This window comes from Phyllopteryx taeniolatus, chromosome 8 (genome assembly GCF_024500385.1).
Source record: "Phyllopteryx taeniolatus isolate TA_2022b chromosome 8, UOR_Ptae_1.2, whole genome shotgun sequence".
Classification (NCBI taxonomy): domain Eukaryota; kingdom Metazoa; phylum Chordata; class Actinopteri; order Syngnathiformes; family Syngnathidae; genus Phyllopteryx; species Phyllopteryx taeniolatus.
This window is the reverse complement of record NC_084509.1, coordinates 10,029,399-10,173,577: the sequence shown is the minus strand read 5'-3', so window position 1 is coordinate 10,173,577 and position 144,179 is coordinate 10,029,399. Positions and strand designations below refer to the sequence as shown.

The 144,179-nt window shown below is 41.7% G+C and overlaps 3 protein-coding genes and 2 non-coding genes across 9 annotated transcripts in view; 1 reads left to right on the top strand and 4 right to left on the bottom strand.

Annotated features, from left to right (window-relative positions):
* Window positions 1-7,761, bottom strand: part of thap12b (THAP domain containing 12b) — an 8,338-nt gene extending 577 nt beyond the window's left edge. Inside the window, exons 1-5 of one of the 2 annotated variants that reach the window (XM_061782458.1) lie at window positions 7,415-7,761; window positions 6,315-6,435; window positions 5,371-5,478; window positions 5,252-5,288; window positions 1-1,637 (exon numbers count right to left, since the gene is read on the bottom strand). The exon at window positions 1-1,637 is cut by the window's left edge and continues 577 nt beyond it. In XM_061782458.1, the coding sequence (XP_061638442.1) occupies window positions 1-1,637; window positions 5,252-5,288; window positions 5,371-5,478; window positions 6,315-6,435; window positions 7,415-7,503 (1,992 nt within the window). In that variant the 5' untranslated portion in view covers window positions 7,504-7,761. The remainder of the gene's footprint in view (window positions 1,638-5,251; window positions 5,289-5,370; window positions 5,479-6,314; window positions 6,436-7,414) is intronic. The other variant, XM_061782460.1, reaches the window with a different exon arrangement.
* A 309-nt stretch (window positions 7,762-8,070) lies between these two features.
* Window positions 8,071-8,142, top strand: trnap-agg (transfer RNA proline (anticodon AGG)). Its single transcript has one exon. It is a non-coding gene; the product is annotated as a tRNA-Pro (tRNA).
* A 209-nt stretch (window positions 8,143-8,351) lies between these two features.
* Window positions 8,352-8,423, bottom strand: trnap-cgg (transfer RNA proline (anticodon CGG)). The gene has a single exon. It is a non-coding gene; the product is annotated as a tRNA-Pro (tRNA).
* Window positions 8,424-8,633: 210 nt separating this feature from the next.
* On the bottom strand, window positions 8,634-19,915 carry dyrk1ab (dual-specificity tyrosine-(Y)-phosphorylation regulated kinase 1A, b). Of its 3 annotated transcripts, XM_061782324.1 has the most exons (12): window positions 19,084-19,915; window positions 17,730-17,791; window positions 16,218-16,414; window positions 15,996-16,088; window positions 15,710-15,898; window positions 15,414-15,561; window positions 15,034-15,320; window positions 14,794-14,940; window positions 14,044-14,184; window positions 13,660-13,963; window positions 13,436-13,560; window positions 8,634-12,290 (listed from the first exon to the last, which is right to left on the bottom strand). In XM_061782324.1, the coding sequence occupies exons 2-12, from the start codon at window positions 17,755-17,757 to the stop codon at window positions 11,703-11,705; spliced, it is 2,247 nt and encodes a 748-aa protein (XP_061638308.1). In that variant the 5' UTR covers window positions 17,758-17,791; window positions 19,084-19,915; the 3' UTR covers window positions 8,634-11,702. The 3 variants fall into 3 exon arrangements, with proteins under 3 accessions (XP_061638308.1, XP_061638309.1, XP_061638310.1); XM_061782325.1 differs by lacking the exon at window positions 17,730-17,791; XM_061782326.1 differs by lacking the exons at window positions 17,730-17,791; window positions 19,084-19,915 and adding an exon at window positions 18,384-19,027.
* A 12,145-nt stretch (window positions 19,916-32,060) lies between these two features.
* LOC133482527 (CD166 antigen homolog) lies at window positions 32,061-117,810 on the bottom strand. 2 transcript variants are annotated; one of them, XM_061782746.1, is made up of 16 exons: window positions 117,483-117,809; window positions 50,400-50,506; window positions 49,984-50,200; window positions 49,213-49,277; window positions 48,784-48,871; window positions 48,335-48,508; window positions 47,197-47,321; window positions 46,973-47,105; window positions 46,588-46,700; window positions 46,366-46,492; window positions 43,729-43,850; window positions 39,107-39,239; window positions 37,090-37,119; window positions 36,633-36,744; window positions 33,062-33,206; window positions 32,061-32,991 (listed from the first exon to the last, which is right to left on the bottom strand). In XM_061782746.1, the coding sequence occupies exons 1-15, from the start codon at window positions 117,529-117,531 to the stop codon at window positions 33,104-33,106; spliced, it is 1,698 nt and encodes a 565-aa protein (XP_061638730.1). In that variant the 5' UTR covers window positions 117,532-117,809; the 3' UTR covers window positions 32,061-32,991; window positions 33,062-33,103. The 2 variants fall into 2 exon arrangements, with proteins under 2 accessions (XP_061638730.1, XP_061638731.1); XM_061782747.1 differs by lacking the exon at window positions 37,090-37,119 and having other exon boundaries at window positions 117,483-117,810.
* Between the last annotated feature and the right edge of the window lie 26,369 nt (window positions 117,811-144,179).

Genomic DNA, 144,179 nt, shown 5'->3' with positions numbered 1-144,179 from the left:
GAGGAAGGCATTGACGTTGGGGAAAAATTTGATGTCGGGCAGCTGCAGTGTCTCGTGAACAGTGGTGGGCAGGCGCACCTCCTTGCCGCGGTGCTTCCATTTGATCCGCCAACAGTGCAGCTCGGCCGGCAGCGTGTCGGGGCTGGGGAGGTCGGCGCGGTACACGTCGGCCGAGTTCTCCTCGCTGGTGTTGAATTTCATCTGGCCCATGATAGCGGGCACCAGCGACAGGCACTTGAGGACTTTGAGGTTGACCTCGGAGAACATCTCCTCCACCTCCTGCATGACGCTGTGGATGATTGGCAGTGTGACGTACTCCCGGTAGTAGGCCTCCGCTTGGATCTCGCCCATGTCAGTGGCGCGCTGCCTCTGAACAAAGAGTCGGGGGACGGCCACGGGGATCTCCATGGAGGCGGCCACGTTTGCCGCCTCCTCGTACCAGAACTCGTGGTACACGTCAATGTTGTCGTTGACCTCGTTGAGCGAGTGCATGACAGCGGTGAGGCTGTTGGCGGCGCAGAAGGCGTCCAGCGTCTCGCCTTGGAGGTTCCGGCCGAACGCTCGGGTGAAGGTGAGAACGCTCCTCAGGACCACGGCGGTCATCACCATCTCAAAGTCGGCGAGGATTTCCACGAGGGAGTAGGCGCTGGCCACCGCGGCGACCTCGAATGTGCCGTCCGCATTGTCTCGAATGGTGTCCAAGCAGGAGACAAGGGGCGGCAGGATGTCGAGGAGAACGTCGAAGACGTTATGTTGCTCGGTCCAGCCATCGCCGCAGGCCTGACGGAGCGCTGCCGCTTTTTCGTCGCTCTTTGGATAGTGAGAGGAGATAAACGTCTCCAGCCAGGCCTGCGCCGGCACGCTTTTGAAGGCGGCTGCCAACCTCCTGAGCGTTTCCATGAGCACCTGCACGTTGGGGAAGGGCAGACTGTTGGCCAGGTGAATGTTGAGCGCCATGCGCGAGCAGGGCATGTGCAAGGCCAGCGGGTACTTCTCCATCAGGAGCACGGCCACCGCCTTCATCTTGGTGGCCGACGCCCCGGTCACCTTGTGCGCCTGCCCGCGGCAGTCTTCCATGCTGAGCCCCCAGCGCTCCGTCAGCTGGGCCTCCAGACGCTCCACCAGCACCAGTTCGTCACCGTCGAAAGATACAAAGTCCAAAAACTCCTCGCGGAGGACGTTGTGCTGGTTGACGAAGCGCAAGAAGAGCGGCAGATGCTTGTCTCCGCCGAAGTCCACCAGGTCGTCGGTGACCAGCGAGAAGAAGCGGCCTTCCCTGGCCTCCATCAGCATCTCTTCCCTCACCGTGTTCTCACACACATCCAGGAGCTGGGACAGTTGCACCGAGGAGAGGAACTGGGCGTTCACCGGCATCGCCTCGAAGCGCTTCCTCAGGGCCTCGTCTCCGGCGTGCATGCGGTACTCCAGCAGCGCCTGGAAATTGTTGGACACGTTGCCACCGTCGAGGGCTTTGAAGGTCTCCAACGGGATGCACTGCTTGGCCAGCGTCAGGACCACCTCGAACAGAGAGCGCAGGTAATCGCGCAGCTGCTTCTCCTCCGCGGACATCTGCGGCTCGTCTGCACTATGATCTTCGGTGGCCGCTTCTTTTTTGGACTTCTCAGCAGAGGATGCCACTGAGGAGGGAAGAGGGAATGCAAAATTGATTGGTTAATTAACTGGTTAAGTCATGATATTTCTTGTTTTCTTGGGATATTTCTTTGTTTGTTTTTAAGTCATATCATTCTTGTTCTCTTGGGAAGTTTTTTTTTCCAGGGGGAGTGAGTAGTGACTATCACAAAATGGCCACCAATGTATGTTTGAAATTAGTTTTTTTTATTTATTTAAAAAAATAAAAAAATAAATTCCTTTAGCAGGGTGAAAATTTTGTCCTCAGGAGCCACATTTGATTTTTTAAAATTTAAAGATGGAGGTAAATTAGGTAAAACAAAAACGTGTAAAATATTTCATTAAAACAAAAAGATTCATGGTGATTGTTAAATTGTATTTAAAACTAGTAAAATTAACCAATTATATGATCAAATAAAATTACAATTGTTTAATGTACTGTATAGGACCACATTAGTGTGTATTTTACTACTATATAGATTTTTTTTTTAAATAATTACCTGTAGAGACAAATGAATACTAAACAGACGGATACATAGAAATGTCAAATAGTTTATTGTCATTATTACAGTGAATTATCTATACTTTAATCATAAGTACCGTATTTTCACGACCATAAGACGAACTTAAAAGTCTTAGATTTTCTCCACGCCTTATAATGTGGGGCGCCTTATGTGTGCACAGAGTTCCAACATCTATAAATGTTGTTGTGTGATGGGCGCTCCGCTCGACTTCTCTCTTTTTTTTTTTTAAGCATTTCCTGCCGACACGCCACTTACACAGAGGAAAAGCGGACGTGGCTGAGGACAGGGGAAGGGTGTGTGAAGTAGGATGCTAAAGCCACGCCCCCAGTAGGTATATAGCAGCGGGGTGTTTTATTATTTTTTTTTTTTTACCGCTTGACTGACTGGGAGCATTTCCCGGGTGTGCATTGTGCAAAACAACATCGGTTTGGCTAAGGACCCCCGGAAATGTCACCTACGAAGAGACACGCTTACGAAGCACAGTTTAAACTGCAAGCTCTCAGTTAGGCGGAGGAACATGGGAATCGAGCAGCCGTGAGAGAATTCAAGATCAACAAATCCATGGTTTGCAAGTGGAGGAAGCAGGAAAACGAGCGAAAAAAAAGAAAAACAAAACGCGGAAACAAGGCGAAGTGGCCAGAGTTGGAAGACCAATTTGAGCAATGGGTTAATGAGCAAAAAACAGCCGGGAGAACCGTCACCATTCGACTGAGTGCAATAACTCGGGGCTTGCCATCATTCCTGGAGGCTTGACAAACCGCTGGACATCCGTGTAAACAGGGCGTTCAAAGTGAAGTGAGCGGCGTGGGAGCCATGGATGTCAGATGGCGAACACAGTTTTACTAAGACTAGGAGGCAGCGCCGGGCAAGTTACGCCACAATTTGTGAATGGCTTGTGGATGCTCGGGCTAACGTGTCTGCTTGCACTGTTGTTCGAGCTTTCGTAAAAGCCGGCATCATTTCTGAAGAGCCTCACGGCAACGAGACTGACTCGAACCTGGCGTGTTTGATTGAGAACTTGCCCAGCTGTTCATTTCAGATACAGAACATGAGGACTTCGATGGATTTGTGGATGAGGATTGATCAAAAAATAACGTGAGTACATTGTTAAATACTTCAATAAAGTACAACCGATCTCAGTTTTGCTCCCGCTGCCTTTTTAAAAACATTGTTTTACCGTGCATGCATGCTAGCGTATGTTTTACCATGCCTGCACCCAATAATACGGTGCGCCTTATGTATGTGTTAAATACATAAATAGACCCCGTAACTGAGACTGCGCCTTTTAATACGGTGCGCCCTGCGCCCTATGGTCGTGAAAATGCAGTAAGCACCTATTTAATCAAATATATTTAAAAATGTTAAATATGAAAAGTTGTTTCGTTTGCTAATTTTATTTATTTTTTTATTTACAATGACCACATTTGATGCATTACATGAATAAAAAGTAGTGATGCACCGAAATAAAAAAATCTGCCGAAACACTGAAAGAAATTGCCAATTATTAGGAAAATTTCATTCCTGGATATGACTGCAGAGCTGCTAACCTACAGAAATTCACTTCCAGAACAATTCGTCTGACTTTCTATATTTTAAAAATTATGTCAAGAAAAGTACTGTGGGACAGTTATTGCAATATATTATATAGTAGAATAAAAATAATTCCGCAGTGTTCAATTGCACAACATAATCATTACTCTATAATCGTAACCGTTAATAAATTATAGCATTAATATTTATTTTAATGTATTTATTGCATCAACCTTGTAATGGCGGACGCATTTGTAGCCAATGTCTTCTCCTGCATGCTATTTTTCTTGTATCCACTACTGCTGCTGAAACGATGCAAATTTTCCCATTGTGGGACTAATAAAGGTTATCTTATAAAACACATTTAAACTTATGGGCCCTTTTTCTAAAATGACGTAGCGGACTAGTGGTGACGTACTAATTCATTTCCCGTTTCTGGTTTCGTTCCTGTGTGGCTGTCTAGCGTTAGTCTGTATTACAGTATTTTCTCTCTCGACACTTATTAATTTGCCTGCTATTTTGCTCTTCCAAGTTGGTTACTGTCTGCTATAACCCAGTTCCAGCCAGAACTATGTGACAAGTGTATTGTACTGATAATTACTCCTCATCATCCCTTTGTGATGACGATACTTGTCAGGAAAGTAGCTTATTCGCTGCCATGGAGGCAGTGATTAGTGACTTAGGCTGCGTTGACAACGGACGCAAAGTGCACGTTCACCTCTGCGGATTGACATCGTATTTAGCCGCGTTAGCTGGACCTCGTTGGTAGCTGAGACGGCGCAACACAGCTTGCAACACGCATTCCCCTTTAGTGACTTATGCTGCGGGCAATTTAGACTTTCCAATGAATCTACCGTGCATGTTTTTGGAATGTGTGAGGAAACCGGAGTGCTCGGAGAAAACCCACGCAGGCACGGGGAGAACATTCAAACTTCACACAGGCAAGGCCGGATTTGAACCCGGGTCCTCAGAACTGTGAGGCAGATGTGCTAACCAGTCACCCACTGTGCCAACCAGTCACCCACTGTGCCAACCAGTCACCCACTGTGCCAACCAGTCACCCACTGTGCCACTATAGCTCAATTAATTCAATAAATTACAAGACTCTTGATATCTACATGCTCTGTTGGCCAGGTTAAAGAACAGGGCAGGCCTTACCTTGTCGACTCGTTTTACAGCACGGCATCGAAGACACTTAATGGGCTCTTTACACGTAATCTCTCACATTTGCAAAACACAACTGTCTTTTCCAGTTTTGAAAAAACATGTTATTCTACATGCTGTGTTTACAGCACTTGCCCAAACTAACCATCACCGACATACATCGTCTTTCCCCCGCTTCTCTGGGATAGCTGGCTCACCTGTGGCCCTAATGAGGACCAAAGCTACCGAAAATGGATGGATTTTTCACATCAGATTCCAATCACACGTTTATGCCCCTTGCTTTGTGCACTGGTAAGAGAAAATTGTTCATACATAGTTGGATGCATACCATTGTTCAAAAATCAACAACATAATTACGATCGAGGGTGACCTAATTAAGGCGGTTTAAGTCCAAATTTACTTACATCTCCTTTCCTTGATTCGTCTTAGGTCCTCCTCAGTCTGAAATCAAAAGGAAGATTCCAGAATAATAAGTTTTACAAACAAAAGTTCAATTTAAAGATGACATTGTTTTCCCCCTCACTAGCTCCTTTATCTGCTTGCGGTGTTTAACGTGAGGATTTGCCAAATGGCTGGTCAGATCGAAGATGGTGGGAATGGCCGTATCCTTCAGCACCGTCCTGTAGGGGCTCTGACGAAGACACACAAGTTACAGGCCTTTTCAACATGACATCACATATATGTCCAAGTGGCAGAAGCTTTAGGATTCTCCAATCGCACCACTGGTAAACAAACCCTTCTGTGTCATTTGAAACAGGGCACAGAAATTGCAAAGAGGGTAAATGGCGATTTGAGCCTTTTTCTCTACTGCCCTAGTTTGAATGTATCAATCGAAAAGAAGATGTTATGTGAGATACTGTATTTTCACGACCATAAGGCGCACTTAAAAGTCTTCAATTTTCTCCAAAATGGACAGGGCGCCTTATGTGTGCACAGAGTTCCAACATCTATAAATGTTGTGTGATGAGCGGGTTCAATCCCCGGCCCCGCCTGTCTGGAGTTTGCATGTTCTCCCCGTGCCTGCGTGGGTTTTCTCCGGGCACTCCGGTATCCTCCCACATCCCAAAAACATGCATGGTAGGTTGATTGAAGACTCTAAATTGCCCGTAGGTGTGAACGTGAGTGCGAATGGTTGTTTGTTTCTATGTGCCCTGCGATTGGCTGTCGACCGGTTCAGGGTGTACCCCGCCTCCCGCCCAAAGATAGATGGGATAGGCTCCAGCATGCCTGCGACCCTAGTGAGGCTAAGCAGTAAAGAACATGGATGGATGGAATTTGAAAAATTTGGGGTATATTTGGCAGTGCAAGCCCAAACACACGTTTTAGTCATTGTTCTCTGGTCAGGTCAGTGGTCGGCAATCACTTTCTGCCACCCGGAAGAACCCTGGCGTCTATTGTTTTCAAACATTATGAAACAGCCTACAGATGGACAATGAATAAAAGCATGTAAGTATGTGAGGTACTCACTGTTCTGTACACCAGGGCCGGATCAAAATGTTTGGCACACAATCTGTAGTGCTTGTTCAACTGATCGGCGGTTTTGGCCTCCAGGTCCGCTCTGCGGCAGTTCTCTACCCATATACGACATCTGCAAGCACACAACCCACACTTTGTTGATGTCACGTCAGACACACAATACATTCTTGGATTACGACAGTCCCGACAAAGGTCGTATCGAGGTTACGACAGGGTCGGACGACATTAGAGACTGTCATGTATTGTAGGGTTTTCTTTTACAGTACAGTGTTGTTACACTCGCATATAATTGATATTGTAGCTGTTCAATGAGTGGTACAAGCTGCTGCCTTTGATGCAGACGGCGAGGGTTTGATTTCCGGCTCGTGCCCAAATATCCAGCCACTGCTGGTCCCAAGCAGTGCATCCGGTGTAACAACTGTACCAAACAAATCATGAGCGTACCTCAATGTGACCTCTGATAGGACAAGCTAAAAGTCGCAAAGACATAGCTGGCCAATGATCAACTGAGCAATAAAACACTTTGTTTTTAACATGTGCAAGTACAAAACAAACACAGGGATTTTATTTCCATGTTGGGTTACCAAAATATCATCAAGTATCGCAAATGATTTTCATCTAATATAAGCTTAAGTACCGCAAAATCGCTGTTATGGTGATATTGTCAAAATATCGTGATTATATCATAATCATGCTACCCCAATAGATATATCTATTATTTAAACACACCTATCCAGCATAATCTGGTGAGAGATAATACAATTACATTAAAAAAATGTCATTAATAATCACTTTTGATTGACTGTCAGAGGAACTAATTTAACAATTATTAATTATCGGGGTTGTTGTGATGTTGAGCTACACTGCATAATACTCAGGGATGTAAAAAAAAATTTTATTAACCTATTTCATATGCAGAAAACTACATTTTATTAAATAAATGGGGACAATTTTATGTTTTTTTTTTGTTTTTTTTTACAACCTTGTGTGACTTAAGGTGGTGGCAAAATTGACCGCGCGCGATGTGTTTGCACGCAAACTCCGGTTAGTTCCCCTAAACAAACATTACGATATAAAATATGATACCTTACCTTTCGGGGTCCCTCGGAAAGCGAAAAAAAGCCAAATCCGACTGTGTGCTCTTCCGCGTGCAGTTCGGCGCCGCGCAAAAATTCGGCATGTCTCAAGCTAGCTCGTTAGCGAGCTCGGCTACTGCTACGTTCGACTAACTTTGTTAGCGTTTTAAAAGTCGCTTCGTAAGATGCACCGCTCGAACTGTCGAACCAGACAGAGAGCGCCTGGCGGCGTCTCACTGAACGGCGTTATAACAAATGAAAGAATTGCTCTAGAGGAAATCATTTGACGGTTGTTGAATTTCGAGGAGCGCCGAACAGTGACCAAATCCTTTCGCTCGACGCAGTTCAGAAGCCGGCTATTGATTGGACAGAAACAAACTAAGAGCCACAATCATTGGTCGGTGCCGCGAGATGTTGACCAATCAGAGAACAGTTAAATCCTTCTAGCCTTTACATAAATGTGCGTACTTGAACCATAGGGTTTTTCAGTGCTGCCACCTATCGGCATTACATAACAGTGACATAAGTATAACGTACAGGTTTGACTTTTTGTTTCATCCTTTTATAGACACGTCCTCCGTTCTGGACTCACTCCATCGGACCGGTGACTCGACTAAACAAAATGTCCGTGGTACATAGCTGTGATTTAAAATAGTAAAGATTTTTACTGTGGCTCGTTGGTCTAGGGGTATGATTCTCGCTTAGGGTGCGAGAGGTCCCGGGTTCAAATCCCGGACGAGCCCAGACTTTTGCCCACTCTCCATTGAGTTCTGCTAATCACGTGACGGAACGACTTGTCTACAGCGCGTTTGGGAACATCCGGGTATTTTAACTCCATCATATATAAACAATTTTGAAATCCACAACGACGCCAGGAAGTGAAAGAAACTCGTCAAGAACAAAAGTTATCGTCATTCAGAACCAAATGTGAAGTAAAGCTACAAAATTTTGTGGGCTCGTCCGGGATTTGAACCCGGGACCTCTCGCACCCGAAGCGAGAATCATACCCCTAGACCAACGAGCCAATTGGCCAAATAAGGATTACTTTGCGTTTATAAAATTGAACCAGTTTACTACCAAACTGACATGGACTGAACGTAAATGACATTTATCATTAGTAATTCGGACAAGACACTAACCCCAAAAACAACTGTTTAACAGTACGTGAAATAACTTCAATGGCAAACGTGTATCATTATTTTTTGAAAGACACTCAAAGAAGACACACAGAGCATTTCAATTAACTTCTTTTTATATATCATACATAAGACTGTCTTAATATAATACAAAGGGCATTGTCATAAACACAGCAAAGTCTTGACTAGATCTTACAATCTGTGGATACATGGACTTATCCTTTTCCCCCATGCTGTTCAATTCTATAGTGCATGTTGCATGTACAAAAAAATGTGAAAAAAATGTGGTATAAAATGAAAAAAAAAAAGGGATCAATCTAAATTAAATAAGAGGATCTCCACTTCTGCTGGGTGTTCAGATATGTCAAGAAAGTGTTTGTGTCCAACACACAAACAGAACAGGCGTATGAAAGATGGAACCTTATATATTTTTTTTATTCACCAACCATGTGCTTCTCATAGAACCAAAAAAGTAAGGTTTGTGATGTACATGCACTTACAATATACCCTGTGAAAATTATTAAGGTTTGAAGATCTAGCGTTCCCTGTTTGATTCAAACCCTACCTCATAGTGTTGTCCTGATGCAGTCAAGTTTTTGCCACTAAGAAAAAAACAGGAGTTCCTGCCCCAATGAATGGTCACCCAATTTGACAAACATAATCAACATACCAGCAGGAGCAAGGTAGTGAGTTCTATACTTCCTTTATTAAAAAAATATAAATATATACATAAATTCTATTTCAACTATTAAAAAGGGGCTGCATTTCATGACAACTGCTCTAAATAAGAGGTCAATCAGCATGATCAGAAATATAGGCGCACACTTACGAGTCACTGCAGTCAATTTTTTTGTCTTTTTCACTCTTTATTTTTGGAATGTTTAGTACCAGTACGAGCGCCAGCGATCAAAACGGCCGGCCGATGTGTCTAAAGATCTCAAATTCAGCGAGGGTGTGAACAAAAATGATTGCAAATTTGCAATTAACCTTGACATCCAGATAAAAACCCCCATTCTCAATATAGGTAGCTTTACATTGGTGTTTAATGGGAGCGTGATTCGGCGAATGGATTATTCCTTCTAAAATGACAACAGTATGACGTACGCGTTTGTGTGTGCGTGTTTGTATATGTGCGGCCTGTCGTCCATTTTGACAGGTGGCCGCGGGCAGGTTGTCTCCTCTCTAATTTCAAAGCTGGTCAAAATGAGCAAACAGAAGAAGGAAAGAAAGCACTTCAAAATCCCTGATGTAAAAAAAAAAAAAAATTTAAAAAAAAAAAAAAAAAAAAAAAAAAAAAAAAAAAAAAAAAAGTCATTTTCAGGACATGCGTGTCTGCCCAGGCAGAAAATGTGATGGCAGGCTTCCCTTTGAACCAGACAACAATCAAGGGGGAGTGCCCTTCGCCAACTAAAACATCATACCATTCAACACAATTATCCAAGCCAAGTTGACCAAATGTACGAAAGGCAGCAAAAACCCTTTGAAATAGTATGTAGGATGGAGCGAAAAAAAAAAAAAACCCGCCAACACAGAAATCGAACACATTTGTCTCCTTTGTTTTGTTTTTTTTGATTTTTTCTTTTAAACCACCATCAACTTCTATCTTGCTACTCCGGAGCCTGCAGAGTAACTACCAGATTCTCTAAACATAGCGACTTTTTTTTTTAATTTTTTTAATTTTAAATCTTCTTTATCTTTAAAAGACTCCCAAAAGAATCTACCAATTAATATGGAAACAGGTTTGGTAAAAGGTGATAAACAAATGTGGCCAGAGTGTACACAATAATAGCCTGAACAACGCTCTCCAGTTTTGCTAGTATATATATATATATATATATATATATATATATATATATCAGCTGTTTGTTGATGCTTCGGTAAGATCTCGTCAACGTGTGGTGAACTGCTACATTATTGGTTACAGACACCTAATATGCTATAAAATAACCACTTTGGTATAAAAAACATATCCAAAGGGAAAATAAATTCTTGTAAAATTCACAGCATAATTTGAGGACAAAAAAGGCAGTCATTTAACTCTTGTTTTTTTTTCTTCAGTTTCCATGTGTTTTGGGATGGAGAGACTTGTGCAGGTGGTTCTGATGAGGAACTACATGCAAAGACATAAGAAAACAATTTTAAAAAACAAAAACAAAAAAAAACAAAAGGGTCAACTCTGGGATAAGTTCTTTCCACTGCAAAAAGCCTTAACCGGTGACTAAGATTTTTTTTCAAGGAAGTCATGTTTAGGAGGTTGTTGTGTACAATAAGACCCTGTTATGTGGGGCCCTGCTGAAGAAATCTTTGTCTAGAAAGGCCTCAAATTACCATTCTTATTTAGCTTTTTTTTTCTTCTAAAATGTTTTCAAGAATTAAGGGCTGTCTAGAGAGAAAAATAGAGAAAAGCCATCTTAATTCAAAATGAAAATGTCCAGCTCCATCCCCAGTCCAAGTCCATGAGTCATAAGGCCAAAGGGTTATCTAGAACCAGCCACAGACTGTATTCCTTCCGCTGCTCTCGTGTCGTCACAGCTCGCGCCGCGATATTTTGGGGGGGGGTATCTTGGCGCAAGGGGCAGGAGCCTCCCTCTCCTCTGACCCGCTCGGCGTCTATATCCATTTGTATCCGCCAGGCCAGCACACGCTTATAGGGAACTCCACTGTCATGTCGAGTTACACAACACTCACTGAGCCACTGACAAGAAATATCACCGCAAAAAAACACTCGCCCTCCTCGTCAGGCTACAGGATTTACAAGCAGCTTCTTTGTGTGACATTTTGCTTGAGGGGGTGAGAGAGGGGGGCAAAATAATGACAAACCAGTGGAACAGTAATGTCAGGCAAGCATTTCGTGGCATAACTTTGCTGTGAAATGCTCCTTTTGCCACATAATACCATAAGGCGGTGAAATGGTAAGATGGATGTCTCAATCTCACTATGGTTATTCCGCAGTATTACTTTGTGCCTAATGGTTGCAAAAGAAAAAAAAAGGATGACAATTACATATATACTTCTTCTTAACAAAGGTTTTTTTTCCCTCTGTAGTAGCGGTTCAGTGATATCTCCCTTCTGACGTGAGCAGCTTTGATTCTCAACACACCTTGTAGTAAAAAAACACCACCTTAAAAATGACGCACAGGGGGAACACAGCCAAAATGTCAGCGCAGTCACGAGCTGGCCATGGAACTCTGCTGCACACACACTCCAGTCATTGGAGACTCCTCCCGGTCCATGCCCTGCCTCATGCTCAGGTGGCCCTCCGCTAGGTAGTGGCCGGGCCCTGTGTTCGTGCCCATGGAGAAAGCAGGGTGCGCAGCCATGCCGGTCTCCTGCCGTGGGTTCGAGAAGGCACCTAGCCCCATGCTCAGCCCACCGTTCTGACCAAAGTCGAGTGCTCCGGCGGGCAAATGGCGGAGCTGGTAGGCCTGGTTGCCGTGGTTCCCAGTGGAAGAGGAAGATGTCGAGGAAGAGGAGGCAGAGGAAGACAGGGAGGTCATAGACAGATGGCCGTGGACCACCTCCATGGAGTCCTGGGTCGACGAGCTGTGTGTTGGGGAGGTGTAGTGGCGCGGGCGCGGCCGTGTGGCCATCATGGGCCCATGGTGGTGATGAGCGTGTGAGTGGGGATGCAGGGCCTTCGGGTGCTGGGGAGGGACGTGGAAGGTGGTCTCCTGGACTGGGTGGGTCTCGCCGGTGACGGACTCCGGTACGACACCGCCACCCCACACCAGCGGAGGTGGGTAAGGCTGTCGAGCCTGCTGACAAAAACAACAGAAAAATGCTTCCTTGACTTACAAGTTTAATTTGTTCCATAACCGTGCTTGTATAGCAAATCAATTTTCATTCATTGAAATGAATTCGAAACCTCAATATGTTTCTGTCTCCACCAAAAACACCATCATTGTATATAAAGAAATCAACTGGTTTTATGAAGTTAAATTACTGTATGCACGCACTTCACTTTGAAATCAACCACTCCTCCCTCAAACGTCTCCAGTCTGTTCAAAATGCTGCCACTCACCTCTTAACTGTAACACGTAATAGGGAGCACACTACTCCCGTTATGGCCTCCCTACACTGGCAGCCTGTGCACTTTAGAGTTAATTTTAAGGTTCTGCCATTTGTTTTCAAATCTCAAAATGGTCTCGGCCCGCCTTATCTGTCTGAGCTGCTCCATCATTACGCTCCTGCCGGGTGACTCAGATCAGCTGACCAGCTGCTTCAGGACATATCGAAGTCCAAACGGTAGCTCATAGGGGATAGGGCTTTTTCTGTCGCCGGTCCCAAATCATGGAATGATTTCCCCGGTGCACATTAGACAAGCCCCCTCGTTGTCCATTTGTAAAAGCTGCCTCAAAACCCATTTTACTCTTTGGAGTTCAACACAGCATGAGATTCGAGCCCTTATTTATTTATTTAGTGTCTTTTTTTAAATTATTTTAAATTTGTTCCTGTCTTATTATCTTTAAATTGTTATATTCAATTGTCTTATGTTTCATGTTAAATTCTTGTTCATGTGAAGCACTTTTTAAAGTGCTCTCTAAACGAGTACCTATTGTAGTATTCGTGTATTGGATGTGTGCAGTTAAGGGGCGTGGCATAGTGAGTGACTTCAGGATCTGGATTCGTTTCTTGTGCCTGTTATGTTGTATTTGTGTGTTTGACTGTTTTCCCCGGTTCAATAATCGGCGACTGTGGCTCTCCTTGCCCACTTGTGAGGGCATTACAGTAGCTTAATTGCTTCATTTGTTTTTAACCTCACTCGCTTGTATCTCAAATTTTGTCTTCACAACACAAAGTAAAAAAAATAAATAATTGTTTTTAAAACTCGACCAAGCAGCTTTAAAAACTCATGAGTCAAGGTACCACTGTATATGATCTATGGAGTTTGGTGTATGACCTGTGGGCAGAGGCTGTCTCCATCAATGGCTGGCATGGCGGTGCCAAAATGTCCTCCACTGTGTAAGTGGTGATGGGTAGGGTCTGATCTCGCTCTGCCACTGGTACTTGTTCCGGATGAGCCTCCTACAGAAGTCATCATGAGTGTTAATGCGGTGCATACTTACCACATGCTCTTCAATTTCAAAACATTTATTCCCTAAATCACAATAATAAGTCACATACCTGAACTAGAGGAGGTGCTAGAGGTGGTTCCTGAAGACTGGGACTGCTCCAAGGCGGGACTGGTTGACACGCTGCTGCTCGTATTGGTCCCCTCGTCTGCAGTCTTCTTGAAGAAGCTGTGCTGCAGGGCATAGTAGGGCTGGATGCGGCTCTTGGGGTCATAGTCCAGCATTCGCAGAATCAGGTCCTTGAACTTCAAGTAGTCGGCGACAGCGTGGCCAGACTCGCCTGCCCGCCGGCCACCCGGACCCCCGGTCTCCACACCCAGGATAGAGTGGAGCTTCCGTGAAGCTGGAGGTTTATACTGTGAGGCAAAAGCAACAAATACAGTTACTTACATACTTTTAGTGTGCTTCAGAAGCTCAGTAACGAGAGTGGCCTCACCCTTTTGCCATCTTTGGTCTTTTTAACACTCCATGTACCATCTGAAAGCTTCTCGAAGAACTTCCTGGCTTTTGGGGCTAGGTCCATTATGTGATTAGGTGGGATGCCAAGAACCTCCACTATTTTGTTCATCTGGTCCACCTGAGAAAGAAAAATGTGGTTAAAACATTTCAAGACAGACTTTGACAACTTGCGCGTGTGTCTACTGTTTCAGTTGTTTGGGCATTTAAGGGTTGTCTTCTGTTTTAAGAATTTCATGGCAGACCTGCTCAAAAGCTCTCACCGCGGGCCAGAGGTTCCCCCACCCTTGTTTTATATAATGAATGTGAGTCAAAATAACTATAAGGTGCCTTTGAGACTTTACCAGTTCACCCCAGAAAGTTGAGATTTTCAATTGAACTTCATATTCATTGTATAAGTAGATGTTATTGTGTTAGAAATGCATAAGGCTCAAGTTTCCCCACTTTTTTCTTTTATTCATTGCAAGCAGCCAATGTACATGCAAACAGCAAAGCTTTGGCTAGCTGACAAGGTGTTGATTTTTGGTAGATAGATAGCTTAGATAGATAAATGAAAGAAACATTGTAATTCTACTGGTATGTACACAAATGCTTGGCCACTTATAATGAGACCTTAGTTCCATATAATTCTGATGGGGACATCAATGGTACTTTATAGTCATATCGACCTATGTAACAAAACAACGGTGTGGAGTTGTGCCCATATATTGGACAATTGGCATCCATATACCTCATTGGCTCCACTGAAGAGAGGCTCTCCAGTATGCATCTCCACCAAAATGCAACCCAAGGACCACATGTCAATGGCCAGGTCGTAGGGCATTCCCAGAAGCACCTCTGGGGAACGATAGAAGCGACTCTGGATATACTGGTATATCTGCACAAAGAAAGAAAGACGTTTTGGACTTTTTAATTATTTGGACACTTCACTCCAATTTAGCACATGACTATGATATAAAGCATTAGGTACCCTTTGTCCCAGCTGGCACGAGCTGCCAAAGTCCACTATTTTGATGGCACTCCTCTTGGGGTTGCAGAGGAGGATGTTCTCGGGCTTCAGATCACAGTGGATGATGCTGAGCTCGGGCGTGGCCAGGAAAAGCAGCGCTGTGCATAACTGCTGGGCGAACTTCCGCGTGAGGTTGAGTGAAACACCGCGGAAGTTGGTATTCCGGAGCAAGTCGTACAGGTTATATGAAAGCATCTCAAACACGAGGCAGAGGTGGTTCCGAAACATGAAGTGACGCTTCAGGTGAACTGTGTGAGGAACCGAATTGTGTCCATGTTAGTCATGTAAACAATACTTTTTTTATTGTGTGAATGAACAAAATAAAAGAGGGTGTTGATTACCAATGTAGTATTTCATCTCAGTGTCATGTTTGTTCATAAGCTCTAGGAGGCGCACTTCAATCTGGGCTTGATTGAGGAAAGCTTTCTTGTTCTTAATGATCTTAATCGCAACCCATTCCTGCTCTGCTCGGTCATATGCTTTCACAACCTGGGGGGGGGGGCACATTCAATGGTCGGCTAAAGTTAGACTTCCATGACAACAGTGAAAATATTAAAAATAGCTGATGATCTACGGTTGGGTAACAAATACACAACATTAAATAATGTACTATCATGTGTTCCACAACAGTACCCACCTGTCCGAACGATCCTTTTCCTATCAAGGAATCAATCTCATATCGGTCCATCCACTTCTCCCCATTCTTGACGATGTAGTCATAGTTATCATCGTCATAGCCATCATTGAAGACCTTCCTTTCTTTTTTGTGACTGGAGTCTTCGCCCTGACCCTGTTGGTGCCGCCGCTTCTTTTTTGCATAATACACCTGCAGCGACAAACGAAAACAAACTTTAGAAAAAAAAACAGGTGCCAACCAATGATGTTTGATATTCAGGTCATTGTTTTAGAATGTTCTCACTGACCTCATTGATGTGTTTGTATGTTTTGATAAGGTCAATGGAGAGCTTCCTCAGGGGAGCTGAAGTTGGGTCACGAAAGCACTGGGGCATGTGCCTCTGAAGTGTCAAAAACGTTACATAACAAATCATGAATGACACCTTTGTCCTCTTGTCAACAATTCAAACACTGGTGAACTCAAACGGCTTCTTAATGCAACTTGGTGAGCATTGGATGTCTCCGTCTACCTGATTGGCAGTGAGCTGTGTCGTCTGGTCGCTGTACGGTAAGACCGTAACAGATTGGTCAGTGCTTGGCTGGTGGCGCTCACTGTACTGCTGGTGCGTATGGGGCATTGGAGCAGCCATCTGAAGACCAGCAGTGTGTAAAGAAAAAGAGGGCGCAAGCCGGACAGACGAAGGTTTGCATGCTGAAGTCTCTCCTCCTGTAAGACATTCGCACCTTTGCTTGAGTCGCAGCGCCAGCAAGATATACGATCAAAACAAAGAAACTAATCATGACAATGTGTCATCATAATGCATAGGGGTAGTATTTTCTTTTCAAACATGATATACAGAACAATGTTTGCTGTATTAACAGAGCAACTATTTGCTTTTCTGAAAGGCAAGAGAACATCTTAACATGTTATACAATTAGTAAAATGTGCACAAATTAAATGTATACAAATTATAATTAACATGTATTTAAATCAGTTTAAACTGCCAACTAAACTGCTAAATGTGCTCACAAAATGGGAGGACAACCGTACAAAAATATAACATATGCCACATTATTAACACATTGTATTTAAAGCATAAAAATAAACGATGAGTAAATCAAACCCCATTGATTGTATGAGTAATATGTGAGGAGAAAAAGGTGCACATGAGCAGGCTTGAGTAAAAAGGGGTGAAAAGAACAGCCCGGCATACTGTACAGTGAATCATCCTTCATTTTATGGCAGAAGGAATGAAAAAAATATGAAATAGCATGTTGAGCTATCAGTATCTCTCAGCACACAACACAATTCACCAGCGCTACACAGTAACCACTATTCAGAATCCCAGCAACAGCACCTAATTAGCATAGCCTATCACCACAGAGATACAGCGTGATTTGGCAAGCCCATCAACGCACAGGCCAATCACAACGCAGTATGCAAATAGCCTACTTTTGTTGCCAGGGCAGAGCGGCTCCCATTTTCCAATGAGAAAACAAGAAATAAACAAGAAATCAAATTGAACTTTGGCACACTTAGACGACGCTTTCGACAGGAGAGGCTGACGGTAAAATAGCTGCACAGCCCAAAAAGCTGCACTCGGTCGGTGCGAGAGGGTAAGAAAGCTGACCCAGCTCTGGAGCGCCACAAAATACACGGCCGCCGCTGACAGCAAGCAAGAAAAGGCGACGGACGGCAAGACGAGAGAGCACAGGCAAAGGCTGTATTTAAAGGAACACACAAAGTGTAACACAAGATGCCTTCTGCTGCACTTATAAATACATATATGACGCTCTTCGTTCGGCTCAATTTAAATTGACATTTTTAAAAAAATGGGCATGTTTTTCCTTCATTTTGCAGCTTTAAAAACATGTCATTTAATCACCTGAAGCACTAAAAGTTAAACTGCAATGCATCTTTGTCTCACATAGCGTGAAGCAAATTTGGAGAAGAGCACAGCGACAGGGGGGAACTGAAGTTCACCGCTTCCCATTCTATAGAAGAGGATATAGAGATATATAAACACACAACAACCTCTAACCTGGATGCATCTTGTGAAAAAATGTCATATCATCCTGGCAGGAGAGTCCAGCAGGCAACCAACTATATGGAATAAAAGCACATTATTGTCACTGTCGTTTGAGGGTTTTAAGAATTTCATGGTGGACTGTGGGTTGTATGGAGGATGTCTCGCCATAGCTTGAAGTTGAATTAAAACTATAAACAGTCTGCTTTGGATATAGGCATGAGCTACTGAAGTCTGCAAAGTAGTTAACAAGATTTTGTTGTCTGTTTTGTCAACAGATCAGCTAACACCGATGCCTTGAAAAGTTATTCCACAATCAGACGGACTGTTTTGATTTTAACACCACCCTTCCTGTGAAAATCAACTACTATCAGGCCCACACAAAGTCACAAGCACATGACCCTATTTTTTGTGTTAAATATCGTAATTATATTGTTCAGGACTGGCTGCATCTGAACAGTTCCTTCTCTGGCTCAGCAACCAAGAGAGAGGCCTTGAATGTTCACAAAATAAAGGCGGCTAGCTTGCTATATTAGTGGCCGTATCACATTTTACTCTATATTAAACCCATCGGACTGCATTCCCAAACCTTAAATCAGCCCAAAAATATCCATCTATATATGTAATAAGGACCGCGGCAGTGGCTGCTGTGGGTAGCGGTGTACTTACAGACGATGGGGCAGATCTCATCATGGCTGGAAATGATTAGAGCGCATATTCTGTGCTATTCCGGTCCCCTGTGAACGCATTTCGCCCGAGAAACGTTCTTTCGAGAGGAACTTCCCCTTAGCTAAGACGAAAAAGAGCGAGCACAAATCTCTGGATCCGATCCGTCCATCCATCCAGCTGTGGTGGAGGGAACGCTTTAGCTAGTGACGCTGTGCTCAATTGAGCCAGCGGGTTGTTGGGGCCCACTCAGCTGGTTCGTCAACAAGTCAACGTTAACCATTAGCCAAGGGCTTCGTTGAATTAGCAACATTAGGCTAGGAGAGATCCCCCACACATATAGACAATTCAGTTAAGATTCGAATAGTGATGTGGCTTTTTTTTTACGGTTTTAATCATACAATGACACTGTAATACCGCAGGGTTAATGTTAGCGGTACCAGCATGACTCTCCACACACAATCCACCCCCCCCCCTTTTTTTTAAAGAACGCCATCGAAATGGAAAATAGTCCTCATTTGCCACCCTCCACTTCGACTTTCAGCCCCACATATAGGTTAGCTAAACCCGCCATATACAGTGGTAGGGCTACCGTCCGCCAACTCCATCATTGATCTGGATTTATATCCACAAACGCGATCCAAAAGAGGGAGAAAGCTGCACCCAGTTTAAAATAAAAATGATAAATGTAGTAGCCGCTTACCTCTGATGGCACGATCTTCATTTAAAGTCCAATAACCTGTATGATGAGGAAACTTATCCAGCTTGAGATTCTCCCCTCCCTTTGCACGGTTAGCGAGGAATGATCACGTTCAATCCGATCCGGCGTCTGTCTTCCGACCGGCAAACACGACAATTATTTGCCAGCCAACTCGAGTAAACTCTCCATTTTTCGACGGAGATCGACGTTACCATCAGCTGATGACTAGCAACATGCTAACGTTGACTAGCACGCCTAAGTTAGTAGCTAAGCTTGGCGAATGTGGCTAGTGCTAACTAGTGCTGCTAGTTGACAAAATGAACGTTAGCCACCTAGCTTCCCAGGCTAGCCTCGAGCTAACAATCGTTAGCCCCCGCCGCTAAAAAAAGGCTACGTCAAAGCGATTTTTACGCAGTCTTTTGTCAAATTCGCATCGACCTCCTGGAGCGGCGCGACGGCGAAGGTGGCTTCGGCGTGTTTTTGAACCTCAAACGGGCGCCGCGTCCTCCGCTAATTCGGCTTTGGAATTTTGTGTCAATTTTCACAAAATGGCGCGCGGTCCAAACCTGCGCAGTGAACCGGCCCGCTGGAGCACAGACGCCGCGGACAAGCCGACTTTCGTGGCGGCGCCGCCTAATTCTTTCGGGCACGTTAAAATGTCGGCCTCTCGAGCTTCTTCTCCCGGTCCATTAGACGCGTCTCATTATCCGAAAACATCAAATGTACATCCACTGACAGCATTATTCCGGCGGGAAGGGAGAAACATTTGAAAAAAGACTGAAGCTGGAAGGGGGAGGGAAAAAAAACCCTCCTGACAAAATGGCGATGCGCTCGCTTGTTGCCATGGCAACTGTCAATCAAAAAAACAAAGTGCCCGGATGCACCAATGACGACGGAAATGTAAGTGGCCAGAGAGGAGGGCACACACAAACTAAGATGTGCAATACACTACTGATTTTACCCTTTATATTAATGGTATTGATATCCTATAAAAAAAAAAAAAAGAACCAATAAACACATTGAAAAATATTTCTGTAATGCTAAGAAAACTTTATGGATATTTACTGGCATAAGACATGGCTTAATATCTTTATATTTTGTGTCACAAATAAAGTCAGAGAACTACATTAAAAATTTTACATAATATATACCAATCTAACACGTGTATCTAAAAATGTATTGACATTTGTAACAAAAGTACCTTCTGTAAAACAGAACCTGAAAGTGTAACTCCTAAATTATATATGGTTGCTCATATAGTAATACGTTACAAGAACTTGAAGACGACATACTATTTGAAGTTTGAATCGCAGGTGTACGGCATTGCAATGTCACAGATGTACCGCCCAATCAAAAATGCCATGTCGTATCACATGAGTTTTTGCAACAAAAATAAACATTTCCGGGCATGAGGCAAGATCCAGGCGGACGCCGCCAAGGCATACCAATACAGTATAACAGTATACTGTAGATATATTTTGTTTAACAATGAAACATAACTACGTATATTACTGTATATATAATGCCATATGTACCTGTGTAGGCCTGTCACAATTTTTTTTTTTTTTAGAATGAAATACAGGTTTTTCCCCAAAACTATCACGATAAACGATTGTATTGTTTTTTTTTTTTTTTTTTTTTATGCCTCTGAAATCATGAAAAATAAGGCCCGCCTGTGTGTTTGGTCGACTGAAGGCGCTGGAGACAAATCCTTATCCTTCAATCAATTACGTTTGCTGTAGTCAACTACTGGCTGTATAACGTGTGCCTCTGAGGGTCAATAAAAAAATAATATTGTAGTATATGTGGAGCCTCAAAATGTTGTTTGCAGATGACACACTTTTTCCATTGCAGTGAGTTGGTTATGTGAGCGAGGGTCAATCGCCTGGTGTGCAGGTGGGAATAGCTGACTGCATTTATTTCGCGATTGTGCAGTTCAGACGTCGCATTCAGCCGCACCACTCAGTGTGCGCCAGGCCTTACAGCACGAGCCGTGGTCCACAGAGTACTTTACAGCATGAGAGGGATCTCATTGTTCAAAAGTTTCAGTCAGGAGAAGAGTACCAAATCATTTCCAAGACATTACATATACCATGGAACACTGAAAATATGGCAAAACACTGGCAGTACCCAGGACTGGACATCTCTCGAAAATTGCTGTTGGCAAGAAAACTTGTCAGGGAGGCTGCCGAGAGGCCGAGGGCAAAATGAAAGGAGCTGCAGAAATTTCTGGAAAGTACTGGCTGTTTAGTACATGTGACAACAATCTCCCGTCTTCTTAATGATTCTTGGGTATGGGGTGGGATGGCAAAACGGAAGCCTTATCTTTCAAAGTAAAGGGGAAAAAAAACACTTGAAATCTCCCAAACGCATGTGGGAAATATGTGTTATGCTTATGGGCAGATGAAACCAAGGGCGAACGTTTTGGCCATAATTCCAAAAGGTATATGCACCCCCACCATCTCGCACCCCTCTGTTGACAATAGGCCAGGGCTGCGCAGTCGACAGGCGTCGCACAGGGCGCATACACTTGTTCCTGAGGCAAATCTCAGCATGCATAAATAAATAAATAAATCAATATATCCATCCATTTTCTGTACCGCTTATCCTCACTATCGTTGCAGGCGTGCTGGAGCCTATCCTCGCTATCTTCCGGTGAGAGGCGGGGTACACCCTGAACTGGTCGCCAGCCAATCGCAAAGGCACATATAAACCAACGACCATTCGCACTCACATTCACACCTACGGGCAATTTAGAGTTTTCAGTTAGCCTACTTTGCATGTTTTTGGGAGCTTAGTAGACTGACATAGTATCAATTATTCATGACAATACTACAATTGGGCGGCACGTTGGCCGACTGGTTAGCACATCTGGTTCAAATCCGGCCTCGCCTGTGTGGAGTTTGCATCTTCTCCCAGTGCCTTCGTGGGTTTTTCCAGGTACTCCGGTTTCCTCCCACATCCCAAAAACATGCATGGTAGGTTAATTGAGGACTCTAACTCGCCTGTAAATGTGCGTACAAATGGTTGTTTGCTTATAAGTGCCCTGCGATTGGCTGGCAACCAGTTCAGGGTGTACGCTGCCTCTCGCCCAAAGATACAGTGGGTACGGAAAGTATTCAAACCCCTTTATATTTTTCACTCTTTGTTATATTGAAACCATTTGCTAAAATCATTTAAGTTAATTTTTTTCCTCATTAATGTACACACAGAACCCCATGTTGACAGAAAAAAAAACTGAATTGTTGAAATTTTTGCAGATTTATTAAAAAAGAAAAACTGAAATATCACACAGCCATCAGTATTCAGACCCTTTGCTCAGTATTTGGTAGAAGCACCCTTTTGAGCTAATACAGCCGTGAGTCTTTTTTGGGAATGATGCAACAAGTTTTTCACACCTGGATTTGGGGATCCTTTGCCATTCCTCTTTGCAGATCCTCTCCAGTTCTGTTAGGTTGGATGGTGAAGGTTGGTGGACAGGCATTTTCAGGTCTCTCCAATTGGGTTTAAGTCGGGGCTCTGGCTGGGCCATTCAAAAACAGTCACGGAGTTGTTCTGAAGCCACTCCTTTGTTATTTTAGCTGTGTGCTTAGGGTCATTGATTTGTTGGAAGGTGAACCTTCAGCCCAGTCTGAGGTCCTGAGCACTCTGGAGAAGGTTTTCTCACATTCATCTTTCCATCTTTCCTTCGATTACAACCGGTCGTCCTGTTCCTGCAGCTGAAAAACACCCCCACAGCATGATGCTGCCAACACCATGCTTCACTGTTGGGACTGTATTGGACAGGTGATGAGCAGTGCCTGGTTTTCGCCGCTTAGAATTAAGGCCAAAAAGTTCTATCTTGGTCTCATCAGACCAGAGAATCTTATTTCCCACCATCTTGGAGTCCTCAGTTTGGCTGGACGGCCAGCTCTGGGAAGGGTTCTGATCGTCCCAAACGTCTTCCATTTAAGGATTATGAAGGCCACTGTGCTCTTAGGAACCTTAAGTGCAGCAAAAAATTTTTTTGCAACCTTGGCCAGATCTGTGCCTCGGCACAATTCTGCTCGTCAGGCAGTTCCTTTGACCTCATGAATCTCATTTGCTCTGACATGCACTGTGAGCTGTAGAGTCTTATATAAACAGGGGTGTGGCTTTCCTAATCAAGTCCAATCAGTGTAATCAAACAGCTGGACTTCAATGAAGGTGTAGAACCATCTCAAGGCTGATCAGAAGAAATGGACAGCACAGTTAAATATATGAGTGTCACAGCAGAGGGTCTGAATACTTATGGCTGTGTGATATTTCAGTTTTTCTTTTTTAATAAATAAGCAAAAATTTCAACAATTACATTTTTTTTCTGTCAATATGGGGTGCTGTGTGGAAATTCATGAGGAAAAAAATTAACTTAAATGATTTAAGCAAATGGCTGCAATGTAACAAAGAGTGAAAATTTTAAGGGGTCTGAATACTTTCCGTACCCACTGTAGCTGGGATAGGCTTCAGCACGCCCGTGACTAGTGAGGATAACCGGTATGGAAAATGGATGGATGAATATTACAAATGTTTAAAAAGTAATATCACGCATGTTCACCAGAGGGGATTGTAGGCAATTTTTCTACAATTACCTACAACTACAAATCAGAACTCCAAAATACACTTTTTTTCAGTGCTCTCGTAACTAAATATGTGCACGGCCGTCCGTCTTAGTGCGAGCAACATCATCAATCATATTGTCGTATGATATGTTATCAGCTACAGGGTGGTTAATACGTATCACTGCCAAACCAGAAAACCGTTCTTGTGTCATGGTTGACCTTAAGTATGTTTTAATAAGCTTCAACTTGGAATAGCTTCTCTCCGCCACTGAAACAGTAACAGATAACCTTCGCGCAACTCTTAGAGCTGTCCACAGATTGGGATACTCGTATTTCAGAGTGTTCAGTGTCATGAAGGAAAGACAGCAGTTCAAATTGAGTCATTGTTGGTCTGGGAAGGTCAGGCAAGTTTTTCAGCTCCTTCACAATTTCATCATTATTCCACTGTCCAGTGCAGTGAGGGCGCCAGTTTGAGTCCGGTCCAGCAGAGGGCGCCATTTATTTGCCATAATGTAAGGGTACAGTATGTGGTGCTGAAAGGGCTAGCAACTCCCTCCCCCTTCCCTCTGGCGGAATCCACACGCAAGTCAGCAGCTGGCTTTACGGTGGTCACCTTGGAGAAGCAACTTTTCCATTTTCGGGATGTCTTGTTCACCATTAAGTAAAAAAAAAAAAAACATTTAAAAAAAAATGTCATACTGTATATACGTGGCAAACTAACTGGTGGCATTATAGTTATTATCTGCATGAACTTTACTTTTCATGAATTATTAACGCCATTTAGCTTTGACATTATGGTATAGAGGGAATGCCTGATGAATTTATAACCTTTGTTGTTTAGAGTTCCCAAGAGGAGAACACAGTTATTGATGACCCCGGCCGTCTACAACCCCTGGCCGAGTACATTTCTGGGTAGCAGACGAGGAGGCACGCTATGCACTGTATAATAGTCACGTGATTTGTGCACACGCATTTACACACAAAAAAGTTTTTAGAAACTGTAAAACACAGGTGAAACAAATAGTGTCAAGTACAATAATTCTTGCCAAAAATATATGTAATTTGATGAATCTGGAATTTTCCCCATTGTGGCCGTGGACAGATCGTACATGGGGTCCTACATTTACAATGGTACTGACATACAACAGAAGTACGAATTATGAAGTTACAGATGGAATCAGAATGTTTTCATGAAGTACAAGAAGGCACATTCAACACTGTATTTACTGTTTTTCATTGTTTTATAAATGTTTTTCATACAAATACTTACTGTGATTTCATGAACTACACCTTTTCTCTCAAATGTATATGTAGTATATTTTCTCTATTTGATAACACTGATACTCTTCAGGTGGCATGGTGGGCGACTTGTTCACACATCTGAGCATGTGGGTTGAAATCCGGCCTCTCCTGTGTGGAGTTTATATGTTCTCCCCGTGCCTGCGTGGGTTTTCTCTGGTGACTCCGGTTTCTTCCCACATCCCAGAGTCAGCTGGGATAAGTGAGGATAAGCGGTATGAAAAATGGATGGATGGATGATACTATTCAATACAGGTATAAGCACAAAGCACAATTATATTGGACGGATAATTTCTGACACCTAGTGGTGACCGTTGCACACAACAAAATCTGTTATTTGAATTCAAAGTCACAAAAGATGGTGTGCGGAGTAATATCCATCCATCCATCCATCCATCCATCCATTTTCTGAGCCGCTTATCCTCACAAGGGTCGCGGGAGTGCTGCAGCCAATCCCAGCTATCATCAAGCAGGAGGCGGGGTACACCCTGAACTGGTTGCCAGCCAATCGCAGGGCACACATATAAACAAACAACCATTCGCACTCACATTCACACCTACGGGCAATTTAGAGTCTTCAATTAACCTACCATGCATGTTTTGGGGATGTGGGAGGAAACCGGAGTGCCCGGAGAAAACCCACGCAGGCACAGGGAGAACATGCAAACTCCACACAGGTGGGGTCGGGGATTGAACCCCAAACCTCAGAACTGTGAGGCAGACGATCTCACCAGTCACCCACCGTGCCGCCTGCAGAGTAATAATTGAGAAGAAAACGTAAGTCTGTAGATGATTAAAAACAAACCATTTTTGCTAAGATTGATTTTTTTCTTAATAATGTTGTCGTTGTTTTATCCGTGGACTTACAGTATATCATGCTTCTCTCTCTTCAAAGTATGTGGATTGCCACACAAGAGGCAACAGAACACTGGACCTAATGTATGCTATTGTCAGAGATGCATACACCTTACCTGATTCCTATTGAGCATGCATTTCACTTGTTGAAATCAAAACTGAAGGGACAATGCCCCAAGCAACAACAAGCCAGAAGTGAAGACAGTTGTAGTGAAGGCCTTGCAGAGCGTCACCAGGGATGAAATCCAGTGTCGTCTGATGTCGTTGATCCATTCCACACTTCAGGCTGTATGCGACTGCAACCAAGTATTCAAAAGTCAAAGTTTATGATTGTTAATTTGTCCCTCTACTTCTGATCCCTTCGAAAGCGGGAGGCACATATATACATACTGTTGTAATTCCTATACACCGTTCACCTGATTTGGATGTAATACTCTCAAAAATAGCTAAAATGTCTGCAGTTATAGCACACCTAAGTGTATGTGGTGTCTCATCAGTGGAAGACGTCCGAACGCACCTGCGTCGTGTCTCGGTCAGCAGCATCTGTGCTCTGTTGAATGCCCTTGCAGATGTCCATTGGGAGGTCAAGGCCCTGAAGGAGCGCCTGTATGGGTTGAAATATGTGCCCAAAAAACTGTTTCAACAAGCTTCTGTTCAAACAATGGAACCTTCTGGCGCAGCATTCTTTTCTTCTTCTTTTACTAAACACGACTTTTGTCATAAAATGTGATGTGATCTTCATCAATGTCAAGGGTATTGACACTTATAATGTGTCAAATAATAATTTTCATCTGTCATGTTTTGAGTAGGTGGCACAGTGGCAGACTGGTTAGAGCATCTGCCTCACAGTTCCCCAGCCCTGCCTTTGTGGAGTTTGCATATTCTCCCTGTGCCTGCGTGGGTTTTCTCCAGGTACTCCGGTTTCCTCCCACATCCCCAAAACATGCATGCTAGGTTAATTGAAGTCTCTAATTTGCCCCTAGGTGTGAATGTGAGTGCGTATGGTTGTTTGTTTATGTGTGCCCTGCGATTGGCTGGCAACCAATTCAGGGTGTACCCGGCCTCTTGCCCGACGATAGCTGGGATAGGCTCCAGCACTCCTGCGACCCTTGTGAGGAGAAGCGGCTCAGTAAATGGATGGATGGATGTTTTGAGTAAGAACAAGTCGGGAAAAGAATTCTTAGTGCTTGTGGAAAAAGTATGTGAACCTTTGAGTTCAGGACCCCACAAAGAGATAACTGGAGTGAGTTTTTAGCACACTTGTAGTCTCGATAAAGGAAATGTTTGGAGGTGTGCACTACAGCTGCTTGGATGGTAAAAACTGCTCCAACTTTTGGAATTTGCTGTGCGCAAGAAATGTTTTCAGGGGATCTCTGATAAAAAATTGTTGATTTCCATAAAGCTGGCAAGAATGAAAGTCATTTCAAAGACTTGGTGATTCAGCAATCTACAGTTACCCAAACAATTTACAAATGCAGGACATACTATATACTGTTGCTACTCTACCAAGATAACAGAAACCATAAAATACACAGTTATGAGAAAATAAACAATAGAAACGTTTGATTTCAATGAAAAAGCCCCCAAAGTTACTTATTGTTAGAGAAAATGTTCATAATGCAGCCCTAAGGGGGGCACAAGCCAGTGGATAAATGCAGAGGGTTGCGTCAGGAAAGGCATCCGGCTTAAAACTTTGCCAAAGAAATATGAGCCTTCATCCAAAGAATTCCATACCGGATCAGTCGTGGCCCGGGTTAACAACGTCCGCCACCGGCGCCGTCAACCTGCAGGGCGCCGGTGGAAATTCAGCTACTGTAGGTCGAAGTCGAAGAAGAAGAAGAGGTGGAAAGCGGGTTCTTTGGCAGAAAGAGAAGAGGAAAGCAGAGAGCCTAGAACTGAATGTGGGGACTTTGAATGTTGGGACTATGACAGGAAAATCTCGGGAGTTGGTTGACATGATGATTAGGAGAAAGGTTGATATACAGTATTGTGTGTCCAGGAGAGCAGGTGGAAAGGCAGTAAGGCTAGAAGTTTAGGGGCAGGGTTTAAATTATTTTACCATGGTGTAGATGGGAAGAGAAATGGAGAAATGGTTATTTTAAAAGAAGAGTTGGCTAAGAATGTCTTGGAGGTGAAAAGAGTATCAGATCGAGTGATGAGGCTGAAACTTGAAATTGAGGGTGTTATGTATAATGTGATCAGCGGCTATGCCCCACAGGTAGGATGTGACCTAGAGGTGAAAGAGAAATTCTGGAAGGAGCTAGTCGAAGTAGTTCTGAGCATCCCAGACAGAGAGAGAGTCGTGATTGGTGCAGATTGTAGTGGACATGTTGGTGAAGGAAATAGGGGTGATGGAGAAGTGATGGGTAAGTATGGCATCCAGGAAAGGAACTTGGAGGGACAGATGGTGGTAGATTTTGCAACAAGGATGCAATTGGCTGTAGTGAACACTTTTTTCCAGAAGAGGCAGCAACATAGGGTGACCTACAAGAGCGGAGGTAGAAGCACGCAGGTGGATTACATCTTGTGCAGACGATGTAATATGAAGGAGGTTACCGACTGTAAGGTAGTGGGGGAAAGTGTGGCTCGACAGCATAGGATGTTGGTGTGTAAGATGACTCTGGTGGTGGGGAGGAAGATACGGAAGACAAAGGCAGAGCAGAGAACCATGTGGTGGAAGCTGAGACAGGACGAGTGTTGTGCAACTTTTCGGGAAGAGGTGAGACAGGCTCTCGGTGGACAGGAGGAGCTTCTAGAAGACTGGACCACTACAGCCAAGGTGATCAGACAGGCAGGCAGGAGAGTACTTGGTGTATCTTCTGGCAGGAAAGGAGAGAAGGAGACTTGGTGGGACACTGAGAGGACCGAGGAGAGGCGAAAGGAATACATTCAGATGCGACATAGGGCAAAGGTAGAGGTGGCAAATGGCAAACAAGAGGCATATGATGACATCTATGCCAGGTTGAACACTAAAAAAGGAGAAAAGGATCTATACAGGCTGGCCAGACAGAGGGATAGAGATGGGAAGGATGTGCAGCAGGTTAGGGTGATTAAGGATAGAGATGGAAATATGTTGACTGGTGCCAGTAGTGTGCTAGATAGATGGAAAGAATACTTCGAGGAGTTGATGAATGAGGAAAATGAGAGAGAAGGGAGAGTAGAAGAGGCAAGTATGGTGGACCAGGAAGTGGCAATGATGAGTAAGGGGGAAGTTAGAAAGGCATTAAAGAGGATGAAAAATGGAAAGGCAGTTGGTCCTGATGACATTCCTGTGGAGTTTTTGACCAGCTTGTTCAATAGATTTCTAGTGCGTGAGAAGATGCCTGAGGAATGGAGGAAAAGTGTGCTGGTGCCCATTTTTAAGAACAAGGGTGATGTGCAGAGCTGTGGGAACTATAGAGGAATAAAGTTGATGAGCCACACAATGAAGTTATGGGAAAGAGTAGTGGAGGCTAGACTCAGGACAGAAGTGAGTATTTGCGGGCAACAGTATGGTTTCAAGCCTAGAAAGAGTACCACAGATGCTTTATTTGCCTTGAGGATGTTGATGGAAAAGTATAGAGAAGGTCAGAAGGAGCTACATTGTGTCTTTGTAGATCTAGAGAAAGCCTATGACAGAGTACCCAGAGAGGAACTGTGGTACTGCATGCGGAAGTCTGGATTGGCAGAGAAGTATGTTCAAATAATACAGGACATGTACGAGGGCAGCAGAACAGTGGTGAGGTGTGCTGTAGGTGTGACAAAGGAGTTTAAGGTTGAGGTGGGACTGCATCAGGGATCAGCCCAGAGCCCCTTCCTGTTTACAGTGGTGATGGATAGGTTGACAGATGATGTTAGACTGGAATCCCTGTGGACCATTAAGTCAGGAAGTGAAGAAACGGGTCCAAGCAGGTTTGAACGGGTGGAGGAAGGTGTCAGGTGTGTTATGTGACAGAAGAGTCTCTGTTTGGATGAAGGGCAAAGTTTATAAAACAGTGGTGAGGCCAGCCATGATGTACGGATTAGAGACAGTGGCACTGAAGAGACAACAGAAAGCAGAGCTGGAGGTGACGGAAATGAAGATGTTGAGCTTTGCTCTCGGAGTGACCAGGTTGGATAAAATTAGAAATGAGCTCATCAGAGGGACAGCCAAGGTTCGATGTTTTGGAGACAAAGTTAGAGAGAGCAGACTTCGATGGTTTGGACACGTCCAGAGGAGAGAGAGTGAGTATATCGGTAGAAGGATGATGAGGATGGAGCTGCCAGGCAAGAGAGCTCGAGGAAGACCAAAGAGAAGGTTGATGGATGTCGTGAGGGAAGACATGATGGCAGTTGGTGTTCGAGAGGAGGATGCAGGAGATAGGCTCGCATGGAAAAGGATGACGCGCTGTGGCGACCCCTAACGGGACAAGCCGAAAGGAAAAGAAGAAGTACCCGAGGATGAAAAAGCAAAGCTTGTGACCAGAACGTACGCGAACTTACGTACACACTGGGTACGTTCAAATGAATGGAGAAAGCGAGCCTCCTAAGTGCCAAAAGCAAACATGGTCGGTCATTATGGTTCCTGTTGTAATAACCCGATAGCTCGTGGTCGGCTAGTGACTTCCATTGGCTTTTTGACACCGTGACCATTTGGTGACGACACGGCGAAGGCTCCCATAATAAGAGCGCGTCTCAACGTTTCTAGCTCCTCGCTCCTCAAAACATCCAAAACGTTGTTGTCACGGCGCCATATTAATATGTTCGTCCCATGTCAGCCTACTCTCAAATAGAACTCCCAGGTATTCCAATGACCCAACAATTTCCAACTCTTTTCCATATATTTTGAGCTCCCACCCTTCTTCAGCTCTTTCCCTGGTGAAAATGTTCAGTCTGTGTCGAAAACCTACTCCCCCAATCATATCCCCACTCAGCACGTGTTATTATTCTTTTTTTTATTGACTTCATGCTCCACAAAGAAGTTGCTTAAGTTTACTATTTGACCACAAGATGGTAGCAGAGGTGTAAAGTGGGTGAAGAGCTGGACCACGCTAGCCACCTCATTAGGTACACCATCCGTCCGTTCTCAGTCCCGTTTATTGCCACTTGTGTCGCGGGTGTGCTGGAGCCAATCCACTGCCCTGTAACTAGCTGGCGACCGCTCCAGGGTATAACTCAGCTGGGATAGGAGATGATCATGCAAATTCTTATTTTTCAGTGACTACCTAACCCTGTATAATGATCATAACCTTTCTTCATCTGCAATTATACTAATTGCTGATCTGAATCCAACTACTCAGTTGGCTCATCAGCTGCAGTAACAAAGAACGTCTCAGTGGACAGACAGCCACCAATGCTTAAAAGTCATAGAGGTATAAGCATCAAGATATAATCAATAAAACTTAAAAGTTAAGATGGATTATACATGTTAGCGCATTGTATTCAGCTCAGATTTCTTTTTAATTTGAATTATTTCAAACCAATTTCCTCAAAAAGTGGACAACAGCATGTACGTGCACGGCTATCACATATTTCATCTATACCTCATCATTACCACTTGTTGTGGCGTCAATATGGTATTTGGTGGATTTGATTTTCCAATTTCACTTCAACGTTTTAGTACACCTGTCAAAAATCAATAAGATCATCCAGCATCAACAAGCGTTTTAATGCGGTCTCTTTCCATTTCAGTGAGTTTTACAGTTTTCAATTTCAAAATGAATTCTCCTTTTTATAGGCACTTTTAGAGCTTCTTTGAAAAGTCCGAAAAGGATCAAGCGTAAAGGTTAAAAATTATGACCAACAATAATCCATTTGAGCTTTAATTCATATCATTTGGGTTTACATTCTCATGTTTTATTCACTACAGAAACATGTTTTTTTTTTTGTAAAATAATAATTTAAAAATGTAATTTTACCTTTAATTGATATAATTTCACTTAAAGTTCGTTTGCATACAATTATGCAATTAATTTAATCTTTAATTCATATATGATTAAAGATTGACTACATGCAGGTGTATTAACCATTACAGAAAAATGTTCACTTTTTTTGTAAAACAGTACATTTGAAAATTCATTGATAACATTAATTTTAGCTTTAATTCATATAAATTCATTGGAAGATCTTCCCCATACTGTTGTATTAACCACTGTAACAGAAACAAAAATAAATACTGTTAATTTAGGGCAGTCGTGGCATAAACTGTTCAATTGGGATCCAGTCTAATGCCTTTTTTAAGCCCACCGCCAACATCTGAAATAAAAAAATGTAAAATATAAGACTGTGGGCTTATGTCTTCCAAATGTACACTTTATTTTAAACAAAAGTACAAAAAACACAACAGATATTTACAATACTTGCATGGCAATGTTCACTTTCTTTGGTCATTCTTCCAATTGGATGCTTTTAATTCAGAAATTATTCTACTTCTACTCATTTCAAGTCTGCAAGTGTGTTTTCATCAACAAATCAAAACGCGGTATGGTGGGGGAAAAAGCCGTGTGAGGACCGCGATGATCTTTCATCTTGTACAACATAAATAGCAACAGCAACAACAACAAAATAAAACTCATAGCTCACAATGGCATCTCCCCATTTTGAGCTCCAGCTGTGACATCAACTCAAATATGAATCACTCACTGAAGACACGAGCAGGTAGATTCACTGGAAGGGTGGCGAAATGAACATAACTCTCTGGGTAAATCTACACGCTCGTTGATGGCCGACAACGTACAGTACATTTGGAAAAAAAAAAAAAAAAAAAGAAAAATCATAAATGACGCGTTATCGCCAAGACCAACTTTAGCAAAATCCCTTTAGGCCTTTCTGCCATTCTCTACGCCACAAATGAACAGAAATGTATGTACATTAAAAAATAAAAAAAATGGATGACATGGCAAGACATGATGCACTTCCTACACATCTTAACAGCAGAGGCAAAACTGGTCTAGAAGTTATTTAAAATAAAAGTTACTTCCTAACAAACATGATCGCTAACAGAAGACAGAGCTACACTGTGTATATGTGTGTGACAAGTAGTGCATGTATATCACATACAGTATCCAATTGTTTTTTTTTTCTCTCCAAGAGTAGGATTGGATTTGTTGTCAAATTCTCCCTGAAATCAAATCCAAGCTGTCCTCATTGTAATGTACACTTTTTTCTTCTTTTCCCAAAAGATGATGTGAGGAGGAGAAACGTGCTACGTTCCATGTTCTCACTGCAAAGGAGAACAATGTTAGTGGTAATTCACATTGATATGATATTGTGTAAGTGTGTGTGGATGCTACCTTTCACATTCCCAAAGGATGGTTGGTGGCTTAGGCGTTCCTCTACACTTCAGCTTTTTGGCTGTTCTCCTCCACCTTCTCCTCCAGCTTTCTCTCCTCCTCGGAAGAACCGTTCTCCTTCTCGCCTGTCTTCCAGCTCCCTTGCCTGTTGACAGTTTTGACAATGACTACAATATTTCTAGGTATGCAATGGTTAATCGAATAATTCAATTGCGAAAAAAAAAAAAAAAGTCTAAGTAAAATCGCTGCCTCGAAGCTTCGCCGCTGTAATTTTTCCATACGGATTAATGTTCCTGCATGCAGATACATGCACCACACCGTGTCAACCAACTCTACACTCTCATTCGCTGACACCCACATCACACACCAGGCCAGGCCCCGCCTTTTAAAGCCATACATACTAGGGTTGCACAATATTTTGTTTGAGCATTGTTATCGCAATATACGTGTGCTCAATAGTCACATTGCAGGGTCTGCTGCCATGCGGGTGTTCTGCAACTTACAGTGAATCAACTGTAATATTAAAAGTGACCAGCAGAGGGACCCGTTCGGACATGCTAATGGCAAGAATGTACACCGGTTGCATTTCCTATTTCTTTCTTTCCCTTCAGAATGCAACTAGGCAGGCACTGCAGATGAGAGAGTGCGCGAGGTGCGTTCAGGGAGAACGCGTAAATGGGAGTTAGTGTTTTTTAATACAGTACATAATTGTAAAAATGTATTGTTATTATTATTTTAATATGAAATTTATTTTGTGTTGTAGTATAAGAGTAGCTAAATTATTTTGTTAATATAGTCACCCAGAGCTCTAAGGAATGCAAAATTATCAATGTCCTTTCACCATTGTTCCTATGATACTACTGTGTTGCGTATTTTCGTTTGCACATGAAGGACAGAAGTCCTGTTTTTGTTTGGATTCCTCATTTTAAAAAACACCATTCCTCATGTTTTTTAAACTGTAGGGTGAAAGCTGCAACTGGCTAATGTGTAGACTGAATGGGTGGCAACAATGAGGAAATGAAATGCCAGTATTTTGAGCGTAATAGCCTATAAGCAAAATATTGAAGAAAAAAACCCAATCACTATGCACTAGTTTGTTTTTGGACCAGTGAACTTAGTTCAAAATTTTGAATTATGACCTGAACTAGTTCATTTTTGGAACAATGAACTAAACTTTGAACTAGTTTGCGTAGAAAATGAACTTTCCCAACACTGATCCTGTATTATTCCACATCACAATATATATTGCAGGTTTAAAAAAAAAAAAAAAAAAAAAGCGATGTCATTATTTTCCAATATCATGCAGCCCCTAATACACACTCAAAGTCACCAAAGAGTACAATAGAACGTGAGGATGGCTACCCCAAGTGGACAAAAATAATATCTGCACCTCACATGCACAGTATTGTGTTTAATAATGCAAAATAGATTTTGATCAGATTACTTGATTAATCAATGGGATGATTGGCAGAATACTTGATTATAAAAATATTCAATAGCTGCAGCCCTAAATAATAATAATTATAGTAAACCCTATATATCTGCAGTCTGGCATTCACAACTTTATAGAACCTATTCTCCATTATCTGCTGAAGATCTCGTCTATTCACTGTTTTTGTTCTAAATCCAAAGCAAAAGTATTACTTTGGCGCCATCTGCTGGTATTTGGGTGTTGTTAGGTTTAATTCTGTGTTTGAGATTTTCTGTTTGGTTGGCGGTACTTGAATGCACTTCACAATCAAAAGTGAAACTGAAACTTAGTTTGTTTTTGATTCTCTCCCGATGCAGCTACTACTAGTAATAGCATGTGTAGTCTATTTTGCTGTTATAATTTTCCAGCATTCCGTAACATTTATTATTGTGTGAAAATACCAAAAGGGTAAGTTTAATGATTTAATACCATTTGTGTAAAGTGCTAGGTGCACACATTTGTTGGCCCATGAGTGATGTCACATCACTTTGTGTTAAGCTCGTTATTTAGAAAAATACACTACCTAATGCTATTGATGAGCATGGGAAGGTGTTCTGTTTGTGTTGAACAACTTAACGAATAAATACAGTCATTTATGTAACATGGGTTCATGAATCTGTACATACTAGATGCATGGTGTTGATGCTTTATGATCCTCTCTATTTCCAGTGCTTTGCCACCATCTTGTAGCATCCGTTCGCATTTACAAGCTCAGAGAATAGCAGGGGTTCACTGTAATTCATTCAATTTAGCGCCGCTCGTCAGTGAAGAATATCTGCTTCCAATTAGAGCTCATTTGGGTTAATTCCCGAGGAGGAGTTCAACAAAGTTCCCCTCCCTACCCTTGAGGACTTGCGCACTGCCAGAACTAAGACAAGAGCGTGCAAAATCCTCTTGGACCCTCCCCATCCTGGTCACCAGCTCTTCCAGCTCCTTCCCTCAGTTAGGCGCTACCGAACAATGCAAACTAAAACTAGCAGACATTCCAACAGCTTCTTCCCTCTTGCAATCAACTTCTTAAACACCTAACCTACAATTCCATTGCAACATTTTGTCTTGAGTTTGTTGTCACATTTCTGTCGGGCCAATTATATATTACTCGTGCACTCACTGTAGTAGTCTCACCACACTGCACTATTTGCATATCTGTTGTTGACCAATACTGGCCACTCATGCCAGAGTAGCATCTGCACCAATTGCACACTGACTGAGGAGTACCTGCAACATTTGCATAATCTACTAGTCACTTTAAACCGCATACACTCCTTGAAGTCTCGGCACCCTTTGCACAATGGCCATTGGACCAGACTATTGCTATATTAGTCATTCAAACTGCTCTAATTGCTAGAGGTCTCTGCATCTTTTTGCACAATTGTCAAAAAAAACAGACAAACAAAAAGAAATTGTACCGGCATTACCAGATTACTAGCAACGTTTTATTGCTCAGTGACTGTTTTTCTCAATGTCTTTATGTCTCAAAAGTATTCTCTGTCAATTGACTGTCTGTTGTCTTACAAGAGCGGCTCCAACTACCGGAGACAAATTCCTTTTGAGTTTTTTGACATACTTGGCAAAATAAAGATGATTTTGATTCTGATAAAATGCGACTAAAAACATTGCAGATACAGTAATACTGTAAATGTTTTACGTGGGTGACAGTTTGACCCGGCACACATTAATTTTAGTTGCATTATGCAACTTTATTTCTCAAAAAATACTACTTTTTTGTTGTTGTAAAATTTCAATTAAAAAATTCTCACAATATTCCAAGTTCCAAAAATATTCTCGTAATACTACACTACTACATTAAATTTTTTATTCATTTTTGTTACATACAGTATTACAAGTTTTCTAATTTGACCTTTTCCCCTCAAAAGAAAAGTTTATTCTCGTATTATTATGATTTTTTAAAAATTGATATAACTATTTCTCGATATAAGATAAATTTAATATTGTAATTATATCCAGTGGCAACTCAGTCGAGTGTTTCGTTTTTGCACTTTTTAAGGTGGTGAATTACTTTTTACATCACCACGCGTGACAAAATTTTTTTGAAGCGTCTTCATTAAAATGTGACCTGTTAATTGAATGGTAACTCACTTGGATTTCTTCTGGTAGATTCCGTACGCCAGCCCAATGACCATGGCGGCGATGAGAAGGCCGACCACCACTCCGACCACCAACTTGGTTTGATCGGCGTCCTCTGATTGGTCTGCACAACAAAAGACCAACACGAGCATCACGCACCTGACGGTCACGCGCTAGTGCGGACCTCCTGACCACAAACAGGAAGCTGAACACTAAATGCACTGGCTGAATGGACACATTGCCACTGTACATGATTATGAATCGCTGAGGTAAATGTTAATGACAGCAATCGTCTGTTTATGACATAATTTGTTCAGCCAGCAGAATAATGGGTCATGTTTGCCAGGATGCTGGTGGCGCCACTCCTTCTGTGTAGCAGTAGTCCACATTTATCTATTTCTTCCAGAGAATTTTTGCTTTATAGTCGCTTCTCCTAATTCTCACAAGCAAGAAGACATCTACGACTTACCTCGTTTATCCACTCTCACCTCCTCAAATACTGAAATCAGATATGAAATGAAAATTAACTTCCAACCAAGGCAAAAATGACGTCTAATGCTACGTCTAGTCTACTGTCTGCATGCATGAGGTTCAGATCAGAGAGAGGACAGGTCGAGTCCCAGCATCCCCCACACACACACACACACACACACACACACACACACACACAACTCGGCAAGAAAAGAGGATGAAATGGTGACACAGCAAACGTTTAGGATGAGACGGTGGCATGCAAGTATCAGGTTTGTGTGAATATGTGATGGACAAAAGTATTCAGACAAATGTCAATGAATCAATCAATTAATCAAACAGTCAAATTGAAATCTCAATTATTCACCCAAGTAAGCCATTTTGGACAGTTGTATGCTTCCAACCTAGTGGGAATAGTTTAGGCAAGGCCTTTTTCTGTTCATAAAGATGTGCTTGCACGGGTTGTGTAGAAGAGGGTCGACCTTGTTATTTTCTTCCTATTATTATATCTTGATTTTAAAACATTTTTAATTTGATCAAATTATTCCGATTCTTTTGATGATCCTATTGATTAATCGAGTAATTAGATAAAAAAAAAATCATTATTAAATACAATAATGTGCATGTGAGGTGCAGGTATTATTTTTGTCCACTTGGGGTCATCATCCTCACATTCGACAGTAGTATTTGTGACTTTGTCCCAGGGCATGGCCTGGTGAGTGACATGGGTGTCAGCGAATGAGAGTGTAGAGTTGGCTGGCTGAAAACTGGCTAACACGTTAGCCAGTTTGCGTGTTGAGTGACTACTCTGCTTTAGTTGTGGCCATCGGCAGCTCGTGTATGAATGTACTTATTACGTGTTTTTTTTTTTTTCCTACTGTTTTTTCAATAAAGCAATTGAAGAAGAATCAGAAGCTGTGTCTATCATTGACTACTTTCGGATGCATTACAATATGTTGTAACTGGCTATAACGGGTATGTTATATTAAATTAGAAAACATCAAAACATTACCTTCTGCTGGTGATCGCAGACGCGCTGTTATGGTCCACATTGCACTTTATTTTTCTAGTTAAGTGTGAAATGATACCAAACTCGGACATGCTGTCTTTTACTTTTTTCTTTAACACGCAAACAAAATACAAACAAACTTTTTTCTTTAACACACAAACAAAAAGTAAAGATAAGTCCAGTGATTACAGAGCACTGATGTGCAATGAGAGATCATCAGGTGCGCCAAGGGATATTATTCAATTTCACTCAATTAGTCGTAAGTTTTGTTTTGTTTTTACCCTTGTACACCTATCCCTGCCAACAATGTATGTTGACAGGGAGAACCGTTAAATGCTCTTCCACTAGATGGCAGAAGGTACATAATTAACCTGTGTATCTGCTTTTTGTGACATTTTTGTGTGGAAGCGAGATTTTTCTTTAATGTAAACTATGTGGCTTGGCTCAATAAAATTTGGAAAAAAACTGGATACATTTGCCATTGTCAATTTTTACATTTACCACATAAAGGGGGGAACATTTTTTACAAATTTAAAACATTTAAGAAGTACAGTGTATCAGATGTTATGTAAATTTATTTTATTTATTTTAATTACGGGATTTCCTACAAACACCTGTCTAACTTTTTTTTTTTTTTTTTTTTTTTTTTTTAAATGGTTCAACTATTTTTAGCATCCCTAGTAAACAATAACGAGAGAGTTAAATACCATGAGGATGAACAATAAATAATACATTCCACATTTTCTTCCATGGTCCTGTTCGGTGTTTCTAACGGCTAAATGTCCCAATACCTTTGTCCATAACATGCGATTGCTTAAATCTTTTTTTTTAATACCAATAAAGAAAAAAGCAGTGAGGTGCTGTTTCATGAAAGTGAACATGATTAGTGTCCTGATGTTGAGTCAGCATGCAAGTTAAGTTAGCTGCATGGGGAGTGAGGTGGGGGAAAGCACCGATGAGAGGAGTTCAGCGAATGACACCACCGGGGAGGGCGCAGCATACTTACGAGAAGACACATTAATGTCCCGCGTGTCCACGCCGAACTCGTTGGACACGGTGCACGAGACGGTCAGGTTGACGGTGGGTACCACTGTGATTTTGTGCGTGACCTTGCCGTTGATGAAGGGACTTTCATCAAGCTAGGGAACAAAATGGCAGCATGGTTCATTTGACCTTTCAGAGTACTTTTAAGACGAATCTTTTTTTTTCTTTTTTTTAACAGCTTTTTCAATAGAATACAATATATCACATATTTTGTCAAATCCTATCCAATAAACCATGTTTGGCTACTTAAATAAATGAAGCCACACCTCGAATAGACCATTTCTGTTTTTTTTTTAATTTATTTTTTTTATGCTGTCGGTATTCTGTATGAATGCCACAGAATGGGGTGACAAAGATGACCAAGGAATTTTTTTTACTTCTGAGATAGTAACACAGCCGTAACAGAGGCGGGCAGCAACTGTGCGTAAGGCAATTATACAATTCCACAATTATTTCTCGACCTCTTGTGTTGAAAAGCAACTGTCACTGTCTGACAAGTATTTTAACGACACACTAGATGTCATCTACTCACTATATTGAGGCAATATTCCATTTTGCTGTGTTCTTTGTAAAAGAAACAGGCGAAATAAAAGCCTGTCCTTCTGTTACTGGTCTGATCTAAATAATAATCCACTTTAGTATAATAATGCTTCGCTTGCTTTTAATAATTGATGTATCACTTTTAAAATACGGGGTGTAGAGGAGCCTGGTGTGTTGTGGTAAGCGCCCCTGCCTCACAGTCAATAGATTGGCGTGTGCGTGGGGTACTTCCTCCCACATTCTAAACACGTGCAAGTTAATTTCATTGAAGATTAAATTGTCCATTACTGTGAATGCGAGTGTGAATGTTTGTTAGTCTATATGTGTCCTGACACTTGAGAGCATGAAAAAAGTGGGAGAGAAGGCCCCCAACTAATTGCCAATGTCATTCTCACAGAACAGAGGGAATATATTATATGACTGTGAGTATTGTTGCCTGCTCTGTTTGTATGTGTTGATTCTCCATGTGTGTTAAAGCAGCAATTGTTTCAACAGCTATGCTAATTTATGTTAGCCCTTCTGTGGTGTTAGCATTAAGTAGATTGATTTTTGTTAGACAAAATGATATGGTTTGGTTGAACATTTTTGTTAAAATATACAATGTTCAATTATTTGTTATATATGTCAGTTTTACAGTAAACTTCAACTGGGAATGACAAGTAAACAACATGAAGCAAGCATGCTTTGGCTCTTGTTTGGAGTACTGTTCTAGCGAGAAAGTCTTGTTTTTGTTTACAAAGTGATGTTATATGATAGTATCCCAAGGAATAATTTAAACCAAGTTTAAGTGTATTTTAATGTGTTTAAATTTGTTTAAAGCGTCAAACCTATCGGGTTGGTCGGGACCGATTCTGTACTGTAACCCAAGTAAATTGACCTGTATGACCATTGCTTTTAAAAATCACTAGGAGGCAATGTTCTACCAATGTGAGCTTCTTGTTCAGGTGCATGCCTGTAAACAATGAAGCCTCACAGGAAGAAAAAACAAAACAGAAAAAAGGAATAACCAACACTCTATTCAGCACTACACACACAGACACACGTATATTCAGTGGGTACGGAAAGTATTCAGACCCCCTTAAAATTTTTGTGTGTTATATTGCAGCCATTTGCTAAAATCATTTACATTCATGTTTTTCCTCATTAATGTACACACAGCACCCCCTATTGACAGAAAAGAACGGAATTGTTTAATGTCTTTGCAGATTTATTAAAAAAGAAAAACTGAAATATTACACAGCCATAAGTATTCAGACCCTTTGCTCAGTATTTAGTAGAAGCAGATATATATATATATATATATATATATATATATATATATATATATATATATATACACACACACACACACACACATATATATATATACACACACACACACACACACATACACACATATATATATATATATATATATATATATATATATATATATATATATATATATATATTACACATGTATATATACACACATATACACACATATACACACACACACACACACAGTAGATACAAGTGGATGTGAGCTATTAGCAAGGCTTGTGTTCAAGTCTTCTTTGAAAAGGCGTCACATAAGGGTAAAACGAAAATAAACCTTTCAGAAAGATGCAGAAAATTGTGTTGCTTGATAAAGGTTCATTATCACACGCAGGTTGAGTTCAGCTTGGACTCAAAGGAATGAAAATTATCTTGCACAAATAGATTTTCAGCCCAAAGCCCCTTGGGTTATATAGGTAATTCAATCTGCTCCTGCTGACGCTTGTGCTGTCTGCCGGCATACAGGTACATGGCAGAAACAAAAAAATGGGATTTTGTCTTTGTGACACTGCAGTGCTTGAGCCTGGGAGAAATTAAGCTTGTTTACTCTATCCAACAGTGCACCAGAAAATTGGATGGATGGATTTGACAAGAACTCATGATATTGGAAAAAATATGACAATTTACAGAAAAGTCATACATTAATATTATTAGAAACAACACAATTTGATGAAAATGAAGTTATCCAGCAATGAAAATAAAGTTGTAATTTTAGGATAAAAAGATGTAATATTATGAGAATAAAGTCATAATTTTACTGGAATTGTTTTTGTTATATTACAGAAAGAATCTTGTGATAGTATGAGAACAAAGTCAGAATATCAGCGACACAATTTTGCAAGTGTCAAAAATAGATCATTCACAATAGATGAGTTAAGATGTCAAGTTACTTTAGTATAAGTTTGATAACTTTATTATAAGAATATAGTTTTTTTCCCCTTAATATTTAATTCTAGCAATAATAAAACATATTGTTTTTTTAATTTTCATATCGATAAAAAAATATAAATCTTGTATGATTTATTCTTGCAATATGACTTTTCCCTCTTAATATTAGGACTTTTTCCATGAGAAAAATAAGCCTTCATTGTCATATTACAACCTTTTCCACTTATTATGACATTCTGTTCTCGAAAAACATAACATTTTATTGTTGTAAGATTAAGATAGTTTCGTAGCGGGAATATTACTTTATTATTGTAAAATTGTGTATATCTCATAAAAAATAACTTTATTTTAATAATATTAATAAAAAATACTAGTTTATTTTTGTAATATGATTTTTTCCCTTCTTAATAGTATGATTTTTTTCGATACAAAATACAACTTTATTCTTGTAATACATCAATCTTTTACACCTATTAGTACAGTATAACTTTTTGTTCTCAAAAAACATTAAATTTGATCGTCCTGATATTAAGATTATTTTGTAGAGGAAATTATTACTTTCTTTTAATATTGTGTTTTTTCTAAACCTCCCAAATAACCCACACACACACACACACACACAAAAAAGAATTCTATTGTTGTAATATTATAGCTATAATGACTTTTTTCTCATTTTGCTCTGAAAAGATACAATGTAAAGGTGTGAATGTGAGTGTATATGTGCTCTGTGATTGGCTGGCGAGCAGTTAAGGGTGTACCCCGCCTCTCGCCCAAAGTCAGCTGGGATAGGCTCCAGCTCGCCCGCAACCCAAGTCAGGATAAGCGGTACGGAAAATGGATGGATGTATAGACTTTTTGAAAATAACTATAAATTAAATATATTAGACTTTTTTCTTGAGTCTTATTATATTTGTAAAGGCAGATTTTTGTTCCCTTACATTTCCTATTGCGCAAGTGCAGTGAATGTTGATCTAGCTACACATGTAAAAAATACTTTTTGATATGAACAGAAGGCGTCAAAGCAAATTAAGAATGATGCGCTTGCTTCACCCCTAAATTGAATCCCGGCACCCTTAAAATTTGAGATTATTTAGTTTTACTCTTTTTCCTTTTTAAACATGCTAGAAAAGTGTATAACCAAACAATACTTGGTTGAAACGTAATATTTTAACAACAAAAATACAGCATCCCCGCACGTCTCAAAAATAGTTTGTTCCACCCAATTCCTCGCACCGCTTCCCGACTCGGCTCAGCGCGTGCTACCTGCACGTAGAGCAATACGCTGCCTTTCAGTGATATACAGTTGTGGTTTAAGTACCTGGCTTAAACCAGGATATGTGGAAATCCAATCCATTCCTCTTTTGCTGGGGCTCAACATTTAAATAACCTTAATCAGATCACAGACTTTCCTAAAACATGTTATGCTTCTGTTTCATAAATGTGGGAATGAAATTTTGTTAAAATGTTTAAAATGTGAAATTGATCTTGCCTGGCCAGGAGCTCAGCCCCCGTAAACCTATGATCCTAGAATAGCCCCTGACTTAGAGTTCATCAAATAGGGGAAAACATATAGAGATCTTTTCATGTAACCTTGGAAACAATGATAAGTTTCCATAAACATCCCCTAATTGGTCGGTTTTGCAAGCGCAAAAAGGCGACACACCCTCTTTATTGTAGTGCTGCTAAGAAAAAAACAAAACAAAACAGAAAAACATTTATGATCAGAACACCCTTTTGCTATTGGTTGTATAGTTTCCTGAGGAAAGGAATGGATACAATTTCCCAAGTCACAACTTCTGCAGCTGTGTGTTTGTGTGTGTGTGTTGGTGGGTAACATACCGAGGTGCCATTGATGCTCCAGGAAACAGATGGCTTTGGAGAGCCCTCGGCCTCACAAATCAAGACTTTATGTTGACCGTCTTCACTACGCTGTTTGGACAGCTGTTTGATCACTGGAGCGCCTGCAATGAGGATGCTCTTGTTGTGATGTTCTTTTTTCATTTACGCACACGTGCACGCACACGTCCAACAAAAAAGTGGAGACCTCAAATCAATAGCCACAATTGTTCACTGTCCTTTTTGCCGAGATGAAGACAGAAGACAGTTCACCCCGTTTGATCCAAAGGAGTAAAACAACATTGATAATAAACTAAGAAAAGCCGACTAATTAGTCAAAAGGACTTCATTTGATTAATCCTGGTAAACAAACATTTTTTTTCTTTTTCCAAGTGTGGAGCTGTCAGAGACTTTGTGGACTCTCAGCTGGTTGCCTGGCAACAGCTCCTGGACAGCTGGGCCCAGAAATGCAGAGAAATTAAAGGGTCATTTTTCACACTTCATCTTTTTATATGCAAAAAAATGAGAGGGCATGCTAATCTGTGCTAATCGAGAAGGACGTTTCCTCTTCATTTTAATAAAATATGCATCTCTTGGGGATAAGCCAAATTTATAGCCATCGAGGGGCTGCTAGACATGCTGAGCTCAGTCCAACTTAATGTATATGACAATCCAAGTAGTTGAAATCATACTTAGTGAAATCTTATTGATAAATGCTTACTGCTTGTCAGTGGATTACATGTAAATGTCCAAAATGAGACTTCACCTACACAAACAACAACAAACACCCTCAATGAATGAACAAAAAACTCAAGCGAATGCTTAGACCAGGGGTGGGCAAACTTTTTGGCTCAGGGGCCAGATTGACTTTTAAAATTTGACAGGCGGGCCAAGCCAGGACTAGATGCTTACATATCAAAAATAAACAAACAAACAAAAAGATTTACTTTTTATGGGAACAGTGTTTTTTTGTTGATACATTTGTTTTGCCAGTGCATCAAAGTCTGGTGTTTTGTTGTGGCAATTCTCAGAACACATCTAAGGGGTTCATCACTCAGCTGGGATCTGTAGGATGTTTTGTTGGTGTTCATCACACTAAAAGTTTGTTCACACACATATGTAGAGCAAAACACCACCAGCATTCTCTGTGCCATCTTCCGGATTTTTGGAAATTTGTTTGCACTTAATGAAGCATAAAACTCATTCAGTTTGAGAGTTGAACTTCTCTTTTAAGACAGTATCACATTGGAGATCAATCAGTTCCATCTGCAGCTCCCGTGGCGCTGTTTCAGGGTCTTGTGTGACTGAATCTTGGATGGCAGTGTGTCAGATAAAGGTGTTTTGCTGAGCTTGCAAGCTTGATTTTAACTGCTGAGCCGAAGCCATCAGTTCCTGCGTTGATTGGCTGTTAGTATAATCAGCATGCTTGGTAGAAAAGTGACATCTGATGTTATTTATATTCCTCTAAAACCGCAATGGTTTCCTAACAAATTAGACATACAGCCTTTGACCGGACTTCAGTGGAAGAAGTATATAGTAGTTCATTCTGTATTAAACACTCTGCGCTCACAGTCGCCTTTTTTTTTCTTTGGCCTACTCATGGTTGAAGAAGGGTTCAGAGCAGTAGCAGAGTAAAAACAGAACAGCCAATGTCAAGTCAATGTATCACTGTACCTACTGCGCTACCTGCTGGAACCACTGGGCATTACAGGACAACCTGGTGGAACCACTGGGCATTACAGCACAACCTGGTGGAACCACTCAGCATTACAGGACAAGGTCTAATGAATGTAGTCATGATTTTTTTTTTTATATGATTTGGGCGATTCTGTACCAATCTTTGGCGGGCCGGATTGAAATGATCAATGGGCCGGATGTGGCCCAAAAGCTACCACTACAACTGATGCTCAGGCATTTCAAGCAGACTGGCTAACGGTTAGCCAGTTAACAGTCAGTCGCAAACCTGAACTCAGAACAGCCAACTCTACACCATCTTCTAAAGCCACACACACTCAAAGCCACAGATATTATAGTGTGTAACTTAAGGATGGTGACTCCAAGTGGACAACCATATCTGCACCTTACACACACACAAATTATTTTGATAATGCAAAACAAGTTTTCATCGGATTACTTGATTAATCGATGAGATAATCAGTGGAATAATTGATTCTAAAAATATTTGATAGCTGCACCATAGTTTATTTCTTATATTCTCTTTTATTATGTTTTCAAATTGATATTTTACAATACAGGGTTATTTTTCTTTATTAAAATCATGTAAGAAAAAAATGAGCTTTTTTTTAGGGGTTTGGAATAGATTAATGGCATTTCCATTCATTTCATCGGAGAGGGTTCATTTGGGATACGAGTATTTTGAGTTACAAGCGTGCTCATGGAACAAATCAAACTCGTAAGTCAAGGCACCACTGTACAGCACATTACTGGTGCAGAGACCATTACATATGACATAAATATAACACTTTAACTGAAGACCATCAAATATGATGTATACATTATGTCAGCAGTGCATAGACCAATAAGTACGATCCACATATGAGAGGTGCACAAACCATTATTGGAATTGGGCACTTAGACCTGCAGTGTAAGTAAGTATGAGTGTTGTGTTGAGGCCTTTACCTTCAACAACCAGATCAAAAAAAGCCTTCTTGCTAAGTGCTCCCATCTTCACTTCGCTCTCATAGCGGCCAGAGTCCGAGAACTTGAGCTTGTTAAACTTGGGCTCTTTTTGCATCTTGACATTGTCCTGATTAGATAAAAACAGTAGCTTTCATTTTACAAACAAACTCATTCTTCGTGACAGACACGCTCAGCATCAAGAGTTGTTAGTTGTTTTTTTACCTTGGTCCAGGAGACCTTTGAGTCCCCTGAAGAGTCGATCTGGAAAGATAGCTCCAAGGCCTCCCCGGCTGTCTTGACAACATTCCCAGAGGGGCTTAAATTGATATCTAGGTCTAAGAGAGAGAAAGCGGTGAGAGGATGGAGAAACGACAGCTCACAGGCTCTGACAAGCTCGGCTATATTTCTATTATTAACTACACTCCTCTCGCTGCACCGCGCCTTATTAGTAGAGGCTGACACAACAAAGTGAGGAAGACCCAGAGATCTGAACGTTACGGGACAAACAGATTTCATTCTCGATGACAACACCAGAGGCTCAGAAAAAGGAGAAAAACGACAGCTCTGATGGAACAATTTTTCAGAGAAACGCAGCATGATGTCTTACAATTGACTGTGACGTCCTTGGAAGCCATCATGGCAGGGTTGCCAATTAGGGAGCATTGGTATTCACCGGTAGTGTCGCGGGAGACATGAGTGAGGGTGTATGTATTCATGTTTTTCACAGGAACCACATCCCCCTGCAAACACACACAAACACAATAGTCACTGATTAGCTTGGGATGCTCCACTGATTAATGACACTGAGTGACTGCAGACTCATCAGCGTACCTTCAGGTGGAAGTTGAAGCTGGTTGGTGCCGGGTTGCCATCCGCCACGCACTTTAGAGTCACGTTGTCACCTTCCACCAGAGGTTCCGGAGCAATAACCTGCAGGACGATGTTCTCTGTGGAGTCTGGAAAGTGGACATGAGACACCAAGGAGTCAAATGGAGGATGTGGTCTGCAGTCTAAAAATGCACCACATCATACGGGGTAGCGTTTCTAATATTGTCGTGACTTTACATAAAGTCTCTGTAAAGTAAAAATAAATATGGATTTTAAGTTTGACACGCCACAGAGAAGAGTGTTGTTAACGATCCTGTGAAATTGGAATGATAAAAAAAGAAAATAAAAAAAATAGCCAAGTATGTAAAACGAGGCTTCAAAAATCATGGAAAATCAAGCATCTCTCTCCACTCTCAAACAATGTGGGCGCTTCTGCTGCATGCGCTGAAACCACACCCAGCTCCCTGTCAACTTTTCATAAAATACCACTGCTCTAACCTGACAGTTCGTCGACCATCTTTCTTATGCCTACACATAACTACACGTTTCAACTGTAAAAATATATTCTCTTAAATCACAGGTGTCAAACTCATACGGCCAGATCCGGCCTGCCACATCAAAAAATCTACACATTTTCTTCTTGGATGGAACTTTAATTATTGAGTGAGGGTTCTGCTTTTAAGAAGTGAATAGTCGGATTTTTAAAATTTATTATTTTCAGCATGCAGAAGATTAAATAAAAAGGACACAAAGCAAAGCATGACCGATAGTAGTTGTTGGCCCAAAAATGATTTAAAAACATGAGGCATAATTAAGTTTGTGCTGCGTCTTTGACAACAAACTCTTAGCCTCCCTCGTGTGAAAGTGCACCAGCTTATTTGGAGGCCAAGCCCAGCAAGCGGCTTCTGCATTAATCCCATCTCGAGGCTCATCCCCGCAATGCTAAAGACCAAAAGTCTAAATTTTTTTTTTCAAATAACCTGCCTAGCAGAGCTGGGATGTATTTAAAAAATATATACAAAAATAAATCAGTCAAGGGAGGTAAACATCAGTCAGAATTATTTCATAGTCCACGATGATGAAACTCAAAGAAACATTCCTTTCATTATGCGTCCAAAAGGCGGGAAGTTGGACGACTCACATGTGATGGTGAAGGTGAGTGCAGATGACGCCAGCTCCTTGCCTACGTTGTGCCGAGCGCTGCAAGAGAACTGGGCGTCCGTGTCCTCCTTAGTGGCCGAGTACTCCAGTGTGGAGGAGGTGCTCGACAGGCCGCTCACAGGGTCCACCTGCACGGAGGCCCGGATGGAAATGCCTGTGCCGATAAACAAATAAGCTGTCAGAGGGCCCCCGCAAGCACACAGTAGCTCCAATGCCAGACACAAACTTGTAACACTTTTTAATAATAACTACTTGCTTACTTTAGCCCGATGTGGGAATTCTGTTTACTCTTTCTTTTAACGTGCACTATAAACATACTCCACAAGGAAGTCCGGACGAGAACAAAAAGACTTCGATTCGAGGGCAGTCAATTTTCCATGCGGCACTAAATGCATCAGCCAAGTCAACAATATACCCGTAATAACACACCTTTCCCGCCATCCACCAGTGGTTTGTTGTTCTTCAGCCATGTGACGTTGGCCGGTGGATTGGCATCTTTTGCGACACATGTAGCCAGCTGTGGAACAAAATGACAAAAATCTCACAAAAAGACTTCTAAAGTCATTGTTTAAACTGACCAAATATCAGTAGACCTATAACCCCCGCCTTTTGATGACTTCATAATATTCCACGCAACGGACCATGAAATGGCCAAAGACTACTCTCTGGTCCTGTGGGTGTTCTAATTGCAGCAGCAGGGGATGTGCTTGTTACTAATTCATGAACAGCACTTCAAAAGACCTCATTACTGTAGAAACATGGTCGCTGCTACGCCTCAGGAGAGGAGCGCTTCCCTTGTTGCTTCTTAAAATACTGTCGGTATAAGTAAGGTTTGTCACACAGAAAAAAACCACACACCTTTGCAAGTTTACCAATCTCCAGCTCTTGCGCCTTGTCAGAAATCTCCACACCTGCAGGCGCCTCTGCAACACACATAATTATAAATATTCTGGGTGGTATCAAAGTACAACATGCACTCCAGTAGGGCTACAAAGGGGTGGAAATTTTAATTTAAATGAGAAGTTAAGCAATAGTTTAACTGAATTGGGAAGTTAAGCAGCATAATTTTGGAACTATTCCAAATTGGAAACTTTCCACAGGTATAAATTTAATGGAAAGGTATCACATGAAGACAAACATTTAGTTTTGCCAGCGGCAGACGTTCATGCAAAACAGATTTCTGGCCCACATGCGAGCGCATTCACAGTACCTTAATTGCTCAGAGCTGTCAACCTATTGAAATTCACTTATAGAACAATTTATCTGAATTTCTATATTTTTAAAATCATGTCATAATATATGTTTAAAATAAACTACCTGTTTATTTTGTTACCGTTTTATCACTAATACAATTGCAAGCGCTATCCTTGACCACTTGTGGGGGCATTACAATACGTTCTAACTAGCGGTGGTAGGCTATATTAATTTAACTAACATTGATACATTCTGTTGGTGAACTTAGACGTGCTGTTGTGGTACAATAGTTAGTTGTCCCTTGCCCTAAAAAATTTCCTCAACAATATTTAAGTTCCCTATTAAGAGTCAATCTTCATTTTTATAAAATTCCTGGTTTATTCCCATGGAAAGTTTCCAACTTTGAACATTACTCCCTACAACCCTATCACTCACTGTAGACGACCACGTTGACCGGGTACTCATTGATGTCCAAGCCGACCACCATCATGCAGGTGAAAGTCCGCTGGTCGCTCAGCTTGGCGGAAGAGAGAAGCAGGCTGGAGTTGGCCGCCATGTTGATCCGACCCTTGTATTCATCAGTGGCGCTAATGGAGACATTCTCGGTTTTCTTTCTGACCAGCAGGTCTCCTGAGAGTCCGTCCCCTTTGTCCTGGAAGGGATTTGTTGCAAAAGACATACAGAATGAGCACAAAGACACACACTGTCACATTGAGGGACAGATGCACGCTCTGGTGCACAGCAAATGCACTCAGACTGGGCGTGGCTCAAGACATGATAAATGGGTGTCAGACGCTCGGTGTTAGACGGACTTCACCATTCTGAATCAATTGACCTCTGCGCCGACTTACATATTTCCACTTGGTGATCAGCACGTCTTCTGCCTTCATGGCTCCTTTGTTGCACGGAATCTCCAGCGTTTGGCCATATAGGCCCACCACCGTCTCCAGGCCGCTCACTAGGAAGACACATAAGCACAGGGCATGGTTTTTTAAATGATAAAAAATAAATAAATAAATAAATAAAAATAAACAAACATCATTATCCTGAGTTAGCGATGAACACTGAAATAAATTCATGCAAAATCGATCTATCTATACCACCCTTTTCTCTACATATTCAATAACTAATACCACTTCATTTAGTGTCTGCCTCAAGTGAATAACACTAGTAATTAAACGGAAAAAAAAAAAGCTCTTGGTCTAAATTTCATTCACAACATCGCCATGGAGACAAAGCGCTGGTAAGGAGGGTGGGAGGAGGGGACTTCGATGGGATGGTATGAGGGGTAAGAGGTACAAGGCTGCAAGGAAGGAGAGGCTACCATGGCTTGACTGATAATGAGCTGTTATTCTATTTAACTTTTTCATGTGTACCAAGTGTGAGGACTCTAAAGCTGGAGATGTGCTCACGAGTGGCTGTCAGCAATTGACAGCTAAAGCTTGAATATGAAACAGTTCTTCAGCACTTAATTCAAACCTAAGAGGACAGAGTCATCCCCAAACACATCCTGGGAGAAGAATGATGTCCTTGCACTAAGAGGAAACTAAAGACACTTTAAAAGAGTGGGTGTTATTCATCTCGTTGCATCGTATTTAAGTCACAAACAAAAATTATAAACTCTTACATCTCCCCCTCATGTGTTATACAGCATCAGGCTTTAAACAGATGAAAAAGATGAGCTAATTTAATTTGCTTCACAATGTATTCATATTGGAGTCTTGTTTGAATGGACGTAATCATTAAGTTACCGCTGTGTGCGAGGAGGCCGCAGCAACAACCTTGCTGGCGTATTGTCGTTTTTTTTTGTTTTTTTTTGCGAAGAAGATGCACAATAAAAAGGTTGCGTCCTTCACTCAATTAGATTCCTGCAGCGCACACTCTATTCAACTCATTTAACTGGTCATACTCATAGTCCTTGGTAGAAATGGTTACTTTCTAGATAATATCTGATAGATAATATAGGTTTACAAGCAGGCAAATATTGGATGAGCAAACAATGTTAAACTATGTGGAAATAAATCCAAATTATGAGAATATTGTTGCACATACAATAAATTTGTAATATCAGGAGACATGTTGGAATCGTATGATAAAAAGGTTGTTTTTTTCTGGGGGGGATAGTAACGTTAGGAGAAAAAATTATGGGAATAATGTTATGAGGAAAAAAAGTCACATTTTCGAGGAAGTCCTATTTTTGAAAAAATAAAAATAAAAAAATCCAGACACCGAGCGACACGTCCGAATGTACTCAAGTGGAAAAATTAAAGCTGGCAACTCTTCAACGCACAACAAGCAATTGCGCACAGTCCATCTACCGAGACGCAGCAACAGAAAAACTGTCCCATTCACTGACTGCACCAGTACATTTCGGTTACAGACCCTCTGTCTTTCTTGCCACAGTTACATATGAAATTATAAATACTTTATTTATAAGTATTGTTGTAAAACATATTATATACATCACTTTGCGGCACCGCAACTGCCAGACGGCTCTCACTTACGCTGGGAACCCGGAAAAGTTTTGTTTTGGTTTTTATGAAAGCTCATGTGCATTTTTGATTGGCTGTTACAGCTGCAACGTTGCGAGGACATTCACGAGCGATTTAAATTTTGTATGGCAGCAAAACTAGCCACTCATGATTGCCAAACCCCACACACTGCGTGATAGTTCAGTCAGGTTGGGCCACCTCACTCGGTGGTTGGTGGCAGCATTAGGAGAAAAATGTCACAATGTTACGAAAAGAATTTCTTAAAGAAAAAAAACCTAAAGAAACACGTTGAAATGTTATGAGAATAAAGTAATATTTTTGGGGGGTGAGATAAAAATTTGCTAATGTTAGGACAAGAAAATATGAATATTACCAGAAAGAAATGCTTTTTTTTTCAATAAAAAAATCTCCAATGTTAGGAAAATAGTCATACCAGGAGAAAAGAGGTGTAAAGTTTGTAGAATAAAGTTTAAACAAAAGTCATTCTCAAATAATGAGGTTTCTAATAAAATTAAGATTTAATTTTCGTAATATGCTTTACTTGTAAAATTGCACATTTGTTTGTAAAGTGAGAACTTCATCAGAATCAGAATCATCTTTATTTGCCAAGTATGTCAAAAACACACAAGAAATCTGCCTCTGTTAGTTGGAGCTGCTCTAGTACGACAACAGACAACAGTCAATTGACAGAGAATACTTTTGAGACATAAAGACAAAGAAAATATATGTATATATTATTATATTCCATCAATCCATCAATTTTCTGAGCCGCTTCTCCTCACTAGGGTCGCGGGCGTGCTGGAGCCTATCCCAGCTGTCATCGGGCAGGAGGCGGTGTACACCCTGAACTGGTTGCCAGCCAATCACAGGGCACATAGAAACAAACAACCATTCACACTCACAGTCATGCCTACGGGCAATTTAGAGTCTCCAATTAATGAATGTTTTTGGGATGTGGGAGGAAACCGGAGTGCCCGGACAAAACCCACACAGGCACGGCGAGAACATGCAAACTCCACACAGGCGGGGCCGGGGATTGAACCCAGGTCCTCAGAACTGTGAGGCTGACGCTTTAACCAGTCGGGCCACCGTGCCGCCTATTATTATATTATTCAATTATTATTCAATTATTCTTATGTTTTGATTATTATCATCAAACGTGATATTCTTTATTCTATGACTTGTGTATGTGTATGATTATAATCCTTCATAAAACAACCTTTATTCCACAGATATTTAATAATTCCAAAAGTTTTGCTGGCATTTCAAAATATTATATCCGTGCTTATGAGAGCATCCAGGACAATATTAGAAATGTGTTTTATACAGTTACAGAAATCTTTCCGTAGCACTTGGTGCATCTAGATACAATACCTGCATTTAAAATGAGGCTTTGTGGCATTTTATCACATGGACCAAACAAACCCTGTCACATTTTATAATACAGAGAGCTGCATGGAGTTGATTGCAGGTTTGTAAGGTGCAAGGAAAAATAAAGGAAGCAAAACCAGCCTGACTTTACAAGTTGGAACAATGAGGGTGGGGTGGGTGGCGGGGGGGGGGTGGGAATGAACATACCACGACGTTGAACAAAGGAAACAAGGCACTAAACCCAAGAGGAGCACGTGAGGAGAAGCAGGGAGCTTACTGGCTCCGGGACTGAGGGAGCGGGGAGGCGCAGACTCTGCGCTGATAAGACGCAGGTGTGCAGACAAATAGGTGAGAAAAGCAGACAAAAGACAGGAAGGTGAGATATGCAGGTGACAAAAATGACTGAATAAAGGATGACTAATCGACTCGTGGTAGGCGGTAGGACACTTTATGACAGTTAACAATGACATGAGGCTGCTGCCATACGACACTTATTTTTGTGTTGTGCTGACATAAATGCAATGAAAACGGTCTTACACTTCAATGGGCTTTTTGAGACAAAAGGACATCCTACACATATGGATATTATGCTGATACATTTTGAAATAGTCTGTACATTATCTGGATTAGGGAACTTCTTCATCCATTTTTTCAAGGTCAAATTCATGCAAACAATGTCAGCGTACCAAGTGAAACTGAAGTTTAAAACAAAGGACTATTATAAAGAACAAACAAGGCTGACTGAGCAGAACAAATAAGCCTGGTAGCTTCCTGGAACATGAAAGCACACAACACTACGTAGTAACCACATGTCAAATCCACTGGAGCCCTTATTGTCTGTCAAGACACCATTTCCACATATCGTAAGTACATCATCTTTAATACTGCGAAGGAAATTTTACTTGCTTTCGTGCTGCCAATTTGGTGAGCAAAGACGCCCATCAGAAGAACAGAGATAATTCCAGCGACAGTATAGCATTTTTTTTCTGACGGGATAAGGGCGCTCAGGACGAAAACCACACTGCTTCTCCTGAATTTGAGATTACACTTACCGGCGGACCCTCCTCTTCAGAATCCCTGAATAGACATTACCAGAGGGGCTGAGGTTTGATTCCCCTATACTTGGAACACACCCTCTGGTCCCCCTTTATAAAAAGAAGGACCACCACCCCAGTCTGCCAATCCAGAGGTCACGTTCCCCGATACCAATGCAATGGATAAAGGCAGTGTGTGTCTAAAGACGGACGACCGCTATTAGTGGAAATACAGTACAGGGGGCCCGTTGGTTTATTCATACAAATACAGTACGTTGTGACATGGCACAAGACGGTACGGTCAGTTACAAATGTACTTTGTTTTTCACTTCTTTTGTTCATTAATATTTATTAGGGCTGTAACGATACAGTGTCGAAACCGAAAATCGATACACTCTAAAACATGAAACTGTGTCATCTTTGAAATGGCAGAACCGCGACACGGCTCTTCCAACTCTCAACTTGTGCATTCGATTCCAGATACACCCATATGAGCTCACAGTGCAACCAAAATTAAAAGAATATCGTATTATTATTATTATTATGACTTTAAGTTAATTTAAAAAAACGATTTAAGATGCATTTCTTCAGCAAGCCTCCTCCAACTGTGTGTCATGTGACTACTTTTTTCCAGTAACTGGTCATCTGACTGGAGTGAGCAAAACTACGGCTACCACTAATGGTAGTTCAACTATGTGAGTTGACTGGCGCGGAGGAGAGGAGTAAATGTGGCTTGTACTACTAATAACCCTGAAATCGTAGACCATCCAAGCTCGTTAGGTCAGCAGTAAAGGAGCATTTCGGCTATCCGGTTAAGAACAGAGATGGAAATCGTGTAGTTGACAAGACCCAGACTAAGTGCTTCAAAAATCTTCACGTCGAACATGTTAATGCACTTTTAAAGACACCATCCCGAAATCAATTTAAGTGGGGCACCGAAGAAAACACAGTCAGTCAGGCACAGTTTACTCTGACAAATGTATTTATTATATTAATAATTTATGTACATTATAAATATAATACTGTTCTGAATAAATGTATTATTATTTTGATCTATCTTTATTATTTATAGCCTATGTGTTCTTTGTAAAAATATTGACTGTAATTATGACATTTCGATGTTACAAAAACGTTGTAACTTTGGCCGACTGGTTAGCACATCTGTCTCACAGTTCTGAGGCCGTGGGTTGAAATTTGGGCTCCAGCTTTCATGAGTGGAGTTTGCATGTTCTCCCCATGCCGGCGTGGGTTTTCTCCGGGTAAAAACATGCATGGCAGGTTAATTGAAGACTAAATTGTCCGAAGGTGTCAAAGTGAGTCTGATTGGCCTTTTGTTTATATGTGCCCTGCAATTGGCTGGAAACCAGCTCTGGGCGTACCCTGCCTCCCGCCCAAAGTCAGCTGGGATAGGGTCCAGCACACCCGGACCCTAGTGAGGATCAGCGAGATAATCGAGAAGATGGATGACTTTATCAGTCCGTTAGCATAGTGAAAGACTACAATGTGTTACGACATGCATACAAATTCAGGTTTACATCGCCAGAACTCTTCATATGCTGAGAACCCCCTGTAATCGATCGTTCAATTTACCCATAGTTGTTACATCCTCAGCTATCTTACATGTAGTCAGTTACAGTATGGCTAACCTCTCATATAAAAGAAAGCCTCTTTTATACATTTCCTATTTAAAATGGCTGTGTTTTGGGGGAGTATTCATATAAAGCTGTGTTCCGCAAGTCTGACAACATTTAGAAAGTGAATTCAAGAAACAGGTCCTTATCTGGACAGATTACATTGTTACACAATGACAGCTAATCGCACGTTGGAGACGACAAAGCCGCTGCTGCCGTCGCCAACTGAGATAAGGTAATCCTCCAACAAAAGTAGGTGACCCCTGTGACTTCACTTTGACCAACACATACACAAGCATGAGCAGCTGTCTCAAAAGCAATAACCCAAGTTTAAACCAAACCGCATTCCTTTGTGTGTCATGAAGTGAAATTTATTAAACACATTAGCCCTTTGAACTCGAATAGGAATTCTCAACTCTGGTAGGAATGTTCCAAGCGGATGCTGGGATGGCAAGAGGTAAATCAAGGAGTCGACAGGTGAGCGATAGTGACAGGAGGCGACGCCATAGGAGATGCTTTTATGTACCTGATTAAGGTGCCTTCCTAACTGGCGGGAGGTGGGGGCGGGGGGCAGCTTGGCTACAAGCTCACCAAGGGAAATCAGCCCTCTCCCTCCACACACACTTGCTGCCACATCCCTCCATATTCACTTTAAGCGCCCTCGCCCCCCACTTGTGGGAGTGCTTGTCATTCAGCGGCACAAGAGCGGGTCCAAACTTATTAAGTACTGAAAATGAGGGTTGCGCATTGAATGGAGGTCCCATGGCGCAGTGGTGAAGGGGCAGACAGGACCACTTCAGTCGGATCAATACCACTTGAGAAAAGGCGCAAAGCTTCTAATGAACGCTGCCCTGATAAGGAGCCTTCAGTAATACCCTGCTTTTTGAAAAATCTTTTCGTAAATAAACTCAATGCCCCTGACGGTGTACATGCCATGAAATGAAATACAAAATGTCTACCTGTTTGTACGATAGTGGTGTAGTCAATCAAATCTAGGGATGGTAAAATTAATGACAATTAAAAATTATTTCCATTGATTGTTTATTAACCAGCGGCACGGTGGACGACTGGTTAGAGCGTCAGCCTCACAGTTCTGAGGACCCGGGTTCAATCCCCGGCCCCGCCTGTGTGGAGTTTGCATGTTCTCCCGGTGCCTGCGTGGGTTTTCTCCGGGCACTCCAGTTTCCTCCCACATCCCAAAAACATGTATTAATTGGAGATACTAAATTGCCCGTAGGCATGACTGTGAGTGCGAATGGTTGTTTGTTTCTATGTGCCCTGCGATTGGCTGGCAACCAGTTCAGGGTGTACCCCGCCTCCTGCCCGATGACAGCTGGGATAGGCTCCAGCACGCCCGCGACCCTAGTGAGGAGAAGCAGCTCAGAAGATGGATGGATGTTTATTAACCGGGCGGCACGGTGGGCGACTGGTTAGAGCGTCAGCCTCACAGTTCTGAGGACCCGGGTTCAATCCCCGGCCCCGCCTGTGTGGAGTTTGCATGTTCTCCCCGTGCCTGCATGGGTTTTCTCCGGGCACTCCGGTTTCCTCCCACATCCCAAAAACATGCATTAATTGGAGATTCTAAATTGCCCGTAGGCATGACTGTGAGTGCGAATGGTTGTTTGTTTCTATGTGCCCTGCGATTGGCTGGCAACCAGTTCAGGGTGTACCCCGCCTCCTGCCCGATGACACCTGGGATAGGCTCCAGCACGCCCGCGACCCTAGTGAGGAGAAGCGGCTCGGAAAATGGATGGATGTTTATTAACCGGGCGGCACGGTGGACGACTGGTTAGAGCGTCAGCCTCACATTTCTGAGGACCCGGGTTCAATCCCCGGTCCCGCCTGTGTGGAGTTTGCATGTTCTCCCGGTGCCTGCGTGGGTTTTCTCCGGGCACTCCAGTTTCCTCCCACATCCCAAAAACATGTATTAATTGGAGATACTAAATTGCCCGTAGGCATGACTGTGAGTGCGAATGGTTGTTTGTTTCTATGTGCCCTGCGATTGGCTGGCAACCAGTTCAGGGTGTACCCCGCCTCCTGCCCGATGACAGCTGGGATAGGCTCCAGCACGCCCGCGACCCTAGTGAGGAGAAGCAGCTCAGAAGATGGATGGATGTTTATTAACCGGGCGGCACGGTGGGCGACTGGTTAGAGCGTCAGCCTCACAGTTCTGAGGACCCGGGTTCAATCCCCGGCCCCGCCTGTGTGGAGTTTGCATGTTCTCCCCGTGCCTGCATGGGTTTTCTCCGGGCACTCCGGTTTCCTCCCACATCCCAAAAACATGCATTAATTGGAGATTCTAAATTGCCCGTAGGCATGACTGTGAGTGCGAATGGTTGTTTGTTTCTATGTGCCCTGCGATTGGCTGGCAACCAGTTCAGGGTGTACCCCGCCTCCTGCCCGATGACACCTGGGATAGGCTCCAGCACGCCCGCGACCCTAGTGAGGAGAAGCGGCTCGGAAAATGGATGGATGTTTATTAACCGGGCGGCACGGTGGACGACTGGTTAGAGCGTCAGCCTCACATTTCTGAGGACCCGGGTTCAATCCCCGGTCCCGCCTGTGTGGAGTTTGCATGTTCTCCCCGTGCCTGCGTGGGTTTTCTCCGGGCACTCCGGTTTCCTCCCACATCCCAAAAACATGCATTAATTGGAGATTCTAAATTGCCCATGACTGTGAGTGCGAATGGTTGTTTGTTTCTATGTGCCCTGCGATTGGCTGGCAACCAGTTCAGGGTGTAACCCGCCTCCTGCCTGATGACAGCTGGAATAGGCTCCAGCACGCCCGCGACCCTAGTGAGGAGAAGCAGCTCAGAAAATGGATGTTTATTAACCTTGAAGCAATGCAGGCACTCCAGGGTGTACCCGCCCCAAAGTCAGCTGGGACAGGCATCAGCACACCCACGACCCTAATGAGGATAAGTGATATAGAAAATGGATGGATGGATGGATGGCAAGGGAGGTAAAATGGATTGCACTACTCAGCTACAACCAGCAGAGGCACTGTTGATTCACTCTAGCACGACGAAGAACATGAGGCCTGGCTGAATACACTCAATACAGCACTGGCATGGAAACAGGAGTTCAGAACACAGTGATTCATCCATACTCCTTTCTCAAACTTACATGTTGATGGGAAAGTAATAGCACAAGGTAAGTTGGCACATAGGTTAGTAAAGTTAGCACTACTTCAACTGCGTTAAGATTTGCTGGACTGTCTGTAGACTGCGTTTATAATATGATAATAAAAAAAAAAAAACAGCTTGCTGTACGTACTTATTTTGTTCTGTGTTTTTCTGTCTTTTTCTTTTGTTACACGGCATTTCAAGTTTAAGGCATAAATTGTTGAAACACAATTGAATTGAAATTGTATTTTCTTGATAGCCATGCAAAGAAGCAATACATTATCGCCGCTGTCCGGTGGAAACCTTGTACGTCCAAATATGCTCACCGAAAGTCAGTATGTAGGGCTGCACCTAACAATTTTTTTAACAATCAATTAATCTGTTAATTATTTTTTTGATTAATCAGTGAATTGGGTTAATAAAAGTATTTGAATTTCCATCCCTTCATTAAAAAAATGGTAATTTTTTTCACACTGACAGTCCAGAAAATGCACAGATTATGATTCACAGATTCAGTTACTGTTTATGTCTGTAACGTTCAAAAATAGGTGAAAATGTTGAGCGTTGTTTTCCAAAGTAAAAGTAGATAATCAGTTTGCTTTCATGGAGAACTACAGAAATCTGAGAATATTCACTGTTGAGAGGCTGAAAGTCCAAAGATTTGGACAATTTTAAATTAAACAATGACAAGTTTACGTATAAACGTTAGTGCTAGCACTAGCTTGCTAGGCTACATAACGTTTTGTTGCCTGCTTTTGAGCCATATCGTATTAAAAGTATGTGACCATACCTCAAGCCCTCCTTGAATGGACAGCCCAAAACGTCCTCTCCCGAGCATGTGGTGACACCGCACATTTTTTTCCTCTTTGTTCTTTTTTCCCCCCTAAAATTGCCACAGCAATACATTGTTTGACAACAACTTATTGTCTCCATGCTAACAGTTGTATTTGGTTGGACTGTTTTCTGGTCACACCTCCCCCGACCGACAGTGTTTGATTTGACAAGATAAAGCCCAGTGATCGTAAAAGACGGGATACGGTGGTATCGGAATACATGTCGTGTCGTGTTGCCACGGTTTTACAGAGATTTTATGGCAGTAGTCTGACATAGACATGACGAGACAAAATTTGTCTTGTAGTCTGATCCAGGTATAAGCAAGATGGCACGGTTTTGTAGATGCAAGTATTTCGCCCGACAGTGACTATATTTTACTCTTACAGTGCCTGTTATCGCCTTTGTTGTGTTGCTGCTCTGTGTAAATAGCAACGGCACAGAATGGGGAGACAAAGTTAACGCAGAAATCTTCTGCCTTCCGAGATTGTGTCAGAGCCATAACAGAGGGATTCTCCTGCCCTGATGTGTTGAAAGCACTCAGTGGCGGCACTATCCCGCTTCAGTAGATCTCCATATAAAAGAGGCTGTAATTAATTAGCAGTGTCTCACAGTAAAACCATTCTTTATTTGTATAGTTGTCTTTATAGAGTAGTGGGACAGGGGTCACAGAACTTATTTTTACACTTGTTAACATTGCAAAAAAAATATATATATATTTTTTTTACATTGTCTTTCATTTCTAAGTGAAAAATGCAGAATTTTTTTTAAATGACAAAATTCAGGCAGGTGTGAAACTCAGTGCTGTTGTTTGACCTTGGTGATGTGCTTTGCGGAGTGCCACTTTAGTTATGTTAGTAAAATCAGAATTTTACCTGTTGTTTTAGATTGTATTTGATTATGCAGGTGTGCCCAATAGTTACCAGAGTCAAATGAGATGAACAATTTTAAAATTTATGTTGTTATGCAAAGAGCTGTCGTCCCTTAGGAGGATGTGGCATGATTTGGGAAAACGCTGCCATCAGGGTCCCCTAAGCATCCCTGTGGCTGCCATTTAATGAGCTCCCTCCATTGGTGCTCAGAGGCTGTGTTATTGACTGTGTGTGTATAATGTTGATTTTTTACTTGAAGTGATTTCGACAAAGGCGGCACGGTGGACGACTGGTTAGAGCGTCAGCCTCACAGTTCTGAGTACCCGGGTTCAATCCCCGGCCCCGCGTGTGTGGAGTTTGCATATTCTCCCCGTGCCTGCGTGGGTTTTCTCCGGGCACTCCGGTTTCCTCGCACATCCCAAAAACATGCATTAATTGGAGACTCTAAATTGCCCGTAGGTGTGAATGTGAGTGCGAATGGTTGTTTGTTTGTATGTGCCCTGCGATTGGCTGGCAACCAGTTCGGGGTGTACCCCGCCTCCTGCCCGATGACAGCTGGGATAGGCTCCAGCACGCCCGCGACCCTAGTGAGGAGAAGCGGCTCAGAAAATGGATGGATGGATGATTTCGACAAAAAACTACATCCTGGCTACGGGAAGTGCTGCAATCACATCATTGAAGCATTCCATCTCTTTCATGCTACTGCATGAAATGGGCTGAAATGTCAGATTTGAGCTGCGCTGTAATTTTGCTTTTTCAAGCCCTCCATAATTGCACATCACAGTCACCATCGCATCACGCTAATGGTATCTGGTTCTTCTTCTTCTTCTTCAAAAAAAAAAAAACCCCAAAACACTATTGTCCAAGGCGAGCAGCTTGCAAGCTTTCAGCATGGTTGCACCGTATATAATCTGTTTTGCGAGACTGAAGGAAAAGGTGGAAAAAATATACAGTATAGCCAAAACCTTACCCCCGGTTCACACAATTAAGTTTACTTTAAAGCAACCTTCGGGTTGGAACCGGGTCACTTTTTATTGGTGTGCCAAGTGAAGAGTAAAAGGCTGTAAACTGTTTTATTGATTGTCAAGCAGGCACACATTTTCTTGGCAAAGGCATCTTTGATTCATTGTTACCTTACTAAATTAAAGTCTGTTGTTGTTTTTTTATCAGTAGTTTATATGTGCATGTCGATGTTATGGCAATTAATTGTATATTTAGCACCTAAGTTGCCAAAGTATGGGAAACTCTGCTTTAAAGCAAAAAGTTTTAATTTGACCTTTAACTAAAGAGTATAGGGATAGAGTGCTACCACATTTTTAGGCTGAGTAATTGATTATTACTGATTATTTATTGCGTGTTATGTTTTATATTCTATTTTATATTATATTTATATATCTTTATTATGTACAGCACGGTTATTTTTGTGAGCCAGTAATATTGGAGCAGGGCGTGTCCTGGCAGGAACACACGTGGGATTCCTAATAGCGTGACATTGCGCTATGGAGCGGGCAACCTGAGGCACCAGAGATCTTGCGTTGGAGAAATAAAGACGCGTAAGTACCATTGTGAACTTACTGCTTTTCCCAGGTCTGTTCTCTCGAAAGCAATATCTTTGGTGACGTGCCACGTGTAATATGGTTGGCTGCTGCATCGCCAGAGGGCAGACGCAGATGATGTGTCTGCGCCGCCATCTTGGCTAACTTGCTACTGCGCTGCAGCATGACACTGCACCTCATTAATAAATGAGGACAAAAAAAAGCATATTATGAACTGAACGGAACACATGCGGACTGAACCGAAACAGTCAAACCAAACCGTTTTTAAAAAATGTTCCATCCCTAACAGTTTGTATATGCAAGGCTACTATCAGTGTTGGAGCATTTTTACGAGTCGGAGTATGAGTACAGAAGTAGGCTATCGCCTACTCCACTACACAAGCTTGTCATACGAATTGGAATATAGTTTCTGATCACTTACTTTAGGGCTATGTAATATTGTGATGGACTCGCAAGGTCACCTCTCATGTTGTGTTAGCACGAGCACAGGTGCTAACTTGCTGCGCACAACAAATTATTAGACATTGTTTGACCACATACTGTATGGTTGCAATTCCAAAGCAAAGCAGGTAGCTCCAAAATTTGTCATTTTATTTATGCATATATTTATGTATTTTTCTTACAAAAAATAAGGAAAATGTTAAAAAAAAAAGTATGTATGCTTTTTAATGGACAGTGACGAAAGTGATTGCGTCTTTATACTTTTTACCATACTTTTGATATGCTTTTAATTCCACTTGAAGCATAAATCTTACTACTAGCTTAATTTTACTTGATCTGATGTTAGCTAATAACATTGTTACCGTTAAATTGGTAGTATGATTAGGGCTAATACTGTAGGTTGTAGTTTTAATTTTCTAACCAGCTTGCTATAAAGGATGGATATTTGACTAAATTCCTTGATTGACAAAATGGAAAATTATTTGATTTTCATTTTTAAAAATATTTTGAATGACATCGGAATCTTTCTGTGAATGGTCTGAACTTGTGTTTCAATTTCAGTGTCATACAGGTTCCCAACTTCCCAACAGCGCCTGTGCTGGTTGCAGTAGTGATCTCCATTTTGACTTGATCGCTCCAAGACATGATTAATCAACAATCATTCTGCAAAAGGCGGCACGGTGGCCGACTGGTTAGAGCGTTAGCCTCACAGTTCTGAGGTGCGGGGTTCAATCCCCGTTCCCGCCTGTGTGGAGTTTGCATGTTCTCCCCGTGCCTGCGTGGGTTTTCTCCGGGCACTCCGGTTTCCTCCCACATCCCAAAAACATGCATTAATTGGAGACTCTAAATTGCCCGTAGGCATGACTGTGAGTGCGAATGGTTGTTTGTTTCGATGTGCCCTGCGATTGGCTGGCAACCAGTTCAGGGTGTACCCCGCCTCCTGCCCGATGACAGCTGGGATAGGCTCCAGCACGCCCGCGACCCTAGTGAGGAGAAGCGGCTCAGAAAATGGATGGATGGATGGCATTCTGCAAAAATTGAAATAATTCTTAATGATCACTTAATAAAATACTCTCATCCCTCGTTAGTAAGAATATCTGATTAATTGTTTCTGTTACCAAAAGCAACATACTGGCAGAGAAATGACTCACGCTTGCTAAATGCATTCAAGTGGCAGTGTGCGAGTAAGTAACTAGGTGGCAAATCATGTGAAATGGATTGTACAGTGTGAGGATTCCCGGCCGTTTTTCCAGCTGCATCATCTGTTGCAGGGCATAGAGTGACCTGGCCTCCTAAAAATGTTGCCCTATATCTTCGTGACCTTAAGAAGGGTCCTTTTAGAGGGAATCGTGTGAAAAAAGGTCCATCTGTGTCAAGAGATGGGAGACAAAGGTTCAATCTTTTAAGGACGTTCCGCCTACAGGCTCTATCTGGAGGACACCTGAACTAATTCGTGCTATTCTTTTCTCAAATAAGTGAGCCACTCTCGCCATTTCCTATCTACAAGTTCCATGAGAAATATTGTCCGAAGCCCAACACATTTATTGGCTTTATGACGAAAAAGCCCGCTATGACCTGACATGTGGGTATCAAGCCAAATTGATGCACAGCCATGCGATGCAAAAAATATATTGCGAGTGATAAATTAGTCTCTCTTTCACACTTCGAAAGACATTATCTGTAACTGCAACTCATAATATGCACAAGATATCCCGCTGGGTGCTCAAACTTAAAAATGAATTCATCATTCATGTAACAGTAAGGTTTGGCCCACAAGAAAGTTTTATTAAACAGTAATATCGCCTGACAACAAAATAGCAGCATACAAACAACTGTTGTTAGACAGCTTTAGCACTAGAAATGAAAAACTATCAATACACAGCCATCGCTATAATGTTGAATGTTTCGCAAAGGTTAATCATAATTTTGCAAAATGAATTGAAGAGAAGGCGACACGGTGGTCGACTGGTTAGAGCGTCAGCCTCACAGTTCTGAGGTGCGGGGTTCAATCCCCGTCCCCGCCTGTGTGGAGTTTGCATGTTCTCCCCGTGCCTGCGTGGGTTTTCTCCGGGCACTCCGGTTTCCTCCCACATCCCCAAAACATGCATTAATTGGAGACTCTAAATTGCCCGTAGGCATGACTGTGAATGCGAATGGTTGTTTGTTTCTATGTGATTGCGATTGGCTGGCAACCAGTTCAGGGTGTACCCCGCCTCCTGCCCGATGACAGCTGGGATAGGCTCCAGCACGCCCGCGACCCTAGTGAGGAGAAGCGGCTCAGAAAATGGATGGATGGATTGAAGAGAGACAGTTCTGGAGATACCTATTACAAATATGGCATTATAAACAGTGTATTCCACTGGTTGTTTTGACATTTCATCAATGAAATGATTATGAATTGTACCACCATTGTATAGTGGGAGTGAACTCAACTCACTTTACAGTAGGGGTGAAATGGGTCCTTGAGTATTTTGAGTACCTTGATTACAAACAAAATGCTCAAGTGATTTTCCCTGCTGCTAGGAACTGTTTAAGCTCAAGAGACACACTGGCTACAATGCGCTTCTGCCACTTACACGAGGGTAGAAGAAGGAGGAGGAAGTAGACCTATTTGATTGAAGAAGCAGGAATATGGAAGGGGTGAGGAGAAATAGCGATGACAGAAGAGAAGAAAAATTAGGATAAAAAACAAGGAAAATGCCGAAAGTGTAGGAGCATTTCAGAGTGAACAGCAAGGTGAAAACCATGACTTGTATTCATTGTAACACGGGCCTTACATACTTCATCTTTAACATCTCCGCCGAATAAACCCAGAATGGAGAGGAGGACCTGAGACAAAGTAAAATTAAAGTAGCGCAAATAAGTGAGATTAACTGTGATGTACTTTACTAACATATTGTAGCGTTATACCTGAGAAGGGCTAGGTTTCTGTTAATTATGATTACCGGTGAATTTGTGGCCAGTTTATTACAATAGTGAAAAGTGTTGTCAAAAAGGTATTACATCCTTGTGATTAAAATATATCTGTATTAGGGGTAAACTGAGTGGGTCTCGTGGTTGTTTTAGAGGGACTAAGAGTGTCATGGTGGAAGGCGTATGTTCGTGCTTTACCGAATGAATTAATAAAGACGATAATCAATGATGGAGGTCTCGTTATTACTTGGCAACAAGTATACCCGTGACTATAACGTGACTTTTTTACTCTGTTAAAAAGCAAAACTATATTTTATATTCGATTATTTGATGGAATTTTCTGTTGAATACACAAATACTAAAATATTCGATAGCTGCTTCGAAACAAGCAGCAGTTTGGCATATATTGAACAATTCTTACAAAAAAAAAAAAAAAAAAAGGATTCAAGATGTTTATTACAACCCCCAGTTGAAGCTTACTGTCAAAATAAACAACTGAATAGCTTAGTAAGGTCCGATTAATGCTAAAAAAACATTGCAAAACGCCATACACGGAAGGGCTGGAGTATAGCGTCAGTGTTGCGGTGTTATAACCCTTTAAGCCACAGATATTTAAACACAAATGGTGGAGTAACACACGGAGAAAGCTAAAATCACAATACTCACAGGAATATATTTTTTATCCTCCGCGAAAAACTAATATTACTGCGGCTTACTGAGAAGCTGTGATAGTCTCCATGTACTGTCTCCATATGTCTGTATTATATTTAGAAGCAACACAGTCCATTGAACTGAAGCAAAAATTGTGGCAAAAATATTTTTGAACATTATATTTAATTATTACTGTAGTTTAAAAAAAAAAAGTACAATATTATACAGGGATTTCGTTTGATGTGCGTCCCGCGTCAGAGACGCACAAAAATGAGCAGGGACATAGAAAACATGATCAATCTGCGACGCACGGGATTGCTTACCAGTGTGTGTGTGTGTGTGTGTGTGTGTGTGTTGCTAAAGTGCTTCAGTGTATAATTATCCACTAAATGTACAAATCCTGTCTTCGTGCTAGCCAATCAGAGGCAGAGGAGGGCGAGTTATCATTCCACAAATACAACCCCAATTCCAATGAAGTTGGGACGTTGTGTTAAACATAAATAAAAACAGACTAAAATGATTTGTAAATCATGTTCAACCTATATTTAATTGAATACACTACAAAGACAAGATATTTAATGTTCAAACTGATAAACTTGATTGTTTTTAGCAAATTATCATTAACTTCGAATTAACTTCGACAGTTCCAAAAAAGCTGGGACAGGTGGCAAAAAACACTGAGAAAGTTGAGGAATGCTCATCAAACACCTGTTTGGAACACCCCACAGGTGAACAGGCTAATTGGGAACAGGTGAGTGCCATGATTGGGTATAAAAGGAGCTTCCCTGAATTGCTCAGTCATTCACAAGCAAAGATGGGGCGAAGTTCACCTCTTTGTGAACAAGTACGTAAGAAAATAGTCTAACATTTTAAGGACAATGTTCCTCGACGTACAATTGCAAGGAATTTAGGGATTTCATCATCTACGGTCCATAATATCATCAAAAGGTTCAGAGAATCTGGAGAAATCACTGCATGTAAGCGACCGCAAACCAACATTGAATGCCCGTGACCTTCGATCCCTCAGGCGGCACTGCATCAAAAACATCATCAATGTGTAAAGGATATCACCACATGGGCTCAGGAACACTTCAGAAAACCAATTTCAGTAAATACAGTTCGGCGCTACATCCGTAAGTGCAATTTGAAACTCTACTATGCAAAGCGAAAGCCATTTATCAACAACACCCAGAAACGCCGCCGGCTTCTCTGGGCCCGAGCTCATCTTAGATGGACTGATGAAAAGTGGATAAGTGTTTCTGTGGTCCGACGAGTCCACATTTCAAATTGTTTTGGGAAATTGTGGACGTCGTGTCCTCCGGGCCAAAGAGGCAAAGAACCATCCGGACTGTTATGGACGCAAAGTTCAAAAGCCAGCATCTGTGATGGTATGGGGATGTGTTAGTGCCAATGGCATGGGTAATTTACACATCTGTGAAGGCACCATTAATGCTGAAAGTTACATACAGGTTTTCTCTCTTTTTTGGAACGTGTTGCACCCATAAAATTCTAAGTTAATGATTATTTGCTAAAAACAATAAAGTTTATCAGTTTGAACATTAAATATCTTGTCTTTGTAGTGTATTCAATTAAATATAGGTTGAACATGATTTGCAAATCATTGTATTCTGTTTTTATTTATGTTCAACATAACGTCCCAACTTCATTGGAATTGGGGTTGTACAACAGAGACTTTTTTTTGGGCCTCGATAAATTTTAATTGTTGTGGTAACACCCGGCGCGCCGCTCATGACGCAGCGACCCGCTGGCGGAACGGCTTTGCACACAACTGGGAAACTTTAGGGAAAGTTAATATTTTATTACCTTCGCTAACCTGGGAGCTAACTAGCTAGTGAGCTAAGGAGCTAGTAAGCTCTCTCGATACTGCCGATATTGTTTAAAACAAGAAATCTCATACAGACCCAACACCATAGTCAAAAAAAGAAGTTGAGTAAAAGACTGAGAAAGATCAGAAAATGATCGATAAAGCAAGAGAACATTTGGAACAAACAGCGCTTAAAATGTCACAATCAGTGTCATTTTTGTTTGTACTGTACTTCTGTTCCGACTGGGAGCACTTATTAAAATAAACGCCATTATGAACCAAAACAAAGGTTTTGAATAAACATAAACTGTCATGGTCTGTGTTTTGGTTTGGGTTGTGTTTAGTTTTGTTCCATGTTTTTCTGTGTTCCATGTTTGTCGTGTGCTCATTTAGTTATTGTGTCCACCTGTTGTCGTCAACCTTCTACCTTGAGTCGACCAATCAGCTCTCTCCAGCCACTCGTGTCTTGTCCAGGTGTTCCTCATTGTCTCGTCAATCTGTTTGTATTTAGTTCCCTGGTTTCTTTCACTTCTTGTTGTTGCATTGTCATTGCAGTATGTCATTGTAGTATGTCATTGTCGTATGTCATTGTCGTATGTCATTGTCGTATGTCATTGTCGTATGTCATTGTCAGGTGTCATTGTCTCTGTCTGTGCCACGTCTTAGTGACCAGTCATGTTTTGTTTCCATTTTTGGTTTATTCAAGTGTTTCTTTGTTACTTTGGTTACCTGTTGTGGGACTTTGTTTCATTTGCTTTATCCATGTTCCTTATTTACACCTTTTTTTTGGAAATCAAATATAATTTTTGGAGACTCCTGCCTTGCCTCCCTGCTACCCTGCACGTTTTTCCTTGCCTTCCTCGCCTTCAAATAACCTAATCGTGTCATAAATTCTAAAATGGTTAAGTTAAAATATGAAAAATTGTTTGAGACTTCACTGTTGTGTCAAGATGCCAATCGGAAGAGAAAATTCTAACTTTTTTAAAAATAAATTCTTAAGCAGTTTATTTGAACACATAACTTTCTCTTTTCATGTACTTGCTCTTATTGTGAAATGCAGCCCTACTTTTATTCAGTAAATGAGAGACCCTTTCACAGTTGTGCTCATGTTTGAATACCAGGGCAGAATTTGTCAGATGTGTACAATTCTTTATTATGCTCTAATATCATTATATCAGTGGCATTTAAAAAAAAAAAAAAAAACATCAACAATACTATTGTTTATCTCACAGTTCTGAGGACCCGGGTTCAAATTTGGCCTGCCCTGTGTGGAGTTTGCATGTTCTCCCAGTGTCTATGTGGGTTTTCTCAGGGTACTCCGGTTTCCTCCCACATCCCAAAAACATGCATGATAGGTTAATTGAAGACTATAAGCTGCCCATAGGTGTGAATGTGAGTGTGAACATGTTTGTTTACATGTGCCTTGTGATTGGCCCAGTTCAGGGTGTACCCCGCCTCTTGCACAGAGTTAGCTGGGATAGGCGCTAGCATGCCCATGACCTTAGTGTGGATAAGCGGTACGGAAAATGGATGGATGAATGGATATTATTCTAAAAAAAAAAAAAAAAGTTAACATGGCAGGCCTAAACACATATATTGAGAGAGAGAGAGCAAGAGCAATGTATAAGAAAACTATTGTACAAACAGTATAAGAGAGTGAATATGATAGATATAGCGGAGGATTACTGTAGCTGTATTCCTTGATCATAAATTGCAGGGACTCATTGTTCCAGGGCTGGGACTCATTCTTTCCATGACATGCGCATCCCAGGGCTCAAGTGTAAAATTATCTATGATACATAGTGCTATTTTTCTTTGTTTTTAAAATTTGTATTCATTTAATTACAAACTTTTTTGGGGGGGAGGATGGAAGGGATTAAAGGTATTGCCATTCATTTAAATGAGCAAAAATGAGTTGAGATGGTGTTTTGAGATATGAGCATGGTATGCTCATATGGTATGCTCAGTGCAGCAACCAGCAGAAACACTGACTTCAAGTAGTTTGCTGTCTAAAGAAATGACAACATGAGCTACGTTGGCCAGATTTCCAGTAATATGTCAGTGCAATGGAAAAAAAAAAAATCCAAAATCCAATTTACAAGCTTTTCATGCTTCTCTGTGCTTCATTTTAATTGAGCACTGAATAGGCCTGGCTATGATTAAATGGCCAGCATGAAATAGAGGTTTTCTGGGGAGACATAGATTGCTCCCACCCCCTCGGGCAAAGAAAACAATTCTCATTTGCAGCATCATGTGTGGTCACAAGACACCCACGGACAGTAGTAGGTGGAAATCTTGCTAATGCTTCGCCTACAATCCCACTTTGTCCGGGTTCCATTGTTGCTTTGTCTCCAAACGCTGGCTTCATTTTCTCAGTTTCAGTGCCTGTGTAGGCCTGCCGTCGCAGCATCAGGTTTCTACTTCCCGACAAGACAGCAGGGCCGAAGGCAGAACAAAGGATTAATTTGCCCTTGTGGTGTTAGAATGCACTTGTTTCGTGAATAGCCATTTCCTGAAAGTTTAATTCCTGAAATTTGACTCAGTCGAGGCAGCAAACAAAAAAAAAATAATTTGTATTGCCTAATTTGAAACATTGCCTTTGAAAACTGAATCTGAATAGTATAATTTAAAATTGAAATCATTGGTTTGGAACTGAAGTCCAATAAACTTGAAAGTGAACGTAAGATTTAATCTGCAATTTCAGATACAGTTTGACAAATTAAAATTAAAATTAGCTGTGACAGACATCCAGGGACTATAGGAATAGCAATCGATCAACGATACACAGATCTCTTCTTCAGCCAGTAGCTGGTTAGAAGAGTTGACTTTCCGAAAAGTCCCTATGTAACATGCTCAAAAACGAAGGCGCTGATTGGCCGAAGACGAGATGTGTGTGTTGCCCATCGATTGCTATTCTTACAGTCCCCGGATCGTTTTTCTCCAATGACGATTTTATGATCGTTGGAAGCCAAAAATCGAAATTACAATAACATTTTGACTAATCACCCAGCTCTAAATTATAGTATATTGAATATATTTTTCCCCCCAAAATTCGCAGACTCAGGAGGCAACGGTACCTTTAGCATTTGCCTATATTGTGTCATTGGCAAGCTGGCTCTGATTAGATGCACAATGTGATGACAGTGAAAATAAACATTTATGTTTCTGGTGCAAAGTTTCTAAATCAATATGAGATTACAAGATTTCATGTTATATGAGCATACATACTGTAATGTCTCTACTCTTCACTGACTGTTTATATTAGAGAAGTCCACATTAAGCAATAGCCCTTGTTTTGAAATATGAGAGCATGACTTCATCTGGGAATTACATGTCATCTTGTTTGGTTCTACTTTGGCGATCTCCTATATTTCCCAGTATGGCTGTTGGACAATCCCTAGAGAAGCAGGTGCGAGTGCTTTGCATCAGCTGTGCGTTACTCTGGTTGGTTGAGTGGGGAAACAACAATAAGCCCAGAGGAAGAAGGGAGTAATTTTCTCCAAACACCTAGTGAGCGCATTGCATTGTGGTCCATCACTAACACGGTCACAGTCACAGCTTACTGGTGCGCTGTGTTGGTTTATATAATGAGGAACGATCTGGTAAACAATCCTGGAGGCTTTCTATGCACATGTTTCTAAAGGTTCTGACATTTTTCACTCAGCATGATGCCTGGTAGATTCTGCTCAGGGGAACTTTTGTACAACATAGCACCAAATAATAAACCATGTGTCTTGTTGTCAGCATTGGTTCCATTCATCTACTGGAGTGCAAGGAACAATCGGAATGTCCGTCTTGTTGCTCACATTGACGCTTTGATGCCGCATAGAAGAGGAAGATACTCGATTTAGAAAACACAAAGAATGGCAACACATTTGCTCACACATATCCCTTTTGATCAGAGTCAGGTTGATATAAGGCTGAGTGTTTTTCTTAATTCATTACTGTCTCACTCTGAAGTCGCTCGCAGCACAAAGCAGTCGATCTGGACTTAATTGAAATTGTTCCGAAAAAGGTTTTGCTTGCAGGCTCTCACATGTTCCCACTTGCATTTTCTTGCATTGTTCTGATGAGAAAGATAAAACGCATATTAACCACAAAAAAAGAGGCTGATTATGACTATTTTAATGATGTGCTATAAGGTAGAAAAATTGATCTTGCAAGCACGATCATTAGTCTTTGAAATGATTTCCTCTGCATACTCGACCACACAAGCATCCTCTTTAAAAAATGTCATAAATTGCGTCTGCAGATGAACTGCTCTTAAAGACACCAGCCGGTTGGAGTGGTCTGGCGGTGAGTGCACTCAGAAATCACGTCCATTATGTCGTGAATTATGTATTTGAGGGGTCCAGTCCGTGCACGTGGGGGTTTAATCTACACGATTGGAGAGTTCACTGTCATGACTCAAACACCCGAGCACACCTCCCATTAACGATGTGCTATTAAAGGCAACAGAAGGCCATTAACCAAGCACAGCCATTAACTCTGCATCCTCCTTATCCATTAAACATTCCTGATATAAGCCAATGTTTCTAGGCTTTACTTTATATCCGCTTTTCTGGAAGTACTGACCCCAACCCCGGTCACAAGAAGGAGCAAATGGACACACATGCCATAGACACACAAAATAGACTCATATGTTTAACAGTGCAAAAAACAGTAGAATAGCAAATAATTTCCAGCTATTCAAAAGCAACAACCGGGTACGGACATACTGATTTCCACAGCAGCGCTGATAAAACTCATATTTAGAGTGGTAACATGCTCAGATTATGTGCAATGTACAGTATTTACGAGATACCAAAAAACACACATGGTTTGAGACAGGTGACTCAAACATGGGAAACCTTTTTGACTCCAGTAAAATTTACTTCTAGTGCAAGTAACCATCACACTCAATTATCTGGTTTAGAAATAAGTACATACAGTACATAATAAATAGCAACACGCTCTGACGAGGACCCCAGTTTGATCCTCTAAAACAGCGATAGGGATCCTACGACCTACAGAAATCGAAGCAAAAGAAGCAGGGTTATTGCATATTTCTGCCAGCAGAGCCCCTATGTGTGAATCCTTCAGAGTTGGACACCAGACATTGGGGTCAAGCGCTGACCTTGTGGGGTTGAATTATTATGTCGGGTCATCATACTTTGTTGCCCACACGATGAGCAAAACTTGAATGCATCTTAATTTAGTGTCTGTCTAGTATAAGTTTTCCAGGACAAGTTTGTCTTTGAGGGAACCCTTATAATGGTAATAATGGCCCTGAAATGGCTGGTTTCAACCAAAATAGCAGACTTCATGTGTGTTTTTGGGCATGGGTTCTTGAGAGTTTTGTGGGTTTACTCATTAAAGAAATGAAACTGGCCTCAGGGGGTCAGGTTTCCAAAAATTCTGTACGGACTCTACAGAATCAATTTTTAGCCCTACAGTTGTCCCTCGCCAAATCGCAGTTCACAAGAAGCACGACCCAGGAGGAAAGAGTGTGTAAAAGACAGAATGTCCAAAGTTTGGGATCATTTGACACTTTGAAAAAGAAGATGAAGTGAAATGTGTTTACAGAAATGCAAGGTGCAACTCAGTTGCCTATATTTTAAATGTTAAATTGTTGTTGGTTGTTATGTTATCTGAAACACATAATTGCACCTTAATTGTCACTGTCTATCACTTCCTTGTAACTTTTATGTGCTGCTGACCTCTTGGCCATGTCACCCTTGTGCAAGAGATATTGATCTCAACAGGTTTTATCTGGTTAAATAAAGGCTAAATAAATAAAATGAAGTCCACAGTAAAGGAAATATTGTTAGCTAATTTAATATAATAATAATGCATTGAACTCATATAGCGCTTTTCAAAGGACCCAAAGATGATTTACAGTTATTTGCACGCATTATTCATTCAGTCCACAGTCACACCCTAGTGGTGGTAAGGTACTGGGGCAGTCTGGCAGAAGCTTGGCTGCCATTCTGAGCCTATTGCTCCTCCAATCATCACCAATCATCTAACCACATTTATTCATGGGCAATGTGGGTTAAGTGTAGAGCTGCGTAAAAATATTGATGCATTAAGGCATTGCGATTCATTTCCTGGCCAGTGAGGGGCGCTTTGCGTGTGATTCGGGCTGTATGGCTTATGCTGTGCGGAGATTGTGCCGCTATGTGCTCCTTCTGTGCGTCTGCTCATGATTGATACCACCAATTTTCTTTTTGAAACAATACTGCAAATACAGTCCCTCAAATGACTGAAGTATCAAATGTATCGACATTTAATTTCGAGAGTCGATCTTATCAGAGGCATGTATCAGAGGTATCAGATGCATCGACATTTCAGACACTATCGATCCTCCTGTTGTATTTATGTGTATTTTTGCTTGGAAACGCCACTCTATGTTGGGCAAAGCCTACGTACAGTAGTCAGGATCTTCTGAGTTTACGCCGCGCCGCGAAAAGACTATTGCGGGAAGCGAACCAACGCTGCCGCACCAGACCATGGTGCCCCCATGCAAATTTTAGTACCTTAACTCTATTAACTCCTTTGTCCACAATTAGAAAGTTTTTAAGTTGTGTGAATGATCTTTGTGAAACAAATCAAGATATATATGATGCAACTGTTCAGTTATAAGACTAGCATACAGCGTCAGCGTCCCAATCCACTTCATTGGCCTGCCACCGGAGCTGCTGAGACAGTTCTACACAGCAGTAGTCGAATCAGTCCTGTGTTCTTCCATCACAGTCTGGTTTGGTGCGGCTACAAAAAAGGACAAACTCCGACTGCAACGGACAATCAAAACTGCTGAAAGGATTGTCGGTACCCCCCTACCCACCATTGAGGACTTGCACGCTGCCAGAACTAAGACAAGTGCGTGCAAAATCCTCTTGGACCCTCCGCACCCAGGTCACCAGCTCTTCCAGCTCCTTCCCGCAGGTAGGCGCTACCGATCAATGCAAACTAGAACTAGTAGACATTCCAACAGCTTCTTCCCTCTTGCGATCAACTTCTTAAACACCTAACCTATAATTCCATTACAACAAGCTGGCAATTTTTTTGACTTGAGTTCGTTGTCACATTTCTGTGGGGCCAATTATGTATTACTCGTGCACTCACTGTAGTTGTCTCGCCATGGTGCACTATTTGCATATACTGGCCACTCATGCCAGAGTAGCATCTGCTCCATTTGCACACTGATTGAGGAGTATCTGTAACATTTGCACAACCAACATTGTCCCAGATTATCGCACTACTCGCCACTTTAAACCGCATACACTCCTTGAAGTCTCAGCGCCCCTTGCACAATGGTCATTGCACCGGTCTATTGCAATATTAGTCATTCGAACTGCTCTAAGTGCTAGAGGACTCTGCATCTTTTTGCACAATTGTTTTTTGTCAATGTCTCTGTCTCCAAAGTGTTCTGTAAATTGACTGTCTGTTGTACTAGAGCGGCTCCAACTACCGGAGACAAATTCCTTGTGTGTTTTGGACATACCTGGCAAATAAAGATGATTCTGATTCTGATTGGACTCCAAATACAGCTCTTCGTAAGAATAATTTTGAAAAGGTTCTAACTGAAGTATTTTGTTGTAATCCTATGTATTGCATGTTTTGAAAGCAGCTATATTGTTATCAGAAAATCAAGTTGAACTTGTTTGTTAACGATTAAGCATTTTCTATTCATATCACACTCATTGTTTTCCAATCCCCCATGTATGCTGATATTAATTTAGTTATGCTGCTGGTATGTTAATTTAAGTACAGCATTTATGAGTAAAAAATAAATAAATAAATAAAAATGTAAACATGCATGCAAGTTATGCTTTACTTTTATTTGAACATGTTTCTGTTTAGGCGGCACAGTGGTCGACTGGTTAGAGCGTCTGCCTCACAGGTCTGAGGACCGGGGTTCAATCCCCAGCCCCGCCTGTGTGGAGTTTGCATGTTCTCCCCGTGCTTGCGTTGGTTTTCTCCGGGCAGTCCGATTTCCTCCCACATCCCAAAAACATGCATGGTAGGTTAATTGACAACTCTAAATTGCCCATAGGTGAGACTGTGAGTGCGAATGGTTGTTTGTTTGTATGTGCCCTGCGATTGGCTGGCGACCAGTTCAGGGTGTACCCCGCCTCCTGCCCGATGACACCTGGGATAGGCTCCAGCACGCCCGCGACCCTAGTGAGGAGAAGCGGCTCAGAAAATGGATGGATGGATGGATGTTTCTGTTTAGTCAGCCACTGTTTGTTGCACACAAACTTCAAATTCCTGGTAAAATATTTTGCAGATATAACTTGAATCACTCTCAATCTTTCTATTTCATATGAAGCTATGGTATGCGAATTATATGTAAGGCTACATCATGCATGGTCCACTGCTACCAATGGAAAGGTTAGTGTAGAGCCCTGTAAGTGTTTGATTTTACATTTTATATTAATTTATTTGTATTTAAGTAAGCGATTTATTATCTTATTTTTTTAAGTATTTTTTTACTGCAATGTTTTAATTTGTTATTCAATAAGTCAAACTTCAGCCCCCCTGCCCCACCATTTCAGTTTAAATGCACTTTAAAAAATGTGATGTGACGTACGAAATATGTTTACATAGCATCAAAAATAAATATTTTAAAATTGTAAAAAAATATGAATTATTTGTGCATTTCTACTTGTTACTGAATCAATATCGGAACATTTAAATAAATAATGAATTGAATCAAATTGCAACCAAAAGAATTGAAATCAAATCGAATCATGAGTTTCTTATCATTTCTAATTATCTTTCTAATGCCCAGCCCTCTTGCCCAGCGACATAATGACATGTGCTCGAGCAGAAAATATATAGCCCCTTCAACCGCTAGTTACAACATATTGTAATCCCTCCACAGGTGGTCAAGGATAGACACCGCTGCCGGCGCTCTTTCAATTTCTTTATTGAACAAAAGCTAAGAAAACAAACACATAAGCACATTCAATCAAGTTGCCGATGGACACAACTTACCCCAAGTAACTTAACACACAGACTGGCTAACAGCTAGCCATTTAACAGCCAGTGCTATCCTGAGCCAACACAGCTAACTCCACACTCTCATTCTCTGACTCTGACGTCATGCAACAGGTTAGGCCCCGCCTTTTAAAGCTACACACATTCAAAGTCACGTACTACAGTGTAGAATGTGAGGATGGACAAAATAAAACCAAATTATATTTAACCCCTGTGATAAATGAGGAACTACTGTATTAGACATGCACTTTCACCTGGACGAACACGCCTAAAAAAGTTTGAGTATGGGAAAACCTTGCAAGTGGTGACTTATTTGACCCAGATAGAGACAAAGAAACGAAATAATTTCAAGACACCTTAGAGGAACATTTATATAACCCCAAAACCATTTAACCCACAAATGTTCATAATATATCATTGCATCATATTTTTTCATAAATGTTAGTATGGCTCTCAGAGGGCTTTATAAAAATTTAAACGGCCCCTGATAGGAAAACGGTTCCCCACCAATGCTCTATAATCTCTCAGTTCATTATCTAAAAGGAGCGATTAAAATACACCTATTAAAAATAATGTGCGAGGCTTGTGGGCAGTCGGCGACAATGTGAGGTTTATAACCCTCCAATAAAAGAAGCTGTACACAATTTATGTAATTTATCCACCTGCTGAAAGCAATTCAATTCCCCTTGCAGGATCCTACAAGCTTTATTGTTGCCTTGCTGTTTTTGCACATTAATTCTTCCTGCAGTTTATGAAACAATTCTTGGAGTCACATTTGGTTACTCAAGTTGAAGAGTAGCTGTGTTTGCTGCAGTAGCTGTATGTTTAAAAAACATTTCTGACCATTTTTAACTCAGAGATGCTGATAAAATCCATGCGCTACATTTCAGCATTCCACACAGAAACCTTGGTTTTGTATGAGGAAAGGCAATAGAACTGAAAACATCACTTGGCAGCTCTGCTTGTCGTTCCTTCCACATATTGCAGGGATTTGAGTGGATCTATAAGATTTCACTTGCAATAAGTCTCGAACCAGCAGTGGAGAAAAGAGGTAATGAAAGGAAGCAGTGAAAGGAAGGCAACGCTGGACTTGTTTACAAAGTACATCGTTTAGTCAGGGTAATTAAAAGTACAGCCTGAAATCACAGGGAGGCATAATCAACTCAAGTAGGGTTTTAAATTGCAGTAAAATGAGTCTCTTTAAGAGGTATCACATTAGCTCAGAAGGCCAATGGCTCAAGTGGAGCAGGGCTGACTGTATATTGATCATCACTCCTAATCACTTTTGTTCATCACCGAAAAGGCTCCACTTGCGCCATAATGACACAAAGCGGAAGAAAGCCTAAAACAGCTAATCAATGAAATAGATTAATCTTCAAGCCTGAATTGGATTTCGTCATTAATCAGTCTGCCCTATTTGTCTCAGAGGAACCTTCTCATCGAGATGTGTAGTAAAATGTAGAAATATTATGCAAACTTGTCCATTTAAACTGTTGTAACTGACAGTAAGACTGAACTACGGTCCATTCTGTTGAACTAGAATTAGGGTATTTAATTCAGCTCCAAATACAAAGTGTGTTAGAAAAGTTCCAGGACTGGTGTCACAAAAGATACAAGTTTTCCCTTTTGAAATAATCCTTCTGGAGTCAAACGTACTTTCCCAACCTTCTTTAATGCACTCCTTAGCAGTGCTGTTGTCACCGCCCTCTTGATGTCAACTACGTCTTCAAAATGGGTCCCCTTGATTACCCCCGTGAGGTTGGAAAAGAAGACAAAAAAATATCACACGGTGCCAGGTCGGTTGTTCCAGTACGGCGATGGTTTCCTCGGCCAGGAACTGTTGGATACTTAGGGCATTGTGAGCAGGCGCGTTGTCATGGTGAAGCAGACACGAGTTGTTCTGTCGCGATTTTGGGTTTGGTTCCCCGAAAAATAAGAATAATTGGAAAAAAAATGAAACAAATTTGGGGCGAAATTGTAGGAGGAAAAAAAACTCCGAAAAAATATCCACAAATTCCTGAATCTGCTTTGAATACAAGTTATAACTTGTGTTTATTGTTCTCATTTCATGTTCTTCTTTTACAGCCCTTAGTGAGGTTGCTTATGACATTATTCAACATTAAAAGTTCAATTGTAAGTCATTTTTTAATTGACAACTTGGAACGTTTGGTTGATTGTGCCACCTTATGTGGCCTCCGTAAACAAACAGATTAGTTTTACATCCCATTTTCTTTAGGCTCATATTCTCGCCGAGACATCTACCAAATTGGGTGGTAAACAAACCAAAAAGGATAAACTCTAACTGCAGCCGCCAGTAAGACGAGCTGAGAGAAAAGTCAATACGCAGCAGACAAAAGGCATCCTTGCGACAGAGAAACAATGCGATGAATCATATTATTCTCCAACATGAGCCAAGCTGCCGGCAACAGATTAAAGTCCCTCTCCGAGAGACTTGATTGGTCGCCTATATGTTCCATTATCGCTTTGACTATATTTTGCAGGTGACCAAACTGCTGCTGAATGTAAATGAGGTCTACCGATGAGCCCAGAGGCTATCACTTGTCTCTATAAGTAAACAACCATACATCCCGTTACTGCTCTTAAGAGCCTCATTAGATTTTGAGCAAGGCACAGTAACATCTTTAAAAAAGCCTCATTAATCGGTATGCTATAAAAAGTCTACACACCCATATTCAAATGCCAGGTTTTTGTGGTATGAAAAAAATGAGATCAAGAAAAATCACTTCAATACTTTTTGAACCATTAATGTGTATGGTACTTTGAATGACTTTGTGTATGTACTTTGTGAATGGTACTCCAAGAGAAAAAAAATAGTGTAAAAAATAGATAATGTGGGGTTATATATTATATTATAAAATGGGGTTAATCACTCCGGTACGGGTCAAGACTGGTTAGCACATCTGCCTCACAGTTCTGATGACCGGGGTTCAAATCCCGGACCCGCCTGTGTGGAGTTTGCATGTTCTCCCTGTGCCTGGGTGGGTTTTCTCCGGGCCCTCCGGTTTACTCCCACGTCCCAAAAACATGCGTGGTAGGTTGATTGAAGACTTTAAATTGCCTGTAGGTGTGAATGTGAGTGGGAATGGTTGTTTGTCACTATGTGCCCTGCGATTGGCTGGCGAGCGGTTCAGGGTGTACCCTGCCTCCCCCCCGAAGATAGCTGGGATAGGCTCCAGCAGCCCGCGACCCTAGTGAGGATAAGCGGTAAAGAAAATGGATGGATGGATGGGGTTAATCACAGAGCCACATCATCAAGAGGATGTGTGCACTTGTACAAAAATATTATTCTCAGTTGTTTATTTTTACATTTTTCAATTGAGTTGTACAAGTCATAGGTCACATTAATGGTAGTTATAACAATTATTTATCTTAGTCTGATTTCTTTTTAAAAATAAAACAATCTGGCATTTAAACAGGGATTTTTAGACTATTTATATCCACTCCCTTCACTATATATCACTCGCTTTATTAACACCCGATTTCCATGCACTGCGTTGACTGTGCTTTATACCTTGTTAGTCTGTAAACAGCACAAATTATTAACAGGCATTTCCATTTGCTCAGCAGATGGTTTTGTGCAGCTGATTGTTGTTCGGAGGCCGACACTTTCACATTAGGGCACCTTGATGTGCTGCATGTTGCGTTACACACTCACAAGGCAACAGCAGACCACCTGACCCACTCTCGCTGAGGACCAAAGTGGGTCGTGCTTACCATGCCAATAAGACCGGCAGTCTAGTTGAGTACATGACGCTTTCAAAGTACGTCCTGATTCGCGCTCTTAGAGGGGATATGTGGAATGCAGAAAATGCAAACAAATGATTATGTACATGCTTTCAGAATACAAGCTGTATGTTTTCAACATTACACATCTGGCAGTGAAGTGTAGGCTTACCTCTTTGATCAAACCACTAACCTTATTTCCTTTGACTAGTTCGACTTGTTGAGTAAAATGTCTATTGTAATGTGCGACATTCGCATATCACCTCACTCGACCTCATTTTAGACAACATCAAAATGAATAAACTCTACTTGTGTGTTTAGCTTTTGGTTTCTGTTTTTGTGACACTTTTCTGAATGAAAGACTGCGGTGGGAGAACAATGTGAGATAGGAAGACGACTATACATCAGAAGTCACTGTGAAGTAAAAGAACTCAAGCACTGTTTTCGTATCATGACAGTCTGAGATGATTGCCGGTGTAAGATTGAAAATGAACCCCCATGGAATATTGACTAATCTTTCATGACCCACTGAATATCGTGTTCTGTGACAATATAAACACCAAACCTACTAACCCAATGAAAATGTGTTTCTAGCTTTTTCCATTCTTTAGTAATTAGCAGTACAACCGGTTTCTGGACAAAAAAGGAGGAAAATTAGCTTTTTGTGGAAAGAAACCTGTCAAACATAACAACGACACTGATGCTAATATTTTTTTGTTTTGGTGACACCTCCAAGAAGACTCTAAATTGTCCATAGGTATGAATGTAAGGGCAAATGGTTGCTTGTCGATGTGTGCCCTACGATTGGTTGGTGACCAGTTCAGGGTGTACCCCGCCTCTTGCCCAGACTCATCTGAGATAGGCGCCAGCTCGCCCGCAACCCTAGTGAGGATAAGCGGTACAGAAAATGGATGGATGGATGGATGGATGTACTTACTGATTTTGTTCCCATTCCTGTTGGCCTATGCTCAAACTGAGCCAACATTTTGTGAAAGAAGGACAAGATGGCTGCGGGTTAAGATTTAGACTGCTACAGAAGCTGCTAGACACTGTTGTGTTGTTTTTGTGCGTTGTGGTTTCATGTTTACATTACATTCGTGTTTATTTCCTTTTATATGTTTGTGACAGTTAATGTTTATTACCCCTCATTAATAATAACAATGTGTTTTGTTGTTTGTAAACCAGTTTAGCTTACACTTATATGAGGGGTTAGGAATGTTAAAATGTTACTTAAATCATTGCCTGTATAGTCCAAGTTTTTGTGATGCCGACAGTTTGGACTCTCGAGTATATTATTCCAAATTTAATTGATCTCGATGGGACCTTTTTTTTGATGGAGCAGTTTGAGGAACCATTTGATCTCATAAATGTTTCTCCTTTAGTGAGATTCAAACTAATTAAGCAGAACATTTGTCTTTTGGCCATACAAGGTCAATAATAGTGTTATCTTGTTTTCTTCCAATGATGCGTAACAGATCAAAATGTCACAACAAACCCAATTTGGCTTTTGGGTCTGCTTCTTTTGTTTGGGGGGGGGATAACCAGTCTCTGCTTGATGCAATTCAGCATATGTCGCTGGCATTATGGGTCCAAAGGTCCTTTAAGGCATAATAATTTCATTAGTGGTGGCCATTACATTTCCTTCTTCCATCAGGACATGAAGGGAAGCCATACATCAAGATAAGTGCTTGAAACCATCAGCCTTGCATGGCTGCTGTTTTTTGTGTGTGGTATATACGGAGGACTTTTGTGTGCAGCGTGAGCCCTGCAGATCTAGCTGCTGATGAGCTTTACAGACGGCGAGGGAAGCATTGCAACAAAAAAAAAAACCAAAACTCTCTGTCAATACAAAAAAAATGCCACCCCCACCTTCCCTTCCATATCCACAATATGGCCCGGAGAGAAGAAAAACAAATCCCTGCACATATTATTCCCTTCAAGCAAACTGAGCCACATTGTCTCAGGTGGTCTCAGGAGGAATCTTCTACTGCAAGGTCAGACGAACATAGACGCCTTCAGGCAAATGCTCCAGAAGAAAAATAAAAACTTGTTTAAAAGGTACACCTTTACTGTTTCCAAACTGAAATACTCCAGACTAGGACTGCCACAAAAATCACACGTACTCCCAAAAGGAATATCATCAAATACGCCATAAAGCTATGTTCAAAATTTGCCCCAAAAGTATGTACTGTATATTATTAAAATAATATTAATGTGGATATTGAACACATTTTGGCAAGGGAACAATACTTTTATGAAGGATCATTATGGCAACTAGCTAACATTAGCCAGTGAAGACCATAGGGCAAAGTTCCATTTAGTTTTGAACAATTGCACTGCCATCGTGTACATGTTAAACTACAAGTCCAATGGCTTATACAAGTGCTAGCATAGCTGTAGCTTCACACAATGTGTATCTTTTCTGAACCTATGATGTGACAAGCACCACGGATGAACTAGACCAAAAATTATGTCTTACTCTGTTTTCATAATGTTAAACATAATGACACAAGGTGGGAACATTTCAGCAGAAAAAAAGCAAGAGAGAGAAAATAAATGTAATCATTCAAGTGTTACATGGGAGAAAATGAAACATTAACAAAATGATCTCCGTCCATCCATCCATTATCCGAAATCTGCTGGGAGCTGTTATTGTCTTAAATGCACATAGCAAATAACGACCGCTCTATTTCTATTGTGTGTGCTCTGTTTATAGAGGCAGCATGATATGGCAAGCTGTCTAACATATCCAGACTAGTAATCTTGTCATTTCTTCCATGACATTGCACATTCAAATCAAAGTGTCCTTTTCTGAAAATGACAAAGAGCATAATTGGCTCAATTTATGTACCGCAAAAGATAATTTAACAAAGACCTGATTCTCTAAAGTATCCAGACATGGCAATAATACTCCACGCAACAAGGGCCTTCCAAAGGAATATCACACACGGTGATTTGTTTGCACCAAGGGGATAAATCAGAATAAAAAGTCTGCATTAAAATGGCAGCGAAGGGATTCTGTGTAATACTTAACAATTCACTCTGGGGAACACAAGGCCACTTGACCTCTTCAGACATCCCATTAGTAAATTAAGTATCACTCCCAATTACCAGACAAGCATCTCTTCACCTTCCCCGGGAGGTCTGCCAGTGGCGCTGCGGAATACTCAACAGCAAAGTAAAGCGTCTTATCATAAAAAAAAACATCTTAAGCACTGGCCAAAGATTCGCTTGTGGGAGTAATAGCCATGCAAACAGTTGCCATTTCACTTAGGTATTTAGTCAATTAGCCAATTTTCTGCCTTCTGCTGTGCTACAGAGCTGTAAAAGAGGCTGGAAGCAATGCCGGAGCAGTGGTGGTTTAACACCCAAAACTCCTCTCTCACCTTGTTCTAAATTACAAGATATGAATTTATAACCTCTGAATAGGAGGTTGTTTTCCAATTTTACAATTCCGGTACTATTTTCAGGATGAAGTTGACGCTGCAATTTTCTGCCTTCAGAGGTAGAATACAAGGGGCAAGAAAACCTAGGTGTAATGGAATTCTGCAACAGGCTGTGAAGTTTAACACCAGACACTCCTGCCCTGTTGTGCTGAACTCAATTGACATGGTTCAATAGGGCTGCACAATATATCGTTTAAGCATTGTCATTGCAATATACGTATGCGCAATAGTCAGTTTGCAGGGTGCTGTGCAATGTTGGTGTATTATGCAGTCAATCAACTGTAATATTAATAAATGACCAGCAGAGGGACCTTGCAGGACATGCTAATAAGATTAGCACAGATGGTACGGTAAATTATAACCCATCAAACAACACACACGGAGCAACCCAGTAATATACTTTTTTTTTTTGTATGAGAACTATCAATGAGGACAAGGGAAACAATTACACGCTTGTATTTAATCTCTTCACAATGTACATCTTGTACATCTCTTCACAATGTGATGAACGAATGCATGTCGCAACAGATTAGGTTTGGGGGCAGGGGGGAGCCATGGGATTATTGAAGGGACAAACTTCAGTTGTACATAATGTGTTTTGCTTAAAATAACGGAATCAACTATAGAAATACTAATTCACATGTTAAAACATAGGTGTAAAATAACAATTGATTAAAACCGAATAGTGTTCGGAATGTGCAAATGACTACAGTACAAGTGGGCATGAACAATTTGAACTTAATGGCTGGCTGGACTATTGTTCAATACTTCAGTGCATTTAAATCCAAGTAGACTTCATACAAATAACTGTATATGGGGTCCTGTCACGATAACACATTTTGTAAGATGATATATTTTCCAAAAACCTATTAAGATAAATATAGATTTTTTTAATGCCCCTGAAATCATGAAAAATTAAAAGCACCCTCGAGCTGCAAGACTTTGTAGGTTGGTCCGCTGGAGGCGCTGGAGACGAGCCCTTCACCTGTCAATCAAATATATGTTGACATTCACTATAGTCAACTACTGGCTCAATAACGTACTGCTGAGCTTATACTAAATTAACAGTTCACTTTCCCATGTTTGTGTTAACTGGGGACTAACACACAACAAAACAGAGCGAGGCACTGTTTTAAATGACGTCGCCGCGGTGGATCGAGCTGTGTGCTGGTTTTCATGTTACGTTTATGTTATCCTGTATTTTTTTTAACATCGCAAAATCTATTGCACGGTTAAAGAAAATGGCAATGTCATTTTTGTTTCCAATATTGTGCATCCCTACTGTCACGCAATCTACTGACTGGGGGTTGACAGAATTTTTTTTTTTTTTTGTAGTTGACTATTACACAAGTCAAGTCAAAGTTGATGAATTGAGTGCTGTGAAATTTAACACCAGACACTAAAGTTTTTGGCCTGTTGTGTTAATACAAACTACAAACCCCAATTCCAGTGAAGTTGGGATGTTGTGTAAAATGTAAATAAAAACAGAATACAATGATTTACAAATCATTTAACATATTCAATTGAATACACTACAAAGACAAGATATTTAATGTTAAAACTGATAAACCTTTTTTTTGTGCAAATATTCACTCATTTTTTTATTTGATGCCTGCAACACATTCCCAAAAAGATAGAACAGGGGCAACAAAAGACTGGACATTCCACAGGTGAACAGGTTAATTGGAAACAGGATGTCATGACTGGGAATAAAAGGACCATCTGGATTGTTATCAGCGCAAAGTTCAAAAGCCATTATCTGGTTCAAAAGAACGACTCTTTTTAGTGAACGTACTGAACTAAATCAGTTTCTGAAATAATTCGTTCTTTGAGCTTGGCCGCTGCCCTGACTGAGACGAGTCGGCTGGGAGCGGAAACGAAACTGCTGCAGACTTCTGTCACTTCTGAATCTTTGGCGAATGACCAATGCGCAGCCAGCGTGCAGGCGGGGGCGGGACATCACTTAACTTTCTGCCATCTGATTCATGATTCGCCAGCATTGTCAGTCACTTGGCCAATGACCAACGAGCAGCCAGCGTCAGGCAGCACCGTGCAGGCGGGGAGGGACTGAACAGAACTGAAGTGAACTAAATGTACTGACGTAAACTTAATGAACTGTTAGCCATGAGGGATTCGTTCGTGATCCACTAAGGAGCGACATACTAGTACTTATGCAGTTAACTGTTCTGCTATGCGTGATTCATGCGGACGTTGACTGTAAACTAGTACGATGAGTGATTAGTTCGCGCAAGGAACAACGTACTACTCAGTGAAAGTACTCATGAGTGAATTTAACCGTTTGTCCTGACATCCTCACGGTAATAGCTTTCACTGGCATCCGTTTCTTCAAGCTAACGGCTAATGTTGAATCATTCAAGCGCATGAAAACAAGCACACACACGTGCCGTGGGTCAGACGGTGTCTCCATAATATTAACAGACTACCCATAAACTAATGAGAGGACAGGAGACCGACATGCGAGTTAGACTCGCCAGTGCAAGGCAAGCTGAAGCAGCAGCAGCAGGGAGTTAAGGGGGGAGAGTTAATTGAATAGATTAATTTAAAAAAAATTAAATAACATGTACATATTTACACATATTATCCTCTCTGTCTCCGACAATAAGTATCGTTTAGTATTATCACTGTAATACTGATTTGCAAAACTCAACTCAATAAACATAAAAACTTGTGGAGTGTTCTTTTCTTATTGATTGCATTTCAGTGCAACAAAACTCCTTTGATAACCAGACATTTACACATACACTTTATTTGTTGACTTGACAGACAGGCGTGTTCGAGTTCGATTAAGGCAAACAAGGGAATAGATAATATTATATTAATTGCATATCATAAATACTATATATAAACAGGGAACGTGATTCAGGAGTTGTTTTTCACCCCCAGGGTTGAGCTCAACTACGCCAAAAGAAGAACTGCAGTGTACTGTCACTCATTCTGAATTTCTGGCGAATGACCAATTTAGCAGCCAGCATAAGGCAGCACCGCGCAGGCGGGGGGAGGGACTGAAGTGAACTGAATGTACTACTGAATTGAATGTACTTAAGTCAACTGAATGTACTGACAGCCATGAGTGATTCGTTCGTTGAACCTCGTTCGCGATTCGCCAAGGAGAGATGTACTGGTACAGTATGCAGTGAACTGTCCTGCCAGGAGTGACTCATGCGGAGTTCACTGTGAACTAGTACGATGAGTCATTCGTTTGCCCAAGGAACGACGTATTATGCAGTGAACGTACTCATAAGTGATTTTAACCGTTTGTCCTCATGGGGATAGCTTTCACTAGCATCCGTTTCTCCGAGCTAACGGCTAATGTTGAGTCAGTCAAGCACATGAAAACAAGCACACATTTAAAATAAATTTTAATGAATAATAAATGCATATGTACACATACATATCCCCTCTATGTCTCTAATGTGATTATTCAAGCGTTTTGTTTAATAATAATAATACATTAAACTTATATAGCACTTCTCAAGACACTCAAAGATGCTTTACACCAACCAGATGACAATAACAGTAAGGTGGGTGAGCAGGATGGACGGGTACTGGTGTCAACGACGCTGTCCACCGAATGCAGACAAGTCTCCCTGGCTGGCAGGAGCCTGGGTGAATGTAAGGGGACGCGTAAGGATATGGGCGGTAGCTGAGCTTGCCGCACGGATGTTCACGAGTCCCGACCAAAGCCAGGTGTGTGCGAGTTTGCTGAGAGAGATGGGTAGGTGATAGCTTAATTATTTTTTTTTTTAATCTCTCTTTCCTAGTTCAAAATACTTGACAACAACAACACCTCGGGGTTGAATCATGAACTGTATGAGGAAGCACTTGAATGATTCATTGAAAAAGAACTGAACGATTTGGTGAACAAATCTTTTTAACGTACTGATTCTAGTAATTCAGTACACTCAAAATAACTGCCGTGCCCATGACTACTTTCTGCACGTGTTAGAACAGAGTGGCTTTGTAGTAAAAGAGTGTGACTACTATACTGGCGTGCCAGCAGTCCAGACCTGTCTCCTATTGAAAATGTGTGGCGCATTATGAAGTGCCAATTATAACAACGGAGACCCCGGACTATTGACCAAGTGAAGTTATACATCAAGCAAGAATGGGAAAGCATTCCACCCACAAAGCTTCAACAATTAGTGTCCTCAGTTCCCAAATGTTTAGAGCAGGTGTGTCAAGCTCATTTTTGCCACGGGGCACATTGTAGTCACGGTTTCCCTCAGAGGGCCATTGACTGTGAAACCATGTAAATGTTTAGTCACCTCATAGTATTATTACATACACATAACAAATTGATGGATATCTAGTTTTGAAATCAGAAGTCAAGGGTAAAAGTTTGTTCAACTTAGTTACTATAAACAGAAAATGTTTGCAATATCTCAGCGATACTAATTATCGAATCTAATTGAGAATCTGAGCAAGAATGAATGGAAATTGACACAGATTATTTGCTTTTGCGGGCCATATAAAATGCCAAATCTGGCCCCCGGGCCTTGAGTTTGACATGTGTAGCTTAGAGTGTTGTTAAAAGGAAAGGTGCTAACGACTCTAAACCAGTCTAAATCGTGCTGGAGCCTATCCCAGCTATCATCAGGCAGGAGGCGAGGTACACCCCGAACTGGTTGCCAGCCAATCGCAGGGCACAAACAAACAAACAACCATTCGCACTCACATTCACACCTACGGGCAGTTTAGAGTCCCCAATTCATGCATGTTTTTGGGATGTGGGAGGAAACAGGAGTGCCCAGAGAAAACTCACGCAGGCACGGGGAGAACATGCAAACTCCACACAGGCGGGGCCGGGGATTGAACCCCGGTCCTCAGAACTGTGAGGCTGATGCTCTAACCTGTCGGCCACTGTGCCGCCGACTTGAATCCCTTCTACTGCATATTTGAAAATGATACTTTCACACCCCACACCCACCCAACCGCACCACCGATCACTATCACAGTTCTGCGTTAACCATCTTCAAACAACAAAAGATTAACAAAGCGGCAGGCACAGACAATGTGTCCACATCCTGCCTCAAAGTCTGCGCGGACCAGCTCGCTCCAGTCTTCACTCAGATCTTCAATAGATCTCTGGAACTGTGCAAAGTACCATCCTGTTTCAAATGCTCCACCATCATTCCAGTCCCCAAGAAACCTGCAATCTCGGGTCTGAATGACTACAGGACTGACACCTTGACATGTGTATTCATGAAGTCCTTTGAACGTCTCATGCTGGACCACCTCAAGAGTGTCACAGGCCCCCTGCTGGACCCCCTGCAGTTTGCCTACCGAGCAAACAGGTCTGCGGATGATGCAGTCAACATGGGACTGCACTTCATCCTAGAACACTTCGACAGTGCAGGGACCTACGGGAGGATCCTGTTCGTGGACTTCAGCTCAGCGTTCAACACCATCATCGCTGAACTCCTTTGCTCCAAGCTTCTCCAGCTCACTGTCTCACTTGCCTTCTACCAGTGGATTTACAGCTTCTTGATGGGCAGGACACAGCAGGTGAGGCTGGGGGAGGCCACCTCATCCACACGCAGCATCAGCACTGGGGTGCCCCAAGGTTGTGTCCTCTCTCCGCTGCTCTTCTCTCTCTACACAAACGACTGCACCTCAACGCACCCGGCTGTCAAACTCCTGAAGTTTGCAGATGACACCACTGTCATCGGCCTCATCAAGGACGGTGACGAGTCTGCATATCGACAGGAAGTGGAGCGGCTGGAGCTGTGGTGCGGCCGACACGACCTGGAGCTGAACACGCTCAAGACTGTAGAGATGATCGTGGACTTCAGGAGGCATCCTTCGCCACAGCTGCCCCTCAAGCTGTCCAGCTGCCTTGTGTCAACTATCGAGACCTGGGAATTACAGTCTCTCAGGACCTGAAGTGGGCGATCAACATCAACTCCGCCCTCAAAAAGGCCCAGCAGAGGATGTACTTCCTGCGGCTTCTGAGAAAGCACGGCCTGCCACGGGAGCTGCTGAGGCAGTTCTACACAGCGGTCATCGAATCAGTCCTGTGTTCTTCCATCACAGTCTGGTTTGGTGCTGCGACAAAAAAGGACAACCTCCGACGACAACGGACAATCAAAACTGCTGAAAGGATTGTCGGTACCCCCCTACCCACCCTTGAGGACTTGCACGCTGCCAGAACTAAGACAAGAGCGTGCAAAATCCTCTCGGACCCTCCACATCCCGGTCACCGGCTCTTCCAGCTCCTACCCTCAGGTAGGCGCTACCGATCGATGCAAACTAGAACTAGCAGACATTCCAACAGCTTCTTCCCTCTTGCAATCAACTTCTTAAACATCTAACCTACAATTCCATTGCAACATGCTGGCAATTTTTTGTCTTTTTGTCTTGAGTTTGTTGTCACATTTCTGTCAGGCCAATTATATATTACTCGTGCACTCACTGTAGTAGTCTCACCACGCAGCACTATTTGCATATCTGTTGTTGACCAATACTGGCCACTCATGCCAGAGTAGCATCTGCTCCATTTGCACACTGACTGAGGAGTATCTGCAACATTTGCACAATCAACATTGTCCCAGACGATCGTACTACTCGCTTGAAGTCTCGGCGCAATGGTCATTGCACCGGACTATTGTAATATTAGTCTTTCGAACTGCTCTAAGTGCTAGAGGACTCTGCATCTTTTTGCACAATTGTAAAAAAAAAAAAAAACATTTTTTTAAATGTACCGCCATTACCAGATAACTAGCAACCCTTTATTATTCAGTGACTGTTTTTCTCAATGTCTTTATGTCTCAAAAGTTTTCTTTGTTAATTGACTGTCTGTTGTCATACGAGAGCGGCTCCAATTACCGGAGACAAATTCAATGTGTTTTTTGGACATACTTGGCAAATAAAGATAATTCTGCTTCTGATTCTGATGTAAGACAGTGGTGCCCCTGTCCCAGTTTTCTTGAAACGTGTTGCAGGCATAAAATTCAAAATGAATAAATATTTGCAAAAAAGAAAAGTTCCTGTTTTTATTTGCGTTTTACACAACGTCCCAACTTAATTGGAATTGGGTTTTAGATTTTTACACTGACTAGGGGATGAACGATCTTTAATGTATAACATGATGAAAGTCGAGATGAAGTCGATTAATTGATGTCATTGATATTTTTTCAGCACAGTAAACCTTTCTTACGCCATGGACTAGTTTCACGTGAAGACTATTTTGACGGACCAGCATAGAAAAGCAGCATAGAAACAAAGAAAAAATACAACTCTCCACTACTGAATGTAGATGTAATTAGTGGGAGCCCTGCATGTTTTTCTCTTTAACAACCCGGCCGGTCTTGTGTTTCATAGCATAGTGTGTTTAGTCAGGATATCGTAGCCAGCCTGCAAAAATTAAGGACATTTGTTGTTTTTGAAGACAGACTTACATATTTAGCAAGCCTGGTTTGGTGGTGCCATAAAAAAGGACCACCGACTGCAACAGACAATCAGGACTGAAAAAATCGTCGGTACCCCCGTACCCACTCTTTAGGACTTGCACGCTGCCAGAACTAAGACAAGAGCATGCAAAATCTTCTTGGACCCTCCACATCCTGGTCACCACCTCTTCCAGCTTCTTCCCTCAGGTAGGCGCTATCAATCAATGCAAACTATAACAAGCAGACATTCCAACAGCTTCTTCCCTCTTGCCATTAAATTGCTTGAGGCTCAGTAACTCTCCGTAGTGTGTTTTTGTCTCAAAAGTATTTTTTTGTCAAAATGGTTGTCTGTCATATTAGTGCGGTGCCAACTACCGGAGACAAATTCCTTGTGTGTTTTTGACATACTTGGCAAATAGAGGTTTCTGATCCTGAAGTGACTGCTACCACTCTCATTTTTGGTCAAATATATCCAAACGCTTGGAGCACAGTACTGCCATAGTATGCCGTACTGCAACAAGTGTTAGGACATAGTGTCGTAAGGCGACAAGGGTCGTGATTTTGGTTGGTGTGTGTTGTGGTACGAATAAAGTTCTCTTTATCATACAGTTGATGCCCCGTGCATTATTGACATAACATTTTGGCGAAGAAAATGGAACTTCATTTCACGCCGCTACCCTCACTAGTCCCCGGGTCCCGCTGGTATGAATATTTTAAGACTAGCGTCAATCGGAATAGTCTAAGCTAGTGAGGCTAACCGCTATTCTCATCCACAACTATCTTATTCTCATCCACACAAACGTATGAAGACTTATGACGTATGAAGATATTTCACTGCTCGGCAGTTACAGTCCAGTGACGGTAGCGGACGGGTGAGTGATAAGATCTCTGTAAACTGGCTGATTGGAAGGCGAGGTGATTAGCGGTTAGTCGACTTCAATGCGGAGTTGATGCGGAGTAGTAAAGTTGACTCGAAGACTAATCAGTTCAACTCTAATACTGACATCATTTGATGTTCTGATTGAGAGATGTCTTGTGAAAAGTGAACACAGTTACCAAAAAAGGCAAAGATGGATAAATACTGGATTTTCGGTCATGGCTCCAATGCAGTCATTTTGCTGGAACTTCTCTTGCCGTCTTGTGTTTTCATGGACTAGAATGTTGTTCATCCAGCAGTCCATTACTTCCCCTTCATCATGTTTTTGTTATGAGAACTTCCAATGTCACACATTGGGAAGTATGTGCTCCCGCAGTGGGGAAAGAACTTTTAAGTCTATGTTGAACATGAAGGGGGTAATTAATGATTTCTGTACAGTGTAAAAGCAAAAAACATTCCTAGAAATAACGTTAGCAGGAGGATGCAGCATCTAAAAACACAACAGAGAACTTGGTCTTTCATGCCATGTTTTCAACAACCATGATACTTAATGTTGCTTTGGCTTAGTTTGGTGGAAGTTTTCCTACATTGATTTATTAATTTTTTTTTACATGCACATTTCTGACATTCATTGTGGTGAATGTCACCAGTCCAATTAGCATATGCTAATGCATTATTTTTTTCGACGTTGTAATGTGATTGTACAGACTATCCGCCTCTCATCAGTAGATGTATCATGGCTATCAATCCTGATAATGCAGCAACAAAGGGCACTGCATTAATGAGAAATCTTCCACATATCCATACATCTGTGTTTAGAAATTTACAATTGTGGTGAGCACGAGTAGCTTGATGACCCTTATAACATGGCCCTGCCTTTCCATCTTTCATCTCCTTTCTCATTTAGCCATTAACTGAATGGTTTTAATTCCAACCTCTGGTACGGTATATGCTTCCCTGTGAAAGAGGCTTCGTGAATGAAGTCTGCAGTCTGCTACAAGTTCACCCCCATCACCATGTCACTGAAGATGGCTTCGGGGTGTCGATGAAATGGACAGACACACAGCCTTCAAAACGGCAAGAATGTGAGGTCAACAACAGACAAAGGACTCTTCTGTTGAGCGCCAAAGGAAGCCCAGCCTTATGTAGCAAATAATGAAAAAGAAAAGCAATCACTCCTCAGTAGTAGCTTGTGCGCCGGACTCTTAGGCTGAGTTCACGCTTATTAGTAGTTTGGTGAATACAAATACTGTACATATGGTCAAGTTCAATTGCCGTTCACACGGGAATTTTTTTTTTTCATGGGACTGAAGATTGCCCAGGAAAAAGCATGTGTATCCAGTCACAACCTGATTAGAGTGTGTTTGTGACGCACTATGTAACAAAAATGCTGTCTGCTGGGTTACATACATTCATTGTTTTATGTGCTTCTGATGCATGTGCTGGATATTACTGCTATGTAATAGGAATTTCCCTTTACTTTTTGATGTGATTTCAATGCTTGGTCTGTGTGGTGTTTACACTTGAGCTGAAGAGAGTGTCTTTGTGCAAGCCTGGATTTGGAAAATCTCTGCCTCGGAGCTTCACGGTGACCATTTTTCCACAACAACTAATGTTACTGTAGACACACGCAACACTCCTTGTAGAAGGTTTGCCGCAATGGTGGCCAGACAGGAAGAAAGAGTGCATGTAAAACAGAGAACGTCCAAAGTTTGGGACCTCTCTTGCCTGGCAGCTCCATCCTCATCATCCTTCTACCAATATACTCACTATTTCTCCTCTGGACGTGTCCAAACCATCGAAGTCTGCTCTCTCTAACTTTGTCTCCAAAACATCGAACCTTGGCTGTCCCTCTGATGAGCTCATTTCTAATTTTATCCAACCTGATTACTCCGAGAGCGAACCTCAACATCTTCATTTCCGCCACCTCCAGCTCTGCTTCCTGTTGTCTCTTCAGTGCCACTGTCTCATGGCTGGCCTCACCACTGTTTTATAAAACATTGTTGGAATGTCAGTGCTAAGTAAATATTTTAATAATTTTGTAATTTTATTTTTTTAAGCATTATTATTAATTTGTGCAATTGTAATCCCTTGATTTTAGTGAGGTTAGTACAGCGTCATCGCCATAAATGCAATTGTACTCATAATTTCTTAAACCGACTTAAATAATACAGTATAAAGACGCCAAATATGAAATCACTAAAACGTAACGTATTCTATCATGACTATACGGGACCAGTAGAAGATCTGACTGGTCTAACACAACTTGGCTCATGGTGGCCCGAAACAAAAAGGCTTAACATCGGACCCTGAACACTTAGTAAGCACACTACACGAGCTGCTATGGCTACAACTGTCACCCAGGCATTTAACACGCAGACTGGCAACTCTACACTGTCATTTGCTGACTCCCACGTCACTTACGAGGTCAGGCCTCACATTTTAAAGCCACACACTCAAATTCTAAGCTATAGGGTGGACAACAATTACACCTGCACCTCGTGTGCACATTTTATAGTTTACTAATGCAAAATACATTTTTATCTGATTACTCAATTCAATTGGATAATCAGCGGAATAATCAATTCTTAAAATATTCAATCGTTGCAGTCCTAATTCACATTCACATGACCAAAAGGACCGCACTATCACAGAAAACACCCCAAAGTTAGTTTTAACCAGGCCTGTGACTACTTCTTCAAGTGGTCCCAGTTTACTTGATTGGTGTGCACCAGGATTCAGATGATAGGGTTCACACTTGACTAAATGAATCACAGAAATTGCAACAGAAATTGTAACTGAACCAAAAAAGTGAACACAGGATTAAAACCCAAATGGAGCTGCTTCAGAAATGAATGAGACAGGCCGGATACATGTTTCATTTATGGGCCATGGGGTTTGAATGAAAGCTTCAACACAAAAGCTGTGTCGACCCAAGTGACTTCCCTCAACCCTGGACAAATCCCAAATAAAAGTCTGACACAATAGTCTTACCACTGGAATCAATGACTTTATGGGCATGCATGCATGAATATAAGAGATTCTCTACTGACCTCTTTTTATGAGTCAATAAGAACCCCTTGCTGCAAACGCCCCTGTGTGTTGCCCCTGCATTGCATTTCTATACCTATAAGATAAGCTTTTAATAACAAAAAGGCGTTCTTTAAGTGGCCTTTAAAAAACAAAAGCACACGTCCCTGCAGTCTTTTTCTGTAGTGGCTCACTTTTCATCACAGCTCAAAAATTCATTAAAGTGCAGCAATGACTCTAATGGAGAATTTGAACAAAGATCTGGTTAGAAGATGGGTGTGGCCACCAGCTTTTCATATGGAAGAGTGATTCCCCCATTCTCTACCACCCCCCTTGAAGTCAGGTTGCACATGAAGTGCAGAAACAGGCAGCAGCGACAGTGTTTGCCCTCTCAGAGGGGTGTGTGCTGTTCCATATTAATGGAAAAGACAAAAGCAGCAGCAAGAAGTCGCCATCATACACTCATTTGCTTGAAAAGGGGTGCATTCACAATACAGTTGGCGGAAGTCAGCAGGAATCCAGTGGAATCTGGGGGGAGCTCTGGCAATTACAAAAGATGGAGGCAACGTCACGTTTTTGTCCCTGCAACAAGGCCTGCCCAATTTCTTGGCTTTTTCACCAAAACCCAGTCCTACTATCTTCATGCATGTCAATGGTGGAGTTCCTGCATGAAGAAGGCAGTGCTACAAGCAAGGCAGAACACTCTCCTGTTGTTAAGCCTTCCTTTATGTCTGAAACAATGCAGCTCTGGTGCCCTCCCTTCAGATAACAAATAAATCATTATTTTTCCACAATACAGAGAAGACGAGCCAAAATAACAGAAATAGCAAGAGCATTGTAATCTTACTCGGTTTGGTGACACAATACGGGAGGCTGCTCAAAGTGGCTTTAAGGCTTTAGTGTTTAAAACTTTCAAATTCAAAACTGAAAATTGTCATACAGTACACAGGGTTTATACAGAAATCCCCATGCTAAATGTAATACAGCAGTCCCCTGCTATTTGCAGTGATAGGGACTAATGTCTGTATTCCTTCAGCAAAGGGGATCTACCTTTTGTGTTTATTCAAAATAAGACATTTGCAAACATCTGCCTATGCACAATGGTCAGCATTTTTTCCCATTTTATGGAAAAAATAGTCAGTTTAATCTATTACCAAAATAAGTTATTTATAGACGTAGTATGAATAACCTGCAAGTGATATGTAGTTGAACCTGAAGCAAAAGTGTATTTCCAACTAGTAGTCCTTCGCATTAATCAGTACCCAAGAAGCAGCTCTCAGTTTTAAAAACGTTGCTGAGTACAACCTCACTCCCTCTCGTGTGATGTTGAAACAATAATCGGTTAATAAACCAGTGATGATGAAACAATAATCGGTTAATAAACAGTAATCGTAAAAAAAAAAAAAAGGTTTCGCAATAAACTTTAATGCAAATTTTTGTATCCATTTAATCAATTATTCATTCCTTTCCCGTACCGCTTATCCTCACTAGGGTCGTGGGTGTGCTAGAGCCTATCCCAGCTGACTCTGGGCGTTTATTCAATTAATCCATGAAATAGGGTTGGGCGATATGTATAATGATATCAGTATTTCAAATCAGTCTATCGATAATTATTTTTTTACCTATTCAAAATAACCACCTGGAGAAAAAAGGCTCAATTTTGATAATTTTATTTTAAAATGTAATATTTTACCTTTTAAAAAAAGAGGTTAATGCAACTATTATCCCAGATTTTTATTATTTTTTTAATAATCCATTTGGTATCGCAAGACCAGTCCAGTTCTGGGGGACAGTTGATGACCCCAGGACTTTACCAAGTCCAGTGTTCCCCAGAACTGGGCTAATCTTGCAATGACAAATGGATTATATTTAATCCTATTCTTAAATTTGGTAAATTGACAGTTAAATATGCAGATTTCAGAGGACTTTTATTTTGAAATACAAAAGCAGATCTCCATGGACCTTCTTTTGGTGGAGTCCTGGGGTGGTTTTATGATCTAGTGTACCCAGAACTGGACTGGTCTTCTGATACCTAAGAGATTATTGTCAAATATGTTTTTAAGTCAGGTACAATTGCAGTCATATGTGCATATTTCAAATAAGAAAGAGAGGAAACAAATATTTCCTTCATTTGACTTCACCAGAGACCGCCTCTGTTGGAATACATCACCCATTCTACTCATATTCCTCTCTGACTACCTTTGCCACGTTTTTCACCTATGTGACTCAAAGTGTAGCCACTTATATATCAGATGGTAGTACACACTGGCTAAATGTCACGCAATGACTACTCTGAGCAAAACTTACAAGCACCCTGTATGAAGTAACGTTCTGCTTCTTATGGTAGCGGTATACTGTACTTGTCACCTTCGTAATAATCAAGCCACAAATTCAACTGTAGTCATTATTAACAGAGACCTAGCCCTCCGCAGGGTTAACGTTACGTTAGTAAGGTACACTCAGGTTAATTTCACTGATTTGAGCTACATTAATAATTTTACCTTGTACCATGACGCGGCGTCGTACTCAACTTTATCCATCCATCCATCCATCCATTTTCTGAGCCGCTTCTCCTCACTAGGGTCGCGGGCGTGCTGGAGCCTATGCCAGCTATCATCGGGCAGGAGGCGGGGTACACCCTGAACTGCTTGCCAGCCAATCGCAGTACTCAACTTTATTTCAGGATGAATCCCACACTTTGGCCATCTCCTAGCTTTCTCCCTCGTCCATATACATCAATAGTGACTCGGCCCAAAGAGAAATGAGATGAGCCCTAAAGCCTCTGTTGTAACCTTCCGCAGAATGCTTGTGGCTTAGTTTTCATCCAAATTTTTTCTCATCAAACATTTTATCGAAGTATTTTCTATTGATATCGATCTCGTGTCTATCTTGATACATAATAATAATACATTTTGTTTAAAGGCGCCTTACAGGACACTCAAGGTCACCATATAGGACAGTCAAAATCAAAACACAGTAATAAACAAAAATATACAGTACAGGTGTATAAAATGGCAGCAGAATAACTAAGAACAACAACCACAGTGAATAGGCCTGTCTAAAAAGGAGGGTCTTCAAGCGAGCTTTAAAACTGGATTAAAAAGTCCATCTTCCTAATGTCAGGAGGTAGGGAATTCCATAGCCGAAGAGCCCAGCAGTTGAAGGCTCTGGACCCCATGGTGGACCGACGGGCAGGAGGAACAATGAGGGTGATTGAGCATTCAGACCTAAGAGTTTGAGTGGGATTGTTGATGTGGAGGAGATCAGAGAGATATGAAGGAGCGAAGTAATGGATGACCTTGAATGTAAAGAGAAGAATTTTATAGTCAATGCGCTCTATAATTGGGACGCAATGGAGTTGCGGGTGAGAACGGGTGAGATATGATTGGTGGACGGTGTTCTGGTGACAGCGGCATTTTGGACCAGATGGAGTTCATGGATGAGTTTCTGGGGAAGACCAAAGAGGAGGGAATTGCAATAATCCTCCTCACTTTACCAGTGAGTGGACCAATATGGCAGCACTGTTAGGATTGAGTGATGGATGGAGACGTTTGATATTGCGGCGATGGAAATATGCAGACCGGATAATGTATGTATGTGTATGGAATGACAAGGTGCTGTCCAGGATGGCACCCAGGCTCTTTAACATGAGGGGAAGGGGAAACAGAGGTGTTTTCAATGGTGAGGGTGAAGCTGGAATGTTTAGTGAGGATGGATTTGGGGCCAATGAGGACAATCTCAGTTTTGTCACTGTTGGGTTTGGAACTGTTCATAAAGATTATTGGAAGAGAGATGAGTATGGACCTGTGCTACCACTACGTTTTCCAAAATGTTTTAGAATAATGCCAAGTTGGAAATAGGACTAAGGTTATTAAAGTGGTTGGGGTCTGTTCCAGGTTTTTTGAGTATTGGTGTTTCTGCGCCAGACTTGAGAGATGACGAAAAAGAACCAGAGGTGAGGGAGGAATGAATAATGGCAATTATCAGGGGTAACAGAGAGGATAGGGCAGGCTACGACCAGAGAAGACGGCAGGGGGTCAAGTTGGCAGGAAGGTGGCTTGAATTTCCGAATGACTTCAGATAGGTCTGCAGCAGAGGGAAGTTGGAAACGAGAGGTGTTCAGTAGGAGGGACATGGAGAACTCGGGAAGACTGGAACTGTGGTTATTCAGTTGCAGATGGATATTGTCTATTTTTGAGCTGAAAAATGTAATGAGGGAATTACAGTTAGCAGTGGAATATAAGTGTGGAGGAAGGGAGTCTGGTGGGCGAAGTGAGTTATTAACCAATGCTAACAGAGCTTTCGTGTTCCCATGACAATCACTGATGAGTTCATCATAATACTGGGATTTGACTGAAGAGAGTGCGTCTTTATAAAGCTGAATGTGGGCATGGAACATTTGCTTATGAACAGTAAGTCAGTTTTTTTTTTTTTTTTTTTTTTTGAAAAGCCGCTCCAGTCGGCGTTCTTTAGCCTTGAGTTGGCATAGCTGAGGTAAAAACCAGGGTGCAGAGTAGTACAGAATGATACAGTCTGGGTTTTTTAAGGTGCAAGTGCATTTGGTAGTGTGTGTACGCTGTCATTTTAAGTTGATCAGGGGAACATGCGTGGCTGATAGTGGGGAAACTGTCAATACCTGATTCGAAAGCAGTTAAATCAATATTTCTGATATTACGGAATTAAATAAGATGTGACTTTTTATAAATGGATAGTGTCAGGCTCACGTTGAATGAAATGAGCATTTGATCAGAGATGGGACGATCAGGAGCAGAACAGTTAACAGGAGAGACACTAGAGAAACAGGCTAAGTCCAGGATATGACCTTTAGAGTGGGTAGGGAACTTGATGGGCTGTTGTAGACAAAAACTATAAAGGCATGGGGTGAATTCCTTCGTAAGGGCATGGTTAATGTTGTCCATGTGTATAACAAAATCCCCCAATAAAATTATATATTATATTGGAGGAGCGTGAGCAGATGCGGGTGAGAAAACCAGTAAACTCCGTAATAAAATCCTTAATATATTTGGGGGGGAGGGGGGTAAATAGTTGCTAAAACAGTTGGAATAGGACCATTCAGTTGGAGAGCCATTGATTAAAAGGATTGAGAGATTGGAATTGTGACTGGCGAGACTTTCCATGTTTCGCGGTAAACTATCGCGAGACCTCCTCCTCTGCCTGTGAGACGAGACTGACAGATGTAAACAAACCCAGGCAAGCCAATTTAACAGTTTAGCTAGCTTGTCAAACATTAGCTTCATAAACTGGTTTGGAATGATTAAAAAAAAAATTATGTGATTGTGAACATTTTAGTACAGCTAAGTAACCGATAACTAGGTGTGGGACGGTTTATGATAATTGTCCGAACCTTTTGTTTCAGTTCATAGGCACATAAAACTATTTTCTCTCTCTCATATTTACTAATACAGCGAAGCGGTGTGCACTCTAGAGCAGAAAGTAGCATCTACATTATAATTAATTTTAAAAAAAGTCATTGGCAAAAGTGTATTCCAACATTAGTAACTACAGTACAAATTGTCAGTAGCTACTGTATATATAATATAATATATATATCCATCCATCCATCCATTTTCTGAGCCGCTTCTCCTCACAAGGGTCGCGGGCGTGCTGGAGCTACCATCGGGCAGGAGGGGGGGTACACCCTGAACTGCTTGCCAGCCAATCGCAGGGCACATACAAACAAACAAGCATTCGCACTCACATTCATACCTACGGACAATTTAGAGTTGTCAATTAACCTACCATGCATGTTTTTGGGATGTGGGAGGAAACCGGAGTGCCCGGAGAAAACACGAGGAGAACATGCAAACTCCACACAGGCAGGGCCGGGATTTGAAGATATATATATATATATATATATATATATATATATATATATATAATATTTATAATATATATAATATAATATATATCTAATTATAATATAATTTTCATAATACTGAACGTGTTTACTGAAGTGTCACCATAAAAATGTCTGCACTCGGTTTTTAAAATTGCGACCACAGCATATGAAACATAACCTTTAATCTAATGACAATTGTCAATTGTCCAGAGTCAGTGCTTCTATAGACTGTTTAACTCTGAACACAGCCACACCCCTAGTTAAGAGAAAAGATTACCATTTTTTTCCAAATGAGTTGTACAGGTTATGTGTCACATTAAAGGTGAAAATAAATTCTAAAAATATTTATTAAACATATTGGTTTTTACATCACAAAAACCTGGCATTTTAACAGTAGAGTTTTTATATCCTCTGTAAATACTGTACAGTGATGTGCCAATCATGGCTTTTGTTTAATGGTATTCTCTTAAAAACCGTAAGCATTACAAGGCTGTCACCACAAAGTACACAGCATAGGTTGTTCAGCAGCTGAGTTAAATTGAGTTTGAAATGCAATTTTAAAACAATTCAGTGCAATAAATTCAACCATTCATATTCTCAAGTATTGTTCATTTAACTATTGTAAGGTGCAAATAATTTTTTCGTGTTATGATGTGAATTTTTTTTTATTACCACTCCAATATATGTTGCGACTGCAGCAAGATTGTATGACTTGACTTGTGACTTGCTTAAACCAAGTAATGACTTGACTCGACTTGCTTGAGTCCCCCTCTCCCTTTTCCCCATTTGAAACGTTCACTTGAAGGTTATGACTTGATAATTGCTTGTGATTTGCACATACAGTGGCACCTCGATAAAACGGGCCTCAATATATATATATCTCCATCCATTTTCTGAGCCGCTTTTCCTCACTAGGGTCGCGGGCATGCTGGAGCCTATCCCAGCTATCATCGGGCAGGAGGCGGGGTACACCCTGAACTGGTTGCCAGCCAATCGCAGGGCACATACAAACAAACAACCATTCACACTCACAGTCACATCTACGGGCAATTTAGAGTTGTCAATCAACCTACCGTGCATGTTTTTGGGATGTGGAGGAAAACGGAGTGCCCGGAGAAAACCCACGCAAGCACGGGGAGAACATGCAAACTTCACACAGGCGGGGCTGGGGATTGAACCCCAGTCCTCAGAACTGTGAGGCAGACGCGTTAACCAGACGTCCATCGTGCCGCCTCCAACCCAATTCTAAGCATATAAAAAAAAGTCCACAACATTAAACAGGTACCAACATAAAGCAGCCCATCTTCACCTGACTGGCAATTTAAAGCAAAATTGGATGTCTGAAGAGGCTATTTCAACAGGGATTAAAATGGGGGGAAAAAAGTGAATGTGTCCCGCAGCATTGCTCTAAACTGAGACAATCACCAAAGTGTAATTAAGATTTACTTGCTGCTGTTTTACTGATAATCCTAAAGTGTAAAACTGTTGAGGGTGAAAAAAAGAGCCCCCTTTTTACACTGTATTATTCCCTGGAAAACATGTCGTTTTTTCATTCTCTCAAGGCAATGTTAGTCATACATCAACCTGCTCTGACACACTGGAAGTTCAGCGTATTTATGCAGAAAGCTCATTTTCCTCTATTCCGCCTGTGACCAGCAGCGACCAAAACCAGCTTCCCCGCTGTTGGGATAGTTTGTAATCAAATCATAAACAAAGCTGAGAGTCATATATCTCATGTTGAGTGATGGCAACAGCGCTTTTCATCGAACAACTGCATACACAAAACAGGTATCATAAAGAGACACTTGTGGCCCTTCATGGCTACTAAAACAAACACTCGTCCACCTGTTTGGCTGGGGAGGCTGGGTGTCGGTGGGGTCGGGGTGGGTGGGTCGCAAACAAAGGCCAGAGTATGCGTCCATATAGAGCACGTTACGTCAAGGTTACTGTTTTCATGAGAGTGGGCTCTTAAATGATGATGTTATTTGCACATAGTGAGACTGCTCGTCTTTATGGCTCAAAATTTACTTCCACCTCACGCCGCGGAGACATTCGCCTGTCTGTAGTAAATGACTGTGATTACAACACAATTAAGAAGGGAGGTTGTCCGAAAAGACTATTTGGGGACATTATCAACATAATAGAAGACAAGCAAACACTGAAAAGCAGGGAAGGGTGAAATGATCAATTAACTTGTGTGTGGGATTGTGTGGAAGTGATTAAGGGCAATTTCAGGAATAAATGGAGTGTGCGTGTTAGCATTCTGAAGGAAAAAAAATTTGTCATCTGTAGGAAGTGGAACCACTATAGAAGAACAACCATAAAAAAGGAAGTTGAACCACATACAGTACGTCTATCAACACCATTCTGCACATGGCATTGAAACAGGAGTTCAGAACATGCCCTGAAATGTATTTAAAATAAATTGTTAATCGTCTTCCTAGGCTTGATTTAGACTGGATGATTTGAGAGACAATTCAATTTTTTCCCTCTGAAGCGGATTCATTGGGATGTGTGTTCTGGCAATGTAAATAGAAATAAAAAAAAGCATGGAATCGGAAATCTTTAGATCGAAATTAGGCCTCATCCATATGTGGTTAAATGCGATGCGTATCGGATAGCTGCCAATGCGAGTGAACTGTAAACACACAGATCATCTATACCTAAAAATGCACAGATACCAATACCAATATCAGTGCCGATACTGCAAGTCTGTACGCTACACACATTAAAATAAATTAGGGATGCACAGATAAAAGTATCGGTATCTGTAAGTCTGTACTCTGATTTGTAAAAATGCTCCGATACTACAACACCTGATACCACTTTACCAGCCTGACATAAACACTTCCAGGTAGGAGCCGTGTGAAGATTAGGCTTGGGCATCATTTGAATTTGAACGATTCTGGTCCCGATTCCGGTTCCTCATTTCGATTTCGGTTCCAAACAATTCTCTATTCAGATTCTTTTAGGGGGCTGGGTCAAAAACGTTTGCGTGGTTTAAATAAAGGGTGTCCAAATTATGAACATCCATTTTCTTAGCAGCCCGCAGCATAGACGAAAATGAATATTTGACCCGGGGTTCTTTATAACCAGTATCAATATCAAACCTATGAGCTAAAAGTCAATGTGTGGCAAACTAACCCAACTGACTTAACATTCATTAATTAATGTTTCAGCAACAAGTTAAATATAGCATTGTTAAAATAGTTATTTGCAACTGTTTTATCATGTCAAATGGTTTATATGTGCAAGTTTTAACTTGACTTCCTGTTTTAAGCTTATAGCCTTTTATTTTGAAGGGTACCCACTGGAACTCAGCATTTTGGCATGAAAAGAAACGTCACATGACACCGGTGAATTTTGAAAACCAAAGTAAAATTAGACAGGAAGAAAAGGAGTAATGAATGGAACCAAATGCTCGAAAATGTTGATTCCTTTACCTACCCACCAATGAGGACCAAGGTTAGTGTTTGTGATACTGTGAGACGTTTATATGAATTTTGTCCCAATTCATTGGGATGTAAAGTTGCTAGTTTGACCTTTGGTGAGATTTTAGCTCAATGTTAAGCTTGTAATGCGAATGTTTCTACTTTCTTTCCAGTATGGTAAAATAATTTCTATTTTATTTATTTTTTTGTCTGTCATCAGCTCGACGCTAAAAACTACCAGTGCAAGAGTGCAACCCACCGTTTAAATTGTTAGGTGCCTCAATGTTGGCATAGATGTATTTTATTGTTTCCCACTCACCCAATTGACTTGACTGAAGTTCTGTGCAGTATAGGCTGAGGCTCGGAGCGGGAGGAAGCACGTCAGACTTCTACACATCACGAAAGCCTCCTTTGCATTGTATAATCTTCTTCCAAATGTTGCACTGAGGCAACTGGTCATTTATTTTAACAAAGTTAAAACACACTTTTGTTCGCCGCCACCATTGGTCACAAGCACGTCTTCGTGTGCGTTCTTCTTTGTTGGTTTTTGCTACTTTCTTTTTCGTGGTTGGCGGACTGTAGGCATTGAAACTGGGAACTGAAATTTTTCAATTAGAATGATTCCAGGATAACCGGAATGTTAGTCCCGGTTCCAATCGGTTCTCGATTCTCAATGCCCAACCCTAGTGAAGATACTCCAAGATCATGGATGACAACAACACATTAAGCTCACATGATGGATGATGAACTCCGCGAATTGCGGAAAACACTGGGTTTTGAGCCCCATCACCCGCTTGACATTGCAGGTACAGTGGTGGGTCGCATTTCTTTGATGGTCTGGAATAAGGACGGGTCCATATTATGTTCATGTTTTATATTGTACAATTTAATGTGTTCATAACAGGTTACAATAATTGTTATTAAGCCAGATTGTGATCTGTGTTGCGTTAAAAGTGAAATTTTGCAGACGGAAACACACTTTTTCCACAATTGTTCGTGTGTTGTGCAGGTGAAATGGCACTCCAGGTAACTCCATGAATGAGTCAGTTTTGTTGTATTTTGTTTGTTTCTAATGTTCTTTTTTTGTTTTTGTTTTTTTAAACCAATTTCCTCATGTAAATGATGCTGGTATGTAGTTTATTGCAACCATTCATGTTCACATAAGCATTTTAGGGACACCGCTTAAATATAACTAAATGTGTTCTTTATTTCCTTCTCTGCAGCATTATACTGTAAAACAGTTCAGCAGGGAAATTATCATTTGTATTGAATGCTTCAGTTAACAGATACTATACCATCACACTGTTCACACACCTAAACCTGTATATATAAAATATTTGTACACAAACAGCGCAGCAACAACTACAGAATAGCCACGATGATCCTTTCTGTGCCTTTTTCATTACCTGCATACACGCCCCACACTGTCTCCTGGAGGCCAAAGCGCACACAACAGAAGCAGCAGATGTAACTTCCGGGCGGATGGAGTAGGAATACGGCGTTGCGGTTTTTTAAAATGTAGTTTAAATTGTTGTTAACGTGTTATATCTGAGTGAAACGTATGCCTTGTTCAATAAAGGTTTGTGTTTTTTTAACAATATTTAATTCAAATAAAATATTCTCAGCACAATTGCAAGAGGTAACGGCATTATTGAGCATCTGCGAGTACTCAAATGTAAGTACTTATACTCGATCTTGGTCTGAAAAAAAGTATCCCTTGCTATACCCCGTTATCGCAAGCTTGACGTCATCGAAATACACCCATTGTGAAGTGTATATTCTACATCCACTTATGCTCAAGCAACATGAATAAACACACACAGACACACACAAAAAAAACTCCCACTGTAAATCTTCTATACTACAGCGAAAGCACAGGCCATTACAGGTAAATGTGGTCTAAAGGTGTCCATGAAATAAACAAAATAACACAGCAGCCAGTGGAGTCATGTAAAGGTTATGCTCCTTTAAATCAGAGGGAAGAGTCAGTCCAAGCCACATACACTGTTTAACCTTGAATATTTGCATTATTTATGTATTATTTTTTACTTCGGTGGTCGTCACTCGCTGAGTTTTTTACAATTTGAGCGTCTATGCATGCAGGTTGTTTAATCTTTTCCATCAGTGCAAACACAGCCATATAGGATAAGGATAAGTGTTACTTGAAATGTACATGGAAAAAGAGAATGAAAAGAAACTGGATATAGGCATTTTATCAGAATTGAGCATTCAAACCTGCAGTATAAATCCAGCCTTAGTATATCAAGGAAACTGGGGGAATAAATAATTTCATATTTCATTCCTTCACTGGTTCTGTATAATGATGTGATGCTGTGGTGTATTTTGAGAGCTATACTACGAGGATCACAGCAAACCTCGTTTACGTTTTCAGAGGGAACTTTGCATATCATTAAGATTCCATCATTTCATACCCATATTTATGTTCAGTAAAGCTACAGATCGAAGGAAATCTGCATCCCCCCAAAGGGAAGTCACACTGAGCTCCCCCCACTCTTTAATTTACAGCAGGACTCTGCCTATCTGAATTTGCCGCTCGTATAGGGTGGCGCGTGGGTGCCACCCAAATAAAAAAATAAAAATATAAAAAACCAACAACAACATCAGATTTATATCGGACGTTGATGTTCTTGGAAAGAGTGAAGACAGCAACGTAAACTGTACGTACACTGGAGGCTGTTGCTCCAAGACAGATGTTCCATTCCCATTGAACTTGAACTAAAATGGCAGACTTCTGTCCAAATGTAATATAGAGAAATCTATCAATGGAAACAAAAGACAACCTCTTCATTAATCAGTTCAGTATCTTGTGCGTAATTCCGGTAACGAACATACGTAATCCTGGCATTAATTGTTAGTATAATTATTTTCCCCATGTGACTTGACAAGTTTCAAGGCCTTACGATGCGTCAAACCCACACCATGAATGCAACAATCCCAAGAGTGACTTTCATTCTCGCATCTCAGCGGCTTTGTGTTTTGCCGTGCAAGATAATGGCGCTGCTCTCGTGCACTCGGCACAGCGCATGACATCCCTTCCAGTAAGAATCCATCAAAAACGTAGCTGTCACACATACACCTGCCCTAGAAACAAGCCACTTCACAGCTCCAATTCAATCACAAAGAAACTTACACAGCTTTGAAAATCAGTGTAAAACATCCACCAGGATAGTAACCATACAGTACACAGAGATATATGGCAAATATTTCTGGCCACCTTAATAAATAGGGTTCACCATGTTCCAAATTGTAATGCTTCTTTTTGCCGTACGATTTAGAATTTTGCGTAAAACTATTGGGAAGTGTCATCCATGTATTTACTAGGGCTGTGTGTACAAATCGGTGGTGACTTGAATAGGGATTCGAGTGAGTGTGGGAAAGCGATCATCAAATCAGAATTTTTGGACTGGAATCAGAACTAATCTTAGAATATCATACTACTTACTTTATTCTGACAAGCACTGCAACTGCTGCCACATCGCATTTGCTTAAAAAATACAATATTTCTTGATTTTTAGCCTGTGTTTATGGCCGACATGATTTTGACTTACTGTGCATAGATTCTGCGCAGTTGTAGTTCGTTCTTGCAGTTAATAATGGATTACAGAAGCAAATAGCCGTAGCCCTCCATCAAAATCCCAGCGGAATTAGGCGTCCAATAGCCAAACCTGAGGAGCTGTATGGATATTAATGGCAGCGCCACAACTGAAGCCGGAAAGGAGCCATCGCTGGAGGGGGCGAACGCGGCACAATAAATGGGGGAAAGTTGATCCATGACAGCGTGGCAGATGGCAATAGCGAGGCGGCTGGCTAGCTAGCTAGAAAGCAGGCAGCTGGTTCCAGGCAGTGAAGATTTACGGCACTGACAGGGTGCAAAACCAACCTGAGTTCTACCTTTGCCCACGGTATGGCAAGGGATCCTGATTAAAGTAAGCTATTTTAAACTAAAAATAACTTTCCGGAGGGAGAAGCGGTACCCACAACCTGCCAGCATACTCTCTTTCCCATTCAATAGATCATTTTCAAATAATCTAATTGGATTTTTCATTTGTTGGACTATGATATGTCTTTATTTCAGAATAGTACAATGAGTAACAACTCGATTCTCATTTGGAAGTAATTCATGAATAACAAATCAGGATTTGGGGGGCAAGCCTGAACCTTAGTATTCATGATGGTACCGACATGCAACGTTTCAAATGGCGTGCAATAAACTAGTTTGCACAGCAGTGTAAGAATAAAGTGGTCACTCAGCACAAGAAAGCATGCTCAGTTTGTGCCGTACTAACTGTTTTTCATTTGTTATGTATTTATGGCCTGTAAGTGTTTTCATTAAAAAATACTTAATGTAATTATGACTTTACTACTGCACCTTCCAAACAAATTTGGGTTACATCGTAGAAACTTGGGTTGCGTCACTGCCGTAGGAACAGAAATTTGTCGCTATCCCACGATCACTAGTACTCACTTAAGCTGCCAATGCTAACCACTAGGTGGCTTGATACCAACTAGCTATCTGCTATACAGTTCACCTTTTCACTGTATCTAACATCTTACTCCACTTTGCCCTTGTCCCAAAAAAAAACAAAAACAAAAAACACTCTAAATTTTGGGAGTATTTTATCTGAAATTTTCTTTAAACTATACATCCGGGGGTCTTTTTTATCCTAAAATGTGCAGATACATGCTTGTTTGATTGAGTTTCATGTTTTACTCAAAATTGTGCAAGTATTTTTAATTTGAAAGTTGAAAAACAAAGAATGTTTGTGGTTGTTTTTCAAATACAAAATTTTAAACAAATATTTACATTTCAACATATTAGGCTATTACAGCTGTTAGCGTATTTTTAACTTGTGTAGCAGGTGAGAATGTTCAAATTGGAGAAGCACATGGCGTGATTGCAACAAGACTGCTTCTGACAGTAATAATTCACCATTACAGTAAAGAAAGTCAAAGATCATTTTTTACATATCTATATTACAGCGGTTAACTTATTTCAATATATGACCTTTCATAAAGATAACAAAAAAATCTTAAAACGTTGCTTGTACAGTTAATAATCAGAATCAGAATACTGTGCTTATCCCATGTGGGAATTTGCCATTCCAGGACTAATAAGGCTTATTTGTGTTCTGAAGGTTAATCAATTTATACCTGGAAGACATCAATTCATTTTCCATGATTTTTTCTGGGATGTTTTGGAGGAAATATGAACAGATCGACTATTCAGTAGGGGATTTTGTTTTACTTTTATGGTTCACCTGTAGGGGCGGCACGGTGGCCGACTGGTTAGAGCGTCAGCCTCACAGTTCTGAGGAGCGGGGTTCAATCCCTGGTACCGCCTGTGTGGAGTTTGCATGTTCTCCCCGTGCCTGCGTGGGTTTTCTCCGGGCACTCCGGTTTCCTCCCACATCCCAAAAACATGCATTAATTGGGGACTCTAAATTGCCTGTAGGTGTGAATGTTAGTGCGAATGTTGTTTGTTTGTATGTGCCCTGCGATTGGCTGGCAACCAGTTCAGGGTGTACCCCGCCTCCTGCCCGATGATAGCTGGGATAGGCTCCAGCACGCCCGCGACCCTAGTGAGGAGAAACGGCTCAGAAAATGGATGGATGGATGGATGGATGGTTCACCTGTATTTACTCACAACGCCAATTATTTGTTGGCTGGGTCACCGAAGCAGACAGACTGGCAAGCTGACGTACGGCCTATTTTAAGACCAGCAATGACAAAATGACAGAAGTACAGATGCAGCATTTATTTTATTCAAAGACGAGGCAGACTTTTCAGGACTACATCTGAATTTAACACAAAGGGAGCGAAGGACGAAGGCGGATTGAGGGGGGGGGGGGGGGGGGGGGGGGGGGTATCAGCTTTCTTGTGGAGAGTAGACAAGATGTGACACGCAAGCACAACCACACACAACTTGTCTACCATGTTATGAAGCCTTCAATTAAAAGGAGCCTCCAACATCCTGGCGCACAAGCCTGAACGGGATCCGGCGCAGCTGAAAGAGTGGATCCATCTCAACTGAAATTGGGTGGGTAACACGCCCTACTCCCACCACCACCGCCCGCTCATCCCCAACAACCCCTCCCCACTCAGCTAGGTCCATGAGTGGTAGGAGAGCCCCACTTGCTTGACAAGTAATACCAGCTGTGACACTGAGCACAGGCGGGCTGTGCTGTGGTGGGGGATCATTCCCGAGATTTAGGGCTATTGTCTTTTTTTGGTGGGCTTTAAGCACAAAAACTCCAGAGCAAGGGTGTGCAACGTGACCTGTGAGACATTTAGGGCCCACCACAACATTTGATATGGCCTGCCATTCAATTCTAAAAATGAATTAAATCACATTTAATGTGCAAAATAAACAGTTGTTTGATTGTTGCTTTAAGATTTTTTATTTTTTTTACATAAATTTAGTACATACAGCCCTCAGAAGACTTTACAAAAACTGAAATGGCCCCGGCTCTCATCTGTTCAGGCAATAAACACTGTTCGGTTTTATGTTTATTGCTATCAGGTATCGATGCACTTTCTAGTCCAAATACATTATTCAAATGAGGCTTTACAGTTTTTCGACACTCATCACTGTGATCATTCAAAAGGAACCTCAAGCCAGACTGAGGCAGCAGCCATCTGTTGTGTGCACTCGCTCACACATTTACACCATGACTCCTAAACACACAGAGAAGCACGCGGGGCCGTAAAAGTCTGACCTCGACCTGGAGTACTTCTCCACCATGGGAAGCAGCAAGGCTTATTTGCAAAGAAACTCATTTGAGTCCTCTCAAATAAACAGAGTGATAGGTGCTACATACAGTGGGCACGGAAAGTATTCAGACTCCCTTAAAATTTTCCACTCTTTTTTATATTGCAGCCATTTGCTAAAATCATTTAAGTTCATTTTTTTACATTAATGTACACACAGCACCCCATATTGACAGGGGAAAAAAACGGAATTGTTGAAAATTTTGCAGATTTATTAAAAAAGAAAAACTGAAATATCACACAGCCATAAGTATTCAGACCCTTTGGTTGGTATTTAGTAGAAGCACCCTTTTGAACTAATACAGCCATAAGTCTTTTTGGGAATGATGCAACATGTTTTTCACACCTGGATTTGGGGATCATCTGCCATTCCTCGCAGATACTCTCCAGTTCTGTCAGGTTGGATGGTGAAGGTTGGTGGGCAGCCATTTTCAGGTCTTTCCGATATATGCTCAATTGGGTTTAAGTCAGGGCTCTGGCTGGTCCATTCAAAAACAGTCACGGAGTTGTTCTGAAGCCACTCCTTTGGTATTTTAGCTGTGTGCTTAGGGTCATTGTATTTTTTTAAGGTGAACCTTCAGTCCAGTCGGAGGTTCTGAGCACTCTGGAGAAGGTTTTCGTCCAAGATATCTCTGTACTTGGCCGCATTCATCTTTTCTTCGATTGCAACCAGTCTCCCTATCCCTGCAGCTGAAAAAGACCCCACAGCATGATGCTGCCACCACCATGCTTCATTGTTGGGACTGTATTGGACAGGTGATGAGCAGTGCCTGGTTTTCTCCACACATGCCACTTAGAATTAAGGCCAACAATTTCTATCTTGGTCTCATCAGACCAGAGAATCTTATTTCTCTCGGTGTTTTTTTTGCAAACTCCATGCGGGCTTTCATGTGCCTTGCACTGAGGAGAGGCTTATGTTGGGCCACTCTGCCATAAAGCCCCGACTGGTGGAGGGCTGCAGTGATGGTGGACTTTCTAGAACTTTCTCCCATCTCCCTGCTGCATCTCTGGAGGTCAGCCACAGTGATCTTTGGGTCCTTCTTTACCTCTCTCACCAAGGCTCTTCTCCCCCAATTGCTCAGTTTGGTCGGACGGCCAGCTCCAGGAAGGTTTCTGATCGTCCCAAACGTCTTCCATTTAAGGATTATGGAGGCCACTGTGCTCTAGGAACCTTAAGTGCAGCAGAATTGTTTTTGTAACCTTGGCCAGATCTGTGCCTTGCCACAATTATGTCTCTGAGCTCTTCAGGCAGTTCCTTTGACCTCATGATTCTTATTTGGTCTGACATTGACTGTGAGCTGTAAGGTCTTATATAGACTTGCGTGTGGCTTTCCTAATCAAGTCCAATCAGTATAATCAAACACAGCTGGTCTCCAATGAAGGTGTAGAACCATTTTAAGGATGATCAGAAGAAATGGACACCACCCGAGTTAAATATATGAGTGTCACAGCAAAGGGTCTGAATACTTATGGCTGTGTGGTGTTGCATTTTCTTTTTTAATAAATCAGCAAAAATTTCAACAATTATGTTTTTTTCTGGCGGCACGGTGGACGACTGGTTAGAGCGTCAGCCTCACAGTTCTGAGGACCCGGGTTCCATCCCCGGCCCCGCCTGTGTGGAGTTTGCATGTTCTGCCTGTGCCTGCGTGGGTTTTCTCCGGGCACTCCGGTTTCCTCCCACATCCCAAAAACATGCATTAATTGGAGACTCTAAATTGCCCGTAGGTGTGACCGTGAGTGCGGATGGTTGTTTGTTTGCATGTGCCCTGCGATTGGCTGGCAACCAGTTCAGGGTGTACCCCGCCTCCTGCCCGATGATAGCTGGGATAGGCTCCAGCACGCCCGCGACCCTAGTGTGGAGAAGCGGCTCAGAAAATGGATGGATGGATGGATGGATGTTTTTTTCTGGCGGCACGGTGAACAACTGGTTAGAGGGTCTGCCTCACAGTTCTGAGGACCGGGGTTCAATCCCCGGCCCCGCCTGTGGTGAGTTTGCATGCTCTCCCTGTGCCTGCATGGGTTTTCTCCTGGCACTCCGGTTTCCTCCCACATCCCAAAAACATGCATGGTAGGTTAATTGACAACTCTAAATTGCCCGTAGGTGTGAATGCGAGTGCGAGTGGTTCTTTGTTTGTATGTGCCCTGCGATTGGCTGGCAACCAGTTCAGGGTGTACCCGCCTCCTGCCCGACGATAGCTGGGATAGGCTCCAGCATGACCGCGACCCTAGTGAGGAGAAGCGGCTCAGAGAATGGATGGATGGATGGATGTTTTTTTCTGTCAATATGGGGTGCTGTGTGTACATTAATGAGGAAAACATTTACTTAAATGATTTTAACAAATGGCTGCACTATAACAAGGAGTGAAAAATTTAAGGGGGTCTGAAAACTTTACGTACCCACTGGAGGTATTAATTTAGAGCAGAAACAGAGGTGGCGATCAGAACAGCGAGTCCCGCCCTTGAGCTTCTGCAGACTTTGCTTATTAATGGGCAGGCAGGAGGACAGAACACATCGTGCTTGCTACCTGTTGGCCTGCAGGCAAGTAGCTGCCTTAAAAAAATATATCACATTGAGCTGTAGAACCATTCCCTGCATCCATAACCACATGCTGCATTCTCAGCCCATTAGAACCCGCGCCGCAGGAGCTCCCTGACCTTTTAGCGGAACTATCAAAGCCAGCCCCGTCAAAGCCTCTGATCGTAATCCAAGACAGGATGTGCAGGAAGCTCTATCCTGCTGCATTAAAACGAGTGAAACCACATGAAACTGAAGAGACACAGGAGGTAAAATCATAGCCCGGACCCATGCTCATACAGTTAGGTCGGACTGAGCCACAAATGGGAGGTAATCTCACATGATGATAGACATTAACAAGTCATGTACTCTCTACAAACCCCAATTCCAATGAAGTTGGGACATTGTGTAAAACAAATAAAAACAGAATACAATGATTTGCAAATCATTTAAACCTATATTCAATTGAATACACTACAAACAAGATATTTAATGTTCAAACTGATTAACTTAATTGATTTTTTGCAAATATTCTCTCATTTTGAATTTGACGCCTGCAACACATTCCAAAAAACAGGAGACAGGGGCATGTTTACCATTGTGTTACATCACCTTTTACTTTTAACAACGCTCAATAAGCGTTTGGGAACCTAGGGCACTAATTGTTGCAGCTTTGTAGGTAGAATTCTTTCCCATTCTTGCTTGATGTACAACTTCAGGTGCAAAACAGTCCGGGGTCTCCGTTATCGTATTTTGCACTTCACAATGAGCCACACATTTTCAATGGCAGACAGGTCTGTTTCTGCTCCAGTCTAGTACTCGCACTCTTTCTACGAAGCTACGGTGTAACACATGCAGAAAGTGGCGTGGCATTGTCTTACTGAAATAACCAGGGACGGATGTCCCTGAAAAAGATGTTGCTTGGATTGCACCATATGTTGCTCCAAAACCTGTATGTACATTTCAGCATTAATGGTGCCTACACAGATGTGCAAACTACCCATGCCATAGGCACTAAGACATCCCCATACCATCACGGATGCTGCCTTTTGAATTTTGCACTGATAACAATCTGGTCCTTTTCTTCTTTGCCCTGGAGGACACGACATTCTTGATTTCCAAAAACCATTTGAAATGTGGACTGTGGAAATGCGGTGCGTTGAGGGATAAGGCGTGAATGGGAGTGAATGTGTTATTTTGTAATACAGTACATAATTGTAAAAATGGGTTACTAAGAAAATTATTCTTTGTATCAGAATGCTTTAGTTCAAACGCTGTACGATCACACGCTAATATTATGGAATTTATGAATGGATGAAGCGTAGATAAATTATTTTGTTAATATAGTCAGCCAGAGCTGCGAGGAATGGAAAGTTATCAATGTCTTTTCACCATCGTTCCTGTCGTACTGTTTGCTTGTTTTTATTTTGCAAATTTTTTTATTCTACATTTTATTTTTGTTTTAATTCCTCATTTTAAAAAACACCATTCAAGCAAGTTTTTCCTCATGTTTTTGAGATTTTAGGGTGAATGAACTTTCCCAACACTGATCAGTATTATTTCATTGCAGGTTTAAAGAACACACAAAAAAACAAAACAAAACAAAACAAAAATCACAATGTCATTATTTGCCCACTCAGTTGTTCACAAAGTGGTGACCCTCACCCTATCCTTGCTTGTGAACAACAGCGCCTTTTGGGGATGCTCCTTTTATACTTAATCATGACACTCACCTGTTTCCAATTAATCCGTTCACCTGTGGAGATTTCCAAACAGGTGGGGGTTTATTTGAGCATTCCTCAACTTTCCCAGTCTTTTGTTGCCCCTGTCCCAGCTTTTTTGGAACATGTTGCAGGCATCAAAGTAAAAAATGAGATAATATTTTCCCAATATCAACTATGTTCATCAGTTTAAACATTAAATATCTCATTTTTGTAGTGTAATCAATTGAATATAGGTTGAAAACGATTTGCAAATCACTGTCTTTTCATTTACATTTTACACAACATCCCAACTTCATTGGAATTGGGTTTGTATGTGAGTAATCCAAGGACCATAAACAATAAGTAAGGCACTTTATTATTTAAATTATTGATTGTGTAGTAGGCAGCACGGTGGACGACTGGTTAGAGCGTCTGCCTCACAGTTCTGAGGACCGGGGTTCAATCCCCAGCCCCGCCTGTGCGGAGTTTGCATGTTTTCTCCGTGCCTGTGTGGGTTTTCTCCGGGCACTCCGGTTTCCTCCCACATCCCAAAAACATGCATGGTAGGTTAATTGACAACTCTAAATTGCCAGTAGGTGTAAATGTGAGTGCGAATGGTTGTTTGTTTGTATGTGCCCTGCGATTGGCTGGCGATTGGCAGTTCAGGGTGTACCCCGCCTCCTGCCCTCCAGCATGCCCGCGACCCTAGTGAGGAGAAGAGGCTCAGAAAATGGATGGATGGATGATTGTATAGTGGTTCATTGCCTGACATGCCACTCAGTGCTAGTGTGAATGTGAGAATGGTCGTCTGTCTCTGCGAGTCTTGTGATTGACTGGTTGAGGGTTTAGTCAGCTGGGATAGACTCCAGTTCCTTGCAAACATGAACAGGAAAAGTGGTATTGAAAATGGATGAGTGGGTGTTTATTAGTATGCATTAAGAGCTTTTGTGGAGTAAACCTTTTTATGAGGATTGGCTGAAATGCTCTCATGGCCCATATGTTGCCCAACCCAAAATCAAACCGATTACAATGAGTTGCCTCGTGAGGGGTTGATGATGTGTTCATACTAAAGAAAGACAACCCGGAAACTGAATGAATAAAAAAATAACATATATATATATATATATATATATATATATATATATATATATATATATAGTTACATTCAAGCGGGTTTAGTTCAAATTAAGAATAGCAAATATGTAGTACACTAAAAACGGCATTTTGGAGGTGTTGGGGGTAAAATAAAAAAAACTACAAAAAAAAGGCTACAACCAGTTGCAAGTTAAGTTTCGTCGGCACCTGCGCGAGCGACAACCGGGACAAGACGGAAGTACACATTACACATTAAGTAACTTAAGGAGGACACCATTTTATGTTTTAAAATGTCAAAATAAGTCTTACCTTGGCGTAGAATGGTGGCGAAGAGGACCAGGGAGCCCAACAAGTGCATGGTGGCGAGTCACACGCGGGGGGTCCTCGAGTGGCAGGAAAAGGGAAAAAAAGTGGATTCACACGGCGAGTTGTCGTTGATGAAAATGTCGTTTGGTTTTAATTATCCTGGAAAGCTGCGGAAGCAGTTGAGATTTGTTTTTTCTTTTGTTTTGTTTATTTTGACAGGGGAACGTCGCTCACGAACTCAGGGCTGTAGCCAGTTGTGCTGAAACAGGTATTTGAGAGCTGAGCGAGGGAGGAATGGACGGAGAGAGGAGGGGGAGAGTGCCAAGAAAAGAGGGGGCACATTGTCTGTGAACCACGCCCCCTCCCCTCCCCTCCATTCACCCCCTCACACACACCCTCTCTTCAAACTGCACCCCCACCCCCACCTTCAAACAAGTGCTCTTCTTCCACAATGCCCCCCCCCCACACACACACACAGTGAATGGCGAGAATACAAACCGCCAAAATATGAAATTCAACAAGGAGGAGTAGTGCCATTGAAACGGACAAGTGGGTCGCCCACCTCAGTACAGCCAACGCCGCCACTTGTTATTTTCATGTTAAAAACAAGCTGCATCTTCAAGATAAGTGAGTCAGAGAGGTGATCCGAGGTGATGTATTCGTTAATTTTGCCGACAAAAGTGACATGATGCGAGTTTATCGCTTCCCTGCCGATTAACGACATAATTATCAGAAAGTAGAGTCGGCCCACTGGAAGATGGTATGAAAGTAGCAAGTAGAACATTTAAAAAGTAACATTGTCTAGTTCCTCAAATAGCTTGCCATTTAAGACACTTACACAGTGCACTTGGTTTTAGGGAGCAGAGACAATTGTGGCACAGCGCTAGCTTGCCCATACTTAGCGCTGGTTGGTAATCGACCCAACAGGTTATAGCCTGGTGCCTTTTCCCGCTGGTTTGGATCACAAGTAGGCCGCAGCCCGGCAATATGTGATTACTGTATGTCCAAATATGCGCAACTTCCTATTTTTTCACAAATCAATACTAATGGTCTGTCCCGACATCATCTGTTATTTATACACATTATTAACCAATTTAAAGTATTGAAATTAGCTTGAGAACAAATCTATTAACTCTCTTGGACACTTGAACTGGGCGGCACGGTGGCCGACTGGTTAGAGCGTCAGCCTCACAGTTCTGAGGACCGGGGTTCAATCCCCGGCCCCGCCTGTGTGGAGTTTGCATGTTCTCCCCGTGCCTGCGTGGGTTTTCTCCGGGCACTCCGGTTTCCTCCCACATCCCAAAAACATGCATGAATTGGAGACTCTAAATTGCCCGTAGGCATGACTGTGAGTGCGAATGGTTGTTTGTTCCTATGTGCCCTGCGATTGGCTGGCAACCAGTTCAGGGTGTACCCCGCCTCCTGCCCGATGACAGCTGGGATAGGCTCCAGCACGCCCGCGACCCTAGTGAGGAGAAGCGGCTCAGAAAATGGATGGATTGGACACTTGAACTGTCTGAGAAGTAACAAAACTCTGCCACTTCCTAACTAAAAAAAAAATTAAAAATATACCGGCCTTACCAGATAACTAGCAACCCTTTAGTGCTCAGTGACTGTTTTTTTACCACAGAGTTTCTCCATCCATGACATGGCAGCTAGGCTGGGAAGAAGCTCTGCAGTTATCAAGTAATGGTCAGACTACAAGGAAGCACATGTCCAAACCAAAATCTAAGATGCAGTGTTAGCACAGATTACAGTAGCATTTACCAATAGCGTTATGAGCGTTGCCTAAGCAGCAAAATCTCAAATGTTTGGCGAAGTGGGGGTGGGGGTATTTGTTTGTCAATGTGGCTGCTGCTGAACTCATTGACAAGTTTAATATGGTGGTTTGGTGATGAAGTGCTCCCTCCATGAGTGAACATAAAATCACTGTTTTCAAGGTCTTTTTTTATTCACAGTTTGGTCGTCGCAAGCCCTTAACAACACCACCAGTCATCATGATAATGAAACTGTACTTCGGATTTTGAATAGTGTTTCTTGGCAAAAATGTGATACATGAATGGAGAAGTTGAATTTGGTAAGTGCCTGTAATAGACGCAGTAGCACTTATGGTATGAACTCCATTTTTATGGATTACTGCTTTTAGTGGCGAGACAGAAATGGTAACGCTAGAACGTTTTTAAGACGCTTCTATTCAGAGACCAGTTTTCAAATGTTTGTGTTCCCTGGCTCCAAAAACACTGCTTTGAAGTTACCAAAGAGATAAAACTACAGTTAATAACAATATTTTTCCAATGATACCTGGACAACAAATTTGTGACCTACAGCTGGGAAGTCACAAATATCTCACCTAGAGCTACCAGGGTCTGATGTTTAAGCATTCCGGTCAAACGTAAAGAAAAACATGTATAACAACCGTGATAAGCTAGCACTTGTTTTCTTTGTGAATACAGTATTTTCCACATTTTAATTAGCGTTAATTATGGGTAGGAACTCTGGAAGGCATTCCATTGCGCCTTTTTTATTATGGTAGGTCGGAAATTTCAACCCACCAACTACCAAGCTGAGCTACTCGTGCTCAGTGTCGTACATTATTTGGCCACTTGATAGGCTCAAATTATTAGCAACAACTCGGTATGACGCAGTACAGTGAGACACCGCTGCAAGCTACAAACACATTATTGTTACATTAGACTGAATGTTTCATAGTGCTCAATTAAGTATCTACGCTGGCTGGGAAGTGCAAAACAATATAACAAATTGTGAGACACTTTTCCATTTAAGAAAAAAAAAGAACAAAAGTTTAAACAAATTTACATTTTAAAAAACAAATTAACAAAACAAGTTTACATTTCAGAAAACAAATTAACAAGAGCCAAAACACTTTTACATTTCAGAAAACAAATTAACAAGACACGAAACAAATGGACAAAAGCCGAAGCAAATTACAAGTGACACAAAACGGAAAGGGAATGTACCATATCACAGATTGACACGTTATTAGGAATCATATACCCTTTCTTGGCAAACACGCCCCACTTCAACACGATTGGCTCCTGCATCGCGGGGAGGGTAGGCTACGCAGCTGTAACGAGATGACCCCAAATATGTACAAAATAAAAAAGTTTGTTATGGTTAGGTTTAGGAATAGGTTTGGGGCTAAGGCAGTTCAGAATGGGTTAAGGTTAGGATTATGATGGGTTAGGGTTGAGGGTGGCGTACTCCGACACTGCCGAACCCGACCGAACTATGGCGCAGTGTGCGTGGTTTGGCAACTGTTTCCATGAGTGGCCGATCAGTCGGCCACTGGTTTTGCTGTGATTCAAACTTTTAATCTCCGTTCCACAGCATCTTAACATTGCAGTTTACATTCAATCAAAATGCACAGAAGCTTTCCCTCACGGTGAAAATAAATTTCCGGGTTTGCAAGCCGTGCCAACGCGTCGCCTCGGCTCAAGCCGAATAAATAGTATGTAAAGCATCAAATGTTTTTCTACATCAATACTAAACTACAGTATATTCATGATGTATAATGTGCCTGTGGATGAAAAAGCAAAGTTTGTGACCAGAATATACGTTCAAATGGATGGAGCCGGCGAGCTTCCTTTCAAATATCCACACTTTCGCTTTAATTCTCGCCAACATCCTCTCTCTTTTGCAGCCTGCTTCTTCCTTAACTTTTAATCTATCTTTTTATGGTTTAGGAAATGTGATGAAGTACCATATAGTTTTACAACATCAAACGCCTATACAGGTTCGCTGTTCAGGGTGTCCATATATACAATCGCTCAATGTGCGGGGTGCGTCTGCAACTCTTATTTTTACGTGACGGTCCGGTCCAGTCGGGTTCGACCACGTTGCGCAGTGTGCGGCAAGCTTTAGGTTTAATGACATTTATATTAATGCTGCCACACATAATAAATCAGATACTTCTTTTACTCTCTGGAAGCAGCAGGGTGTGTTCTACCAGGATACAGGAGCCAATCATAGTGCGTGTGTCCTGGAGCCAGTAATATTGGAGCAGGGTAGGTCATGCCAGGAAAATGCGTCGGAATCGTAATTATGCATGTAGGATTGAATCCTAATAACACGTCAAATCTGTGATTTGGTACGTGAGCTTTCCGGTTTGTGTCACTTGTAATTTGTTTCAGCTTTTGTTCATTTGTTTTCTGAAATGTAAAAGTGTTTCGGTTTTTGTTCATTTGTTTTCTGAAATGTAAATTTGTTTACATTTTTGTTCATTTGTTTTCTGAAATGTAAAAGTCTTGCACTTTCCAGCCACCGTAGGTGTCACTGATTGTGTAGGGTGTAGCTAATGTTGTGACTGGTGATTGTATGTTAGGAATTATGTCATAGGGGCTTTCTTTTGTTTCTGATAAGGAGGCGTGGTGTGTGTGGGTGGTTGAACACCTGGAGCGCACAAACGCACACATACAGTACACACAGCAGGGTCGAAGTATCGAAGGAGGCTTTGCGCCTACAGGCAGCTGACAGAAGGTTCATGGTAATTAGGCTGTATAGGATGGGTCCAACGTTAATCATAATGAAGACATTTCCATATTAATAATTCAATGGTAATTAATAATTGAGCACACCGGTTATATCTTCTGACTTTTTCATTCGGCAAGCACATTACCATGCAGTACCACAATAATTATTATTCATATGAAGACTCTGCTAATAGTTGGAATTAATGCCAGGTGCCAAGGCTTCCTCCAAAAAGTGTTACCGCCAAAGTTGATCGACTTACAGCTTGTAAAATTTCGGGTTGGCTCGATATTTTTTGTGGAAAATATGGCTTAAATCCCGTTTAAAAAAAAAAGATGTAATGTTATATACTGTATATATTGAAAGCTGATTAAATCTGTTATCCTTGTGACATATTTTGTTATTCATTAATCAGATAACTTTAAACAATCAAATTAAGATCTGCTAATAGCAATGTCAGTTGCCAAGGCTTCCTCTGTAAAGTCGATCACGTTAAAGCTCATAAAATTTTAAGTTGGATGGATATTGCCTTAAATGTTGTACATATTTTAAACATAATTATATCAAAGACAAGAGAGTTTGTTGAACATTGTATGGGATTACTAGAATTAAAAATTGTCCAATGTTCATCATGCATACAACAATTAGTATTTATATTTAACAGCCCAGTCTTAAGTCTATATAACAATTAAAGACTCAGTAAATAATAGTTATCACATAACAGTGGCGTCTCTTAGCTTCTACACTTCAGCTTTAAGTAATGTCTATTGTCCTCGTCTGGTGTTTTGGATAGTTACAGTATTTATATGAAATGATTACCGTAGTTCTTTTATCCTTTACTCAACTGACAACTTATGCTCAAAGCCTGTGTATCTGTATAAGGATGTTTACTTTAGCTCTTTTACCATCCTTGTGTGTTTTGCCTTTTCCTTTTGATTTTTGCGACAGTTTATCTAAAAGATGTGGTAAAAGAAATTAACTTCAATGTTAAGTCATGTGTAGCACTTTTAAATGACTGGTGTCGCGCTTTTGAGTCCCATTTGTTTGGTCTGTTTGAGAAGAAAGAACAGTGTATATGGGTCATTTTCATGTAAATTATATGATCAAAAACAACATCAATATAAGATCAATAACAGTAAAGATATTGGCCACCAAATTTCCTTGTGACAATCAATTTTACTGATATGATTATTTGAATTATTGGCAGTTGTTAGCCATCAAAAAGGCATAATTGTTTCGAAGAAAATAAATTTTTCTAAAGTAATGGTTTTTAAACTTTGAATGGCAAAATATCTTTACCATTAGGGGTCCGAAATGAAGTTTCATGATTTGCAATGTTTTCTGAAAATGCTAAATACATTTTTGGATATACTGTCAAGTGTTTTTCTTCTATTGCTTCATATGCCTTTTCCATAAAAACTAACACAAATGCATCTTTCTGTTCTTTTACAAATGGTCCTTCTTTGTCACGTAAGCTGTCTTTACCGTTAATGCCACTGGAGTGCCACAGCAATAAACCAGAGAGAGCTGTGAGCTGAAATCCCAGGATGAGGCAGCCATTTTGCATTCACACAATAGCAGACAGCAAAATAAATTGGGTTATTTCTGAGATGTGAAAGAATATGTATGAATTTGTGAAAGTGCTGAAACTATTGCATGTCTTTACTGTTATTACAATTGGATAAAGACAAGAGTGTAATTTGTTTAATGATTAGTTAGAATCATTTATGTACTTGTACCCGAAGAGTTTGAATGGCAACAACACGTACTGGTAAATTGTGATTTTTATGAAGCTGTATGTTTTTACTGTTATGAAAGAATTATATTTCATTGGGCAGCACCATTTGGAACAGATTCTGTTTGACTTTGGCTGTTCCATTATACATTCTTCTGTGGGTCATGCACAAAGTCAGTAGCTTCCTGTTTACTTGCATTATATGTCATAGTTTCCAGCCATATTCCAATGCCAAACAACAATTGATGACGCTTTCCTGTGAAAGTAAAACGGTTCCATTTGAGAAGTTGCTAAAATGTCATTTAAGGACACTGCAGACTGAATGATTTACCCTGTGACTGCATGATCATGTTTGTCTGGTCACAAGATGTGTGTCTGTGCGCACACAGTGTGTGTGTTTTGGTGTGGGCGGGAGCGAGTCAGTGTTCCTCACCCTGGCTGTGAAATTCATTTATGTCTGTGATGGTATGTGTAAATGGAGTAAGGGCACTGGCTGTGAAAACCTAATGCAATTTGATTAGAAGTTAACTGCAAAGCAATATTTTTCCCGCCTGGCTGCACTGTAAGGGGTGTACAGAGGGGGGGGGGGGGGGGGGGGAGAGAACTATTTGGTTTTTTTTCTCTGTGGGTTAAAGCGAATGATTGATGAGCAGGCCTGAAGCTTTTTGTTCAATTACCAAACACCTTGCTTATAATTGGGAATCCAAGAGAAGAGACCAAATATGAAAACAAAACGTCTTCACCAGTGAATCAACCAGGCTGTAATGTTAAAACGTCCCATTACAGGAGTAGATGTAACTGCAGTTTGGTTTTGTATTCACAAAAAAAAAAACTCTCTCCCCTGTGGCTGCTGGCAGAGATTACACACGGAATAATGAATTACAATACGTCATGTCATGTAGAAGGAAGCGCTGGTGGCCCTGCTGTCTGTCATTTGATGAAAGAGTGAGTGCTCTTATTTTGACGCGTTGTGAGGCATCTTGTGACGTTGCTGTGGCTAGCATGCAAACAAATGCGGTGTTGCCACGGACAAGGAGAGTGGGGGAATGACAGCACACATTTTTTAGACATTCAAGCTTCGCACCTTCACAAAGGAAATAGACAATGGCTCCCCAATTCCACTCCACACACACACACGCATGCAGACTGATGTTGCACATCTAATTTACATAGATTATGTGTGCTTCAGCTTGAGAAATAACAACATACAGCATAATGGCTTCCCAAACCAGAGCTGGCAGCAGGTGGAACAACTGATTGTCTGTCTGTCTGTCTGTCTATCTAATTTACACTATGACTACAGTATAATGTATAAAACAAAAATACCCTACATTAAAAAAAGATGGATGCATAGCGTGGAAGAATGTGGAGTGGGAGGGAAGCAAAGGAATTCTTCATTTTAACATTTGAAAAGAAACATCCATCCATCCTTTTTCTTCCACTTATCCGAGGTCGGGTCGCGGGGGCAGTAGCCACTTCATCCAGCTCTTCCGGGGGGATCCCGAGCCGTTCCCAGGCCAGGTGGGAGACAGTCTATCCAGCGTGTCCTGGGTCGTCCCTGGGGTCTCCTCCCGGTTGAACGTGCCCGGAACACCTCACCAGGGAGGCGCCCAGGAGGCATCCTAATCAGATGCCCGAGCCACCTCACCTGGCTCTTCTCAATGCAGAGGAGCAGCGGCTCTACTCTGAGCCCATCCCGGATGACCGAGCCCTGACACCCTGCGGAGGAAACTCATTTTGGTAGCTTGTATCCGATATCTTGTTCGTTCGGTCACTACCGATAGCTCGTGACCATAGGTGAGTGTAGGAATGTGGCTTGACCGGTAAATTGAGAGCTTCGCCTTTCAGCTTAGCTCCTTCTTCACCACAACGGACCGATACAAAGTCCGCAACACAGCAGACGCTGCATCGATCCGCCTGTCTATCTCCCATTCCATTCTTCCCTCACTCGTGAACAAGACCCCAAGATACTTGAACTCCTTCACTTGGGGCAGGATCTCATCCCCGTTCCAGAGAGGGCACTCCACCCTTTACTGACTGAGGACCACGGTCTCAGATTTGGAGGTGTTGGTTCTCATCGCAACCGCTTCACACTCGGCTGTGAACCGCTCCAGTGAGAGCTGGAGATCACGGCTTGATGAAGCCAACAGAACCACATTGTCTGCAAAAATGAGAGCTACAATCCTGAGGCCACCAAACCAGACCCCGTCTGCACCTTGGCTGCACCTAGAAATTGTGTCCATAAAAGTTACGTAAGAGGACAAAGGACAGCCTTGGCGGAGTCAAACCCTCACCGGAAACGAATCCAACTTACTGCTGGTAATGCGAACCAAACTCTGACACCGGTCGTATAGGGACCGAACAGCCCGTTTCAGTGGGTTCAGTACCCCATAATCCTGAAGCACCCCCCACAGGACTCCCCGAGGGACATGGTTGAACACCTTCTCCAAGTCCACAAAACACATGTAGACTGGCGAACTCCCATGCACCCTCGAGAGCCCTGTCGAGGGTATAGAACTGGTCCACTGTTGCACCGACAGGACGAAAACCACACTGCTCCTTCTGAATCTGACATTTGACTTCCCGACGGACCCTCCTCTCCAGCATCCCTGAATAGACCTTACCAGGGAGGCTGAGGAGTGTGACCCCCCCGTATAAGTTGGAACAGTCTGCCAATCCAGAGGCACTGTCGCTAATGTCCTCGAGATGTTGCAGAGGCGTGTCAAGCAAGACAGCCGCACAAAATCCAGAGCCTTTAGGAGCTCCGGGCGGATCTCATCCAGCCTTGCCACCGAGGAGCTTTTTAACCACCTCCGTGACCTCGACCCCAGAGATAGGAGAGCCCGCCTCAGCGATCATAGATTCTGCTTCCTCATGGGAAGGGGTGTCGCTGGAATTGAGGAGGTCTTCGTAGTACTCTCCCCACCTACTCACAACGTCTCAAGTTGAGATCAGCAGCGCCCCATCCTTCCCCCCTCCTGAGACGCCAGATGGTAGACCAGAATTTCCTTGAAGCCGTTAGGAGGATTTTCTCCATGGCCTCACCGAACTCCTCCCACGCTCGAGTTTTTGCCTCAGCGACGACCAAAGCTGCATTCTGCTTGGCCAGCTGGTACCCATCAGGTGCCTTAGGAGTCCCACAGGCCAAAAAGGCCAGATAGGACTCGTTTTTCAGCTTGACGGCATCCCTCATCGCTGGTGTCCACCGACCACCTTATGGCCACAGCTCTGGTTGGCTGCCTCAGCAACGGAGGCGTGGAACATGGTCCATTTGGACTCAATGTCCCCTGCCTCTCCCGGAACGTGGGTGAAGTTCTGCCGGAGGTGGGAGTTGAAACTCCTTCTGACAGGGGATTCTGCCAGACCCTCACAATACATTTGGGCCTGCCAGGTCGGACCGGCATCTTCCCCCAACATCGGAGTCAACTCACCACCAGGTGGTGATCAGTTGATATCCTCCCAATCACACCCTTCCAGGTCTCACTGTCAGTGCCCACGGGAGCATTGAAGTCCCGCAGCAGAACGATGGCATCCCCACCAGGAGCGCTCTCCAGCACTCCCTCCAAGTACTCCAAAAAAGATGGGTACTCTGAACTGATGTCAGGACCCATTCCCCCACCCCAAGGCAGAGGAAGGCTACCCTCTCGTCCACCAGGGTGAACCCCAATGTACAGGCGCGGAGCCGGGGAGCAATAAGTATGCCCACACCTGCTTGGCGCCTCTCACCGTGGGCAACTCCTGAGTGTAGGAGAGTCCAGCCCCTCTCAAGAGGACTGGTACCAGAGTCCAAGCTGTGTGTGGAGGCTAGCCTGACTATATCTAGTCGGAACTTCATGACCTCGCACAACAGCGGGGGCTCCTTCTCTGCCAGAGAGTTGATGTTCGTTCCAAGTCCCTCGAGCCAGCTTCTGTAGCCGGGGATCGGATCGCCAAGGTCCCTGCCTTCGGTCACCGCCCAGCTCACAATCCACCTGACCCCTATGGCCCCTCCCACAGGTGCTGAGCCCATGGGAAGGGGGACCCATGTTACCCTTTCGGGCTGTGCCCGCCCGGGCCCCATGGGTGGAGGCCCGGCCACCAGGCGCTCGCCTTTGAGCCCCACCTCCAGGCCTGGCTCCAGAGGGGGGCCCTGGTGACCCGTGTCCGGGCAAGAGAAAACTGAGTTCATTTTTTGTCGTCACCATAAGGGGTCATTGAATCGTGCTTTGTCTTGTCCTTCACCCAGGACCTGTTTGTCAGATATCTTAGCTCCTGGGATCATTGGAACACACAAACCCCTCCACCACGACGACTCTATGTGTATTATATTTAATATAGAACAACATTAATTCAAATGCAACATTGCATTTAGATGCTAGATAGTAGGTAATTACATGTCTCAAAGACGCAACAAATGTGATCGCTGAATCTTGTCTGCAGGTTGCCCCCCACGCAACCCCTTGGAGGCATCTGCTCCTTTCACCCTCCCCTTTGCCTGATTAGTTGCCACCACACCCACCTTGAACGAGTTATGGTAAGATGTGTCAAGCAGCACAGAGAGTGACCCTGACATTTTGAGGGTGTCTAAAGGATGGGAGGATCCACTTAATGGCCACTCCTGCTCTCTGGCCAGCAGCCCCTCACTGGGTCGATAATTGCTTCATTAGTTAATCCGATTGAGTGCGTGAGTGGGCTGCTGTCGATGCTGACTTACCTCCCTTTCTGCAAAGAGTATGTCTTTTATTGATTTCATTGTTCTCTCGCAGAGCCTAACTTTTCCCTCTCAACTAATCCTCACATTTGCACCAAGAGAAGCTGAATGATTTCTTTGTTTGAGACCCCCTTTTCTGCATCCAATGTGCTCTTATTTTAAAGGAGATCAATATGGACCGCTTCTTGTTAGTGCCAGGGAAACAAACTCGTGCTCAGGAATGCCCATAGACTCATTGCCTGCAATATTAAGTGCACATGGACAGTCTAATGAGAGTGAGAAAAATCTGCCTTTACAATTTAATGCTCAGTTTTTTTACTGACACTGACGAAGAGGTTTACATCTACCTATTTTGGTGGGTTGACCAACTGAACACCTCCCTATCTCCCCCTCAGGAAAAGTAAAATTTAATTACAGTTAACCATGGTCCCATACAACATTTTGAGATCACAAACGGCACGCAAAGAACTAGTTTGTGCATCGGCGTAAGAATACATCCTTACACTACAAAAGAAGGCACGGTTACCTCTGTAGCTACGGTTTTTCATTTTACTATTTATATTTATGGCCTAGAAGGGTTTTTTATTTTTCAAATATTTACTTTATTTCTTATTATTGATGCGTACTCGACTTGCGTACAGATTTGTGTTGTCTCTGCTGTTGGAATGGAGCTAAGTCAAACACAGAGTACCCCCTGTGCCAGTTGCTCACACACAGACATTAAGTTGAGCCTATTAGAACTGAGTTGCTAGCCAAAACAGCAACACCTACTGAGGCACAGGAATAGTATTGACTCTGACTACATGTAAACCAGTCCCTGCGCACTACTAGGGCGGATTTTACATTACACATCTTTAATGACAATTTGTGTTCCACTGGATTCTGACATGGAATCACTCCACAATGTTGTGTGTGGCGATATATATGTTCAGGCGCCTTATTGGCTGCGCCTACTCTGCTTTGCTTCATGACATTATTAGTCCTTTTTACTTTATTAGAAATTCATCTTCTGTTACAAATCTATACTTACTATTGTTAAATATTCTTCAAAAACATGTGTTTGTACTTATGCAGTCCACCCCCTATTACACACCTGTCCTCATCAGGGTCACCGGCGAGCTGGAGCGTATCCCAGCTGACTTTAGGCAAGAGGCGGGCGGGGTACATGTTAACTTTGTTTTTAGAGCCACTTAAACAACAACCACAGCTGTAACAAAGTGCTGTACATGAAAATATAGAGGGCGAGGACAGCGGAGGGATAAGGTAACCTTTATTAGTCCCACAATGGGGAAATTTGAAATTTGTTTGAGCAGCAATATTGGATACAGTAAATAAAAAATGGCATGCAAAGAGGACAACGGGACACGTACCCATTGTATATGCTCAAGCACATTAACATTATAACATAATATTCAATTTAATGGACACAATGACGAAGGCAGAGTTCATGCAGTACTTCTTATAGAGAGGTCATAACTATCAGAGTCAAGTTTTCATCAGAGAAGACGTTCTTTAAAGAAGCACAAAATAAAAACCTAAACCATTATCCATACATAAACTATTCAATGGCATAATAATAATCAGAGCTGCCAACCTATGGAAATTCACTGCCAGAACAATTTCCATATCTTCAAAATTTGGTCAAGAACATTACCGTGGGACAGTTATTGCAGCTTATTATGTAATTGGATAAAAATAAATCTGCAAACTGTTAAATTGCACAACATAATCATTACTCTATAATCGTAATTGGTAATAAAATGGTGTTCCCCAAGCAACCTTTTTCCCCTCTTTTTTTTTTTTTTTTTAAAAACAGTGTTTATTCCATTAACTTCATTCATGAAATTTTTGTCACAGTGGGTGGACAGAGCGGCGTACTGGCCGGCAAAAAAATGGCTAGGTCGAGAGGAACAGTTATGTTTTGAGGAGTGATTTAAAAGATGGGAGGTCAGTATGAGGGGGAGAGTTCCAGAGGGTAGGGGCAACGACGGAGAAGGCTCTGTCCCCCCAGGTTTTGTGTTGTGTTCTTGGTATGAGGAGAAGACTTGTGGTGGAAGAGCGGAGGATGTGTACAGGGGTGGAGCAGGTCTGTGAGGTAGGAAGCGGCCTGGTTGTGGAGGGTTTTATGGGTAAGAAGGAGGAGTTTTAATTGAATACGTTGGTGGATGGGGAGACAGCGGGGTTTCTGGAGGACAGAGGTGATGTGGTTGTGGGAACGGGTGTGAGTGAGGAGGCGGGCGGCGGAGTTCTGGATGAGCTGGAGTTCAATGGCATTTAGAATACAGGAGGAGCAGAGCCTTATTCCCACATGTTGTTTGAAGCTGTTAGTAGATAAGGAGCAAGACTGCATTCTCCACCGAACAGTATGAGGGTTGGGGGAACATAGATGTCTGTGCCCTGGATGTTGAAACTGTAATTTCGCAATCTCAGGGTACATGAAGTCACTCACGTTTTCTAAAAATTGAGTTTGAATGTAAACAAACAACTGCAGTTTTCTAACAGCCAATTGGTCATTAGTTGGTGAGTAACACACACACACAAAGAACAGTTCAATTGTCCTCTCCACTTTAGTCCTCTCTCTCACTTCACTTCATTTTAGCACCCACTCTCGTCCCTCTCCATCTCGCTAGGATGCATTCTTTGCCGAATGGACGTCAGTCGCCTCCATGTTTGGGAGAAGCTCCTCAAAGTTGCTGTAGACAAAAGTCTGATGGCACCAATATTCTCCTCTCATTTAAATACTATGACCAAAACGCTGCAATAGCGCAAATGGGTTATCACACAGCGCACAACGAACAGGATGGAGTACAATTCAAGGAGAAAATTTGCAGAGCTGTTGTAACAGGCTGCCAGCTCAGAGGTGCCCCTCTTTCATCACACATTCACATTCATACCTCCGAACACTGACCCTAACATGCATGTTTTTGCAATGTCGGAGGTAGCCGGAGAGCCCAGAGAAAACCAACGCAAGCACGAGATTCGATCCCTAATCCTCAGAACTGTGAGGCCGCTGTGCTAACCACTTGTGCACCCTGCTGCCTCCTCAACCCATCTGCATCCACCTGGCACAATACACAGTGAGGTACTGCATCATAATGGCAAGAACTTGTAATATTTTTTCACCTTATTTACAACCCCAATTCCAATGAAGTTGGGATGTTGAATACACTACAAAGACAAGATATTTAATGTTCAAACTGATCAACTTTATTGTTTTTAGCAAACAATCATTAACTTAGAATTTTATGGCTATAACACATTTCAAAAAAGATGGGACAGGTGGAAAAAAGACTGAGAAGATTGAGGAATGCACATCAAACACCTGTTTGGAACACCCCACAGATAAATAGGCTAATTGGGAACAGGTGGGTGCCATGATTGGGTATAAAAGGAGCTTCCCTGAATTGCTCAGTCATTCACAAGCAATGATGGGGCGAGGTTCACCTCTTTGTGAACAAGTGTGTGAGAAGATAATCGAACAGTTTAAGGACAATGTTCCTCAAAGTACAATTGCAAGGAATTTAGGGATTTCATCATCTATGTTCCATAATATCATCAAAAGGTTCAGAGAATCTGGAGAAATCACTGCATGTAAGCGGCAAGGCCGAAAACCAACATTGAATGCCCGTGACCTTCGATCCCTCAGGCGGCACTGCATCAAAAACCGACATCAATGTGTAAAGGATATCACCACATGGGCTCAGGAACACTTCAGAAAACCAATGTCAGTAAATACAGTTCGGCGCTACATCCGTAAGTGCGAAAGCCATTTATCAACAACACCCAGAAACGCCGCCGGCTTCTCTGGGCCCGAGCTCATCTAAGATGGACTGACGCAAGTGTTCTGTGGTCCGAGGAGTCCACATTTCAAATTTTGGGGGGAAATTGTGGACGTCGTGTCCTCCGGGCCAAAGAAGAAAAGGACCATCCAGACTGTTATGGACGCAAAGTTCAAAAGCCAGCATCTGTGATGGTATGGGGCTGTGTTAGTGCCAATGGCATGGGTAACTTACACATCTGTGAAGGCAGCATTAATGCTGAAAGGTACATACAAGTTTTGGAGAAACATATGCTGCCATCCAAGCAACGTCTTTTTCATGGACGCCCCTGCTTATTTTCGCAAGACAATGCCAAACCACATTCTGCACGTGTTATAACAGCATGGCTTCATAGTAAAAGAGTGTGGGTACTACACTGGCCTGCCTGCAGTCCAGACCTGTCTCCCATTGAAAATGTGTGGCGCATTATGAAGCGTAAAATACGACAACGGAGCCCCCGGACTGTTGAACAGCTGAAGCTGTACATCAAGCAAGAATGGGAAAGAATTCCACCTACAAAGCTTCAACAATTAGTGTCCTCAGTTCCCAAACGTTTATTGAATGTTGTTAAAAGAAAAGGTGATGTAACACAGTGGTAAACATGACCCAGCTTTTTTGGAACGTGTTGCACCCATAAAATTCCAAGTTAATGATTATTTGCTAAAAACAATCAAATTTATCAGTTTGAACATTAAATATATTGTCTTTGTAGTGTATTCAAGTAAATATAGGTTGAACATGATTTGCAAATCACTGTATTCTGTTTTTATTTATGTATGTATGTATATTTGGGGTTGTAGTTACATTATTGGTGCATAATACAAAAATAAAAAATTATACAGTATGATACTGTTCTTTTTGCAAAAAGAAAATGGCTAGCTTTGCCTAATTTTTGAGAGCATGAAAACAGTTTGAAGCAAGGAGTCCAGAGTGTAATCTTTGGAAACCACAACCTTATCAGCCTCCTGCAAATGGGCTTGTATACTGTTGCTATGAGGCATCTGCCAATGATTCTCGTCTACTTTATATCTCCATAGTCTGCATTTCACCGGCCCTGCTACCGTACGTTCCGTCTTATCAGCTCCCTGCATTGCCTCGTGTTCTCCCAGCTGTATCGTTTTACACCGTTAGTCTTTTTTATAATAACTGGTTTCTGTTTCTTCTGGGATCATTCGCTCTGCCCTGCCCCGACTCACCCAGCACTTTGTTGATTCTTACCAGTCCCATCTACAGTATGTCGATAAGCCTGTCGGTCTCCTCCTAAATCACCAAGGTGCTGGTGCTATTGACGATTAGGCTCTTTACACAATAGATTTAGAGTAAAAAGCTACCAGCATAGACAAATATGTTCCTGTGAATAACTACATTATGAAAATTGTTAAAATCAAAACGACCCAAAATTTGTAGAAGAAAATATACATATAAAGCAGGACAAAACTGTAATAAAGGTTTTAAGATTATTTAGTTTCGAACACACAACGGATTATTTCTATTTTTCATGACTTCCTATGGGGAAAATGAAGAAATACGAAAAGTTCAAATGAAGAGGTAAAACACACATAAAAAAAAATCAAAATTTGGGGAAAATCACTGCGTTCTCTCATAAATATAACGTGGCCACAAAGACAGTGCTTGTATGTAAAAGATTGCCCCTTATGGAAATGATAGAAAATCGCTTTATGAGCTCAGACATATTGTCATACAGGACCAAGAAATGAACTATAACAGGTGATCTTGGTCATACCACAAAGACCTTTTTCATCTTATTTTATTCTCTGATATTATTATGGCCACCATTACGTTACACACAGACAGTCAACGAGAGCATGCCACTGTTACTTGCCGTGGTTTAATGTCAAACTGCCTTTGTCCCCTCGAGCGGGCTTTACTGTATAATCCTTGTATTGAGGGCATATGTTGGCATACATTTGCCGTGACAAATTCCCTGCGAATCCATTGTGCTCAGTGAAGGAATGTGATTCCATCAAATCTACAAACTTCCTGGAGAATTGGTTTCGACGCAACGCCTTTGTTTTAGTTTCAATGTTTTCAATTGCCATTTTATATTATTTATTATATTATATTATATATTTTAGATAATTCCATTGATGATGTATGCTATGTTTGAAGACTTCTTCAAGAGATTTTTAGTGATGTTTGCATTGTGTGCATATAATGGATGACGTGTGATGCACAATGCTAAACAATCAATATGGTTGATGTGGTCTATAGATTATATGGAGACTTTGATTTGTTTTTGCTCATTTCCGCACAGGGAGGGTACGTTGGCCTCAAAGGGACAAACAACATGTTTGCAAAGTGCTCCCTGACAAAGCCTGTGGTGAATAGCTGAGTTGCCGTGACATGATTGACAATGGTCAGTCGAGTTCGTCATGCATGACAATGGGTAATGTTGATTACTTTATGTAATCTCCAATGTAAGACTAGTTTTGGAATCAGAACTGGAAAGAAAATGTTACTTTTAAAATAATTTAACATACAATTACAATAATGTTTGGCAGTCCAAATCCGGGCTCTGGCCTTCTTGTGTGGCCACAGCCAGTCAACGAGAGCATGCCACTACACTACTAAAGTGTAGTGTACTTTAGGTGAAATGTTCCCCGCCTATCTGTTTTTTGTCATCTGCCTGGGATGTACAGTGTAGCTGCTGCCGTGTGTGAGCCTGAGCCGCCGGCACCTATGTATCCGCTTGGCTAAATTGCCTGGCTCCATGAATGTAATTCCCGAGAACATGAAAGGCGGCCGCTCCGTCTTAAAAGTGTTGATTGGGCCTCTCTACATCTGTCAGCTGCCAGCGTTGTTTATTTCTCACCTCGGCCTAAAACTATTTGTTGGCTTGTCTGTTAATGGCGGCGGGGCCCGTCACCGGTGCAGACGGCGGCACTTAAACACTGCCTGTTGTTGGCTGCGGCTTTGAACAACAATCCAAAAGTAAACACAAAGCACACAGATTTATGTTATCCCTCTTTTGACACGACAGCGAATATTCTGGGGAAAAACCTCAATCACTTTGTCTTGATTAGTTGCAACTCACAAATGCTCCATGAAATTACCACTTAAACAAAAGATGATCCTTGTTGTTGCAATTCTTTTAATTAAAAAGAAATCTTTAGCATGGTGGCATTTCAAAGGCAAATTTGCTACAGATTTTTCTCCAATCAAGTGAAGAAAAGTGCTCGACATTCTCTTTGCAAAGAAAAGCAGTTTGATACAATCGCTCGTGGTACAAGGCCGTGGCAAATATATCCGAAAGATGATGAAGTGAAAATATTTTCTCTTTCATAACAACACAACCAGCTGGTGGCATTTGTGTCTTCACATGGGGGTTTGGGAGTGTGTCCAGATGTTTCATGTTGGTGACGAAGAACTACGCCAAATGTTCTGCCAGAGCTTCATGTGCACCTCGATAATCTTGGTCCCGCTTGGTGATTTGACAGTCTCACCACAGGAGGCGCACAGAAATGTGTAGAGTGAAACCTAACTTGTAAAGTTTTGCAGCTTTACAAACATTTTCATGCGTTAAATGTTATTAAAACTTTGGACATCGAGCTGTCATAATTCATGGTAGCAGCATATTAAGCCAGAGGATAACTTGAGCCTGCATGTATTCTTCTGCCACGCTCCGGCTTGCTCTTCTGTTTAACTCCTGCCTTCCATTCGTGGTATATTGGACAGCCATTATAGCAGCACCACTGACTGGTCATAGTTGTGCATGTCAAATAAATCGAGACAACACTTTTTACATGGATCACTTAAAGGGACACATGGAAAAAATAGTTTTTAATGGCTTGTATACAAATGGTTGGGTCTCTGGAGTCATTGACCATCCATGAAGTGTGAAATTACGAAATCAAGTGAATCTTTTACAAGCTGCCTATTTCGGAAAATGTGTCTGTGAGCGTGCCACTCTGAATTTTGAACAATTATGTCACCACAAATTGGATAATTTACATAGTACGTCCCCCATCCCGAGTTTCTCTGCCCTCACAGAGTTTCATGACTTGGAAGCTAGGCTGAGTAAAGATACAAGCGATAGTAGGACTAAAGGCTGCTGCACACTGAGCGATGCGGCCGAACAAGACTGAACTGTCGTGCAGTGTGTGTGCTTCCGTGACTGGTCAGTTGACCGCTGGTTTTGCCGCCATTCAACATTTGAATTGCTGCTGCAGGGCATTGTAACGTCGCGGATTACAGCCAATCAAAATGCAGATAGGCTTTCACCCACGCTAAAACTATCTTTTTATGGTTGAATAAATGTGATAAAGTACAACATACTGTACGTGCAGCCTCAAAAGCCTATACAGGCTCACTGTTCAGGGCATTCATATATATATCCAATCGCTCGCTCAATGTGCAGTGGTGGGAAGCCAACTATGATTTTTTTGAGACGGTCCGGTCCACTCGGGTTTGACCGCATCCTACAGTGCGTGGCGGGAAGGTGTCTGAAACACTATCTTGTGAAAGGATGCACAGATTCATATGGCATATGTTTGCCGTAATGCCTGCTGCATGCGCCACATACAGTACACGGATCGACAAGGTACAAGGTACTTTTATTGTCAATTCTGCAATATGCGTAACACATACTGAGGATTGAAATGATGGTACTCAAGAGCCCGCGGTGCTACAAAAGACAATACAAATAGTAACATCAATATATACACACTCAATTGAGCAGATCTTAATTGACAAGTGTAATTTTGTCAGATGCTGACTCCACATGTAAAAATACAATCAATGTTGTCTTGATGGTGGTGCTGTTTTAGACATGGGTTAAATAAAAAGCCACCCCCATAACTCCATCCAAAGTTGTCATGGTAATGAAAACCCCTCTCATCTTAGGCCTTGCAGTACAGGGGTGGTGTGAGCAGTGGCTCATTTGCAGGAAACAATCTTGATCCTTGGACTGTTTTGACAAAAGCATGCTATACACGGTGAAAACTTTAAAATTTTGAAAAAAAAATGCACAACAGATTTGGAATTTTGGGGAAAATTACCCACTTCAATATAATATAGTGCTTACATTTTTGCTCGATTTTCTGCTTAATTGTCATGAGAACACGGCCGATGTATCTTAACGTCAATGTGGCCTCAACAGCAGTGCACGCTGCTTTGAATAAATTATTGACACACTGTAAAAGCACAATATGCTTTCTGCTTCCTTTTCATTCAAAAGTAAAACATCAGTGCTTGATGGAGGAAAAAATAAAACATTTAGCAAAGTCAGTGACTCGTTCAACGATGTGCTGTTAGTTAATGTGATTCCCTACATAATCTTGCTTATCCAATATGATCTTATTTAGGCTTTAAATGCTGCTTTGCATTTACAGGCCCCCATCATCACCCCGTAGAGTATTTTGTAACGTAAAACTAGATCAGTGTGCGTGCTGGCTCGAGCCACCCCTCGTTTAGCCTTACAAAGGTTATTTAGAGCCAATCACCCTCTGTAATAAGAAGTCATAAAATGGAAAGAGCAGAGCTTGAATGGCGTGGGCCAGCTCATCTCCATGTGAAACAGAGAAAGGGAAAATGAGCTGCATGAGAATCATCGCAAGAATGTGCGACGGATGAGCCGAGATAGCTGTAAATGTCGCCAAGGTGCATTGAATGCAACACTAGTTATACTTAAACAGGTAAAAAAAATAACACTTACTCACGACATCACAAGCTTCACATGGTGGTCTCTGAAATCAGATCAAGAGTTGAACAATAGTAATTAGTAGCACTTAGATCCAGTAGTACTGGAGTAGATCACCACAATGGATTTAAAATAAAACATTTAGGGGTCGAGTCAGCTTTCATGAAAGAGGTTTCATAAGACTTCAAGATGTTAAAAAAAATAAATAAAATTTAGTATTCATCAAAAGCCAAAGGTGTGGCCTGATTTCAATCATGCGTTGCACTACCTGAAGACAAAACTCACAAACAAGGATCAAGTTAAGTGATGGCAAAGCACCTCAAGGGCCTCCAGACTTCAGGCAGTCAAAAAGAGGAAATGGAGGGTCACTGACATACAATAAATTGTATTTTTTTTTGGTTCTGTTTGGCTGTTAGGTCAATGAATGATATGAATCCCTTTTATGCTGGAACAGTTTTACTGTGCCACAGTGGCAGTTTTTAAACTGCCACTGTGGTACTTTTTATTCTGATGGATTTTTATTGAAAATTTTTGTCGGATAGAACAAAGTTTTAAAGGGGAGGGATGGTGAAAAGATAACTAAATCATATAGGAAAAGAAGACAACTGAAGACAGGACATTAGTTGTAATACAGATGAGGAAAGTAAATCATTATATGCCTAGTACAATGACACATTAGATTTGAGTGTTCAATGGGGAAGTAGTGCTACACCCTGGAAGGACAGGAGGGGAAGAGGCCAGAGGTAGTGGACCCGGCTGTACAACTAAAGTGTGGTGGGAGTGGCTATGTCAATTCTAAACATCTTTAGAAATAGAGCGGTAAGTGAGGGGATGCCCAGGAAGTTCGCATAGTTATTTATCACAATGAGTGAGTGGCCCCACACCAAGCGAGTCCCACAGGTGAGTATCTGCAGACACATGCAAGTGAATTGACACCGTCTCGCATGCACAATAACCTTCAGAAGTGTCCTGTAATGAGGACTGCAGCCCACCAACCCGAGAGGTAGGGTCGGGCCCAGGAGCCCACCCGAGAGCGGCCCGGTGGACGGGACGCCACCCACGCCGAGGGACCCGGGGTGGTCCACCGGCCCCACCGGGCGCCCCAAAAGCGGCCGCAGGGGCCCAAAGCCACCCCCCAGCCTACCACCCCCAGGTTAGGTTCCGGCCAGACATTTCTACACATATTTTAAAGCTGTACGAACCTCCCCAGACTCTAATTAATGTTACCCACACTCCTATTAACCTCTACCATATTCTTATAAACACTTTCTATACTCTTAAATGCATTTTAAACGCGTAAACATACATTTGTACTGTACATTATGTACATTTTATTCCTTGTAATATGTGTTTTAATGATTTAAAAAAACATCTTTTATCAGTTTTTGTGTTTTTAGGCTAGGAAGCATATATTATTATTATTATATATACAACGACAAAAACGGCAAAAAATTGTGACGTGGGTTTTTGGGGCTGGAACAGATGAATGTCATTTCAGTGGGGAATATTGATTTGAAATACAAGTAAACTGAGTTACAAGTTACAAATTAAACTCATATGTCAAGGTACCACTGTGTATCCTTTTTGTGATGTTTTTGTTAGGTTGTGTGTCATGAGATTTTCCTTATGTGATGTGCCTTGGCTCAGGTTGGGAGAGACTGATTTTGGTAGCTGACGCAGCGGTCATTATTCCACCTCAACACCCTGCGGTGAGAACGCAAGCCTCCGCTGTTGCAAACTGTACCATAACACCCTGAGCTAAGTGGACCACTTGGTGGCTTTTGTTCTATTTAGCAGCACAGTGTGACTGAAAGCGCAGCCCACAGCAAAGACGTCTCAGACATTGTACAGCAACCTCAGGCACCGCGCGCTTGAGTTCAATGCAAACTGGGATAATGGCTCACAACAGCGACTACAGGCCAGATTTTAGATATGAACTCTTTTTGTGATCCCTGGCCTCAGGCAGGTTTCGGGGGCCATTTGCATTGCATTGAACAGCTGCGGGCTTTAACAAAGCCCTCCACCGTGCCTTCCGTGCCCAGCTGTCTCTCCGGAAGCATTGTAATGGGCACGGCATGGAGCTGAAGGGGAATCCTGGGCCTGAAACAGAGCCGACTGTTATGCTAATGCGGGTGTTGTTGGTGGGTGTGGCTAATTGCGGTGAGCTGTGGAAGGTCAATGGTGTGCATGAACTCAGTGGCTTCAGTGAGTCAGAGCCTGAGGCTTCCAGGAGATAATGGCAGCCCAGTTTGAAGCAACAAACAAGACCAGAGCTTCTGGGTAAAGATGTTCCCATCCAGCCGCATTCCAAAGTTCGGGGGGGTTCTTCACTGAGTGGGGGAGGGGCCTCCTGTGTCGTGCAACGGGCTCTGTTTAAGCGATCTTAATCAGATTTGAGTCGTTGAGGGTTGGGCTCAGTCTTCATTATTTCCCCGAACAATAAGCAGCGTTAGGTGACACCTGTAAGGTTCCTCTTTCACACCCTGCAAACAAGGCGACAAGTAAGCAAACTTCATGGGGCGCTAAATGGCTTCCGGACTGAGCTACTGGGCGGGAAAAAAAGGAAAACCACTGGAATCATTGGAACGCCACATTAACCTAACACACTTAATAGTGCAGGGGGTCCTCGGTTTACGACAATCCTGATATAAGGTTTTGATAAGTGTTGTTTTTTTTAAGTAAAAAAAAGTGGTATTCTTACATGAAAAGTCTTTTTTTTTTTTTAAGTAGCATTTTTTTGGGGATAAAAAATATTACTATAGATTTACATGACTAGTATTTTTCCCCCCACCAAAACAAGGTGCAGTCTTAATCGAAAAAAAATTCCAGACAAAAGGCACAGTCTTGGAGTAATAGTAATATCATTCATGGATATATATTTTTAAAAGTCATATTCTTATGATAATAAAGTTGTTTTTTTCCCTTCTTTTTTAGAAAGAAATCATCTTTCATGACTAGTCTATTTTTTTCCTATTTTTCAGAACAAAAGGTCTAATCATAGAAACGTACATTATTTTAAGTTCTATTTTATAAAAGATGTAATATGTTCTTTTAGAAAAACTAATATTTTATAAGGGTAAAGTTTTCTTTTTAGACAGAAATGTTCTTATGACAGTCATTTTAAAAAAACAACAACTCAATCTTGATAGACTATTTCAATTAAAAAGATGCAATCTGGAAGGATATAAGTATCATACAAATAGTCTTATTTTTTTCAAGAAAAAAAGGCGTGCAGGTAGAAGCGTATGGTCATAAATTGGTTTTTTTTCAGAATATTTTTTTTTTATTTTCAAGACACAAGGTGAATAATTTTTTTCATATTAAAAAAATTGCATTTTTTTAGGTCAAAGTATTTCAGTGGTGTCAATTTTCAAGCAATCTTGTTGAAAGTTCGAGTCATGTTGCCAGGCCGCAGGAAAACTATTATTGATTTCAAAATGATCCCAGACAAGACAGTCAAATAAAGCCGGTCAAAGTTCAAAAGGCGCACATGTTGACTGTAAGCTCTCTGGCTGTGAGGGCGTCAGCGTTCGTAAGTGACCCTCTTGCAGGATAGGATATCTGACCCCCGAGAAGCCTAGGGTCGAAGGTTATGAAAGTACACAAATGACATTTACTGCTAAAGTGCACTGACATCATTCCAAACATCCATCAGGCTCTAAAGTTACAACATAACCCATGTAAAATAACATGGGAAAAATGTCAACAAACCTAAAGAAAGTTGTTGAGGGCCGATGAACACATGCTACAAGCATTTCAACTGCATCTAACCATCTAAAACATCATCCAAAATGATGACTGTGTTTACAAACTAGTATTTACAACCAATAACTGCATTGCTTCTTTGTGAACACTTCAACGTTACATAGTTTATTTATTTGTCGAGCTCCTCTGATTGACATTCTGCATTTGTGCCGTGTCACTTCACGGACACATTCCGTTCACAGGAGAAGTCGGATTTGTTTTTGTAATTTAATTTTATAAATGAATGTAGGGTTGGAGTCTCACCTCGAAACATAAAGTTGTATTTTTCTTCATTTGATTGCTTTTTTTTTTTTTTGAAAATTTCAAAGACTCAGATTTTTTTCCCCCTAAACAAAATAAATTTAAATATATATATATATAATATTTTTTAGGAGAATAACATAAGATTTGCTTTGAGGTAATGGATAAAACAAGGTTTGCATTATTAGTGTAAAGACAAGAAACATTTATACATTTCTATCTAAAATGTTTTTACAATAACTAAATTAGATTTGTTTCCAAATAAAAATGATTAATCTTAAAATAATTGAACTTTTTCTTAGAAAATAAATAAATCAAGTCAGATTAGAAAAATAAATAATAGATCATCATTTGAAGATTTTTTTCAATAACTATACGTATATATTTACAACAATCTTAAAATGTATTCTTTTAGAAAACAAAATCTTACAAGACCATAAATCTGCAAATACATGACCTATTTCAATGTGACACTTACTGTGACAACATCATCAACATTCTTAGTTTTAATATTTATTTGTTGTGACTTTCTTCTGTTAGGTGTCGCTCTAAACAGTGTCATCCATCTATCCATTTTTCGTAACGCTGATCTTCACTAGGGTCGCCGGCTTGCTGACGCCGATCTCAGCCAACTCTGGGCGAGAGGCGGGGTACACCTTGAACTGGTCGCCAGCCAATTGCGGGTAAACAGTGTCACGAGGAAGTAAATGTTATGTTGTCCCATATGTGCAACATGTTCTTGTATGTGCAACATATTGATTCCCGTTATCATGTCTCCTCTCCTCAGGCAGTGACATGTGGACAGCTGCTGACACAGATTCGGAGGAATCGTCAGCTGACACTCGCTGAAATTGTTCTCTGTGTTGAGGGGATCAAAATGTCAAAGTCTGCGCCGGCTCAGAAATTGGATCACAAGGAAGTGGTGGGAAGTGTTTGACAACATCAGATGTGGGCTTAACCCTGACTCCTGAGCTGCAGCTTCCTATATCCAAGCAACAAAAAAAGCTCTGGGAGCTAATGGAGGTTTGTCTGGCTTCTGTGTTGCGTTTAACTGGAAAACTCCCCAATATGACAACCAATGAAGTTTCCCATCAGACAGCCATGTGCATGTTGGGAGGCTGGCCCTATATCTGCTGGTCAAACGTCACTTGAGACGACTAATGTGGTTTTATTCTCCAAATGCATTTCAACTGGGCCAGAATTGCAGTGCCGATGGCCCAACTCTTACATGGATCAAAATATACATTTGAGTGATTGTTTGTGACCTGCAATGACTTTTAGAGTTAACAGGATTAAATGACAAGCTGCTCAATTCAATTAGGAAAACGTGGTTATCCCCCTAACAGCAGCAGCCGTGGAAGTCTGCGCCAAAGCAGACAAGGGATCGCATTGGGAATGTTTACCAGATATTATGCCTCATGGCAAAGGCTTGTAAAAATAGCAGTGTTCACTTTGTTTTGTGATATGAGCACCAAAAGTCTCTCTGGTGTCTGTGATAAACTACACTTTCTGATGCAGGCTGACAGCAACACGATGCGCTAACAGCACTTTCTGGCTTTACTTTAAATGCTTTGCATCAGACTTAAGCAGAGTACAGTGAAAGGGACTGAGCCTGGCCACAAAGAGAACATTTCCTTACAATTGCCAATATGAATACTTTAAACCATGACTATTGCACAAACTATAATTCCAAAACACGAATTTGGATGTCCTGGGCATGTGGATGCGGTGGGGTTGGGTTGGGGGGTGGGGGGTGATCAAATTTGGCCTGATTATCAGTATGTGTGCACAGCAGACCGCTTCATCTTGACGGAAACAATGATCCAGGATGGCACAGAAAATGTGAGTGAAGAATGAGAGAAGAGGAATGAGAGGAATGTTTTTGCACTTGCTAATGAAAAGCAGCAATGCAAGTAGCCAAGATTGTTCAGCCTTCTTTGTGCCTCACCTCGTCACATCTAACTGATGTTTTCCAGAGTATTTTTCTCACGAGGAAAAAGTCGACGAAGAACAAGTAAAGGTAGCATTTTGGTGACAGCTTTACCCCAACTTCATCAAATGAGATCCCAGGGCCGTTCTCACAAGTAATCGGCTGGATGTTTTCTTTTGTTAAATGCACTGTCAACAGTAGAAATGAAACCTTTTTCCAATATACTTAAAAAAAAAGCTACATCTTGGCTTGAATCATTTCTGTAGAAATACAGTAGAGTCTCAACATAACAAAATATTCTGAACTACAATATCAAGATCGTGATTTAATAAATCAGTCTCTGTGACACTCAGAAAAGCGAGAGCTTGGGTACAT

Excerpts from the sequence above, each read along its gene's own strand:
- dyrk1ab (XM_061782324.1), bottom strand. The coding sequence starts at position 17,757 with ATGACATTTTTTCACAAGATGCATCCAG. Across the intron at positions 15,899-15,995 it reads CATACAAACACATCAATGAG|GTGTATTATGCAAAAAAGAA; the intron begins GTCAGTGAGAAC and ends TTGTCGCTGCAG. Across the intron at positions 13,561-13,659 it reads TAGCACCTCCTCTAGTTCAG|GAGGCTCATCCGGAACAAGT; the intron begins GTATGTGACTTA and ends TGACTTCTGTAG.
- LOC133482527 (XM_061782746.1), bottom strand. The coding sequence starts at position 117,531 with ATGCACTTGTTGGGCTCCCTGGTCCTCTTCGCCACCATTCTACGCCAA. Across the intron at positions 49,278-49,983 it reads GGTCAACGTGGTCGTCTACA|AGGCGCCTGCAGGTGTGGAG; the intron begins GTGAGTGATAGG and ends TGTGTGTTGCAG. Across the intron at positions 48,509-48,783 it reads ACTGGTGGATGGCGGGAAAG|GCATTTCCATCCGGGCCTCC; the intron begins GTGTGTTATTAC and ends TTATCGGCACAG.